At 40.0% G+C, this 144179-nt stretch overlaps 7 protein-coding genes across 10 annotated transcripts; 5 read left to right on the forward strand and 2 right to left on the reverse strand.

Moving 5' to 3' along the window:
- Nucleotides 1–1957: 1957 nt before the first annotated feature.
- Nucleotides 1958–12338, forward strand: LOC113020711 (ethanolamine-phosphate cytidylyltransferase-like). Of its 2 annotated transcripts, XM_026164910.1 has the most exons (13): nt 1958–2256; nt 7961–8049; nt 8465–8626; nt 8735–8801; nt 8885–8969; nt 9046–9087; nt 10051–10183; nt 10311–10393; nt 10472–10549; nt 10654–10719; nt 10808–10873; nt 10961–11049; nt 11252–12338. In XM_026164910.1, the coding sequence occupies exons 1-13, from the start codon at nt 2120–2122 to the stop codon at nt 11364–11366; spliced, it is 1212 nt and encodes a 403-aa protein (XP_026020695.1). In that variant the 5' UTR covers nt 1958–2119; the 3' UTR covers nt 11367–12338. The 2 variants fall into 2 exon arrangements, with proteins under 2 accessions (XP_026020695.1, XP_026020696.1); XM_026164911.1 differs by lacking the exons at nt 1958–2256; nt 7961–8049 and adding an exon at nt 7839–7918.
- Nucleotides 12339–15560: 3222 nt separating this feature from the next.
- LOC113020712 (guanine nucleotide-binding protein G(o) subunit alpha-like) lies at nt 15561–28761 on the forward strand. Its single transcript, XM_026164912.1, has 10 exons — nt 15561–16108; nt 17337–17472; nt 17562–17653; nt 17744–17836; nt 18330–18490; nt 22387–22515; nt 25088–25217; nt 25304–25375; nt 26080–26167; nt 28381–28761. The coding sequence occupies exons 1-10, from the start codon at nt 16070–16072 to the stop codon at nt 28569–28571; spliced, it is 1131 nt and encodes a 376-aa protein (XP_026020697.1). The 5' UTR covers nt 15561–16069; the 3' UTR covers nt 28572–28761.
- A 279-nt stretch (nt 28762–29040) lies between these two features.
- On the reverse strand, nt 29041–30201 carry LOC113020022 (neuropeptide B-like). Its single transcript, XM_026163692.1, has 2 exons — nt 29845–30201; nt 29041–29327 (listed from the first exon to the last, which is right to left on the reverse strand). The coding sequence occupies exons 1-2, from the start codon at nt 30100–30102 to the stop codon at nt 29199–29201; spliced, it is 387 nt and encodes a 128-aa protein (XP_026019477.1). The 5' UTR covers nt 30103–30201; the 3' UTR covers nt 29041–29198.
- Nucleotides 30202–33671: 3470 nt separating this feature from the next.
- LOC113020024 (uncharacterized) lies at nt 33672–36146 on the forward strand. Of its 2 annotated transcripts, XM_026163693.1 has the most exons (7): nt 33672–33941; nt 34775–35030; nt 35146–35233; nt 35304–35358; nt 35477–35607; nt 35690–35743; nt 35884–36146. In XM_026163693.1, exons 2-7 carry the CDS (start codon nt 34859–34861, stop codon nt 36014–36016), a joined length of 633 nt encoding a protein of 210 aa, XP_026019478.1. In that variant the 5' UTR covers nt 33672–33941; nt 34775–34858; the 3' UTR covers nt 36017–36146. The 2 variants fall into 2 exon arrangements, with proteins under 2 accessions (XP_026019478.1, XP_026019479.1); XM_026163694.1 differs by lacking the exons at nt 33672–33941; nt 34775–35030 and having other exon boundaries at nt 35086–35233.
- Nucleotides 36147–40599: 4453 nt separating this feature from the next.
- Nucleotides 40600–44080, forward strand: LOC113020713 (B-cell receptor CD22-like). The gene is made up of 7 exons (XM_026164913.1): nt 40600–40857; nt 41561–41806; nt 41948–42038; nt 42108–42150; nt 42381–42484; nt 42561–42620; nt 43893–44080. Exons 1-7 carry the CDS (start codon nt 40614–40616, stop codon nt 43924–43926), a joined length of 822 nt encoding a protein of 273 aa, XP_026020698.1. The 5' UTR covers nt 40600–40613; the 3' UTR covers nt 43927–44080.
- Nucleotides 44081–44616: 536 nt separating this feature from the next.
- On the forward strand, nt 44617–91884 carry rnf213a (ring finger protein 213a). 2 transcript variants are annotated; one of them, XM_026164915.1, is made up of 67 exons: nt 44617–44901; nt 46703–46821; nt 48414–48571; nt 55956–56642; nt 56764–56930; nt 57023–57190; nt 61015–61220; nt 61344–61633; nt 61728–61984; nt 62112–62324; nt 62437–62629; nt 62875–62930; nt 65958–66132; nt 66203–66361; nt 66490–66588; nt 66701–66823; nt 67002–67185; nt 67378–67551; nt 67671–67823; nt 67901–68517; nt 68764–68923; nt 69604–69821; nt 69988–70125; nt 70251–70415; nt 70894–72166; nt 72255–72436; nt 72542–72697; nt 72793–76401; nt 76473–76597; nt 76921–77025; nt 77104–77228; nt 77313–77435; nt 77538–77599; nt 77717–77870; nt 77959–78100; nt 78201–78392; nt 78738–78868; nt 79757–79914; nt 80007–80213; nt 80365–80552; nt 80667–80787; nt 80917–81017; nt 81402–81584; nt 81791–81957; nt 82059–82161; nt 82270–82384; nt 82465–82672; nt 82783–82979; nt 83074–83196; nt 84809–84919; nt 85042–85284; nt 85368–85443; nt 85539–85573; nt 85672–85772; nt 85862–86018; nt 86174–86348; nt 87655–87749; nt 87853–88104; nt 88507–88639; nt 88985–89068; nt 89148–89328; nt 89580–89781; nt 89879–89956; nt 90073–90270; nt 90475–90564; nt 90684–90862; nt 90953–91884. In XM_026164915.1, the coding sequence occupies exons 2-67, from the start codon at nt 46722–46724 to the stop codon at nt 91107–91109; spliced, it is 15657 nt and encodes a 5218-aa protein (XP_026020700.1). In that variant the 5' UTR covers nt 44617–44901; nt 46703–46721; the 3' UTR covers nt 91110–91884. The 2 variants fall into 2 exon arrangements, with proteins under 2 accessions (XP_026020700.1, XP_026020699.1); XM_026164914.1 differs by having other exon boundaries at nt 44617–44884.
- Nucleotides 57751–59743, reverse strand: LOC113020715 (uncharacterized). Its single transcript, XM_026164917.1, has 2 exons — nt 58853–59743; nt 57751–58719 (listed from the first exon to the last, which is right to left on the reverse strand). Exons 1-2 carry the CDS (start codon nt 59123–59125, stop codon nt 58051–58053), a joined length of 942 nt encoding a protein of 313 aa, XP_026020702.1. The 5' UTR covers nt 59126–59743; the 3' UTR covers nt 57751–58050.
- Nucleotides 91885–144179: the final 52295 nt, after the last annotated feature.

Here is a 144179-nt window from a genome sequence, read left to right on the forward strand (position 1 = left end):
CTAGATTAGGAGGAGTAGTGAGTTAGTCATCTCAGCTCCCTATGGAGCTTCTAAATCCCCCCCCACCCCTACCCCTCGTCTCAGTGCACCTCATCAAACATCAGCCTCCTCAGCAGCGCTTCAACCCCCGCGCAGTCAAAATGCATCTCATGAGAGAACATTCAAAGACAAAGAGACAGATGGCTGAAGACAAACTACATCTTGCCACACCATCCTGCAGGGCATGTGTAAACCCCAGTGCCTGTATTGTTCTTTAGTTCTTTTAAATGGAGGAGGCTTCTACAGGTCTGCGTGACCTGTGCATTAAAACAGGCTCCTCTCCCCTCCTTGGATGCCTGCCCCAGACAAGCATACGGCCTCTGAAGAGTTGATTAATTTGGCAGGATGGGCTAAGGTGAGCTGGTGGGCAATCTAGGACAGCATTCTTCATCTTTACCCACTTCTGCAGCAGGTGCCTGCCCCAGTTCTTAGACCGCAACCTGCTGTACAATTAATGTTGCCAATGCCGTCAGTGAGGCCATTGATGTAACACATATGCACTGCCAAAGCTGAGCAAGGGGCTCTTCTCTACAAAGACCACCATGACACAATACATGTATATGTCCTCCCCCCCTCGTTCTAATCAGTGAAGATTGTTATGGTGGTGCATGTGAGTTAACTGCAAAAATCTCCACAACCATTAAGACTTATCAGAGTTGCAATCCCAGCTATAAGACAAATACTTAACACCCTTTCCTACCCTGATTGAAACATTCAAATCAGCTAAAGATGGAAGCCAGGGTATTGAATATAATGAGTAAAACTGTCTTTCAGGAGCATGCACCTGTTCAGAAATGTGTGGGCTTGGGTTTCCCTCTGCTGGCATATCAGTGTTAAAGCCTTTATATGATTTAACTGGGTTTCCCCCATAAGATGACAGCACTTCTAAACAGGAGGATTTCCCAGTGTTTACCAGGCATATAAAGTGAAGTCATTTAATTATGCAATGTTTTACAAAACAAATTTAACTGAGAAAATGGGAGTATGCTATAGACTTTGAGCACTTTGTCTTGTAGCCTCGTTACTACTGTGGTGCGGGGTAGGTGGTTAGTTTCTGTTATAACCCAACTATGTATATTAGGAGCACTTACAATCTAATGCATCGCTTCTGTAGTAAATCTTTAGCCATCCACCCAGGCATACATCTGTAGGTACTGTTGTGAAAATCTGCTGACAGTGCTGAGACCTTTATTGATATACTGCCCCTGCTAAATGAGCTTGGACAAGTCATTAGACACAGTACAACCCACAGCTAAAATCATCAAAGTGGAATGAACAGATGACACCATGACAAATATAACAGCTGTAAAGTGCAATATTTAGCGAGCTTGGATGCATAAGGATAATAAGGAAAAAGAATTAGTTGAAATTTGAGTAAACTACAGATTTATGAAATCAGATGGTCGTATTTTTTAATAAAATTGGCTGCTATAGCTTATTTAAAAATGTTTTTTTTATTATTTTAATGGGGAAAAAATAAAATATTACAGTGTCTACAAAATCTTTTAATCCTTACCTTTATTATTATTATTGTTATTTATGCAGAGATAATTGTGAGCAAAACAAAGTGTACTGGAGATATAGAGCAAAGCTTATCATGACCTCTCCGCTCATCAAAGATGCAGAGGCTGCTATTTTATATTGGAATCCAGATCTCGTCACCTGACGGTGGAAAACGCCGCTATTATGTAACAATGTGTCGGACGCGGCACCATCGTACGATGAGACCTCTGTCAAGTGAGCCTCAATAAACGTGGGGCTGTGAGCCAGACTTTTCAAAATAAAACCAACGCGCAGCGATGTGACACACCGGGTTTTATTAATGGTGTTCCTTTCCTCTCTGGTTCATCCGCGTTTTTGATCAGCTTGACGCAAAGGTCGTCGTGCGTCTCTGCGTCGCCGGTAGAGGAGGCATTGGCGCAACGCACTACTGCTGCTGCCTCGCCGCTGCTGATACAGACACCGGCTGTCCTGCTGAAACGGGACACGCACGAACCGACACGGTCCGGTAACCGCCTCATTTGACGAGAGTCCGTCTCCCGCTCCGGGCTGCAAATTCAGCACAGTCAGCACATCCACAATGATCAAGAACGGGCATCACCACAACCATCACCAAGTGAACACAGCAGCCGGGAAAGACGCAGGCACGACCCCGGGCGCTACAGCTTGCAGTCCGGAGAAGAGAAGGCGAAGAATCCGGGTGTGGTGCGATGGCTGGTGAGTTCTTAAATGCGTGATGAAGATACCACGGCATTATGGTTATGCTCACTGTTTGCATCGAGCACGTTTCATTGGATGTGGCAGCATTATACCTGCTGCTGGACAGGCCTGCTGCAGGTTACAGGACGCTCACAGCGCTGCTGCTTCATTCTTCACTGGTATCAGCATGCACACAACTTCTTGAGTGGGGATGCTGCTTAAAGTGTATATCCTGCTATCGGTCAATCACGTCATCATGCCCAGTTTTAGTGCTCTTCTCAGTAAGGACATTATTAGAACATCAGCACAGATGTGATCTTTGCAGCTGCCTTTGCTCATAACCATTTAACCGTGACCAGAGTCTGTAGAGTAGTTCACTTTATGGTGGATTTTGAAGAGGTCATGTGAGAAGCCAAGAGGACAAACCAAAGTAGTTAATTGATTACTATTTTATCTACTTACAGTTTACTGCGACTTCCTATCATTACTAGGTGTATTTACTGGTCTCGTAGCAGCGACCAGTTGGTATTGATCTTACTTTCATTTTAAAGATTTTTTTTTCTATGGAGTAGAAAAAGGAATTGTGTGTGTAAAGTATTAAATGGCAAAAAGAGGCAAGTGAAGAGTTTCTCTGAGAAACCTGAAGAATTACGCTTATTACAATCACATGTGCCTTAGTTTGGGTAAGAGGCAATTAAAAGAGAAACATCCCAGGACACTTATCCTTATCTTGACTCGGAATAACTGTAACGCCTCCTTAATGACATCTGTAAAACGGGGTGTCTGCTTCTGTGTGAAGTAATGGAATAACAAAAAATCATATCTGATTTGTGATATCATTATTTGTGCATTCTTTGATGTAATACAGGTAATCGATTCATATGATCACAGATATGAATTGTAGCTCTTGTCTTGCAGAACAGCAAACATGTACATGACAGGACAAAGTTCGATTTTTGCTTGCTCTGCTTCTTTAGCTCTAATGTCACACTTTTAAATATGATATATATACAGTATACAGTACACAAACAACAGTCAGACTGAGAAGTAAAACAGTAACTCTGGTTTTAAATAATTTAATTAAGCTGGTGGTGTTAAAATATCCAAGTAAATCACTTAGCCCTCCAGTAAGAGCAGCTGAGTTCTGATAGTCACAGTTAATTGTCGTAACCAGTCATGCAACGAGCACAGAGGTGTTCAGTGTGAATCTGAAGTATGAAAATGTTATTTTAGAAGCACTCATGGTTGTTGGTCAGCCTTTTAGTATTTCAGACATGTCACCTTGGCACTTTTCGGTGAGCTCACAGTGAAGCTAACTCCCCTTCAGAGCATGTGCTGGGAATATCTGTTTGCCATCGCCATCTCAACAGAACATAAAAGTTGCATATTGATTGCTGAAGGTTTCTTTAGTAAAAGACACATTTGGCATTAATCCATACTCCTATATAACTATGGGTGTATTAGAGGGGTTATAGACTTATCCATGTCCATCCCAGAAACAATGGATGCAGATGGAATTTTGTTTGTGGTTCTCGTGGAATTTGAAAAACTCGACAACAGCCCAGCCTTTTCCATTCCATTGACCTCCGTGTGAAAAAAACGTGGCTGTTCGCACCAAGGTCCGTAGCTTAAGAATAAACAGGGAGCATTGAAGTCCGATTTCTTAGAAAATGTGATAAAATGTTTAAAAAGAGCTGCAAACATTAGCTGATGAAGTGAAAATATTTCACAAGAAATTTCTCATGTTAGCTGTTGTCACCTCCGCAAATGTGTGAAAATATAATGAAAAAAAAAGCCATATGATGAAGGTGTTTGTTTGTAGTTGTAATGGGCATTTTTCAATACACAAATAGCACAATTAACTGAGCTTGCTGTCAAATGTCTCCACTGGTAGAAAGACCGAACTTTGATGGTGTCATGCTGCGGCGGCAAAATAGATGGTTTGAGTTTCTGTGTATGAAGGCAAGGATTATGGTGGCTTTCTCTTGTAGAAATCCTGCCATTTTTGTGTAGCTGTTTGATGGTATGTTGCAGAATATTTGGGATGCCGGAATATTAACCGGTGGGGTGAGCATGCACAGAGAGCCAATGCCAACAGAGCTCTTGTCATTAACCCCCTTAACCCCTCCAGCCCACACCTGCTCAGGCCGTCCACAGCTTGTGCGGCCGTGCCTCTCACTGAGCACATTGTTCCCCGAAGGCTAACTGTACAGTACATCGCCATGTTCCTACTGATATCCTGCTGTGTCAGCAACTTGTGAGGAAAAAGTCCAAGGAAAGTGCACATTCAGTTCAACTGCTGAGATATTTCTGACCCTGCACCGTCTTCTTCTTCCTTTTGTTTCTCTGTTCTTATTTGTCACTGTGAAAGAAGGTGACCGGGGCTAAAGATCAATTGTCAAACAGGCATCATCAAGGAAGAGTGTAAAGTCTATTTCCACTATCTGCTGAGGTACAAGCAAGACTGTAAAGTGGTTATTCAAAGCCTTTGTAAAGTACTGGTGTGTTCATTCATCCCAGGATTATCTGAGACTGTTGGTCCTGAGAGATAACCACTGAATTTTTAATCAGTCAGCCTCATAAATTGTAATCAGACGTTTACATACACTCATCATGGGCACGGATGTCAATTTTGTTAATTTTGTGGATTTAATGATTTCTTTGAACTTTTCTTTTTCCAGCATGTAATGATTGTACACTATACATCTTTAATTATTTATATTTTGGGCGCCAGATGACATTTATTTCATACTTTCTATGCATGTATGCACACATGCAGGTCAAATATATACATAAAGCCCCACTAATATTTGGCTAAATGTCCCTCAGCAAGTCACACGTTAACCACATGCTTCTGGTAGCCATCAACAAGTTTCTTCTATAATTGTGGTTGGACATTTGAGTACTTTCCTTGACAGAATTTGTAGAGTTCATTTAAATTGATTGGTTTCTTGGCACAGATCTGCCTTTTAAGTCTAGTCCACAAATGTTCAATAGAGTTGAAGTCTGGGCATTGGTAAGGCCATTTCAGAAGCTCAGTGATAGCCTACTTTATTCTAAAACAAGTTTTGATGTGTTTAGAATCATTATCCCGCTGGAACACTAATTTGTCCAAGTTTCAACCATCTAGCTGCTGAGTTGAGATAAAGTTAAAGAATTTGGAGGGAGTTTTTTTCATTATTTTATTCAATTTGTGCAATGTACCAGTACCACTGGCTGCAAAACACCCCCTGAGCACGATGCTACCACCTCCATGCATGAAATTTGGTACGGTGGTACTCATCTTTACTCGTCCAAACTTACCCTGTCATTGTGGCCAAATAGTTCAATGTCTTGTCTGATAATTAACCGTTTCTCCAGAAGACATTTGGAGAAGTAGATTAGTCATCATCACTGCAGCTGCTCACATAGAAACATGCCTATATGAGCAGCTGCAAATTTAGTTGAATTTGAATTTTTTCAAAAGAAACTGCCTGTTCTAGTGAAACATGTTCACTAACGAGAAGTTAATAGGTCTTGACTTGTCAAGTTAAAAGACATTATAGAACCTTCAGTACCACTAATAAGTTATTTGACTGTATTTATACTTTTGACCCTGTGTTGACACAACTCTGAAGTCATCAAAAATCTATGCTGTATTTTTCTACCCTGGAAAAAAGAACTGTTCAAAGAAATTATTAACAGCTCAAAATTAACATTCGTGTCCATACGAGTGAGTGTATGTAACATATCTCCTCTCATACACTGTGGCATTAGAGTCCATTTAAACCAAAGGAAGATGATGATCTTTACAGATCCACTATTTTCTACACTTTTGTACAGAGATGTTTGTTATTCATACTGAGAAGCTTAGGTGCAGTTTGGGTGTCTCCTAACAGAGTACACTAATTAATATTTCATCATCCTCCAGTGATACGCTTGATGATCCACTCCTAAAAAATACAAGAGGAATATGGTCGCATGTTATAAGATAGTTTAGCACCTGTAAAAGCATTATTCCTGTCGCTGTCCGGGTCTCAGTTTTCATCTCATATCATTCACCTCCAAATGCTCCCGTGTCACTTTCTCACGGCCAGTTCTGTTCCTTCAGCGCCTGCACACGTTGATCCTGTTTCCGCAGATTGGTAGCACATGACACAAACACAAAATTAATTCCTGATGAGTTTTTTTTAGTTTGTTTGGTTTTAGTGAGCAGTGATCACGATCAAAATTCTGGTTACTTTTTAAAATTTCTTGTCAATGCTCAGTGCAGTGCACGCTATTCGTAGCCTAGCTATGTAGACTGACATCACAGAACAACACGGGATCTGTTTCTGCCCTGGTGGAGCTGTTTTCTTATTGATTTTTTTAGGATGCTATTCATAGTGCTGTTCTGGGATTTCCTCATGAGAATGCAAATGTGTAATACAATAGTGTAAAAAGTTTATATAAAATACAATAATGTTATTTTCTTTTGTCCATCAAGATGATCCCACACTGCTTCAATAATGTTGCAATCTGGTAATGGGAATGTCAATCTATAACTGATAGTCTTTTATTGTGGAGTTTTTTGGGGGGGATTACCGTCATGCAGAAACATTTAAAAGTTGCCAAACTAATTATTGCTAACTATTGCTTAAGACCCCTTTGGCTCAGTAGAAGCTAAACATAAAAAAAATGAGGAGCGGCTCATTTAACGTACTTTAATCTTAATCCACCTCAGTTCATTTTCTGTGTTACCTGCAGTTTCCTTCATCAGAGTACATGCTTACTCCGTTGTTTATATCAGCGCCAACATATCGCATTCAGAGTAGATCAGAAAGAAAAACAGGATGTCAACTGTTGGCAGTAGTGATAGCAATGGAGGCCTAATGCCCATCTGTTCTCGATCACTATGCTAGATTACTGTGTTACAATCTTAGTGTCCAATATGTGTTAATCTAATTATGTACAGATGGCATCCTGCAAGGGGAGGAGAGAAGAGGAAGCGAAACCACACACCCACTGACATTTTGTTTGTAATTTTTGAGACTTTGATTAAATATGTTTGTGGTTGATACCAACTGATTTATATTAAAAGAACCTTGTAAATGTATAAATTCATACTAGTATTTTTTTCAAATGTTATAATCCATGAATTAAAACTCCTTTTATTAATGCGCTTAATTTCACTTTAATCCGGAGGGCATAAAGACGATCTGACATCCAAGTTTTCAAAAGAGCCAAAAAAAGATTCAAAAGATTGTCAACATTGTTGTTTTTCAAAATTAAAACATATCACCCAGCTTTTATCTGGTTCACCAAAAAGTTCTTGGCTTACTTGTTATGACGAGGAATAATAAAAGAAATATGGTATTTTGAAGAGGAGTTATGCAACGAACAGCTGCCAGATCTTCTTGCTCTAATTCAAGCTTGATGCTTTACTTCATCCCTCTAGACCAGGGGTGGGCAACTCCAGGCCTCGAGGGCCGGTGTCCTGCGGGTTTTAGATCTCACCTTGGGTCAACACACCTGAATCACATGATTAGTTCGTTACCAGGTCTCTGGAGAACTTCAGGACATGTTGATGAGCTAATTTAGCCATTTAAATCAGCTGTGTTGGTTCAAGGACACATCTAAAACCTGCAGGGACACCGGCCCTCGAGGCCTGGAGTTGCCCACCCCTGCTCTATACACTGTACCTGACTACAAGGGAGCTTTTGTGAGTAATCATACTCTTCCTTCATGTGTTTTTCCTTTACAGCTATGACATGGTACATTACGGCCACTCCAACCAGCTGCGGCAGGCCAAGGCCATGGGAGATTACCTCATTGTTGGAGTACACACAGACAGTAAGGCTCAAAATAATGTACACATATATGTGTCCCTTACACATGTACATGTGTAACAGAAATCCTCTGTCTGCATTTGTTATGCATAGTCTAGCTTATACAATGCATTCTGCTATTTCTCCTTACCATAGCACCTGCAGGGCTTGTATATCTTCCTCAGTCCTGTCATTACCAGTCAGGCACCAGCTGCATCCACTGCACTTAGAAAGAGTTGTTGTGACAGTAGCAGGGCGCCTTAGCTGTGCCCCACCCTCCTGTGGTGCACAGAGTGCACTGGGGCACTCTGACATTGTGATAACACAGAATGCCTTGACGGTCAGGGCCGGCACAGATAGCAGCAACCTTTCTTTCAACTTAAGAAGAAATGCATCTGTTACGAGTGTCTCAATCACTCTACTTATTTTTTGTTTGCAAGGTGAGATTTCAAAGCACAAGGGTCCCCCAGTCTTCACTCAGGAAGAAAGATATAAGATGGTGCGGGCCATAAAATGGGTGGACGAGGTCGTGGAAGGAGCTCCTTATGTCACCACCCTCGAGACCCTCGACAAGTACAACTGTGACTTCTGTGTGCACGGAGGTATGGAATATCATCACCCTACGTCCTTATTTAGACACGTAGCTGGAGTCGTAGGCAGCTGTATTTCTCTAAAGTTTAGAGAAGAACTCATGTATGCTGTTCTTTCAGACGATATAACATTAACTGTGGATGGAAAAGATACATATGAAGAGGTGAAGAAGTCAGGACGGTACAGGTGAGTTTTCCTTTCCAAATAAGCATAGCCAGGGTGGGATGTTTCTTTTTTTTAAAGTTACATACTGTGCCGTGATGTTACAGGGAGTGCAAGCGAACCCAGGGAGTTTCAACAACAGACTTAGTTGGCAGGATGCTGCTGATGACCAAAGCCCACCACAGCAACATTGTGAGTATCACCAGATTCTCTCTGTATGAGCTCAGATCAGAATACAAAGCTAAACTTCTCCTATCTGCTGTTTTAGGACACTTCAGACTATCAGGAGCACACAGATAACTTTGGAAAAGTAAGTAAATTTTCTACTTCATTTGATGGTTTCCTTATGAGCCAGTTCATATCAAAACTTCAGCTCAAAGTCAAGCCTTTCAGCTGGGTGTGTTTGACCAAAGATTGCTGGCTCTTTGACTTCCTCTTACTTAACTGTTTTGTTATTTAAGTAGCAAACTTTGGTGTTTGGACCAGATGTCAGAGATAATTAAATAAAGGTCTTTGATTTAGGACCCACTTTGTAATCAAGTGGAAGGCCTTTCCAGTCAATACTGAATGCCACTTCTGTTCTTTGGATGGGGAAAGTAACTCAGAGCCAGCATGCTGTGGCTCTAAACAGCTTCAAAGAAATAGAGGGTCTCTCCACATTTAAGAGTGGAAGAGTAATGCTGTGAATTTGGCGAGGAATGAATAAATGCATTCTGGATTTGTAGGCCTGCTATTGACCAAAGGTGACATTGACCACTTACACCACTGGGTGGCAGTGATGCAGCACAAGTTTAATTCTGGTCTCATATGTAGGGGCAATACTCAGTTTAGTTCAATTCAATTTTATTTATATAGCAGTTGCCTCAAGATACTTTATGCTGTAAGGTAAAGGACCCTAGTGTCTTATAGGAAAAAAAATTCCACAAATCTGACTTGTCCTGTCAGCAAGGTAATGGCGAGAATGAAGAAGCCCCTTTTAACAGAATGTGATCTGTTCTGAGGAAATGCTCAGGGCGTCACAGCAGGCTCAGCCTATAGCAACATCTACCTGTAAACGTTATTAAAAGAACAAGTTTTAAGCCTAATTGTAAAAGTAGACGCAGTGTCTGTCTGAAAATTTCAATTCTGGAGTTGTAATGGAACCACTGAAGAAAAGGTAGCATCAGAGAAATACTTTCTAGTCCCTGTTAATACTACCAGCTATACTGAAGTAAATCTGTTGTATTCCTACTTGTCACATTACACTTCTTTTTCTTCTTTCTTGATTGACCAGAAGGGCCATAGTCCCTGGACAGGGGTGTCTCAATTCCTTCAGACATCTCAGAAAATCATCCAGTTTGCCTCAGGCCAGGAGCCTCAACCTGGAGAAACTATAATCTATGTGGCAGGAGCCTTTGATCTCTTCCGTATCCTTTGTTAACCTCACAATAATTGCTAGAATTGATTATACACCAACCTTTTTTTCCCTTTAAATCATAAAACAGTTGCTACGCAATAGTATTTGGAATGCATTCCTGACTAGTCTCCTACCAGACATTGGCCATGTGGACTTTCTGGAAGCCGTGCATAAGCTTGCAGAAAAGCCTTACATTATAGTGGGGCTACACTTTGATCAGGTCAGTATTTCTATATCTTTGTGAGACATTTACTGCCTCCTTTTGAGATTTCTCAATGCTTGCGTTCATATCATTCAGGAGGTGAATCGCTACAAAGGGAAAAACTACCCCATCATGAATGTCCACGAGAGGACTCTCAGCGTCCTGGCTTGTCGAGTAAGTTCTGTTTAAACTTTATCAATCAGCACAGAACAATGAAAGTTCATTGATTATAAATCTATGAATTATATTCTTTTTTTCTTTTTTTTTTGTTTCTACAGTATGTGTCAGAAGTGGTGATCGGTGCACCGTTTGCTGTCACAAAAGATTTGCTGGATCATTTTAAGGTACGTGCACATGCTATAATTAACTTTTATCACTGCATAGGTAACAGGAAGAAATAATACAGTGAAACACGTGACTTAATTTCCACAGGTGGATCTCGTTTGCCACGGAAAGACAGAAATATATCCCGACAAAGATGGATCTGACCCTTATGCTGTAAGACTCCCACAAATATGCTGCGATTTTTATTTTTATGAAAACACATACATAAGTGTTTACTTACAGTTTTTCCTTAATACTCAGGAGCCCAGAAGAAAAGGGATCCTGCGCACTGTTGACAGCGGGAACAGCCTCACTACGGACGCCATCGTGCAAAGGATAATCAAAAACAGGTAAAACAATCAGATGTAGTAAATTTATCGTACATCTTGATGCAATCATGGTACCTTTTAACCTGGAGTTAGTTAACATTTACAGTTACATTAGTTCGATTAACGAGCAGTCGAACAGGTATACCTAATAAAGTGGCCAATGAGTGTATATTTGTTTGAAACTAGGCTTACTATATATTACTTAAACTTTCCCTTGACTCAGGTTGCTGTTTGAGGCGAGGAACCAGAAGAAAGAGGCCAAAGAGATTGCAGTGATCGAAGCCATGAAGAGACTAGAGGAGGAAAAGACTAAAGAAAGAGCACAGGCTGTGCTGTAGGCACCTCCAGCTAACAGTGACATATTCAACTAATATAAACTCATGTACATTATAATCAACCCTTTTGTAAGTGCTATGACACCCTCCACACGTGATCCTGGCTAATATCAGTAGTCTTAACAGCAGCCCCTTCTTTGACGAGGGTGGCGTAACCTGCTGTGGGATCATCAGGTATTAATATAGTGTGTTACGAGGGTTTGTTAACATGTTCTGCATATGCAATTATATGTTTGTGTCAGTCAACAATCGCACATGCAAATGATGAGATATATTCAAAGTTTGGAGGAAGATGTCACTATATATTCAAATGTCTATTTTATGTCATTTTTAATTCTCAAAATACTTTTTTCCTATTTAAAAAAAGGCATTTTATCTTATTTCTTGGGCATATGCAGTGTGAGATCTTGCACTGTCTTGCGATGTGATTTGATTTGTCATTTCAGCGGGACAGATGCTGCTGTTTAGCCCAGCAGTGGGCTAGCCTCACAACTAATCGATTACACTGTGTGTGTCTGTGTGTATTATAAAGTGACCGCAGGCTCATGGAGGACGCTGAAAAACACTAGAGAATCAGGAGATAAATCTCATTGCTTCTCTTTTCTGTACATACCAGATTCTGTTTCAGACAACACTGACTACTCCGGAATTTAAAGAAACATTTTCAATTTAGTTTTTTGTTCCGTTTCTTTTTCGAAACTTAAAAAATGCACATAATTGAGATCTGAACTGAACACCTGGACTTTTGTGTGCAGTAGCTCTTTTTTTTTTAACCAACACGCTACACATTTATTCTAATATACTGTTTAAACCTTTAGCTTTCACAGTATAACTAGAAGACTATGGCAGATGCTCAGAGTTGTTGAGTTGATCGTGCAGTCTCAATTTAACGTCTGTCTCTATATCAAACAGGATTAAATTATATATTTTTTGTAGATGTATATTTTACTCGCCTCCTCTCCATTAATTACTGTATAGATGTTTTTGCATCGTTTCAGAAACATAATGATATGTCTGTATGTGTGTTTGGAATGTATTAAGTATAGGCTATAATCTTTATGTTACATATGCTGCAGAAACCGATTAGGCTGCAGTATATTATTGCTGATAATAAGAATTTATTCTGAAAAGCTGTTTGCTGTCTTTTTTGTCTTTCATGCACACAGTGTGATTTGTCTTCACCTCTAATTTGATTCCACTAGCATCCCCAGGCTTCTACCTTTCTACCTATAAAACCCGGAGAGCAGTCAAATGGTGGAAGTGGAAGCTAAATTGGCTAGTCATTCATATGTATATTAGGCTGTTAAGTAGGAATTCTGGAGGGAGGGGAGTGGGGGTGTGTGATTGAGGGGGTGGGGGAGCTGCTAAAAGCTGTGAACTTCCTTTTGTGTTTCATCTTGATGCATTCTCAATCATCCAGGGAAATAAATCTCCAAAAGTCACCAACTTGGAGTGTTTCAGTTTGCCGTCTTAGGGAGAAATCAACACACATGGGTGTATTTCCTTTGTTGCTGAGATTTATTGATAAAAACAGTACAAAAAAACCAACCATTTGTACACATATTTACAAATAATAATAAAAAGTGAGTGAGTACATTTCAACATTATACCAGTGGTCTGATTGATGCCACAATGGAGCAAATCGAGCAACCGGACCTCCTCTCCAAGGAAAGAAAATTCATCGCCCTGAAGAATCCTCTGGTGTACGGACCTCCTCTCCAAGGAAAGAAAATGCAGAGAAGACTCACCACTCAGCAGGCCTTGGAAATGATCCTGACGGAAGTCGACCCTTGTGACTCGGATGGAGAAGACCTAGCAGTTCAGCCGGATTCGGACTCAGAGCTGTCTGATCAGTCTTCCGGTTAGTTTCATTTCATGTTATTTCCTTTTTCATTTCAAACAAGTAAGTGGATGTAGTTAGTAAGTAAGATATTTCAGACATTATTCTGATACAGAGGAGGAGATACTGGAATTATAATTAGTATCTATGCATGCATTTGTGATTTTGTTTGACCTTCCCATTTTGCTCACAATTTCAATTTGTTCACACTGCAGATGAGGAGACTGCTTCTCCACCGAAAAAGAGACCTTGTTTGGGGACTGAGACAGCGAAAGATGGCACAGTGTGGCGTGAAGAACATGTGGGGACCTGTCTCCCTTTCACCCCAATAGAAGCGTACGCTGCAGATGGAGAGCCAACGGCTAAGGCCAGGAGAAGTATCTCGAGTCGCCTTCAGAGCTTCCTGTGTTTCGTCACTCTTGACATGCTTCGTAGCATTCAAGAATGGACTATTCAACATGCACAGCAAACGGAGCATGTTCATTGGTTCATGGACCTCCCTGAACTAATGGCATTTATTGCAATTGTGATCTTGCGGGGGGTTTGCAGGCTTCCATCTGTAAATGACTGCTGGTCAGCAAACCTGGGAAACCCACAGATAATTGGAATTATGGCACGAAACCGCTTCCAAAACATCATGCAACACCTACGCTTTGATGACAAGTCCACCCGCAGTGATCGAGCAAAGACTGACAAGTTTGCTGCAATTTCCAGTGTGTGGGGATCATTTGTCACCAACTGCATCACGTGCTACAACCCTGGTCTACATATCACCATTGATGAACAGCTTTTCCCATCAAAGACTCGGTGCTGTTTCCTGCAGTATATTGCAAGTAAACCTGACAAGTTTGGGATCAAGTTTTGGGTGGCTTGCGACCTAAAATCCAAGTACATTTGCAATGTCTTCCCATATCTTGGCAAGGACCCCAATCGTCCCACTGGGGAGAGACTTTCTGAAAATGTAGTAATGAGGCTGATGGAACCATTCCTAGACAAGGGCAGAAATGTTACCACGGACAATTTTTTCACATCGCTTTCACTGGCACAAAAACTTCTTAGATGGAAAACCACCATCCTCGGCACAGTCAACAGGATTCGCAGGGAAATTCCTCAATCCACTAGACAGACCGATCGCAATGTATTCACCACTCAGGTATGTTGCAGGTCTTTTGTGGTTCTATGTTTATGTGTTTCATTGTGTGTAAAAGGGCTATGAAAATAACAATTTATCTTATTTCTTAGGTGTTTTCAACCTCTGCTGCCACGCTGACGGCGTATGCGGCCAAACGGAAGAAGACAGTCTATATTCTTAGCAGCATGCACAGCGTGGTTCAGACTGATAACACCACCAAAAGAAAGCCAAACACTGTCACCCTTTACAACAAAACAAAGTGTGGCGTGGATGTGATGGACCAGATGGTTCGGGAGTACACTGTCCGCAAAGGAACACGGCGCTGGCCAGTCGCCGTGTTTTATAACATGATTGACATGGCAGCACTGAATGCACATGTGCTGTATCAAGCATGCACCGGGACGAAGGAAAGACGGGTGGACTTCCTGGTGGCGCTTGCAACAGAGTTGGCTCACTCTCATGTAGCTGCGAAGAAGGCAAGAAAAGATCAGTTGCTTCGGGCAGAACCCTCCACACCGAGCCCTGGAAAAAGAGCCACGTGTCAGGTCAAACACAAATGCAAGAAAAATCAGGCCACTGTGCGATGTGTTCACTGCTACAGGTACACATGTGGTAAATGCAGACGACAGATACCGTGGCAGTGCCAGGATTGTGAGTGATTGCTGAAAATGTTGAAATGTACTCACTCACTTTTTATCATTATTTGTAAATATGTGTACAAATGGTTGGTTTTTTGTACTGTTTTCATCAATAAATGTCAGCAACAAAGGACATGTGTTGATTTCTCCCTAAGATGGCAAACTGAAACACTCCACTCCCCCACCCCCTCAATCACTCACCCCCACTCCCCTCCCTCCAGAATTCCTAGGTAACGACCTAATATACATATGAATGACTCCAGCATTTGACTGACTGCTCTCCGGCTTTTAAAGGTAGAAACGCAAAATGATGACTCCGCGGGGGTCTAAGGTAGAAAACCAAAATGACTGCTCTCCGGGGGTCTAAGTGTAAGAGGCGGATGATGAAGCCGCACATTAGTCACATTATAAAAAGGGTAGAGTTATGTTTTGGACACAGAAGTGACCTTTGATTAGAGAGACAGAAGGAGATAATCTGATCTTAATTTTGCCACATCTGAGTCACACAGAGTTCGCTAAATGTCAAACCGTTAATTTGAGATTATTAATAGCAGCTGATTAGCGCACAGCAATGTGCTGTAAGCTTTCAAAAAAACATGTTGTGGAAGAAAGTTTGATAAAAACACATTTAAACTGGAGGCATGAAGCTGAAATAAGAACATGTTCTAATTTCGATCATTACTAATTACGATGTTTTAAAGCAGGAGTGGACAATTCATTTTTTCAAAGGTCCACATGAGAAACTGGGACTGCTGCGGAGGTTCACGACAATAAGTCAAATGTGCTTAATTTCATCTTTGTATAATCTTATAAGCCAAACACTGATTTCTCAAGTGGCCTCTTGGGGAAATGAACAGCTCACCTCAGCCTTAAAGGAATACAACGCATACAGGTCAGTACCTATAGCTTATTTAGTTGGGTGTAGCTCGTGACCCTCTAAGAAAAAGCTAGCATGAACGCGGCGCGCATTCTGAAAGACAGAGGCACGCACGTGGCCCTAATTAAAGCCAATTAGCCATTCCGTTTGTTTTTATCACCCCAACGAAAAATAACTTCGGTTTATCACCATCCCAGAGTGACCAGCAACAACGCAGAGATGTTTTCATGTCTAAATGTGCTGCCAGCCTCACTGCAGGTGAGTCATCGTTTCATTTAAACAACTCAGGATCTCTTAAAATTAGAATATACAGTCATTGGCTTGACCCATTTAGACATTTGGCGGCAGTGAAAGTACTTTCTTCTGCTCCTCTTCTGTTAGCTGAACTGCGATTACTTATCCTAAAGTGACCCCCCCCCCCCCCCCCCCACCACCACCACACACACACACACACACACACACACACACACACACACACACACACACAAAATTAGAGGGGAAAAACGAGTCATTCTTTAATTGCAGGGTATTTCCTCTCCTATTTTTGGATTTACAATAACCCATGCACTAAACACTAAAACCTATGTTTGTTGTATAAATTACACACCTCCTCAGACATGTAGACGTGGTTGTTGAAAAAGTTCTCAAAATTTTAATTTGTTTTTCATTTAAAAATACGAGCTAATTTTTGAGAACGCCCCCCCCCCCTCCAAAAAAAATTGTTCTAACTTGATAACTAAAATGCATGTAAAATATAACGATTAAGGTATAGAAACTTTTGTTTTGAATATTTGAAATGTTTCTTAAAACTGTTAAAAACGTGTCACCAAACAAAGCCTGCTCATCTGTCTGTGACAACCCTGTTGACATAAATATAAAACAAACATTACAAAATTATCTTTATGAAACATAAAATATTATTAAACAATATTTCTGTGGTCCAAAGTATTTATCACATTTATTTAGAATAAATATATATAATCATATATATTCCACCTCTGTAATATTCTTTGCTAATATTCTTGATATTTATAATTGAGCAATTTGTATATATTAGTGCTATTTCTTAAATTTGTAAATTCTTTAACTTGTTACTTAATTAGTTTAGTCTGTTACTGTCTTGGAGCAACTGTAACCCACATAATTTCCCGAGGGATTGATAAAGTATTCTGAAATAAATATGTGATTAATTTATTATTATTATTATTATTGATTTTTTTTTTAGTTTATTATTCACTATATTAGTTTGCATAATGTGAAATAAAATAATACCCGTTTTCTTATTTCACAAAGGTTTGAATAGTGTATTTGAGGAAAGAAAATGAAAGAAATAAAAAGAAAAGTGACTGTTGAAAAGTTGGGCAGTATGTTTTCTTATCTAAAATTGAATAAATGAAAACATGAAGTATGAACGGTATGTAAGTGTTAAAGTGAAAGGTGTATCTTATCCATTATAATTTGCATATTGTTTTCTCTCTCTCATTAGCTGTGCCTGGGAATGTGCCTTCACAAGGATGTTGCAGAGGAGCATAAAAAGGCAAAAGTCCAAAGCTCTAAAATAGAACGGGATCTTCACAAACATGCCAGCATGGAGAATAATGTGGTCAAAATCCTTATGCTCGGTATTTATTCATATATGTATCAGTTATATATTTTTAGTTACGTTTTGGCAAATTAAAATTAAATTAATCCTTCGATTTGTATGTGTCAGGTGCTCCAGAGACTGGAAAGAGTACAATTGTCAAACAGATAAAGATAATCCATAATCATGGATTCTCCAAACAAGAGCTTATAAGTTTCAAGGTAAAACGAGTTATCTGTCCTGCCTAAAGGCCAAAACAACTTTGTAGGTGGCAGATAAATGACAAAATGTCTTTGACATGTTTCACTCAGCCTGCAGTACTGGACAATCTTCTGACCTCTATGAAGACTGTTCTGCAAGGCATGGGGACACTGAGGATAAACCTTGCTAACAAGCAGAATAAGGTGAGATTAAGAGGTCTTTGTAGTCCATTTTAATTGCAACTCCTCTTCCCTGCACTAGATGACAGTCTCTATCCATACACAACACAGCATCAGTACAGAGGACTCATCATTATAACCCAATCTTTAACAAAGAATGAAATGATGCAAATTACTTAATGTATAGTATCAAAGCACATAAAACAGTCTGAGTCCATGATGCAATTAGATGAGCCTGTGAGCACAATCAAGATGGCAAGAATGGATTTTAAGGCCATGTATACATAGGTGTTCCAAGATATCGTCATATAAAATATCCTGCCACTGTTCACGTATAAATGCCAGATAAGCCTATTTAGTATTAAATCGAACAAGAACAAGGTAGAAGACTCTGGAGTCCAGGCGTTACAGATTGGAGGCGAAAGATCGTATTTACTCTAATGCCAAAATAAATCTAGTGTCTTCTTTTTTTTTCTTTTCTTTCTTTTTTTCCTTTTAACAATATTGTCCCTATCAGGATCATGCTCGCTCCATCCTGTCCTGCAGCCAGTGTTTAGGGGACGATCAGGAGCTCCTTCCTTTTATGGCTCATGCTTTCTGTGCACTTTGGTCCGACCAAGGAGTCCGAGCAGCTGCAGCCCGAGGATACGAGTTTGAGCTGAACGACTCTGCTCTCTAGTAAGTAGATTGACATTAAGTGACTTTATGTTGCACAACACGACCAATTATGATTGATGGTGGCAAATGTCATGGGAAATTGCCCAGTAAGAAGCATAGCGTCACATCTTGCCAATACAGAGCTACGGTAAAGAGAGCGCTGAGAATAACTTGTGCTCAGGAAATGATTTCTGTGACATTTGTGTAATAGGCTTAATTGGACCACATTTAAAAAACTGTTTGCAGAGATCCAGGGAGATGAAAATTAGAGTGGCGCAGATAAAACAAACACAATTAATGTCTGAGTTTTCTTGTTTGAGAATCCAAAGATGTGTATGCAGTTGCAGTTTCACTATCTTGGCGTATGATTCAGTTGTGACATAACTTTTCTGGATTTGATAAACTGTGTGTGTTTTTAGATATTAGATTACAGCTAGTATGTTTTCAAAACAATTTATTTATTTATTTATATTATTATTACTATTATTGAAGTGGTCAGAGCGTGTCTTTTCCCTATTGTTGTCCTCAGGTTGTGCAAATGTAGATGCTCAGTTAAAAACAAAAAGCGAGCTGTGGCAGCTACACTGCAGCCTGTAAAATGTCATGAATCCTACATGACTACTCAGCATAGATGATTTGTGTGTTGTGTCATCAGGTGAAGTGGGAATTGTTAATGTGAGTGTGGAATATGTTTTAATAAATGGCCTTATTGTTTTTCCCTGTAAGTGCAGTTATGAGACCCCCTCTCACATGTGTGATATTTTATTTAGTAAATATCTGATATTCCCCGGGCAGCTTGCTAAATTCTGATTATTATGTAAAGGCAGTTTGTTTTGCAGTCATTGTTGAAATCGTTCTTAATGCATCACTGTGACCCAATAAACAAATCAAATTGTAATTCATGTTTGATTTGAAGGTTCATGACATACGTTTTTGCATTATTATTGACTACTAGTATTAAAACATGTCTCTTTCAATTATGGCTCAAAGTTAATCTAGACATGTACTGTGACTACTTCAGTTCGTTTATTTCTCTTATAAAAACCGCTACGTTCAGATAAATTGATTTAACTTTCTGAGATTTCCTTACCTTGATAGTTGAGCATAGATCAAGATGCCTTTAATGACCTCTCCTTCAGCCTGAATTAATAGTGGAGTGTAAGTTGGTCATTCATTAGGATGTCTCTTGAATTTTGTGACTTATTGGCTTAAATTGCAGGTTACTCTTATTTAAAGACCATAAGACTGTGTACTGTGGTCAGTGTTGGTTGCATGGTCTTTTAAATGGAAATTTCTTTAGTAATTTTTATCTTTGAATGTAGAACAAATGGACTGAATAGAAGCTGTTATCTCAAAGGGAAAGGCAAGTAGATCTGTTGAGATAAAGTTTCTTTCATGTGGCCAGTCTCAGAGATTTGTGACGGCTTCATTATCAGAACTCGGACTTGAGAGCTGGAGGATAACGTGAAACCCGACTGCCTCTTTGTCTATGTTTTCACACTGCTGGACCCTGCATTGATTTCTCCCTCCGGAAATGTTGGATTGGACTATTGTGATACACTTGACTCCCCCCCCCCCCCCCCCCCCCCCCCGGACCTAAATGTGTAAAATGACTTCTGATATCAGCTTTGGCGTCGGCTGAACTGTTCATGTTGCTAAATTGAAATTTGCTGTTACTACAAAGTAACTATTGATGTAACTGCTTTTTAGAAACAGATTCTAATCAGCACTACTTTATATCAGCTTGAATTTGTTGCTGTTAAGGAGGTAAAATTTTGCTTTTTTGTATGCACAGAATTATAAATAATGCATATTCAGAGCAAAACATTTTTTAAGCTTGTGTGATTGACTTTTCTGTAATATTATATCATTCATGGTGTTCCCCTTTAATTACTTTAAAGCAAGTAGATCACTTTTAAGCAATATTATTTGATCATCTTGCCACTAAACTACAGTTTTGTCTTAAAAAAAATGTTGCCTAGAAAATGTAAAGAATGCAATGATTTGCAAGTCTGTAAAACTGCTATTTAAATGATATATAACCCTTTTAAATGTGAATAAGTGGGGACTTTGTGATTGGTTTAACAACTAGCATGTATGGTGAGCGAGCATAACTTGGACCTCTGTGAAAGCAGCATTAATTCTGAAGAGTCACCAGGTTTTTGGAACAAATGGTTATTTTAACATGACGTAACTAAAAACTGCGTTCTTTGCAAATTGTGAGCAGCATGGGTCCATAGTAAGAGCAGGGTGATAAAATAGCCTGCCTGTTGTCCAGGCCTGTCTGGTGCATTATTAAATGGTAAGAAAAACAGTCTAACAAATCAAGTGAACTGATGAGGACCTCAGAATGGAGAAATGTGCTTTTAAAAATTGCAGCAATTTCTTTCCATCATTCAGAATTTGGATAAAGTCTGTTTGTCCATTAGACTTTCACAAGATTTCCGGAAGAGCTTCAAACTGTTAGAGCAGGACCTTTAGGAACATGCATGAATTAAAATCAAAATGTCTAAAACCCTTATTTTTAGCTCCTTGTGTATATAAGTGTTGGCATGTTTATTTTGTTTGTGTGTCAGAAGCGTCAAAGTGCAGAAAGTAGAGTCTTCAGAATTCCTGATGTTTTTCTGTTAGTTCCTAGGGTGTCTTACTTTGGAAGATGACTTTGTGAACACTTTTACTTTAACATATGTTGACCCCAAAAAATAACTGCTGGGGAGCGGTGTGCGCTTCTACAGTATGACGCATGTGAGAGAGCTGCATCCATAAATATCCATGCCTTGTTTACAGAGACTCACCTCCATCTGCATTCTAGTTGGGCTTGTTCTCAAACTTCATCTGTGCTCCAAAGTTTTCTTTTTGTTACTTATGCTGACTTTGGATATGCGAGTATCTCAGCATGAAATTTAAAATAATCATGAACTGACTTTTCTTCACTTGTCTAAATCAGTTTGATAATAGTTGAAATAGTTGCTGTGTTGGAATAATAATTTAAATGGAACAGTAAATTGTTTGTACCTATAATTAATGATAGAAAACACAAGTTACCATATGCCATAATAACATGGCCTGTCTAAAAACACAAAGCAGCATTTTAAAAGGCTAAAAACACTAGCTGCCAATTCCTTAAACTGGGAAGTTTCTATTGATGTTTTACTGACATGTGACTACTAACCACATGACGTTAAGTTTCCCCCATTTTGGTCACATGACAAGCTGAAGAAGTGAAGAAGGGCCCAGTTACACAAGATATAGAGTGGTCCGCAACCATGGGTCATGGGGAAATGAAAAATGAGGCATGACTCCCATTAGCTGTGAGTGATTGCTGGAGACTTTATAGCAGTCACTAGGAAAATGATTGCTAAAGCTTGATCGCATATCCGCCCACCCACCAGCAGCCACCTGTTGCTGGGAAAAACAAACTATATTCCCCAGCTGATTGGAGAAAATATTTTTGTGATTGCTTTTGTTGCTAACACTTTGTTGTACTTTAAATGGAGGTTATGGACTTGTCTAGAAACACTGTCCAGCTACTCTGAGCTGTAGTGCAACACAAACAGGAAATGGAAACGGTTTGCCTTCAAAATAAAAGCTGCACCTTTACTACCACTTGGCAAGTAGTTGCTAAGTGTCTACAGACAAAAATGAAAAACTATAGGCAGCTGTGTCAGTCTAAGATTTTGGTGCAGCGGCTTTTTTGCAACCAGTTTTACCCAGTGATAGCAAGCAGCCTCTAGAACCATTGCCAAAGCAGTTGGGGAATATGCATTTTTCACCTGCAATTGGTGGTTGTATCATGTCCAGTCACACCTACATGTACAATGTAGGTGTGATCTCATACAAACTAAATTTTGGCAAAAAACAGTGACTTGTAGTCTGAAGTCATGTTCCTTCTCCTTTGTTCTTTTCCCTTCCTCCAGTTTCTTTGAGAACATGAGTCGAATCATCGCACCAAACTACGTTCCCACAGATGCAGATGTTCTGAGAGTCAGAGTGAGGACCTGTGGAATCATTGAGACACAGTTTCAAGTTGATAAAACTATGTTTCGGTAAGACACAAAGTCCAAATACGACAGTGCAAAGATTAAATAACTGTACCTGTAATACTTTTCCTTTTTTTATTTTTTATTTTTTTTAATTAATATTTTATTTTTTGAAACAGTGCTTTAGAGTGGACCACTGATTGCCTGAAAAAATATGAGAAAAAAATCTGAATCACATTTAAGATTTACTGTTTGCCACTCAATCTCCCCTGTGCTCAGTGAATATTAAAACTATTTTACCTCACTATACTTTCAAGAGACGGTTGAACTCTTTGCATGTTTGCATAAACCTTTGTTATCACTGAATGAACTCTTTTATTCCCTTAACTCTCTTCCAACACAAACAAAATGAGGAAATCTGGATTAAAAATCGGCCATTATACTTAAGCCTGATGAATCAAATCCCTGCTCTCACACACTGCAATATGCTGCTGTGTACAAATATAGACCAAAACCGCACATGCAGCTGAAACAACACTCATGGACTATTTAAATAACACGGGCTGTTATTTAAATAGCAGCCCGTGTGCATTAGTCAATGCACTACAAATATTTTATGTTACATAGATTAGAGGTCTTTCATCTTTAGAAGATAACATTTTATGTAGTTATAAAAGGACTCTAGATATTGATGCATAACCACTAAAGACCAATCTGATGACTTATGTCAGGAATGTTGTAGTTGCACATAAAAAGGAATAAAATATACCAGTGGTGCTTTAAAGAAAGCTATGATTTGTTGTTGTAGATTGTGCGCTTGTGCACAAATGCATTATTGGACAGCCGAGTAATGACTGAGTCAAGGAAATGGGCATCGAGAGCGCCATAAACTGCAACAAACGCATCCAGAATTAAAGTGGTGGAAATTACTGGGTCATAGTTTTTATGAAACTGCCTGAAGGCTGATAGTTTCAGAGATTTTTAACACAAAACCAATGTAACTTTAACACACTGTGCTAAATAGTGATAGATTATCTACTTGTGACTGTTTCTCAAGTTATTTGTTGAAAAGTTAAGAAATGAATCAATATTTCCTGCATATCAGTTTGAGGTTATCGAGATGCACTCTGTCCAACCTCATGAGCAATTCTGAGTGAAGGCAGGTGGCTTCCTGGCAATGAATCAGTCTTGAAATATGGAGGACTTTACTTTATATTCCACTCAATATTCCAAAAGTATTAGCAGAAATATAGAGAAAGTTAGCTATGACTCATTGAAATCCCAACTTTCTTTCCCATAACTCTTGTTTTTCAGAATAACCAGGCATTCATGATGCCTCCTGCCTACTTTCCCTTCACTGTGATTCTATTCGGTCTGTGGGTCACAAACAGAATCATACCAAGACTTGAATATGAATATTTTATATACTGTAGCTGCTTCGAGGACCGCAGTGTCACCCTTCAGATTTTTTCCTGTTTTTCTTGATAAAATATGAATAATATGACGTTACTAAATTATAGTTTGTAAACTTTAAATTTGATATCTGAATGCACACAATGAAAACTGAAATATTGTTTAGATTCAATTCTCTGAACTTGTTTATCGCACAGTGCTTTTGTGTTTTCAACCAGTCTACGAGGTGACATTGGTTCTACTAGCTGCTTCTAGCTTTTTACTCAAAATGCAGTTGCAATGGACGCAGGAAAAAATCTCACCAAATTAAGGAAGCATACTGCTTTTTGTAGCAGGTGATATGATATCACTGTTGTTCAGTGGTTTCATTTAAATTTATTTCATTAAATTCATTTAAGTTTTCTTGTCTTGTGTTCTGTCTTTAAATTGATCTTAAATGCTTTTTTGTTTTATAATGAATATTTTGTTGCCCTGCAAATATGGCTAAAGCAGACTGAGTCAGTCCCATCTCTTTTGCTGAACTCAGTGTTTAAGTTGTCTATATCTAGTTCTGATCCTGTTCTTGTACTTAATGGGGAAAAGCCATAAAGAGCCCTCTTTCCATTATAAATGATGGCTTTTCTGTCCTCACTACATAAATACTGCTGTCAAATGCCACTGTTAAAACTTATTGTCACCCAGCTTGTTAACGCTTACTCTTGACCAATGGGGTAAATGCTTCATTGTCTCTGACATGAAGACGGCAATCATAGCACCCCAAAATGGGAACTCATTACCTGTGTCACCAAGACCCTTCACTTCACTTGGTGCAGAGTCTTGTTGAGATAAATTGCTCCAATAATTTAAACGGGTGAAATGTTATTTCTGAGTGTCGAGCACGCTGCCGTATGAATTGGGTGCTTATCCAGAGCTGCACAATGAGGCAAGTCAGCTGCTGGTTTGATTTGTAGTGAGACACTTCCTAACTTAAAAAAATGAAGTAAAACTACTTATACAGATTGTTGCCTCTGCTTCTCCTAATTAACTTATTTGCATAATGGCATTCCTTCTAAATAAATTGTATCATTTCTAAATATGAAATGTTCTCAGGCGACTTTATTTCAGAGCACCAAGGCCTTAGCAATTTAATTTTGAGCTATAAAATATGTAAAAGGTAGTGATTACTCTATTTCCCAACTTGTTTTTTTTTTTCTAAATAAAGCTTAAAGTTTTTTCTTGTTGACAGGCTGTATGATGTCAGAGGCCAGCAAAGTGCGAGGAGGAAGTGGCTAAGCTGCTTTGAAGGTATTCAAGCTGTGGTGTTTGTTGTGGCCCTCAACAGCTATGATATGGCACTACTGGAGGATCCTTCTGTGGTATGTTGTCACAAACTGTGATTAGAAATCTCTACAGCCAGTGGATTTTGCTCAGTTGGAGTTAAAATTGCCACTTTCCTGATTAGAATCGGCTGCAAGAAAGTCTTGAACTTTTTTCATCAATCTGCATCCACACGGTTTTCCAGCAAACCACCATGGTAAGTTTTTGCAGTTTGAGTTTCTTTAACCCTTTATTGGATCATGTTCTTCCTACCATTAATTGATTAAAGGGTTCAAATGTTATATTTGAAAGTTGGATATTAGAGTTGTGCCGTGTCTTAAACTTTGTGGGAATGACTGAAGGACTGTTTTGTTCATTTCTAGTATACATATTAGGCATACAAAGTCTGAGATGCAGGATATTTCATTTAGTTAAAGAAGCTGCGAGGACTGTTTCAGAGACGCTGCGTTTAGTTTTCTTTCATACTGAGAATGTCAAATTGTTTTTATGAGCAAAAATCAGCCATCAGCACCTGAACTTAATACAATTGAAGGATTTAATTTTCTTTCAATTTGAATCATTTCTGCATGATTGTGTGTTAAAACTGAACAACCAATTATAGTGTTACACGAGAAATGTGAAGAAAATCTATTTAGATGGTTAGAATTATGACTTCATACTGACTGTAGCTGATTTGGATGGATCTGAACTTGCATGTCTTGGCATACCGGTTTTTGCATACCAGTGATTTTAATGCTGCTGAATGTTCAGATATTTTTCTTTCTTTAAAATGGACCTCGAGTGTACGAACAGTTGCTTTTGTAGATATTTGAGACTGAGAGTCATGTTGTTGAAAATCCCAGTGAAGAGGTTTCAGCAGGAATAATTGTATTATTAACACTCCTTATTTCTCTCCTACAGATTCTGTTCATGAACAAAACGGACCTTTTCCGGGAAAAGATCCTAAAATCTGGAAGACACTTGAGACTTTACCATTCTAGCTATAAAGGTACATTATAGAAACCCTCCACCCACTTTTCTTTTCTAAATGTCTTTTTAAGACGTATGAAGGAATTAAACCTTTATGAGATTTTTTTTTTTTGTGAACTACAATTCCAAGAGAATTAATTTGCAACACAACACACCCACACTCTCAACCGCTAATATTCAGCTGCTTGCTAATGCCAATATCTAACCATCCAATCACATGATAGCATTTTATTGCATTTAGTATGTGTACATGGTTAAGATTTCATGCTGAAGTTCAAATTGAGCATCAGAATCAAGAAGAAAGTTGATTTGAAGTGACAGAGTATTTCAGAAACTGCTGATCTTCTGAGATTTTCACACACAATTTTTAAGCTTCACACAAAATGATCTGAAAAGACAAATTATTCAGTAAGCATCGGTTCTCTGGGTAATGTCAGAGGAGATTGAGCAAACTGCTTCAAACTGCTAGGAAGGAAAAGAACTTCAAATAACTGTTATTTAGCAAAGACGTGCAGAGGAGCATCTCTGAATGCACAACATGCTTGCACATGGGGTCATTAAAATTGGACAATTGAAGGTTGGAAACGATGCCTGATCTGCGTCTCGATTTCTGCTGCAAAATTGAGATGGTAGGGTCAGCATTTGGCATTAAAAAACATGAAAGCCTTTTAATGTTCAGGCTGGTATAATGGTGTGGGGAATATTTTCTTGGCACACTTTGGCCCCTTGGTAATAATTATGTACTGTTTAAGTGCAACAGCCTACCTGGGTATTGTCACTAAATGTCCACGGTGTATCAATCCTCTGATGGCAGCTTCCAGTAGGATAATATGTCAAACTGGTTTCTTGAACATTACACTGAGTTTACTGTATTCAAAAGACCAGGGCCCGTATCCCTAAAGAATCTTTGTGCAAAAAGTGGCTCCTAGCGGCCAAATTCTAAGAAAATTCTCAGAGTCATGACGTTTTCTTAGAATTTCCCCTAAAAGTGACACGACAATCCCAGTTAATATAAAAGCTATTCCTCAAGATTCCTAGCGCTTAAAAGGGCTCCTAAGGCGAGATCTGCTAAGAGCAGGGAAGAGGACTTTTAGTGGCTTAGGAGTTCCCCTAAGCAGCTGCACAAAATGGCCAACAGAAGAGGCAGGAGAGATGTCCTGCAAACACTGGATGACAGGGAATTATTGAGATGCTACAGATTGGATCGTGCAGGAATCATGTTTGTGGTGGATCTCCTTAGAGATGCAATTACTTCACCAACTCGACGCCACAACGCTATTACACCGGAGACGAAAGTAATCACAACCCCGAGGTATTTGGCAACTGGGAAAATGCAACAATGCAGCAGTGATGACTTGGGTCTGCAATCACAGACATTGCTAAAAGCTGAGCCATGTTACCCTCGTTAAGACCACACTGGACTTGTAACGTTGTGATTTCTACTTCATTAAGGACAGCCTCTTGAGATAGGCCATCTTGTTTTCAACGGGGTCCATATGGGAGTGAAAGTACAAAATATGCCAGCTAGGATATTTATATGAGCAAATAAGACATGAATCATTATTTGAACAGGGTGTAATGAGTTTAAGTTTTCACATATTTTAGATTCTAATGGCTATAACCCCTACAGCTTACTATTCATTTTCCAGATATTTTCTTGAATGTGAAATATTATTTACAATTACAGTCAGCATAAGATTAGAGTGTATAATTATGTTTATTGATTTGAGGGTACATCCTTTGCTCATTATCACCAAAAGCTCATTTCCATCAAACTTGTAGGATCAACGAACCACGGCTTTTGAAATGATGACTCATACCTAGCAACGGGGTCAACCACACCTCCTCACTAAGATAGGATTTTCCATCCATTCCTTGCTCAGAGTTCACTGAAAATGTTCTGGAATCACTTCTAAGCTAAAACTCCTGGCAAGGAATTTTTAGCTTAAGTTAGGAGCTCTCTGAGAGGATTCTCAGAATCTTTAGGGATACGGGCCCAGGTCTCAATCCAATAGAACACCTTTGGGATGAGGTGGAACAGGAGACTAACATCCTGGATGTGTAGCTGACAAATTTGCAGCAACTATGTGATGCTGTCTTGGCCACATTTCAGGTCATTTAAAGGAAGCTCTTAGTCCGTTTGGGGATTATGAAGAAAAACAAAAAAATGCCTGGTTTGAAATGTACTGATTAACCTTTGCGCAGTTAATTCTTTTTCTCCTGCTATCATAGGTGCTGATGGTGATGTGGATGCTGCAGCCCACCATATCACTGCAATGTTCTCAGCATGTAACAGCAACCCTGACAGGCCTGTGTACCACCACTTCACCACTGCCATAGACGCCACAAGCGTACGGGTGGCATTTCATGTGGTCGTTGATCAGATTATGAGGGGGAACCTAGAAGCTGTTCAGCTTGTTTAAGTCTTCTGAGACTCTTTAAATTGTTTTAAGTCATTCATTGCTGTAATTTCTCTGTAAATTCTCATGTGTGCTTTTGTCTTTTAGAACTTCAAAATCTGATGAAGTAACACTATTTAATTGTTCTTTTTCCTTTCTGACTTTATAACATTTTAAATAAACATATGCTTTTTAAGCATGTCTGATCATTTTATAATTTGGCTCTTTTCTTCTTACCCTGTCTTTTACTGTTAAAAACCCAAAAATATACATGCAGCAACATTTCGTTGACAACAGAAGGTTAACTGCAACTTTGGAAATGTTTCATTTTAAATGTTGACATTTAGTACCACTAACTTGTCATTGCAGTGCTTGAGCTAAGGCATTTCAGCTTGCAATTTTGGGTGCAAGCAAAAAATCACACTGTAATACCTCAGCAGACTGAACAAGGATGAAATACTTTATTCAAGAAAACTCATAAACATTAATACATTTCTTTTCAAGCTTAAAAATTTAGAGCAGGTTTATTCTAGTCAAATGGTTCATAAGAGTAGCGTCTCTAGTGCAACACCTATTAAAATGTCCAGTTTTAAAATGTCAGTCCTGCAAGAAGTATGCTTGGTCATCTATCCCAGCTGTTGGCTTTGCTGCTTAGTCTGCTTCACAATCTGACGAGTCCAGAGAGAGGAAGACATCGGCTTTGCACCGAAATGAAGCCTTGATGTCCTGGATGCGTTCACAGCTCTGCAGGTTTGGTGTAATGTCTTTTATACAAACAGGCTGTTTGGAGAGAGGAAAAAGACAAATGGTACTGCATGAGAGAGCATCCGAAATCAATAACCTTATATATTCTGGAAACCTGAGTAAGTTGACATAAGATTTTTATTTTTAATTTTTAAGGAAGTACCATTGAGGTATTTTGCACGTAACATTTACACAAAATTTAAAGTGGAAAAAAGTGCTTAAAAGTTGTTGCTCTAAAAATAAACATTTGGAAAATTGTAGATTACAGACTGGCACAGTTAAGCTTTAAATTTTTATATTTTGCTATAAAATGAGATTTTTTTTTAAAACTTAACTTTATTATTTGTGCTTAAAAAAAAAAGTACAAATAAGAGTCTAACGGTGCTGAATGGACAGCTCCTTCCTTACTGAAGTGACGGTAACAGATTATCATAAAAACAATACTTTTCATTTTTTTCCACTAGATTTTATTTATGTTTGTCTGTAAGCGTGCTATCCTTAGTCGAAAAGAAAATTAGATTTTTAAAATTCTTTTTAAAAAGCGACCACTCACCATCGTCTTCAAGAAGGAACTGGACGCCGGGATCTCGGAGAACACGTTGTTTGTTGCGGACTCGTCAGTGTCTGCATGGTGCGGCTCCTCTCTCCTCACGTAAGCTGATCTCCGAATACCGGACAGCAAACCGGACGCCCTGCCTACGGAGTAGTAGGTTGGGCCGGCCACCTGCTTGTACCATGCCTCCGTTGGACTGCAAGCGACCAGCACTGAGATGACTACAATGGGGAGCGCGAGTTTAGGAGACCTCTTCATGACGAGCACTGACGCTTGAATGTTCGCACCTCTACTCTAGAGCAACAAGTCCTATTGGAAGTGACCGCTCACTGCTTGTATCCTCGTTTTCCGAGTCTACTTATAGCGACCCGTGATTATGCAGCTAGTTTTCGTCACGGAAAGCTGCGCGATCATTGATATACTATAGGCTCGATTGCGCTTTTAGATGGGGTGTGTTTGATGCGTGTATTTCCAGGGTGACGCAAATTCTCGGTTTATTTCTGTAGGTTTTAATCAAAGGGATTTAACAAAATATGGTAAATTACAGGAATTTTTTAAAAACATTGTCCCTCCACTTACACAGGCTGTAAAATAACTGGGCAGTTGACCATGTTAATGTCCAAATGTATGGCCTTTTATTTCAACATTAGTTAATTCCGTAGGTGTTTATATGTCAGTATGGAAATCCCTCTCATTGTGTTATTGCGATGGAAAGTAGTCATAGAAACTGCTGCTGTGCAGAACAAAATACAAAGCCTTTGGTCTGTTATAAATACAGAGTTAAATGTGCTGCCTGTTGTGTATCTTTGCGTATAAACAATTCATGGGGCCAGTCTGAGAACTCCTCACCAACTCTTCATGGCTAGTGTGATCTTAAAGACCTTTGGTTGCATTTTCTCAAATGGTCACATTTCAGTTTTTGCAAATATTTAATCGTTATACCAGATCCAGACTGACTACTGTTGTTTCTTAACTGAATCCCCTGTGTAACAACTCACCTATGATAAAGGCTGAAGCTGAATTATATGTCATCATAGAAACTCAAAATAAACAACAGACTTATTAAAAAGACATCAGATAAAAAGAAAGATGATCAATTTGGATTTTCTTAGACATGAGGAATGCCTAAAATCTCCACTCAAGACAGGCCTGCTGAAATCTAAATATAGATGATTCACCTACAGTGAACAACAGGTGACAAATCAGTCTTTTCTGGAAAACATCTAGAAAAAGAAAAGTCTGCTCAGGTTTGAAACATCATTCTTTGAGTGGATGAAACCAAGATCATCTTAAGGAAAGGACGGGCTTATCATTCAAAACATATCACATCATCTGTCAAACATGGTGGATGTGACTTGATGACACAGTTTGAACTGATCGATCAGTATTCTGCTAATTATCATTACAATTTATATATATATATAAATTGTAATGATAATATATCTATATATATATCTATATATCTATATATATATATATATATATATATATATATATTATATATATATATATATATTATATATATATATATATATATAATATAATATATATATATATATATATATAATATATAATATATATATATAATATATTATATATATATATATATATAATATATAATATATATATATAATATATAATATATATATTATATTATATAAGCTGTGCATTATGTGGGTAGAATTCATATACTTTATATGACCTTTAAATATATAACTATCCATGTATTTGACAATAAGGAAGATGATTATCATGAGAATGATAGGGGCGATCGTGGCTCAAGAGCTGGAAGTCATGTAATCGGAAGATTGCCGGTTCGAGCCCCGGCTTGGACAGTCTTGGTTGTTGTGTCCTTGGGCAAGACACTTCACCCGTTGCCTACTGGTGGTGGTCAGAGGGCCCGGTGGCGCCAGTATCCGGCTGTGGCTACAATGTAGCTTGCCATCACCAGTGTGTGAATGTGTTGGTGAATGGGTGGATGACTGGTTGTGTAAAGTTCTTAGGGACTAGAAAAGTGCTATACAAATACAGGCCATTTACCATTTACCATGAGAATAGGATGCCAATTATAACATTTACAGGGTGTTCCCTGCCTCTTGCCTTATAGTAGCTGGGATAGGCGCCAGTTCCCCCGTGACCCTGAACTGGATAAGAAGAGAATAGATGGATGGATAATGATTAAATAATGGTTATTATTGTTGTTAATAAATCATTTGAACATATTTTTCATTCCATTTTCTCTCTGTTTTTCTCAAGCTGGTTACTAACAAAAGTGACATACGTATTAGTTCTTGTCAAGCGTTATGTGTTACATATACTCACCTTCCCCATTATCCCCCTGTGCTAATGTCTGAAACAACGTGTTTTTATTACTGCAATATTAAAGATAAGACGTTAAAAATGTGTGTAATGATCATTTGAAAGAAGATAAATGCAAAAGTGGCTTTATGCTAGGCTACAGATGGTAAAGATCCACAACGCAGCTGCAAAATAACCCAAAACTATCTGAAGACAAATAGATTGCTCTTAAGTGGCTGAGTCAATAACCTGATCACAAGCATGTTATTCATTTACTGAAGACAGAACAGAAGGCAGAAAGACTCACAAAGGAGCAACAAGTGAATGCAACTGCAGCAAAGGCCTGGCAGAGCATCTGAAGAGAGGAAACACAGTAGACAGCCTGAGTAATTCTAGTAAAGCTCTTATGAAGTTCCTATGATCCTGAAATGCAGAAAAAGCTGGTTATCTAATCATGTCAGCCTCTCAGTTCACAGCTAATGCAACTGTAAGATTTTAGTCTTACACCACCCCTTCACCTCCACACTTTATTTTTCATAATCACTCAATCCAAAAAGGCAAATAAATGAAACACATAAACCAAAACAGTGTCTTATGGACAACGACACAATGTGCACATTGTTAAACAAAAAATGATTAAAAAACGCAGCTCCCGATTGCTACCTCTGCTCTAACTCTGCTTTCACCACAACAAAGCAGCATCAGACTGTCACGCACATGCACAGGGGATGGGGTTTCTCGGTACTGCTCTCAGTTAAACGGCAAGAGATATCGTGTTTCTTGAAACTGCGGCTTAGATGACCTGATTTTAAGTCTTTTTTTTTTCTTTACAGGAAGCAGTGTGTACAGTATCTAGAGTACAAAATCAGTAAAGAAGAAAAAAAAGAGGAGATGTTCATTTTGAGAACAAAAGATCAAATGCAAACTTGCAAATGTCTCTTCTTGTGAGCATTTTAACATCAGAAAGGAGTTTCAAGTATGTATGAAGAACACAGACACCTGACATGGATGTTAATGTTGCTGTTTCTGACAGGTAAATGCAGCACTTGTATCTTCTTTAATGTTTTACAAGAATGCTAAACGATTACAGCTATCGAGTGAATCTGTCTTTTTTAGGTGTTCTCTGCAATATGTGGAAAGTGAAGCATCAGCAGCGTCTTATTTGTGCAGTCAAAGGCTCCTCAGTCATTTTTCTTTGTTCATTTCAAAATCCTGACAACCAAACAGTGAGGGTCCTGTGGGGTCACCTACAGCCTGCTACTTTAAAGGCTCGCTTAATTTCTAGCAGTTTACGAACTCTTTTCACAAGATTCCAGTACATCGGAAACACATATCACAATTGTTCTTTGAAAATACACCAGGTGGAGTGTAGTGATGTAGGGAGATACTTTGTCAGATTTAACACCATGTCTAATAGACCTCGTGAAGAAAATGCCCCAGTACTGAAGGTTGTTGGTAAGTTTTTGTTGCTGCTGTTGTTGTTCTTTAAATAAATAAAAGCTTTTAACAGTTAAGATTAAAGTGTCGCTTTGCTTTTTCAGATTTGACTATTTTTATGTCAAAACCTTCTGTAAAGGAAGCAATAAGGGAAGGCGACTCTGTAAATCTCACCTGCATGAACAGTTGTGATGGTGGTAAGATTTCATCTGCGTACACCTGGTTTAAGAATGGAGAGCCATTACACGAAGGAGCAGCTCTTTATTTAAGAAACGTGTCCCCTACAACCTCTGGAAACTACACTTGTTCTCTAAAAACACACTTAGGATCAACTTCAAGAGTCCTGGGTATAGATGTTGAATGTGAGTACAAGACACAAGATCAGTACTTTAAGGTAAAAAGAAATAATTAATGATGCTGAAATAGTAATGAGTAATGATCTCCTACATTCTGCCTTTTAGCATCTTAAATCTCTGAACTGTTTATAGCATTGAATAACCTGATAATGGGAAATGTCTAAGAATTATTAGTGAGAAGTAGATCAGTGAATTACACTATTTATACTGTTATATAGTCATTGAGGTATTACGTCACAGAAATGCACGGGGGCTTTTAATGACTGTCTAATTGGTATGATATTTCTGCTCAAGCTTCTGGGACTTATTTTAAAAATAACACATACGCAAACTAGCTTTAATGTGCACACTAAAATACATTAATTCTGATGCAAATATTCTCATGCAATATTTATTTAGTCTTAATTAAAACTTCAGTCTTTTCTTATTATAAGCTAAACTGCTATTGTTACCTACACATAACAGATCTAAGCTGGATGTGAACCCCGGTCTCTAGCGTGAGAGCCGTGGGCTTTATATGCTGCCATCAGTTCTAGTCACCTACTGCTGACTCATAGGGAGTTGAGTAATGTGCAATTACGTCCAAGGATAATTTCTGGATAATTACACAGTTTTTGTGACTTTGTCACTGCACACCAGCACAGTGGGTTTTAAATTAAACAGGCAAGATGTGATCAAAGTCCAGATATTCAGCTTTAAATTAAGGATCTGGAGGTTAGTGTACTCCTAGTGCTTGAAAAATTGGGAAGGTTGCTTCTTATGTGGTCCTTTGCATATTTCTAAATTTTCACAATGTTAACTGACAACGATAACGCCCAAATAATAAAATTAATTTTCAGATGGCCCTAGGAACACCACAGTGCTTGTCCAACCACCTTTGGGGGCAGACCCTGGCAGCGACTTTACCCTGATTTGCAGCAGTCATGCAAACCCCCCCCGTGGAGAATTATACGTGGTTCAGAATAGCTGCAGGTGATTCTGTAAATGTTGGACATCAGCCAGTGTTCCACCCTAGGGACAGTGACCAGTATTTATGCAGTGTCACCAACAAACACGGAAGTCAAAACTCTTCTGTTGTCACTTTAAACATTAAAAGTAAGTAGGTTTGAGTGGCTGGTGCTATTGGATGCTTTCTGACTCGTATCAATAACCATTAAAAGTTTGCTTGGCTCTGGCATTACTGAATTAAAACAATGAATTTGTTTCACAGAAAACTGGCCAATGTTTTGGGGATACGTACTTGTCATTGTAACAGTTGCTGTAGTTCTGATTGTGACCACTTTTATTGCTGTTAGAAGGTGAGTGTTACCTAATTTTGAAATGTCACTAATTTTGTAACACATCGCCTAAATTCTGTTTATCTTTCAGACTTAACAAAAAGCAAATGAGGTCACCGGTGGAAAGTGGTGAGAAAGAATCGCAGGTGCTACTATTACTGCTGGACAATCATTAATTAATAACAGAAGTTCAAATTTAGAGTTCAGTAGAAAAAAATGAAGATTGTTGTTAATTGTGCGTTGCTTCTTTGTGACTTTATCTAGAACACAGGTCGTGTCAGCAGGCTCTCAATGTGTGATGATAACCAACCACAACATCAGGATCAGAGTGAAGGAGAAACCACTGAAATCGTCTACGCGGCTGTTTACTTCCACAACAAAAGAAAGCCAAACGCGTGAGATATTTCAACAATATAAGATAAAAATATATTATTTATTGTACTGGAGGAACATGCTGATAGAATGTATTACGTGCAGGGAGCAGCAGAAGAACACCCAAAGTGAAGATGTCATTTACAGCACAGTTTGCAGGTAAGACTCAGACAGTATACCACTACTACTACTAATAATAATGATAGTAATAATAACGATAATATGGGAAATTGTGTATCTGTCAGGAGCTATGGACACTTCATTCTGTTACATGCTGTCATTTCTGTATCATTACTTAGACCAGTTTGTGCAGCTTTGAACCACCCACAGAACCGACAGGAGGCAGCTGGCCCAATATATGCCTCGCCTAAAAGAAAGCAGCCTCCATATACTGAAGAGGGAGCCTGTTTGTTAAAGGGGTCAAAGTTCTAGTGACTTCACACTGGGTGAACTTGTGAGGAGAGGAACAGTGACCTGCCCACTCTCCCATACTGCCCATTCATGTCCCAAGATTTGATGTTGGGGTTCGAGATCTTCTGCTTGATTCCAGCTCCAGGTTGAATTCTTTGTCATTCTATATTATTTATTATTTTAGTATGTTGTGAGTACTGTATTTTATTTATGCATTCCCCCCATTTTTCACTATTGTTAATGCTCGGCATTCTCTTGTGTTAGCATTAACTTCGGTGTTTGTCTTGTTTGTTCTCTTTTCTGTTTTACTGGTTTTACTGCTTCCTATCTGTCCTCACCTGATTTCCTGTTGTGTAATCCCTAATCAGCCCTTGGTGTGTATGTATATTCCTTTGCTGTGTTGTGTCGGTCTTGTTCAGTTACGTTCCTGATGGTACGCTGTACTGTTCTAGTCTCCTTTGTGCCTTTTGGATTTTGCTATTTGGAGTTTGTATTGGATTTATTTCCTCCATTAAAGCTCACTTTCTGTTGAACATTATGTCTCCTGCGATTGGGTCTTCAATTACTCAAACAACACAATTTTAGATCTGAGGTAGCAGGTCACAGGGGAAATTTAGAAAGTAAGAGAAGGAGATGATCCAGTGGATAATAGTAATCAGAGGCAGTACTATACTGTCAATATTCCATTAGTATGTGATGTATATGAATGAATGAATGAATGAATGAATGAATGAATGAATATTCTTTATTGTCATTGTCACAGGTACAATGAAATTGAAAGATGTCTCTGGTCAGTGCAACATCACAAAAGATAAATACTTAAAAACTATAATTAAATACTTAAAAACTATAATGATAGGATATAAAAGATAGAAATACATATAAAATACAGTATTCTCATACCGTAGATACACCCAAGCAATCCAGGCCTAAGGACCCATACAGACACTCAACATACGACCTAGTTGATATATCACTCAAACAATCAATCACTCAATCAATTTGTTAGCGCATCCAATAAAACATGTCTGAAAGCATTCCAACATCAAGGGCACAAATGACAACAGGGGCAATGAAAGTCATCTACTTTTAGTAGCATTGAGACATGATATTGCAATTGGGTAGAAACTGTGTTTGAGTCTGTTAGTCCTTGTGTATGTTGTTTTATACCGTTTACCTGAAGGCAGCAGTTCGAACATGGAGTGTCCAGGGTGTGAGGTGTCCTTTATGATGTTATGGGCTCTTTTGAGGCAGCGGGAACTGTGTAGGTCTTTCAGTTTGAGGAGAGGGCAGCCGATTGTCCTTTGGGCAGCGTTGATTACTCCCTGGAGTGCTTTCCTCTGAGCCACTGTGCAGCTAGCGTACCATATGCCTATGCAGTACGTTAGTATGCTTTCGATGGAGGCTCTGTAGAAAGACACCAGCAGTCTCTGTGTGATGTTGTTCTTCCTAAGCACTCTCAGAAAGTACAGTCTCTGTTGTGTCTTTTTCAGTAGCTCAGAGGTATTCACACTCCAGGATAGGTTTCCCTCTATGCTGACTCCCAAGAAGCGGAAGTCTGCCACCCTCTCCACACAGTCGTCGCTGATGATTAGTGGTTGGATTTCTGTCTTGTGTCTTCTGTAGTCAATTATGAGTTCTTTGGTCTTTTTCGTGTTTAGGAGAAGGTTGTTATCCTTGCACCATGAAGACAGCCGCTCCACCTCATCTCTGTAGGCAGACTCATCTCCCCCAGATATGAGCCCCACCACAGTAGTGTCATCTGCGAACTTTACAATGGCGTTGCTCTGGTGGGCGGGGGTGCAGTCGTGTGTATAAAGCGAGTAGAGCAGTGGACTAAGCACGCAGCCCTGTGGCGACCCAGTGCTTAGATTTAGGGCTGGAGATGTGTAACATCCCACTCTCACTCTCTGTCTGCGGTCGGTGAGGAAGCTATTGATCCACTTACAGGTGCTGTGAGGAAGCCCTAGGTCTTTTAGCTTGGCGTCCAGTTTGTATGGAAGAATGGTGTTAAATGCCGAGCTATAATCCACAAAGAGCATACGCACATAGCTTCCTTGCCTCTCCAGATGTGTTAATGCTACATTGAGTGCTGTTGCTATGGCGTCCTCTGTCGATCGGTTTGCTCTGTAGGCAAACTGGTGTGGGTCAAGGCTGCTGGGTAGGGCTGCTGTGATGTGGTAACGCACAAGTTTCTCAAAGCACTTCATCACCACCGGGGTTAGTGCCACTGGTCTATAGTCATTTAGGCTAGAGATATGAGATTTCTTGGGCAAGGGTATTATGGTGGAGGTCTTGAGGCAGGGTGGGACGTTTGACTGTTCAAGGGATTGGTTAAAAATCCTGGTGAAAATATAGGCAAGCTGGTCTGCGCAGTCTCTCAGCACACGTCCTGGTACGCCATCTGGGCCGGCTGCCTTCCTCGGGTTAACAGCCCGCAGGGTGCGCCTCACTTCATGCTCCTCCAGAGTGATGATGGTACTGCTGCTGTGGGCTGTATGGTGTAGCTGTTCCTCTGAGGCATAGGGTGCAGTGACCTCAAAGCGTGTGAAGAAGATGTTCAGCTCCTCCGCCAATGCTGGGTCACCTTCAGCCATACCTGATTTGGACTTGTAGTTTGTCAGCTGCTGGACACCCTGCCACACCAGCCGGCTGTTCTTACTCTCCAGGTGGTTCTCGATCTTCTTCCTATAGTCCGCCTTGGCCTTCTTAATGCCTTTTTTCAGGTTGGCTCTAGCCCTGCTGTAGCTCTCCCTGCTTCCGGACCTGAAGGCGCTGTTCCTCTCTTTTAACAGCTGCTGGACTTCCCGGGTCATCCATGGCTTTTGGTTGGTGTAAACCCGGATCTGCTTGTCTACTGTGACAGTGTCTATACAGTGTTTGATGTAACAGAGGACACTGTTTGTGAACATTTCCAGGTCTTGATGTTGGAAGATATTCCAGTTGGTTCTGTCAAAGCAGTCCTGTAGCTGTTGAGAAGCGCCCTCTGGCCATGTTGTTATAGTTTTAGTGATGGTCGACGCAGTTTTCCTGATTGGGGCATATGCAGGAATTAGGAGCAGGGATAAATGGTCAGATTGTGCAAAGAAAAAGAAAACAGACAAATGAAGTAGGAAAGAAAAGTAAAGAGCAGTGTGTGAATGCTTTTTTAAAAGAACTACAAATTGTTCTTGTCTATGATTCGACTTAAAGAGACAACAGTGACAAATTCTCAGAAGTTCTTAAACTTCAAGAACTCCGCCACTCACCTCAATTATAGAAGTTCTCTGCAGTTCAGATCGATTTGTCACTGTGGACATGATCAGTCAGTGCGTTCATCTATCAGTGGACTGACCTTACCCAGGGTAGGAGGCAGGGTCAGAACCTAATGTGACCCATGTGGCCTATGGATTGTGGTAGGAAGTCAGAAAGACCTACACAGACACAGAGAGAACATAGAAACTCCACACAGAAAAGCCTCAGTGCGGATTTAAAACACGGATCTGTGCACCATGCCACTGCTTGCCTTCATGCATTATAAGATAATGTGAATAAAACACTGTAATGGCACATTACATGCATCAACATCAAACCTAGCAATAATGGCTGTGCACGTGAGTCGTTTCCCATTTTTCCCACAGAGGGGTTCATATTATAAATTTGCTGTGAAATCTGTTCATTGTTGTGTGATATGAGTGTTAGCTGTTAATCAGTGGTGGGCAGTAAAACGTCTGGTGACATGCATGAGATTCAAGAGAATGAATCGTTATGTTCCAGCAACATTTGGTTAGAAAAGAAGAGCAGAGAAAAAAAAAACAAACATACCACAGCGCCTCTGATGCTGCTACATGGTTTCATATGCTCTCTTCTAAACCTTAGATGTTGACTGCATCTGTGGTTTGCATGACCAGATGGCACCTACCATGTAGAAAGTAGCGCATAGCAGACAAAGAAGATAAAGGACAAAGTCACTTTTTCTCTGTCCGTTCGTGATAACTTTAAGTGATTTTAAACTTTATGCTTGTGTAACTTAAAAAAGCTCCAACATGTGCACTGAACACATCACCCTAAAATTGACACTAACACTGTTCTTTGGAGGTAAGTGCGACATTTATTTCTTATTTTAAGGGAATTTCGAAATGTTTAAGCAAAAGAAAATTAAGATTAATGCTTCTGTTCCAGGTGTTCTCTGCAGTAAGTGGAAGGTAGAGTATCAACAGCCTCATATGTGTGTAGTGAAAGGATCATCTGTTGTCATTCTTTGTTCATTTTCCTATCCTGACAAACACATAGTACAGGAAGTCATGTGGGGACACAAAAATATTTTTGCAGGTCCGTTCATTTATCACAGTGGCTCAAATAATAGCTCTTCGCGATTTCAGTATGTTGGTAACAAACGGAATAACTGTTCACTGCAAATACACCAAGTGGAGCACAGTGATGAAGGAAAATATGCCTTTAGATTTATAACCAACTCCACAAATGGCCAATGGACTGGAAAAAGTGGGTCAACACTAAAAATCGTTGGTAAGATTTAATTTTGGTTTTCTTTTTAAAGAATTTCGACTCCCCTTTGCTGTTTAATCTGACAAGGTCGAAACATAAGTTATTCATTTCTCTCATAGATTTTAACATTTCCATGACGAAACTCAAAAGACACGAATCAATCCAGGAAGGCGACTCTGTGAATCTTACTTGCACAGACAGATGTGATGTTGGCAACTTCTCATCTGTCTTCATCTGGTTTAAGAATGGAGAACACCTGCAGGATGGACGAGTGCTGCAATTAAGAAATGTTTCCTTCACAAACTCTGGAAACTACACTTGTTCTCTAAAAACAGGCACAGGAACAACTTCAGGAGTCCTACATGTTGATGTTGAACGTGAGTATTGTATAGCGATGTTTTAAACCTTACATACTGCTTAGGCCAAATTTGACCCATTTTGACATTTGACCTGAGCAACAATACCAGAGATGTGATTCTTTCAGCTTGAAATTGGATGACTTTTGCAAAAATGACCCAAACTATTACAAAGTTGAAAGTTTTTCTACAGTTCAGCCATGACAGTGTTATGAGAACTGTTACTGTTCACATCACATTTGCCCAGGTTCCCAGAGATAGGTGCCTGCTGGCTTTTGAATTGTAATGGACTCGTTAAACAGTGAAATAGCAAAACAGCATAGGAGTGATCAAATAGGATGTGCATAATAAGATAATTCAGAGGGTCATAGATGTGCGGCAGATAAAATCTTTGAAATTTACAGAATAAAATGCTTTATAAATGTAAGGTTAAAGCATGAATTGTAGTTAAAAGCATTTTAAATCATTGACTAAATGTTGCAAAATCTAACAGATACACAGTCCTTACTCTCTAAAACTTAAATTAAGAATGAATGATTCATTTACTAATGCCAAGTGGCTGTTTGTGCATTCAAATACTCTGAAGACATATGAGCAGTATGTAAGAGTTAAGCATGGAAACATTGTTCTTTACTGCAACACATTAAATATTTCCTCACAATTTAGATACCAAAATAATGAATCTGATTTATGTAAGATGATTTCACTAATGACTTTATTTTAGATGGCCCCAGGAACACATCAGTTTCTGTCACACCATCAACAGAGACCCTGATCTGCCACAGCCATGCAAATCCAGCAGTGGAGAACTATACCTGGTTTAAAATATATAATGATCACATTTCAGCAGCAGGACACCAACGTGAACTACATTTGAAGAAGGATTTTCAGGATGATCACAACTATTTCTGCATGGCTACAAACAAATACGGGAGTCACAACTCCTCTACAGTGCTGTTAAGGGGCAAAGGTAAATAGATTTATGTTCCAAACACTGTGGCTTGTGCAGACGCAGCTTTGCAAAGAAGAATCTGCCCTTGGAAACCCTTCCAAACAAACCGTACTTGTTCAGTCTTTTTTACTTTAACGTGCAACATCCATGTTTTCTCAGTGTACTGGTGGACAGGCACCAGAGATCAGATTGCTATCTGTACTTCTATTGCTGCACTCCTCATTGTGGTCACTGTTGTTGCCATCAGAAGGTAAAGTGTATTTATATTTGTTACAGCTCACACATGCAACAATAAAGTGATGGAAATCTCTTCTTTCAGACAGTGCACAAAAAGGACAGAGTCACAAGAAAATGAAAATGAGGTAAACATGCAGATGGCGCTACAATTAAGCTTACTGGTTGTGTTGTTTTTTTCTTAATGCAGAGGTTAGCTCATTATGAGGTTGCCTAATAAGTTAGTTTATTGAAGAAACCCATTTATAGTTTACCCAAGTTATTCGCAAGTTATTTTGTGTTGTCTGACTGAGTACAATTCACCAAGCAGGAAACTTATATATGTGTTCTTTGATGTCTTATTAATTATTGTATCTAGAATACGGACTACTGCAACTATCCCGTGGTTGACATGAGCCAGTCACAAGAGGAAGAAGTCATGCACTCAACGATCGTTTTTAAAAGCAAAACAAAAGCATGCGTGTGAGCTATCCCTGCAGCTTCAACATATTATTCAACTTGTGCTGCATTTTTCACTGATCCACTATGTCATCAGCAGGGAGCAAAAGATGGACTCAACTAAGGATGATGATTGTACCATTTACAGCACACTGTACAGGTAAAGTTCAACAAGAACAAATTTCATAAATCACAGTTCAGCTCCAGACAATAGTGTAAGGCACAAATTGGACAACATCAATCAATCAATCAATCAATCAAACAAACAAACAAAGTGAACAATGGCAAAAATGACTCTGCTGCCATCCTTCTTGTATGCTGTGTCTGAGTCAGTGGAAACCCCCACCCTGAACACAAGCTTTTGTACTGCTGTCTGTTTAGTGGTTTCTACTTATCGCGGTAATGGACCTGCCCAAAATGAAAGCGATGTACCAAAGTGCAGCTATTTGGCTGAAACACCAATTTTGGGTGTTTAAGTCAGATACTTGAACTCAACTTCAATTTTGTCCAGACTCGAGAAAGCTAAACAGCATTTCCTGTTTCGATCCTTATCCCTTGCCTTTCATTGATGAGCTGCTGGAAAGACTAGGAAAGGCCAGATACATCACAACCTTAGATTTGTGTAAATATTACTGGCAAGTGCATTTAGAATACACAGCCTTTCCGATTCCAGGAATAGGTTTATTTCATTGCAGTGTTTTACCCTTTGGTCTCCATGGGGCACCCTTAACTTTTTAAAGGTTAATGGATATAATCGTTAAGCCTACCTGATGTGGTGATTTACAGTGACTCGTGGGAGGAACACCTACAACATCTAAAGGTGGTGATGGCAAAGATCCAGTGAGCTGGTTTGATCTGAGTGACTTTAACCTAACATTTTGCTTGCACATTGGTCCACAAAGGAGTGTTCAGCACTCATTTTACATCATTTAAGACCCACTATAGGGGAGTTGTGGAAAAACTTAGAGCTAACAACTAACACCTAACAACTCGAGATACTTTTTTTTTTTTTTTTTTTTTTAACCCTGATGAGCAGCCACAGTACAGTGTGAAATACTACTACACATAATTGGGTTATTCTGCCCTCTGTTGAAAATGTAAGAGCATAGCATGAGCTTGGGTTCAGATTTTTGACTAATATGACTCAAAGACATTCAAAATAAATCTCTCTTCAGTAGGTGAGTGGGTGTCCTGTGAGAGCTATGGAGAGGCACAGCTCATAACAGGACTAAAGGTCATTCCACAGGCAACACAGGACACTCAGTGTAACAATAAACATATGCAGTTTGAGCATGTTGGCCTTTACTGAGAATTTACTGTAACATGATGGTGTGGATCGGTTTCATTTTTCACTGCATATTCCTTTCTTATCAGCTTATAAATGTTACAAACTAAACAGCTGTTTTTTATGACTTTAAATATTTGTTTTCAGTCATCACCCAGTGCCTGCAGGAGCCTGCATGTAGACTTCAAATGTCAGCGGAACAAACCTGCTGTGTTGAGGGCCACTTATTCTGATGCATGAAAGGATCTGCTGCTCCAGTGCTACTTTCATGAGTGTTTTGCTGTTAAACAAATAAATAAATCTGTCAAATGTGACAGATTGCAGAATTCCATTCAGTTTGGAATGTTTTTTATGAAGTTTCCTAAAAGATTTAAAGCCAGCCTTTCCCCCCCCCTCTCCTTTTCTTAACAGTCTCAAACTTTTACACATTATGGGCACATTTCCAGGAGTTTGTAACTGCAGCATGCTTATTTCCTCCTGCTGGTCACACAAAGCATGTCTATTGAGCAGTTTGTCCTTGCCTAAAGGCAATAGGAAAGTACAATGTAATGACAAACAAACACCATCACATGGCAACTGACCGCATGTGACCAACCCCATTTTAGCTGTTTTTCCTGTACAATTATTGTGTAATATAATCGGTTTTTGTACATTTCAGATGCTGAAATATAAACTGTAGCAAACAAATGAACTTTATTTTTTAATCACAATCTGTGAAAAAATAAATAAATAATATTTTTAATTAAGATGTTTAATATGTTGCATCCACAGGTTGTGCCATAAGATACTTTTTCATAAACTTCATTTATGCTAAGAAAAAAATAAGGTGAGTTTAAATCACTTTACAGCACATGCATCCATGCACTCAAGTACCCCTAGAAGAGGTCGTTTGTCTCTAGTTCAACTTGTGCTTTCATTACCTATGAATGAAAACCAGCTTAGTCAGAGGCAAAAGAAACCCCGATTTTATTAGTGATTATAGAAGTAAACTTAGCTCACGCCCATTTCTGACAAAACGAAACTTTAGTAGATACGGAAACGAGGGGACAGCAGGTCTTGGACGTGTCTTTGACGGCTGCGTAGTGGGACCAGCAGAGATGATTTGCAGGCTTTCTCCTTTTTGCAGCACAGAAGAGAAGGTAGGAAGGCGGCTCAGGTCGGCTGTTATTTATTTATTGTTATGAGCATTGGGTGACTGTCACAATGTCAGAATTTCCGTTGTGACACAGTAGGAATAAACTCATCCTAATAACAGAATTAGCTATCAGACTGCGCTGCCTTGGGCCAGGTCTGTCTGGCTCCAGCTGGGTTACGGGGTAATGAAGTTTGGTTGACGTTCGTTCTTTCTAATAGTATCTCCGTTTATTATTGAGAGTGAATCAGAGCTAACTGCCCAAGCTAATGTTAGCTGCGCAGCTCATTAGGCTGGCTGCTTCGGGGAAGCTAGTTAGCAGAGTCGCTACTTAATTTTAGCAATAGTGCTCTCTGTAGTGTGACTAAGAGCCTTCCCTGCTGCTGCTAAGCTTGTCGTGATTCTGCAGGTTTTATTTTGTCAGTGACTTCGTGGCCATTTAGTTCGCTTTCTCTCTGTTTTGTTGTTGTCAAACGCACTGGCACGCAAGAAGTGACGTAAAACGTGTGCGTTTCTTTACGCAGGGAACATGTGAATGGCCGAACTTCTAAGCCAAAGATCTTTTCGCTTCAAGAAGAGTCACTCCTTAAGTTCTTGAAAAAGGTCGTCCCGCCTTTATCTGTGAAAGTATGAAAGCTCATCTCCTAGAATGGAATAGTCACTTGTTATTTGCAGTATTTTCAGCAATATAGAGATACGGTTTAAACACACGCGATGGTGTTTACTGTATTTGTTACATTTTATTAAGAAATAAAGAAATCGTTTGAAGTCTAAATCAAATCGCAAAAGACCTAACCGACCTTGATGCTGATTGTTCATTTCCTTTCCTTGCTTATACTAAATTGATTATATTCCTGCAAACTTACTAATTATTGACATCAGTCTCACAAAAAGGCATTATTGGTTGGGCTCTAAAATCAAACTGGGTTGAACCAGTTATATTTCACAGTGTATTTATTTGTATTTGGGTCAGATGTCTTAAACCTTAATAGCCTTTCTCAGTGGATTGAAAACGCCCAAAGCAATTGTTGCATTAAAGTGTAACCAGAAGTCCAATGAAGACCATGCGTTTGACAAAGAGGGAGAGCGATTGCCAGATGAATTATGCAGAAATGAAAGCGAAGTATCCATCGCTGGATTGAATGACTTGATCCCAGCAGATATAAGGATTACCCAATTTTGACTCTTTATTCATGACATTAAAAATCAATCGAAATCAAAGAATAATGGCATAATATTAACTTGGGTGGTTCACGAATTTATGTTATTTTGAGTTATTCAGTCATTCACGTAATATCGCCTTTACATTGCCAGCTAATAAGTCATGTGAAGTATTTATTGAAAGTATGAGGAAAAGGAAGGAGGAAAACCACCTTCTCCGCTTCTACTCTTTGTGAAATGTCCTATATCATGTTTGAACTATTTATGGCATATAAAGAATTACTTATTTCCTCATTAGAACTACTTTTGGTCAGTGTTAACTGAATTTTTCTTTTAAGGACGTGCTATTAAAGTGTGCTGTGAGGGTTCCCAGTTTTTTTTCCTCTTTGGTTAATGTCAGTTTTTTATTGGATGCTTGTTCGCGGGCCATGAATGTGGGCGTTCAGTTGACTCACTGACTCTCTTGTAAAATGACTTCCAATTCAGTCTCTCACAGGCCAGCTTCTTGGGTATGACTGATCAAAGTTCAGAGGAGATAAAGACAATGCGACTGGTGTGTTGTTGTGTAGCTGAACACAGTTTCATGTGACATCGACTGCCAAAATAGAAAGTGAAAGAAAATTTTGAGATGGTCTTGAAGTGAAAATAGTTTCTTTCTTTGCAGTGATCACTGAAGTCTGAAGATGAAGTGCTCACGCTGTGGCCATAACATTGTAGAGAAAACAGCCAAATTCTGCAGTAACTGTGGCCTAGAGCTGTCTGTTAAACCTACAAATGCACAAGGTAAGTAGATGAGGTCAGAAATGTGGTTTCATTTTATATAGTTGTTTATAATATTTGAAGAAGTCCAAGTGACAACTTTGTTGTTCCTGTTAATTTGGCATAATGTACTGTATTATTTAAACGGCTCTGTATTTGATTAACAGTGTGGATGCTTTTTTCACGGCCTGTCAACAAATAAAATTATAGTTTGAACATGCAGCTCTGCAGACATAATGAAATTACACTTTTCTATAAATATAGATTAAAAACCTGTATACAAGGAATTTAATCATGTAAAATTATGTGATGATAAGGGCTGTTCATCTGCGCATAACTTATATTGCACATTTTTTCCTGACATGAGGATTTACATTAGTCATGTTGCACATGTCAAAGCAAAATTAGGTACGGCTTGCATAATGTGGGGGAAAAAAAAGAGATTGTAGATACATCTGTGTTATCAGTTCGTACTAAGCCTTGAGTCGAGGAAAACTAAGACTAAAGGCCATTATTATATCCTAAAAATCAATCCAGCATCCAGTATTTGGAAAGTTTAGATTCCTTGCATGTAAAATCTGTGTCTCATTCCTGTTTCTTAATTTTTTTTAACTCAAAAGAACCCCACACTTCTAAATTGTGACATAAGGCCTTCTTGGCTGAACTGGAGAAAATGATCCGTGCTCTTGTGTCATTACGTGTTACTGTAATGCCCTGTTTCACGGCAGAGATAAACCAGTTTCATCTCTCTGAGGTAAACAAAAATGCAGCGGCCAGACTAGTAATGGATTCTAACAAGTGAGCTCATATTATTCTTACTCTTTACACTGGCTCTCAGTAGACTTTGATTCATTTTAAAGTTCTTGTACTCACCTACAGAGCACTTAACAGAAAGGCTCCAGACTATTAATCCCAGCTTCTTACCAAACACACTGCTGCTTGCTGTCTTCGATCACAGGCTCAGAATTTGCTAGTTGTTCTTCATACAAGATTGAACACTAGATGCTTTCAGGTGTCTTTCGTGTCCCACTACGACTGCATTTAGCTGACTCTGTGGACTCTTTTAGAAAACAGTTCAAAGATTTTTTTTGTTTAACCAGACTTTCCATTAAGATTGAAAACAGTTGAAATATGTACAAACTACGTGTTTATTTTATTCTGTGCTTACCTATCGTGACAGCGTGTTGGCCTACTTTGTAAGGGTCAGAAAATGCAAATTTGTGCCTTGTGACTTACTGAACAAGCTCAGGTGTTTTCTTTATAGTTAAAAGAAAATTTGCCTACGTGGGTCAAAGTGAAAACATACAAATGCCACCTTTTGTGGTTTAATGTATGTCCCTATTAATTTACGGACTGAAATCTAAATGTTCTGTCATTTTAACTACTTATTGAACATGCATGTTGACCCTGTCAGAGTTCATACTTGACTAAATCTTTGACTGGCAAGGTGATGTGCCAGAATGAAAAGCAGGACTAAATGCTCTGTACTACCACAGTGGTTTTCACACGTCTTTAGAAATTAGCTCATTTTACTTATTTTTTCTAACTTATAATTTGTTATTTTTATTTAATTAAGTTATTTATGTATTTTTATTAACCCCTCATCGTTAACATAGATGCAGGAGATCAACCAAAGTCTTTGGTAGCAGATGGGGAAGGTCCAATTGAGAAGCTAGATTCACAGAAAAACACCCCACTGGTGGACAGCAAAGAATCCAGTAAATCCCCCAAACGGCCAAATGACGAGGTCATCAACAACAACCCAAAGAAAAAGGTGAGCGTGTCACAATCTTGCCAGGCCTGTTGGTTTTTAATCTGGGGAAACAACATATTTTGTACAGTAGGTGAATGGCTTTGCTTACTTTTGGTGTACAGTGAGTTTATGCCTCAACACAGTGTAAGGTTTATGCCAAATTAATTTTTTTCTATAATAATTAATCCACTGGTATATAATGAAAAATTATATTTTTATTGATTGAGCTGTTAATTTGGTTCTCTTTCATAGCATTCGTTTCGTGTCTCACTATGGGAACGCTTCCTGCGTGACCTCATCAGAAGCTCAAATAACATTACGCCAGCCCTTACAGGCTGGCTAGGTGACGCCCATGTCAGGAGGGGCCAGTGCCTCCCTATATAATAGACTGACATAGCGTCAGATGTCATTCAAAAACCTCTTCCTCGCTTCTCACAGAAGCCTGTAGACAACTGTGCTATTGGGTGCTAAAGCTAAACTGTTCACAGATTCGAGTGAACAACTCGGTCGCCGTGCGCTTTGTTCCCAGCTTTTCAGTTGTCCACTAGCATACAAGCAGTAGCAATACTGTTCTGTAGCTAGTGCTGGTGCCAAGTAGCAATACTTTCACCCAGGGAAGTAGCAATATTTTCCGAACGCGAAGTAGCAACACTTTGCTAATAAAGGTATCTCTAGCTTCCTCTAGCAATACCCTTCGACGCTAGCGGTTTTACACATTAGGTAGCAATACCTGTAGAAAAGTAGCAACACTTTTCACCCCACGTTAGCGAGGAATAGCAATATTCTCCGCACTCAGTGTCAGTCTCGCTAACGTGCGCAACCCTCTAGCTAACCATGGCTACGATGGCCAACAAAGTTACAAAACTCTGTCCTTGCGGCAAGAAGATTTCTCGCCTCGCCTCGCCTCTCACCTCGCTCGCCTGTGACAGAGGTGACAGGACACCGAAATGGCGTATGTTTCGCGCTGCAACCACAAGGGGGCGCCAAAACGCCATCTTCGGTGGAGTGGCCAGTGAGCCCTCTGTCTCTCCACATGAAGAGCTGGGCCACCTGCACTCAGTCAGCATGGGTGCTGAGGACATTGGAAAAGGGCTACAGGCTGCAATTCAATGTCGCTCCACCACATTTCGAAGAAATCGTTTACTCTCGTGCTCTGGGCGAGTCTGCCAGTTTTCTCCTGGAGGAAATTTCCACCTTGAGAGACAAAGGAGCTGTAAGAGTTGTCCCTCCGAAGGAAATGCACAGCGGATTTTATTCAACGTATTTCCTTGTGCCAAAGAAAGGGGGGAGGGGGATGAGAGCCATTCTGGATCTCCGTGCCCTGAACCGGCATTTAAGGACATACAAGTTCAGGATGTTGACGCACGCCTCGCTGCTACGGTTTGTACGAGCGGGCGACTGGTTCACATCAACCGACCTGAGGGATGCTTATTTCCACATCCCTATATATCCCCCACACCGAAAGTATCTGAGATTTGCTTTCCAGGGGATAGCATACGAGTTTGTAGTCCTGCCTTTTTTCTCTCACTGAGCCCAAGGGTGTTTGTGAAATGCACCGAGGCAGCAATGGCCCCGCTCAGGGAAAAGGGCATTCGGGTGGCCACATACATCGACGACTGGCTGGTGGCAGCCCCAACCCGCCAGGGAGCGACTTGTCACACAAATGCTCTCATACACCATCTGGAGAGTTTGGGTTTCCAGATAAACGTGGAAAAGAGCACATTGACGCCAACTCAATGCATTACTTTCATAGGGCTCAGCCTAGACTCCCTCCGGGTGAGGGCTTTTCTGTCCCCGGAGAGAACAGCGGCCATACGGTCATCCCTAGCACTGTTTCTCAGAGGCAACACAGTGACCCTCAAACAGTGCCAGAGGCTGCTCGGTCTGATGGCCTCTTCTCTAGTGGCAATAACACTGGGACGCCTGCACATGAGAGGCTTTCAGCGCTGGGTGGGCTCGTGGGGACTGGACCCTCACCGAGACGGCCACCGTCGCGTGAGAGTCTCTGCAGACTGTTCACTCGCTCTCCGCGAGTGGAAGAGGCCAGGTTTCTTGTCTCAGGGCGTTACAATGGGGGCAGTTTCAGCCAGGAAGGTGATTTCCACAGATGCCTCTCTTTCGGGCTGGGGGGCCACCCACGAGGGCAGAACAGTGAATGGGGAATGGGGCCCTCACATGCGCTCCACCCACATAAACTGTCTGGAACTGCTGGCGGTTCACCTGTCGCTAAAACACTTTCTCCCTTGGCTGAGAGGTCATCATGTTTTAGTGAGGTCGGACATCAACAGACAGGGGGGTCTGGGATCCCCCAAGTTACACACACTGGCACAAAGACTGATAGTCTGGAGCAGTGTCCACCTGCTGTCACTGAGAGCAACTCACGTGCCGGGGATCTTGAACTTTGGAGCAGATCTTCTCTCCAGGGGCAACCCGCTGTATGGGGACTGGAAGCTTCACCCAGAGGTGGTGAAGCAGATCTGGCTGCGATTCGGGCAGGCGACCATGGACGTTTATGCATCCAGGGAGAATGCTCAGTGTCCCCTGTTTTACTCGCTGCATGATCAGAGAACTCCACTCGGGGTGGATGCTCTAGCTCACGAGTGGCCGAGAACCCTCCTCTATGCTTTTCCCCCAGTGGCCCTCATTTCTCCAACTCTGGCCAGAGTGAGGAGGGAAGTCACTATATGATCCTGATAGCCCCGCACTGGCCAGGGAAGCATTGGCTGGCGGAGATTTTTCAGCAGCTGTGCGGCCCACCTTGGCCGTTACCACTACGCAGAGACCTCCTGTCTCAGGCACAGGGTGAAATATTCCACCCCCACCCAGAGAGGCTAGCTCTATGGGCTTGGCCCATGAGGGGTTTAACCTGAACACAGTGGGGCTCCCTCATAACGTTATTGACACTATTCAGTGTTCTAGAGCATCATCTACTAGGAAGCTGTATGAGCACAAGTGGCGTGTGTTTGAAAGCTGGTGTGTAGAATCACAGGCCATCCCTTTTCAGTGCTCTGTGGCTGTGATTCTGTCATTTCTTCAGGCCCTGATTGATAAGGGTAAAGCCTTCTCCACCATCAAGGTGTATTTGGCAGCAATTTCGGCCTGCCATATTGGTTTTGAGGGGAAGACTGTTGGCCAGCATCCCTTAATATGTTGTTTCATGAAGGGTGCACGGCGTAAATTGCCTACATCTAGGCCGTTGGCTCCATCGTGGGACCTTCCCACAGTATTGGCTGCGCTCTCCTGTTGCCCATTTGAACCCCTGGAACGGGTTGAGTTAAAATTTCTGTCCTTGAAGACGGCTCTATTAATTGCTTTAGCTTCTGCTAAACGTGTGGGAGAGATCCACGCTCTCTCAGTGCATCAGTCATGCATTCAGTTCTCCTCGGATAATATGAGGGTCAGTATGCGGCTCAACCCTGCCTTTGTCCTGAAGGTTGTCGGCACATATTCCCCTATAGAACTGCTGGCCTTTTGCTCACCGCCTTTCTCCTCAGAGGAGCAACAGCAGCTGCATACCTTGTGTCCAGTCTGTGCTCTGCGCATTTACATGGACCGAACCCAGAGTGTCAGACAAAGTGACCAGCTGTTCGTGTCCTGGGCTAAACCACATATGGGAAAGCCTGTGTCTAAACAGCGCCTCTCCCATTGGATAGTAGGAGCAATTGCCCTGGCCTATACTAGCAGGGGCCTTCAGCCCCCTGCTGGCTTACGTGCGCATTCCACTAGAGGTCTGGGAACCTCATGGGCTCTCTTTAGGGGAGTTTCTATTCAGGAGCTGTGTGCAGCTGCATGCTGGACCTCACCTCATACATTTGCTAGGTTTTACAGGTTAGATGTGACGGCACCTAACCTAGCGCATTCAGTCCTCAGTGCAGGTACTTCCTGGGTGGCTTCTCCCCTGTGAAGTGCTGTTGGGGACAGTTGTCTTCTTAACAGGCATGTCTGGCAATCCGGGAGTCAGTATTTCTCTCATAGTGAGACACGAAACGAATGCTATGAAAGAGAACTTAAGGTTATGTATATAACCCTGGTTCTCTGGGCAGCATGAGTGAGTGTCTCACCAGACCGCCCTCCTTGCTATGGAAGCGAGGAAGAGGTGGGCTTGTTTTGAATCTGACGCTATGTCAGCCTATTATATACACCTGCCCGTTCCCTTAGGTCCGCCAATCAGCAGCTCCTTAAGGTACCGAAAACTAAGTATAAATTTAAAGGTGATCGTGCTTTTGCTGTAGCTGCTCCAAAGTTGTGGAATGATCTGCCCTTGCATGTTAGGCAGGCCTCTTCTGTCTCTGAATTTAAAAGTCTTCTTAAAACATATTTATTCGCTGAAGCCTTTGGCATTGATTAGAGGGGTTGACTCAATTTGTTTTAACATGTTTTAATTTATTGTATCTATTTATTTTATCGTATCTCATTTTAATTTTCTTTACGTATGCTATTAACATGTACAGCACTTTGTGAAACCCTGGTTTTATGTTAAAGTGCTTTAGAAATAAAGTTGGTATGGTATGGTATGGTATTATATAGGGAGGCCCTGGCCCCTCCTGACATGGGCGTCACCTAGCTAGCCTGTAAGGGCTGGCGTAATGTTATTTGAGCTTCTGATGAGGTCACACAGGAGGCGTTCCCATAGTGAGACACTCACTCATGCTACTCAGAGAACCGGGGTTATATACATAACCTTAAGTTTTGTCAGTTCCAATCAGCAAGAGCCCCGTTATCATGGTTCAGAATAAGTAGATGTCTTCAGCGTCCTCCATAGAGAGTGTTGCCAGGCACACGACACGACACTTTTCCCATCCGTCCATGATGTATCCAGCAACAAACGTTCCTGCAGGACAATCGGGCTCCCCTGAGCCCAGGCTTCTCGTTGAGAAGAGGGTGTCAATTGCATTAAGAGACCAGTTAATCAAATCCATAATTTCCTGATTCTAGAGAACAGGACGGAGAGAGTTTCTGAGAGTTCGACAAGACTAGATAAGCAGGAAAGTTTCAACTTTACTGTTTTACAAAAAAAGCTAAAAAAAAATAAAGTGCATTATTATTTTTTTGACTAAGATGCCAAATCGCGTCTTAAAGTTATTTATTTGCATTCCTAAACAGAAATATTAGTTTTACTGTTGAATGTTTTGAGCGATTCATTTCTGACTTCTCAGAGAAGTCCAACATGTGGGCTCGAATTTTGTTATAAAAATGTTAGTTCATTTTTTTATTAACCTACTAAATAATAATCAAATTTTTAATTTAAACATGTTTTTGACACATTTGTGTTATTAAGTATTTTATTAAACTTTTGAAGCACTGTAGCTCAGTGTTTTAATTTTAATTTTTTACATTGCAAGAATTATTTTCACAAGTGTAAAGCCAAATCTCTTTGACCTGGAACTAGTTAATTTAACACGTTTAAGAAAAAAATCTACTGATCTTATGATAATCATAATACCTTCATGTAGTACATAGTTTGGTATAGTTTAGCCCTTCAATACTTAGTGTATCTCTTTTGAGTCACAAAGTTTTGGTGACTCGGAATTTATAAAATGAATTACACAAAATTACAAGTCATTTATGCAAATTTATATATCTATTTTCTTACATTGTTTTAATTTGTTAGAAGATTTAATAAATGCTTCCTTAAATAAAAAAGTTCATTTTTCAGACTTTAAACAATTAAGTGAGTTTGAATATATATGAATCTAAAATATAGTGAGGTCAATAAGTATTTGATCACCTTGAGATTTTGCAAAGTCTCTTACTTAGAGATCATGGAGGAGTCTACAATTTTCAGCATAGGTGCATTTCTAATGTGAGAGACAGAATCTAAAAAGAAAAATCCGTAAATCACATTGTATGATTTTTGAACAATTTATTTGTGAATTACTGTGTCAAATAAGTATTTGATCACTTAAGTCAAAAAAATTTAATATTTGGTACAGAAGCCTTTGCTAACAATTACAGAGGTCAAACGGTTCCTGTAGTTCTTCACCAGGTTTGCACACACTGCAGGAGGGATTTTGGCCCACTCATCCATACAGATCTTCTCTAGATCTGTCAGATTTCGGGGCTGTCGCTGAGCAACATGGAGTTTCAGCTCCCTCCAAAGATTTTCTATTGGATTCAGGTCTGGAGACTGGCTAGGCCACTCCAGAACCTTGATATCCTTCTTACGGAGCCACGCCTTGGTTTTCCTGCCTGTGTGCTTTGGGTCATTGTCATGTTGGAAGACCCAGCCATGACCCATCTTTAATGCTCTGACTGAGGAAAGGAGGTTTTTGCCCAATATGTCACAATATATGGGTCCGTTCATCCTCTCCTTAATACAGTGCAGTTGTCCTGTCCTCGTGCCGAAAAACACCCCAGAGCATGATGCTTCCAGCCCCAGGCTTCACTGTAGGTATGGTATTATTGGGATGATACTTATCATTCTTCTTCCTCCAAACACGGCAAATGGACATAGGACCAAAAAGTTCTACTTTGGTCTCATCTGACCACAGGACTTTCTTCCATGACTCCTCTGGATTATCCAGATGGTCCCTGGGAAAACTTCAGACGGGCCTGGACATGGGCTGACTTAAGTAGGGGAACCTTCCGTGCGATGCAAGATTTTAAACCATGACGTCTTAGTGTATTACTGATAGTAGCCTTGGAAACGATGGTCCCAGCTCTCTTCATGGCATTGACCAGCTCCTCCTGTGTAGTTCTTGGCTAATTCTTCACCATTCTTAGCATCAGTGATACCCCACGAGGAGAGATCTTCTGTGAGGTCAATGTGGGGACATTGGCAGTCATCATTAGCCTCTTCCATTTTCTGACAATTGCTCCAACAGTTGTTTTTTTTTGTTTGTTTGTTTGTTTTTTTCCACCAAGCCGCTTGGCAATTGCCCCGTAGCCCTTTCCAGCTTTGTGAAGGTCTACAATTTTGTCTCTTGTGTCTTTGACAGCTCTTTGGTTTTGCCCATGTTGCTACTTAGATTTTGGCTAATTGTGGGGTGTACAGGTGTCTTTCTGACAGCTAACAACCTCAAACAGGTGCTACTAATTTAGAGTCATGAGCAGAATGTAGCTGGACGATTTAAAAGCAAAACAACAGGTCTTTGAGGGTCAGAAATCTGGCTAATAAGCAAGTGATCAAATACTTATTTCACACAGTAATTCACAAATAAATTGTTCAAAAATCATACAATGTGATTTCCAGATTTGTCTTTTCAGATTCTGTCTCTCACATTAGAAATGCAGCTATTCTGAGAATTGTAGACCCCTCCATGATCTCTAAGTAAGAGAACTTGCAAAATCATAGGGTGATCAAATATTTATTGACCTCACTGTATGTTCTTGTTATCTAATATAGGAAATCGTATTTGTGATATTTTCAAAACAGATCTGCTTTTTGTTTGTTTTGTCTACATAGAAAAAAAAGAAAAGGAAGAACAAAAAGAAAAAAGATGGCACCTTGTCATCAGATCAAGATCTGTCACACATTTCTCTGGGAGATAAGCAGGGGAAGGAGACACAGGGAGAAAGAAATTCTTCTGACAGTGAAAGCTCAGACAATGCAATGGACACAACACCAGACTCACTCCAAGATAGGCTTTCCTCGTTAGAAAGCCAGCCTAGTTCCTTAACAGCTAATGATATTGTTGCCATTGCTGAAGATGCACAAGCCAATCAGAGTGAAAAGTCTGATGCCCCAGTACAGGCAAATACAGTGGAGCAGTCTGCGGCGGCAACAAGTAGCCCAAACGAGATGGAGAGCAGTGCACAAACATCTCCTGACAATCAGCCACAGAAGACAGAACCAACCAACACTCCAGCTGAATGTCCTGCTTCAGAGGACAAAAAGAGTACAACCCCTCAGTCACCTTCAAATAAAGGGACCAAGGCCACTACGGCTAAAGATCCAAAGGAGAAAACCTCAAAGAACCAGAAAGAAGCAGACAATGCTAAAAAACCTAAACAGGACCAGAATGCTAATGTGGCTGCAAATGCAAAGCAGTCAAAGGAAAACACCCAGAAGGGAAAAAATCAGCAGGAACAGAAACCGAAACAGGCTGTAGCAAATGACCAACAAAAGGTTTTTGGAACTTATACAGCAAAGGTATTACTGGCTAATGCAGTATATGTGAAAATAATTGTTACTGACCAACAATAACATTTATGGGAGAGACGTCAGTCCCATAACCTTGAGATGTATTTATCCAACATATTTAATGCTACAGGCTGACACTGGCTCCAGTGTGGACCCAGTGGAGAAGATGGAGATTCAGCAGTCAGGGAGCGGGCAGGACTCGACTCCAGCTCAGCCTTCAAATGATAACAAAGGATCTAAAGATGGTGATGATAACAGCAAAAGTTCAAAAGCTCAAACAGCTCCGCCCCCAAAAAGGTGATAAAACTCTCTCAGATAACTGTATATTTTACCTTTAACTCATCTTTGCTCATTTTTTTTTATTCAATAAATCTATTTTTACTTTTCAGAGTGACACGGAACACAAGCATTGCTGCTCGTGACAGGCTCACAATTTATTTCCATGCGGTCCTCTCAAAGGATTTTGGATTTGATCCAGAAGAAGATCTTATCTTCATCAGGGCTGGGTCATGCATTGGAAAATGGAATGAAAATGCAGCTCAACTGTTTGTGACCAGGTACTTGCTCTTAAGTTAACAGTCATTGAAATTAAGAATGTTAATTACTTTAAGAAAATATTAAATCAAAACACTCAAAATTTTCTACACTAAAAATAAATACAAAAATAGTCAATACATGAATTTCAGCACTACATTTACAAAAAAACACTAACACACAGATGCACACATGTAAGGAGGTTTTTAGATCAAAATCTAACCTTATAATGCATGCCATGAAAAATATATTGTGCTATATTCGCAAATGGAAATTGTATACTGAAATCACAATCTAACTCAAATCTTTTGCACTTGTATAAAGGATTTGTAAAGGATTTTCCTTTACATTGTAATATTTAAAGACACTTTTAAAACTTACAGTTTTTCTCAAATGCTAAAACACATTTCACAAACGTTTCCACCATGTTCCCCAATGTCTAAACACAACACCCTTTTCTAAAGCTACATAAACACAACCACACCTTCCCACTGCAAAACACAAACTCCCACACCAAGAGAGCAGCTCGAAGCTGTCAAAACTGTAAACACTATACACAGCATTACACACTACAGCAAAACAATTGAAAACACAATGCTCAATTTGTGAGACGGTTCTTTGGTCCATAACTGCTAATGCATATTCTTATAAACTGTACAGTAACGGATCGTCATAGAACCCTGCAGAGGATTAGGCATTTAGATTTGTGAGTTTCACATGAAGACTATAAATCTATAAAAACATCCTGCATGTACGTACACTACTGTAACACAACTCAATGCAAAAACAGAATCTATCGCACACAACAGTACTCTCGGAAACATGATCAGGGTGTGAAGTCTTTTTTATTGTCTACACGGTCTTTTTACAGTATTACACACAGTCACCGTGTGGCATCATGTCGCCGAGCTGCATTGGGCCACATCACCTCATCCACATCACAGGCTATATTGTCCCTTGCTAGGCACCGCGGGAAAAACGCCCTTGAATGGCGAATCCATCCCTGGAAGGCCTCCACTGGGATGTCAGCACAGGCCAGCTCCATTGCCCGTACGAGGTTCTCTCTTGTGTATGGCTGTCTGTCATACACCTTCCATCTCCATGATGAGAAGAACTCCTCTATAGGGTTCAGGAAAGGGGAGTAGGGTGGCAGACAGACGTTTAAAAAGTGGTCACTGTTGGTGGTGAACCACTCTCTGATTTGGTGTGTTTTGTGGAAGCAGACGTTGTCCCAAATGATCACATACATGTGATGTGCTAGCCTAGGATGGTGTTGTTGACGGTCCAGGAGGATGTCTTTTAGCTCCTCTAGGAAGGTGAGGAGACGTTGGGTGTTGTAAGACCCAAGGACAGCATGCCGGTGGACAAGCCCCTCCGTACCCATAGCTGCACAAAGAGTAATATTACCCCCCTGTTGGCCAGGAACCTCAGTGATGGCTCTTTGGCCAATGATGTTACGGCCTCTTCGCCTTCGTTTCTGGAGGTTGAAGCCAGCCTCATCCAGGAAGAGGTACTCATGGGGTCTGGCCATCGCGTCCAACTGCATTATCCTCTGTGAACATGGAAAAGCGTACAGGTGTTCAGAACGGTCAATCAGGTAGCACAGTATTGTCCAGAAGTAATGTAGGCCACTAAGCAACACAGTATGTCCACTAACTGTACTGTGGACATGGATGTATACGTACTTGCACATACTCGTAACGTTGTTCTATGTGTCGCGCAGAGTTGCGCTCAAAGGGAACCCTGTAGACCTGTTTCATCCTCATCTGTTGGCGCCGGAGAACTCGGTCTATTGTGGACACGCTGACAGCATCAATGTTCTCAAAGTTTACATTATCTGCAATGACTTTGTCTCTGATCTCTCGGAGTCTAATGAAGTTGTTCTCACGGACCATATCTGCAATGAGGGTTTCTTGTGCCGCTGTGAATATGGCAACCCTCCCACCTCTATGTGGCATTCCTTCAGCTCTAAAGAAAGAAACATGTGTTGTCAATTGACTGATTTATATGTAAAACTACATGTAAAGTAACAGACCACTTTCACAGGCCTGTAAAACTGTAGTGTGACAAAGAAAGAAATAGCATACTATACCTGTTGTGTTGTCTAAATGCCTTGATAATGGTGGCCACGGTGAACCTACTCAGGTTTGGATGTACTCTTCGTCCCGCTTCAGCCATTGTCATGCCATGGACAATGACATGATCAATTACTGTTGCTCGCATATCATCTGTTATGATGGTGCGAGGTTGTCTTCTTCTCCCACCTGGACCTTCTCCTCTCTCTTGTTGGCCTCCTTCTCTTCCTCCTCTACTCCGAACTCCTCTTCTTCTTAGGCCTTCACCTCTTCCTCCTCTGATCTCAACCCCTCTTCCTCTTTGGCCTGCAGCTCTTCTCCTTCCGCACGCTCGAATGCCTTCATCCATTGTGATTGTTTGGTATCTTCACCAAACTATGCTTTTATAGGTGGGGTCACATCATTAGCAACAGGTGTCTTCCATTTTGAGTCGTTGTGTGTAGTGACTGACGCCAGGTGTGTTCCCTGTGTTCAAAGATTGGTGACTGTGGCAAGCATTTTGCATCACATGGGCTTTCATTTGAGAATATGAGCAGAGTTGTTTTGCAACATGTTTTAGCAAGGAAAAATGTGTTTAGACTTATGAGTACAGAGGGTTGTGTTTTGTGAATTGTGTCTTCATGTGACATGTGTTTATGGTACTGGAATATGGTGGCTACATTTAGTAAATGTGTTTAGACTACTGGTCATTTGGGTTACAGGATTGGCTTTTGTGTTTTAACATTTGAGAAAAACTGTAACGCTTAAAAAAGCTGGAGAAATTAGGCTGTAGTGCGAACATAAGTACCTCACATAAGTACCTGGAACACTAGTCGTCGTAAAGTCGGTATTTCACTAACTTGATGATTACTGGCAACATGCTTCTCTATTGGTCTCTACTATGTGGCTGCCCACATGGTTACTTAGTATTTATTTGTGTCAAAGGATTCAAATCAAATGTTTTTGACCTATAAGACAATGATCTAGTTAAACAGAAATACCTCTGAAGGAGGTCTGTCTGTGCTGGTTTGCCTTGGTCTCATTGAAAGCTATAGAAACATACTCTTTTATTCGATCATAATCCATTTCTGATGTTTAAATGCCAACTGTGGAGTGTTTTGCCAGTGGAATAAAGGGCAGTATTGACATTGGAGCAACACAGGTTCACTGAATGAAAAATCACATTTTTTTTGTGTTAATACTCACAGACTTAACTGACTTCTGACAGTTAATGTTTGTTTATGAACAATGAAGTAAATATTTACAGTTGCCAGAAATTGTCAGAAATGAACCCCTACAGCAAACTATGCTAAGTATTTCAGCTTTTGTTACCCATGCTTGAATCTTAGATTTTCATTAACCTGTTGTTGTTTGCCCAATCTTTCTTATTTTTCACTTTTCATGGGCACTACCACTCTAAAATACTTTTTTTAGGGATGATGTGACACAGTCATTTAGTCATCAGCATTTGATTCTTGTCAAAGTTAATCAGATTCTTTTGTTTTCCTGTTTCAAAACAAAAATTCAGGAATTGTTGAATCCCTGTCTAATATATGTCACCCACGGACCTAAGGAAATATTCATGTATTATGTCAGTGGTTATATAGTAGCTTATGAGTGCATATTTACTTAGTACATCACTTTTCATTTTGACATGACATACTAACTGTAATGCATCTATGATCTTAAACCCTGGCATGACTTCTTCTAGTGTGCATGCACAAGCTAGACTTTTCTTATATCTTTTCCGACTGACTTTACACAATCTACATATGACTTTCATTTTCATACAGGGATCTTGGAGAGCATGGGTTTCTGGTTCAAGGCAGGCTGACAAGTAGCAAAAAAGAAGCTGTGTCTGAGTCAATACCATACAAATATGTTGTATACAAGGCTAAAAAGGATGCATATGAGTATGAATACATATATAAACTGGACTCTACACAACAAATCACCAACAGATGTTTGTTTGTTAAAGAGCACCTCATCAATGATGACGGTAATTATAATTCTCATTTAGTCAAGCTGTAATTACACTTTTTCTGCTAATATGCTGATGACATTAACATATTTTGTTGTGTGTCCTTTAAAGTAAATTTTTGTTGTATTCCTTTTGCAAAAGGAGACTGGCATCAATATGATGATATCATCTGTGTTAAACCCTCAAAGAATGTGTTGGAGCGATTGGTAGAGAAGTTCTGGCCTGAAAAAAGAAAGGATCTCATTCAAGGCAGAGAAATTGCTGGGAACATAATGCTGGAGACCATATTTGATCTTCTGAGGAGCTGGAATGACACCAATCTGAGAAGTTTTCTGGTCCAACTTAATCAGTTCATACAGGTTTATGGGGACCCCTTTGTGTTTGAAGAGAAACAAAAGAAATGGTACTCCTTAAAATATGGAGAAGAAGATGTAAGTTTACAATATTTCTTTACAAAGTATAGAGGTTATGGCCAGGTTATGGCCACTTCAGCTGACTTGTTTCTATTTTTGTATTATATCTTAGGTGAGAAAAATGCTTAAAGCATTCATGCTAGCAAATGTGACTCCGCTGTTGGAGAATGGAGATCATAGGAGTCTCTACATTCAGGATCCCTTGAAAGCAGCTGTGATCATGCTTCACATATCGAAACAATATCAAATCAGATTTGAACAGTCTGAGCTTCATCGGCTCTGTGCGGCACTAAGTTTACCCAAACTAGGGAAGGATGACTTCCTTCAGTACTGGGCAGAGTTTTCTCAGCATGTGTCTGTTTTCAAAACGTAGGTACCCCGTCTTTTCAATAATACTGGAATCATAATCTACTGACTTAAAAGTAATAACCTTACTGCATATATTTGTGTTAATTATCATTTTTCTGTTCATATGTTCAAATAATTATTGCTACAGTTTGCCAGAATCATTGGTGTATCTAATAAACACTGTAAAAAGAATGGGGATGCCTCGATGGATTGTGGTACTGCCACTTCTCCACCTCCTCAAGGGTAACACAAAGCCTTTTGAAGCACCATCATCTGGAAACGGGAAGTATGGCCCATCTTGGGCAGGATTGGGAGGCCTTGACATGGGCACCTCGGCTTATATGAGCAGTCAGGAAAAGAGGTATGGTTCCCTATTCCTTTGCTTTGGTTTTGCTTGCCCAGACATGTACCAGTGCATTGGAACCAATACACATTAATTTATTATTGTGTATATTTTAATTGGATTTTTTCAGAGCACTGATAAATGTGATGAAGAACCGCAGCCACTTAATGGAGGTCGATGCACTTTTACTTCGATCCTGCTTGTACCTGATGTCACTTGATGAACTGACTGAGTGTAGCACTGAACTTAAAGCTGAGCTTTTGGACATGCTCCATGTTTTCCTTAATAAGGTTCCTCAGGACATCACTGGCGGCAACATGCAGGTAAATTAAAGAAAGTGTAGTAAGTGATCAAAGTTAATCCATTCATGGAGTATGTGGAACATATAACTTTCCATGTACTTAGTTTAGTGTGACTTTAAATTTATAATTGTAAAAAGCTGCATCATTGATATGTATATCTACTGATCAGACATTGGGGAACGCTTAGAACTCCTTGCTAGTGACAGTTGAGAATTTTAACCATCATGTTATAAACTAAATAAATGTTCATGATTTTCTCTTTCTAGGCAGTATCTGACACTCTCACACACATTCAAGGGAATCTCATTGAGGAAAAATACAGGTAATTTTCAGTTTTTTATTTGAATAACAGGAGGTCACTAGGCACTGCAGTTGTAGTTGTTGTTTAAAACTACACTACTTAAAAAAATTAAAGGAACACTTTGAAAACACATCAGATCTCAATGGAAAGAAAAAAAACATATTAAATATCTCTACTGATATGGAATGGATAAGGTGTTTGGAAAGAAAGGGTCCCACATCATTTGATGGAAATGAAAATGATAAACCCACAGAGGGCTAAATCCAAAGACACCTCAAAAATCAAAGTGAAAACAAAAGTCATGTGGAACGCTAGACTATTTTGTGGAAATTTTATTGCTTTCACTGTTACTAAGTAGTTTGTATGGTCCCCACATGCCAGTATGCATGCATGACAATGTTAGGGAATGATCCTAATAAGACAATGCATGGTGTCCTGGGGGATCGTCTCTCAGATCTGGACCAGGGTATCAAGGACCTTCTGGACAGTTTGAGGTGCAGTATAGCAGCATCAGATGAATGGAAACATAGTCCTATTGGATTGTGGCAGGCAAGCGTGGGGGGCAATTAATGAATTTGATTACTTCATTCTCAGGAAATTACTGTTTGCTTCCACCACATGAGACTCAGCATTGTTGAGCACCATGACGAACTCAAGACTCAATGCACCTGTATAGGGTCTGACTGATTTTTGTGCATCCCTCCACTGACATGCCTTGCCAGACCAACGTTGACCCACGACCAAACAAGTCATGCTGACTGCTGTTAGTCACCGTCACCTTCACCCTCCACATCTTCTCGAGCTCTTCTCTGAGACCTTGGTATTTCTCGAACTTCTCGTGTTCCTTCTTCCTGATGTTGCTGTCATTCGGAACTGCTACATCGATCACTACGGCCGTCTTCTTCTGTTTGTCTACCACCACTTTGTCCGGTTGGTTAGCCACCACCATTTTGTCCGTCTGTATCTGCAAGTCCCACAGGATCTTAGCTCGGTCATTCTCCACCACCCTTGGGGGCATCTCCCATTTTGACCTCGGGACTTCCAGGTTACACTCTGCACAGATGTTCCTGTACACCAGGGGTCGGCAAGGGTTAACTGATGGCACGACCATATCTGGACTGGCCATCGGGCATACCGGACCTTTGCCCGGTGATTTTTCGTTTTTAGTATTTTAGTATCTTTTTTTTTTTTTTTTTTTTTTTTTTTTTAAGTAACGTATAAACAGTGAAAGATGGTGGATTGGCCAGATGCTGGCAGATGTGTAAAAATAACTCAGATATAAACCAAGTTCAGGTGTAGTTTATTTTCGTTGTGCTGACTTTTTAGTTAGTTACAATAACTCGTACTGTGTACTAGCTAGCATGACGGAGTTTCTATACAGCTGGGTGGGTGCTATGTTACTGATAGTGAACTTTATTTTATTCATAAGGTTTGTTAGTAGAGTTGCTAACCGTCCCATAAAAAACGTAATCGTCCCGCATTCAGAGAAAGTATCACGCGTTTCGTATTGAGCTGAAAACGAACACAGTTTGTCCCGTACTTCAGCTACAATGAAAAATACACAAAGCTGGAGTTATTCTGCGACTTTACGCTGTCAGCTGCCTCTTCTTCTCTCATTCAATCATGAAACTGATCAATGATCAGCTGATTGGTATTTCTGACACAAGTCCCGTCTCTTGTTTGTTTATCGCCCACTTTGCGCCAGAAAGATGAAACCAGCGGATGTCGCGCTAAACAACAGCAGCGCGTTTAAGTTTGATCAGCTCTTGTTAGAATTTATTTAATATTAATTTCTAGTATCATCTGATGTTTTCTGGAGCCACAGCTGTAAAGCTGCTGGTCATGGTATTGGTTTGGTTATCTGGTGAGAGGGAAACATGAAGATGAAACCAGGAGATGTCCTTACTGAATCATCATGTGATGGTGAAACAGGTTTACCTTTTAGGTGACATGAATGAGTTGAAGGGAAGTTATGAACTGTTTCTGAGAGACAAATAACACCAGGATCCTTTTCTAAGTAGCTGACAGCTGGTAACTGTGCAGGGGCGGGTCTAGCAAAGTGTTGCCAGGGGTCCATGTAGGGCATTAACAGGGAAAGGGGGACACAGAGAAATACTTCTCTTTCTTATTCTCATTTAAAATTTCTAGCCAAATCTTATAACCAAAGTTTTTATCTGACGTAAAATGTTTAGAAATCATACATATACCAACAAGACAGTGTACATCACTGTCACAACAGCGTTTGTTGTCATTCAAAGGCTTTATAGATTTTCCTGTAATACCTGGTGGGCCGGTCTCCAGTCAAAATGCCCAGGCCGATTTTTTTTGTCCCAGTCCAGCCCTGGGCACGACACGCAGTGAGTTAATCTGAGAAGGTTCATTAAAAAATAAATGGCCGCACCAGCGGTGGACATCGCAAATTAGCTTGCATAGACACATTAGTTGGGCCGCTTCTTAATGACGGTATCTTAACTAACAACCCCAACTACCAGATTCAACTTGTAATTGGCTAAAAATCTCACAGCCTACTGGTGAGAGGGACGTTGCTAGCTGTCAGTTTTTTCAAGCGATGTTGAAATTTCCACGTTCCGACACAAATGCTTCAGGAGCTCTCCGCTCAGCACAGCAACTGTTAATATAGAGCATTATTAAATTAATTGCTAATGCAATTATATGGCACATTGACTTCTGAGGAAATTTTAGATGGCACTTGCCATCCTGGTGGTGTGGATCAGTCAATCGATGTGTCGTTCACTCGATCCCGCACTTGATGGTGACTTGTGCTATGGGCTTGGAGTTGGCCTCTAGTGTTGTCCGCCACATCCCCATTGAGTTCCTGATGAAGGCTCTCAGGGTCCTGTTGATCTTGTACAACTTTAGGCATATATATATATATATATATATATATATATATATATATATATATTAATCAAAGACACTAATATTGTTAAAATTTGGTGTTGTGTATTTCCATAGTTGATGTTATCGTTGTTTTAAATTGATACATATTGAATTATTTACATTTTTGTTTTTTTTGTTTTCTCCTAGTTATTTTACAGCAACTTATAGGAGAGAGTGCTTGGCAACAGCAGTGAAACTGTTAGAAAAGATCTGCAATGGTGTGAAACCAGCATCATATACCCAGAACTATCCTGACATTCCAGTGGCATGCATGAATCTGGTTGCATCTGTTTCAAACTTTTTTCAGTTTGACAAGCAACAGGTAGGTAAAGTGTGTAAATCTAGGAAATCAGGTGTTTATTTGTGTTATTATATTAATTATTCTAATTTAGGAGACCCAAGAACGAGATCAAGAACAACGATTTGTAAAAGGCATGGTGATCACTCAGCCGATGAAGATAATCAGAGGATGGATCGCTCAGTCATTTAAACAGAGTTTGCTCAACAGGAGTTTGTTGTTAAGACAAGTTAAAGCAACAGATGAGATTGAAGTGAGCAGCTTTCTTTCTTTCTTTTTTGTATACTTAAAAAAATAAAACACTAAATATACAAACTGACCACTTCCTCACCGGTAAAGGATGCTGACAAAAATAAGGCTTTAATGAATTGCATATTACAGATGTGGAACAACGTAATCTCCATCCATTTCAAAGATGAGGATTGCACTAAAGAGTGGCGACAGACATTAACTATGGATTTTGAGGGCAAGTATAGACAGGTAAGGGATTTATTTTTATTTATTTATTTTAGGGGGGCACTTATTATTATTATTATTATTATTTCTTTTTTTGGAAAAGTAGAACAGATTTATGTTTCCATGTGATTTTTAGGGATATCCACTGGATCAGATTGAATTCTACTGCACCAAGATAGAAGATCTTAGTGATTCCCATCCACATGTTGCAGCTAGTGTGGAAAAGTGTGCTCTTGAGGCTGTTACATCTTTGTGCCAGGTATAAAGTGTTCTTGTTATAATTTACTTTCATGAGTGGCATACTATTTGCTAATATTGATAATAAGATTTAACAGATGTTTTATTAAATGTTGAAATACAAGGACCTGGATTTACATTACTCTTACGTTCAAGGTGTCAAAACATAATTCACTGTGTTTTTTCTATGTTACATGAAGAACAAGAATGAGGGAAAACTCTTTGAGAGGTTCAAAATAAACAGCAAATTTGGGAAACTCATCTCTGCCATTATTGAGAAATCCTGGCCAAAGGACAGTCAAGGGAAATACCACTCTGATGAAGAAGTTGTTCTTCAACACCTGCTCTCTTGGACTGCTGCCAAAGACATTTTCCAGCTCCATGGTATTCGCTAAGAAAAATACAGAGCGTTTGAAATTGCAAAAAAAAAAATTTATCACAATATTTAACTTATATAAACACACAACTTACTGCAGTAGGTAATCAGGCCTTGGTTTGTGAGCCTGTGGTTCAAGTTAATGAAATCATTGCTGTGGTATTAGAAAAAACACTTACATGTAAATTCTGTCACTGCAGGAGCAGATGAAAAGCTGATTGAGCAGCTCTCTCCAGATACCAGAGACAGAATTGCAATAGGGATATCCTCATTTACAGCCATGAAAAATCAACTGGTTCAAGGAAACATTAAGATCAGCCTGCTCAACATCATTTTGGAAAGGCGTGAGGCCTTCTTAGAACTGCTGAAGATAGGTAATTTGCCATCACAGATGTCTTCAGAGTTATTTTGAAAAATTAAGTGTGTATAGTGTACAGTTGTCTAATAGTAATCATAATTATTGATGTTTGTGTTTTTGACTTGATACTAACAGACTGCCTCTCTGAGACTGGGCAATACAAGGATCATGACAAAATGAAGAGGCTGTTGAAGTGCAGAGAAGATGAAGTAAAAGCTGTATATCATGAAAAGGAGCTTGTTGATGTTCTCTTAACTAAGAGCCATCAACTTGAGGAACACATGACAGGTATGTTGACTGAGTTTGTGCCATTAGTCTTAACTATCAGTCTTAATTATTAACATCCATATTAATTTCCATAATAGTTGATGTTGATGAACTGGAAGGAAACCAACAAGTCAACATTATAACCACACCTTTGGACCATTTCATGGAGGTTCATCAGTTTGACCAGATGCCCTCCGCAATAACTGGCATTGTCACCTTCTTCAATCTGGACGAAGAAATCAGAAACATGGCAGAAAATTTATACACATTCAGGGACAGTATTGTCTTCAAAATGTGTTGGGACAAACAAGCCAAGTTCCTGGCCAATGAAGAAATGGAAGACAATCCTGATGAGCATCAGGTAGTGGACATTAGGGCAACACTACAAATGATACATGATGACATTTACATAGATTGCTACAACCATTATAAAGATATCTACACTCACCTGAAGGATGGCACTATAAGGCTTGAAGAGGTTAACCAGTTTTTTAAAGCTTTCAAGGGCAAGTATGAAGATCTTGCAAAAGACCTAGACATCATGTGCGGAATGAATAAATCAAGGGACAAACAATGGATCAACAGCAGGGTTCAACAGATCGAGCAGTACCACGAACTTCATCTCGCTGTGACTTCAGCTCAAGTAATCATGAAAGTCAAAGAGACACTTGGTCTTCAAGGTGACTTCAGAGTTCTGGAGACACTCACAGAAGTTGTAAGTAGCTTTGTGTATAAAGAATTATCAATCTAAAAAGCTATTTTGCATTCCACACAAGCTTTGAGTTATTGTATTTGATGATGGATATACATAATAGATGGAACATAACAGCACAGTTCTTTGTTTTACTTCATTTTAAACCGTTTAGCACGTTTTAATTTAAGGCTCCCTGTGAAGAGTGTCTCTGATCATATTTCCATGGTTAGAATGTAACTCTAGTTTTCCTGTCTCCCCACCACTCAGAACGATATAGACTTTCAGAAAGAGCCACTCAGCCGGATTGACAATGAGTTGATGCAGGCAAAGACTGTTCTAGTGGACATAACCGAACCCCGCAGGCTGTGTCTGCAGGAACTGGAACTAAGGGGACACTTTGTGACATGGGTGAAGGATGCCCTTGAAGGTAAGTGTAGTTATGCATTTTCTTGTTAATGTCTATCCATTGTGTAGCACCCCACCCGTGATACCCGTTTAATACTCCCAAATTCCCATCCGGGCTACAATTGCACACTACTACAGCTATGCTGCAATATCCATTGGAGCATGGCTGTAGTAGTGTGCTGAACATTTTTTAAAATTTCCTTTGTAACTACTGACATCAGCAACTATGGGAGTGTCTACTGCAAGAAATAAATGAATGGACTGCACATATGCTTCATTTTCTTATGGCAATGACTCCATCTTACACTTTGTAATATGGTATAATGCTACGTGCAGTTAGAAACCTCTCGAAATTAGACTGGTTCTCTAAAGTCACAAAGGAAAAAATTGGCTGCACAACACCAAGTTTACCAGGATTGTGTTGCAGGAAGCAGGTATGCAGGTTAGACAACTCTATATGCTCACATTTACATCCATACCAGTTTAAGATCATCAGCTAACCTACCATGCATGTTCATGACCTGTGTCAGGAGGCTGGAAGACCCAGAGAATATTCACACAATCGCTGGGAGAACATGCAAACTCAACATAGAAAGGCCCCAGCCTACCAGCAGCTTCAAATTCAGAACAGTCCTGGTATAAATCAATGTCACCAACCACTAACCACCACCCTATTTCTGTTTATTTAAATGTATTTTGCAGATATCAATGAGTTAAAAGTGTTTGTTGACCTGGCTTCTATCTCTGCGGGAGAGAATGATATGGACGTGGATCGTGTTGCGTGCTTCCATGATGCAGTTCTTGGCTACTCTTCATTGCTTTATGAGCTAAAAAAAGACTCTGGTTTTAAAGCCTTCAGAGAAGTGCTCAAGAAGGTCTGGAGGGCTTTGGAGAATGACAGCAACCTACCCAAAAAACTGGTGAGAAGATCCCTCCGAACACTTAAAGCAAAAATATGATCAGGATGGCCATGGAGGCTTTGATATGAATGTTAGTGTCTTACAGTGGGGTTATTGGGGTAAAGGCTAACCTTATGAAAGGTAAACTGAAACACAACACAATTATGAAGAGTATCTTTTCTTACAGCGGGACAGTGCACGTCATTTGGACTGGTTGAAGACTGTGAAGGACAGTCATGGTTCAGTGGAACTGTCATCCCTCTCCTTAGCATCAACCATCAATAACAAGGGTATCTACTTGATCAATGCACAAAATGTAAAAAAGGTAAATAATGCAGTGAAAGTTGATTGCATCCCTAGATCAGTACAGCACACATGTTAGACTAAGATGTGAGACAAAGAGTCTCCAAATATATGCATGAAAATTTCTTTTTTTCCCCCCTGATCTAGTTGAGTCTTGACACTGCCCTGAAGCTGCAGATTCCAGAGGAGCATGATGGCGGTCAGCAGATGCGCTGCTATTCCCTTGAGGACTTGAGGGAGCTGCAGAATAAACTCATGCTCATGTCTGGGAAAGGGGATCAAGGGCAATGTGAAGTTGATTATTTTGCAGAGGTACGCTGCAATATTTTCCTTTTCAGTATCTGAGATTCCAATAATTCAGATAATATATTTTGTAAATATTATTTTAAATTGATAAAATTATCTACATCATCAATAATGCTCAATAATCCATAATGTCAAAAGCTAATATCTAGATGATATAGACCTATTAAAATTAGGTCCTACAATTTACAGTACATGTGAAGACATGTCCAAAAAATCCAGATAACTCTCTTCAGATTTATTTGATAAAAATGTGGTGATGTATAGGTCAATTTTGGGATATACTACCATTTCAAACCTTTAGTGCATTGCATTCAAAATTTATAAAAAGAAAGAGAAGAGCTATTTACTACATAAATGTGCAGCTATATGATCATAGACTCATGCTTGACAGAGAAACTGATTCCACAATGAAATTGGTGTAACTTTGTATGCTTTTTGAACTTATTTATTTGCAGCTGGCTCTGGGCTTGTTTCTGTTTTTCAGGTTTTTGCCAGCGTTCAAAGACTAACTGAGGCATTCATTGCTCTTTACACTGCTGGGAATCCACTGTTCAGGCACTGGGAAGTGCAAATCAACTGTTGTTCCAAAAGTCAGGCACCCAGCATTATGATGGATTTCAACTTGGACAGTGTTATCAGTGTCATTGTGGAGGGCAGCATAGAAGAGAAGCTTCCTGAACTTTGCAAGAAAATGGAGAAATGTCTTGACTTCTGGATGGATTTTGTAGACAAACAGAGATCCCAGCATTACTATCTTAACTACTACACAGCTGAACAGATTGTCTACCTATGCAACAAGCTGACTTTGCAAAATGTTACCAATGTAGAAGATCAGGTTCTCATGATGCTTTCTTTCATCAAGCCAAACTGCACATACTCAGATTTGAGGGAAGTTTGGCATGAACTTCAGTATGAAATCCTCAAAAAACCAGAAGAGCAAAATGAGGACATTGAGTTTCAGACCTTTGTTGTGGTGCAAAGCAGTGAGGGGGAAGACCCAGACTTCACCAGCCAAATGGGTCCTCTGGCAAGTCTCGTAGAACAGGCAGAAGGTTTACCAAAATTTGATCACATATGGAATGCTTATATGAAAGACATGAGAAATTTTCTCCCCCACATTCTTGATATAAAAAATCTTGGAAGACTGTTGGATATCCTGGCCAACAAACACAACGAGAGTCAAGAAGAAGACATTTCTGACGATGACACAGGGAATTTCATAAATAGACATGTTCCCAGAGGTCTGGCTGTTGGAAACCCAAACCTCATTGTTTGCCCACATGATGAGGTGTTGTCATCTTGCATTTCCATTTACATGAGCAGTGAAAATGAGACACTTCCCACGTATGATGAAGTCCTTTTATGCAACTCCATGACACCATATGAACAGGTGGAGCTATTTCTCAGACGCTGTCTCAGCACAGGCTACAGAGGACAGAAGATATACTGTTTACTGTATGGAGATCTCCTCCCTTATGATGTGAGCTCTAAAGCTGAGAACTTTTTTCAGCGAATGAAAATGCAGAGTAGAAAGGATTATAGACTTGTTATCATTTGCAGCTCAGAAAGAGAACATACCTACCTTCCATCAGCCTTCAGCCAGTACAGATTGCACATGGTTCCACAGGAACCTTTGGCAAGAATCCAGAGTTACCTGCAAAAGCACTATGCCGTCCCAGCAGATGAGTGCAGCGCCGCAGCTGCGTTTAAGGACAGACTCTGCGTTGGTGTCATTTCAGCCACAAGGGCTGGTGTTGGTATGTATAGGTGTTATTTACTGTTACTAATGGTTAAAAAGTTGTTTATGAAAATTCAAACGTGCCATATGATCTTTTGAAATTGCAGGAAAATCGCTTTACATCAGAAGGCTGTATGAAAAACTGAAGAGATCAACCAAAAAATCATCAGTGATGAAATGCATTCGCCTGATTGAGCCAAATGTTAATGAGAATGTCATCCTTCAATCACTGTTGGACGCCCCTAGAAGGAAAGAACTCACTGTGTTCCATTTTGACGTCACATCATCGGTAGTCATCAATCAATGGATTGTTTAACGTAGTGTAACCTTTTCAATATGACTTCTCTTTGCAGCTTACATAAAATGTGAAATGACTGTGTTTGTTTTGGAAAAGGTCCAGAAAGGCCTGCATGAGTTCCTCTTCAAACTGTTGATTTTGCGATACTTGCTGGACTCAGAGGGAAAGATGTGGAAGTGCAATAACAAGCAACTGTACCTTGTAGAGATTTTGGAGTCCACTGTGAAGTCGGGCAGAAATGTTTCACTTCAGGTTAGAGTTTTTATGAACACAAACATTGATGATTTGTTATCTGATTTAGAACTGTTCTTTACCTTGAGTTGTGTTTTTGTTTTCTTCTCGTATAGACTCAAAAAATCAAAAGCTCATTCATTGATGTGTTCCCAAATATTTTCTGCCGGCCACCCAAAGAGGTATTAATGCTAGAGATGAGGAAGCAAGAAGATCCCACCATTGTGAGCAATGATGACCCACTGATGGATGATGAAGAATTCAGGAGCGAGGCTTTTCAGAGACCATACCAGTATCTCACGCGGTTTCATAACCACATTAATCTAGATGTATTCACTTATAACAAAGTTGATGGGACACATGTTGAATGTCTTCAGATGCTTCTCATGTTTTGCGGCATAATGGATCCATCCTGGGCTGAACTAAGAAATTTTGCATGGTTTCTCAACCTTCAGCTGAAAGACTGTGAGACGTCTGTTTTTTGTGATGTCACTTTCACTGGGGACACACTAACCGGATTCAAAACCTTTGTGGTAGATTTCATGATTCTGATGGCAAAGGATTTTGCCTCTCCATCACTCAGCATTTCTGACCAGAGTCCTGGCAGGCTGGAAATCGATCTGGCTGGTGTCAGAGATGAAGACTTGGCTCCTTTTCTTATCAGGAAAAGATGGGAAACAGAACCACATCCATACATATTCTTTAATGATGACCATGAGTCCATGACCTTTATTGGTTTCCATCTTCAGCTCAATGAGCAGAACTTTGTTGATGCCATTGACCCAACCTCTAACAGGGTGATTAAAAGAAATGTCATGACAAGGGCATTGTATGAAGGTCTAAAGCTGCAAAGAGTCCCCTTCAACATTGACTTTGATCGCCTTCCAAGAGCAGAGAAAATAGAGCGAATCTGTAGTGTTCTTGGTATCCAGTGGCCTCTTGATCCAGATGAAACTTATGAGCTTACAACTGACAACATATTGAAGATGCTCGCAATCCACATGCGGTTCAGATGCGGCATCCCTGTCATTATCATGGGAGAAACAGGGTGTGGTAAAACAAGGCTCATCAAATTCCTTTGTGAACTCCGGAGGAGTGGAGTGGCCACTGAGAACTTGAAACTTGTCAAGGTGCATGGAGGGACAACTTCAGAGATGATCTACACCAAAGTGAGAGAAGCAGAAGACATTGCTTCGATCAACAAACTCGACTATGGGTTTGACTCCGTTCTGTTTTTTGATGAGGCCAACACTACAGAGGCCATCAGCAGTATTAAGGAGGTCCTCTGTGATAAGACTGTAAAGGGGGAAAGTTTGACAGCCAACACTGGGTTGCAGATTATTGCTGCATGCAATCCTTACCGAAAACACACAGATGAGATGATTCAAAGGTTGGAATCTGCAGGCCTTGGGTACCGAGTTCGAGCAGAAGAGACGGACGAAAAACTTGGATCTATTCCTCTCCGCCAGTTGGTGTATAGAGTTCAAGCACTGCCACCAAGCATGATTCCCCTGGTATGGGACTTCGGGCAGTTAAATGATCACACAGAGAAAATATACATCCAGCAGATTGTACAAAGAGTTGCTGAAAAAAAAGCCATTGATGAATGTCATATCAAGTGGATCACTGATGTACTTTCATCTTCACAGAAGTACATGCGTGCGAGAAATGATGAATGCAGCTTCGTCAGCCTGAGAGATGTTGAACGTTGCATGCAAGCTTTTGTTTGGTTCTATGACAACCATGAAATGTTTTTTGCGGAGCTTAAAAAGTTTGAGAATGATAGAAATGTTGAGAAGGATGAAATGCGTCCAACATGGCCTGGGAGCCGAGACCCTGTTCTCTGGTCTCTAGTCATGGCCATTGGAGTGTGTTACCATGCCTGTTTAGAAAATAAGGATAAATACAGGCAGAAAATCAGCAAAAGTCTTCCAGCATTATACAGTCCATCAAAGGTGATGCAGGAAATCTCACTCATGCAGGATTTACTTTTGAGTGGTGTGCCAATGGGGGATACAATTGCAAGAAATAGTGCCCTGAAAGAAAACGTCTTCATGATGGTTCTCTGCATTGAACTGAGAATCCCTCTCTTCCTCGTGGGCAAACCTGGAAGTTCAAAATCTCTGTCTAAAACTTTGGTGGCAGATGCAATGCAGGGTCAAGCTGCTCATTCTGACCTGTACAAAAAGCTCAAACAGATCCACTTGGTGTCCTTCCAGTGTAGCCCTCACTCAACACCAGAAGGCATCATTAATACATTTAAGCAATGCGGACGTTTTCAGGAAGGTAAAAACCTGGATGAGTATATCTCAGTTGTGGTTCTTGATGAGATCGGGCTTGCAGAGGACTCTCCAAAGATGCCGCTGAAAACTCTTCATCCATTGCTGGAGGAGGGATGCATTGATGATGAGCCACTACCACACAAAAAGGTTGGATTTATTGGAATCTCCAACTGGGCGCTGGACCCTGCAAAGATGAACCGAGGCATTTTTGTGTCCCGTGGGGACCCTGACGAGAGGGAACTCATTGAAAGTGCTAAAGGAATCTGCTCCTCTGATGCAGTGGTTCTGGAGAAGGTCAGGGATTTCTTCCAACCTTTTGCAAGAGCCTACTTGAACATCTGCCGCAAACAAGGCAAAGGATTTTTTGGCTTACGTGACTACTATAGCTTGATAAAGATGATCTTTGCGGTCGCAAAGGCTTCTAAGCGAAAGCCCACACCAGAGGAAACCGTCAAAGCAGTGCTGAGAAATTTCAGTGGCAAGGATAATGTAGATCCAGTTACTGTCTTCACTACGAGACTGGGGATTGCACCAAACCTAGAGAACATCAGTACCATTGAGTTTGTGAGAGAAAACATTGAAGCAGTTGGACAGGAAGAAGAATGTCGATACCTCCTGGTGCTAACTAAAAACTATGCAGCCCTGCAGATCCTGCAGCAGTCCTTCTTTTCAGAAAGTGGTCAACCAGAAATTATCTTTGGTTCCAGCTTCCCAAAAGACCAAGAGTATACCCAGATCTGTCGCAACATCAACAGAGTAAAGATATGCATGGAAACAGGACAAACGGTTGTGCTCTTAAACTTGCAGAATCTCTATGAAAGTCTCTATGATGCCCTCAACCAATACTATGTTTGCTTGGGAGGGCAGAAATATGTGGACCTTGGACTGGGAACCCATCGTGTAAAATGCAGGGTTCACAAAGACTTCCGGCTAATCGTCATTGAGGAAAGAGAAGTGGTCTACAAACAGTTCCCAATACCTCTCATTAACAGGCTGGAGAAGCACTACCTGGACATCCAGACTGTTCTGAAAACCGAACAGAAGAGGATGGTGGAGGAACTGGAGAAATGGGTCCAGCTTTTTGTAACTCTCAGCAGCCAACATGCAGCGGCAGCTCAGACATACAAATACAAACCCCCAGACGTATTCATTGGGTACCACTCAGACACATGTGCTTCTGTAGTTCTCCAAGTAATAGAGAACCAGAAGGACAGTTTAGAAATCTCAGATTCTGAGAGGAGAATGCTCGACGAGGCTAAACTCATACTGCTCAAATGTGCTACACCAGACTCTGTGGTAAGGTTGGACAGTACAGCCCTTCCAAAAGTGGAAAGTGAATATCTGGCCAGGATGTACTTTGAAGAGCAGAGTAACAGCTGTTTGGCTGACTACATACTTGCTCACATAAGACAGGAGGCCCATTCTTGCTCCTTCTTCACAGAGGTAACTAAATTTGACAATTTTATATACACAAACACAAAAACATACGGTCTAATTGTAATTTTACACTTCAGGTGACAACATTCTCCAGACTTTTGACTGCTTTTGACCTCGAACCATTGGAGAAGATGTTGCACAGTGTTGAGCTTCTCTCACTCCAGCAGTTTGACACAGAGCACTCCTTCTTGAAGAAGATAAGGTTTGTTTATCTACGGAATGTATAATTTTACTCTCTTTTTTTTTTTACATTCACACAATAAAGTACAATAGAAGCTGTGAAACATGTCCTAGTATGAACAGTGATAGACTAGTTCTAATATCTAGTAATGTAAACATTACTAACTAATGAGACATATCCCTTTGTTACTGAATTTAAAGATTATTGTGATTGTTTTAATCTATTGGCACATTTTGACATTTACATTTTTAGAATATGTTTAGCAGCAAATATTGCATGAGAATAACTGACTATGATCTTGAGAGGTGTTACAGTGTACAAACCAAGTCCTTCTCGTCTTGTAGGAACTTCCTCACAGCTGAGAATAAAAGCAGCAGCAACAGGGTCCTCATCGTCCAGAGTGATTTTGATGAAGCCAGTCTCAGCGCCAACCTCATTGCATCTGCAAAGTAGGTCCAACACTTTTTTTTGTGGGCTTTTAGCTACCATGTGGTTTGGCCATATTAACTTTTGCCGTTCATTTCCAGGTATTCATCGATTAATGAGATCAATAAGATAACCCAGGAGAACACAAGTAGAAAGGTATTTGTGTACTTCATCACCAGACTGCCAAGAATGGAAGGAGGGACTTCTTACATTGGCTTTCATGGCGGTAAGGCTTATACAACATGGACTATATTTTTTATTATGTCGTGTAAAGAGTGGACAATAAGCTGAGACATGTTAATATTCACAGGCCCCTGGAGATCAGTTCATATTGATGACCTCAGACGCTCTAAAGACATTGTTTCCGACATCAAAACTTTGCAAAACATGACAATCAGTCAAATGTTTGAAACAAAGGCACCTCAGGCTGAAGGTTAGTTAATGATAAATCATTTATATAAAATTATGTTGTTGTCTCCATATATATTGTTCACTTTACAGCATTGTGTATTAAATTACAACATTTTTGTTAAAGCCATGGAGACTGATGACATGTACTCTGAGAGTGAACAGGAGGAAACTGTGCAGGAGGAAAATGTAAGTCTATAAATCCCGGCATGGTCATCACATTGTTTTCTTACATGAATGACATGTTTTTTTTATTGGGGATTAATCTTAACACTAGATTTTAACTAGTGTGTTCTTCTTCTGCAGACCTGGGAAAGTGTTGTGGACACTACAGCATTGCTGAGGAGCTGTGTGCAGAGTGCAGTAGCCATGCTGAGGGACCAGGTGGAAAGTGGCCTCCGCAGTACTCGGAGAGTAGAGATCCTTCTGGCACTTCTGAGTGACAATGACGAAATAACAGGTACTAACAAAACTTTTTTCAGTACTTGTTGTTGCTTTTTTTGTTATTTGCTTTTGTTAATGCTAATTATTCTATCTGAATTTGTCAGGTGAATTCCTACAAGTGGTGAAGCGGCATCTTCACTCATTGTTGGTGACTCACGACGGCAACACTTTCTCATCCATCAAGAGCAACTGGGTCTTCAAGGAGGCCTCAAACATCGATGCCTTGCAAGAAGGAGGCACCTTTAGGTGAGTGGTTCGGTCTTGTGTAATATGCAGTTTAATATACAGTATTATCCTATATTTATTTGAAAACCACTGTAAACTTTTTTTTCTCCATTCATGACAGACACACCTTATGGAAGCGTGTTCAGGCTGTGGTCGTCCCCCTCTTGGCGCATCTAGTTTCGCTCATAGACCGTGACCAAAACATGGACCTCCTGCTTGATACCCGCTGTGGTGAATCTGTTAAGAAGCTATGGTTAGATATCTTTGGCAATGAAAAGCTGCTGGAAATCTCACATCTAACACTAGACCACACGTAAGTGTTGTTAATAATGTAATTATTGTGCATGTAATAATGTGTAATAATTGTTTTGTTTAAAAAAGTACATTCTTGTACCTAAATGGTAAATGGCCTGCATTTGTATAGCGCTTTTCTAGTCCATAGGACCCCAAAGCGCTTTACACTACATTCAGTCATTCACCCATTCACACACACATTCACACACTGGCAATGGCAAGCTACATTGTAGCCACAGCTGCCCTGGGGCGCACTGACAGAGGCGAGGCTGCCGGACACAGGCGCCACCGGGCCCTCTGACCAAAGATACTCTGTACCTAAAGATGTCTGATGTTCACTTTGCTTTTTTTAAACTGCTTACAGTTCTGAGACGAGAACCATCCTTGTACAGCACTACATTGCCCAAGATAAGAACATGTGCTGCAGCATGCCATTCAGCTGGAGGATTAAGGACTACCTGGAAGAGCTCTGGGTTCATGCACGTCAACATGAAGGTAGTGGTTTGTTTTAGCCACTATATAATTTATATACCGTAATTGTCGGGCTATAAGCCGCTACTTTTTGCACAAGCTTTGAACCCTGCGGCTTTTAGTCAGGTGCGGCTTTTCTATGGATTGTCCCTGATTTTTGTCATATCGTAAGACGATTTGTTTTGTTTGTTCCGCTGTTGTACGGCACTACGTTGCCTGGCGGAAGGGCATGTGATCAGACACACAGTATCGGGGTTCAAGAGTGGTATGTTGGTCACATGTCCATCCGCCAGGCAACAGAGTGCCGTAGAAGTAGCTCGAAAAACAAACTTCAAAGTAGCGCTACACGTTCAGCGGGAGTCGTGGATGGTGTGCGGCAATAAACTTGCGAAAAGCAAGTTATGCTCAACTCCACCGGTGGAATCTGACCGCGTGGAAAAGTGTGAAAATATCCATCCATCCACCTGAGCCTAAAAGGTAGTCTGAATCTATTTTTCTGGTGTGCTGTAGGTTATTGTTATGTACTACATTTGTTACTCGTTTTTGAAGCACAGCACATGTTTCGTACTTGTAATTACCGCTACTTTTACATATACCTAAAAAGTTGTGCAAATATGTACCCATAACTTGTTTTTCAAAATATTAATAAAAGAGGTGTGTCTCCAAACAGCCATCTCTTTCCTGACAATTCGCTTTGTGCATATTCTCTTACATATGTTAAGTCAACATTGAAACACCTGCGGCTTTTAGTCAGGTGCGGCTAATGTATGTACAAAACAGGATTTTCCCCTGATTTTAGCTTGTGCGGCTAATATTCAGGTGCGCTTTGTAGTCCGGGAAATACGGTAGTGATGTTGTGTTTTTGGTTTGTTAGTTTGTTTTGTTTTTACATTAAATGCATATGTCTTCCAGGGCAAACTCAGAAAGAGTTTGTTAAGTTCTTTTGGAAGACACCGCTCGGCCGCTACATAGCGAAAGCAGACCCAGAGATGCAGGTTGAGTTTTTCCAGCGCTACCTTCAGGATTTCATCTCCATGACAATGAATGTCACTTCTCCGGAAGATCTTCAGGTTTTTTGTTTTGTTTTTATTTTGTTTTTCATTTGATGTTGGCGAGATTGTGTGTGACAGTATATACTAATGCATGTTATTTATTTTTCTAGCTCCTGTGTGGTGCTTTGAATTCTTGTGTTAACGAACTGCGGTTGCAGCTCAGTGACACTGAAGCGGTGACGTCTCTTCCGTGGGTCCATGCTGCATATCATGAATTCAAAAACCGGCTCCAGAACCTCTGCAGAGTGATGTGCATTGTACCTCAGTTGACCCAAAACCTCCTGATGAATCCTAATGCCAGAGACGAGTTTGAACTGGTAATCCTTATTTACATAGTGTTTTTATTTTCTGTTTCTTTGAAGGATTTTTAATTTCTCATCAACAATCTTCTTTTTTTTTTTTTTTTTTTTTTTTTTTGTTTTGGGTTTTGTAATTATTTCTTTTTGGTTTTGTTCTCCTGTCTCCAAGGTACTCGATGTGTATGCTGGGTTTGCGTGTGTGGAGTACCTGGAGCCCATAGACTTGAACACAGATGCCCGAAGACAAGCCTGGCTCAGGCAGGTGAAAAAAATCCAGGTTGCTATTGAGTTAATCTGCTCAGAGGACAGCGTGAGACGTTATGGAGAGAGAAGCAAGATAATCGCCATGAGAGTCCAGTAAGTAAAGCTTAAGGAAAAAATGTCCAAATCATCACAAGTCTGAGGTTTTTAGTTTGTCTTTAGGTAACCACTTGAGCTGCATTGAAAGGTTATTTGTTTTATGTCTTTTAGAGCTGGATGGAATCGGATATTTTCTCTGTCTCTGTTTGTGGAGCACATGTTACTGGGAATAGAGGAGCTGGAGAAGAAACTGTCTCCTTTAGTTTTGGAGAACACTGGGCGGCTTGGCCAGGTGCGTCTGGGTTCTTTGTATTAAATTTTTTTTAACAGTACAGATAATTACCATAAAGCATTCTTCACGATAACCACAGTCTTTTCTTCACCCATAATAAACATGTATTGCCTCTGCTCTCCCTTCAAGATACTGGAAAAAAACTCAGACCTCAAAACTCAGGAGACGTTCGAGGCAGTAATTCGTTTGCTCAAAATCTGCAAAGATGGAGCCATCGAACGCATCTTCAGGTAAACATCGACTTTTATACATGTTGTGTGTTAACAGAATCTCTCATCCTGTACTTTAGCGCTTCTGGGCACATTTAGCATTGTATTTGGTTGCTTTAAGAAGGTTGTAGAAGGTACGAATGAACTGAAATCAAAGTTTTAATGGCCAAAAATTAGCATTTTCTTTCTTGCTGGAAGCTAAGGTACTATTTTTAACAATTTATTGTTATATTGACCTATTTTAACATCTAGGGGCTTAGAATATAGAAGGAAGCACTGCAGGAGGAGGGCTGTCTAATTTCAGTTTCATATCATAGCTTTAAATAGTAATATTTCACTACTGAACATCAGAATTTATAATTGTTTGTAAATGTTATAATTGTTTTTTGGGGTTTTTTTCCCCAGGTTTGGTCTTACACTGTGCCCAGTGTGTATGGGAGACCCCCAGGACCCTCTCTGCCTGCCATGTGAACACATCTACTGTGTAGCCTGTATCAAAATGTGGTTGGTGCCTGGACAGATGTACTGTCCTCTCTGCATGCAGCCAGTTAACGATGACTTCCCCTTGGTTCCCTCAGATGATATAAGGTTGGTAACTATATGTGAATAAGGCCAACCTCCCACGTGTAATGAACAAAGATATCATTCAATTCTTCCCACACAATACAAAAAATTTTGATCTGCCTTTTGCTGCTGTTTAGTTATGTTGCATTTAAGTACCTTGTTTTTGATTAGATGTGTTGTGATGTGCTTTAAGACATCTGTGTGACTTTTGTAAATCTTCTTTTATGTAGGATTCCCATCAAACAACACACCCAGTTCAGGAACAAGTGCAATGCTTTCTTCATAGACCTGGTGTCGACTGTGTGTTTCAAGGATAATTCTCCACCCTGCTCAGCTGTCATTCTTCATTTGCTGTCATTTCTCATGGTGGAGCCCGGCGCTGTCCCAATTCTGAGAGGTACTCTATTACTTTCTTTCCACCATGTATGTGAAACACATCCATGTGCGACTGTACAACTATATGTTTTGTTAGTTCTAAATAGATTTATGTATTTTTAGGCAATAAGCAGATTTTGACAAAGGCGCTTTCTCCGTTTGACGACTCTGTGGATAAAAATCCGGTGGTGCGGTCAGTAGTGCTCAAACTTCTTCTGAAGTACAGGTGAGGTCCCTTTTCTTTCCTCCCTTTTTTTTTGGTTATTGCATGAGGTCTTATTATGTCTGTGCAGTGCAGTTTCTAATTTGTGTTTAACCTTGACTGTTTTTGAAGCTTTGATGATGTAAAAAAGTACCTGCAGCAGCATCTGACAGCAGTTGAGCGGAGCAACATCTTGGAGGAGATGGATAAAACTGAGCTCTACACCTTGTACATTAACTGCTTGGAGGTATGCGCTAACACACAAGCTGCATGTGGATTTGATTGTGGATTTTATTAAAATGCCTTTTTAAATGTTTATTTTTCTAGGATTCCATGTTTGAAAGGATGCAGTTCAGGTCCACTGCAGACCAGCAGGCATGTCTGCAGGATGAAAGTGCCTTCTTGACTGATTTCTTGCAGTCTCGTGATCAGCTTTCTGAAACGGCCACTGTAGAGTACCTGCAGCAGGTGGCCAGAGTGCGTATGGATCTCGATATGGCAGTGAGCATGTTTGTGGAAAAACTGAGAGCTCCAGGTGCGTATTTTTAATGAGTTACACACTCTTATTGTGTGTCATACTCCTACAATGTGTCAGGAATGTTCTCCTTTTTACAAACACATTACTTTGATTTTATTTGATACCAGGATCCCGAGAAGTTGGCCAGAATGGAAGCACAGCTTTCCTGACCAGCGTCATAGACTTGTGTAGGCGGAGTGGAAATGACTGGTATCGGGTCTATTTGATCCGTAAGATGTGCAGTCAGTTTGGAGTAGAGTTCGTCAAGAAGCTCCTCAAATCGGATCAAATGAGTTGGATCTTTCCTAAGGAAATTCAGCAAAAGGTTCGCTTAGCAACCGTTTGATTTTCAGCTTATAAAGAAGATAAACGATAAAAGTTTTATTCAAAATAACTCATTTTCATTTCACTCTACCCAGGATGAAGAAGTCACACCAATAGATCAGTATCTCGTGTGTGGGGAAGATTACAAGACCATCAGAAATGCTGTTGCAAAAGTAGTTATGGAAGCCAAACTGGATGGACTGGATGAGGCTTGCGAGGTAATGTTGCATCGTTTTCTTGGTGGAAATTCAGAATCAGAGGTTCGTTCTTCGTACCTCGCTAAGTAAGTTAGCTGGATTTGATTGTTGACGATTTCGCGTGATCCTGGATCGTTCGGTTCTCCGAAGCTCATCCGGGACTTGCTGTCATAGCAACAGATCTGTAAGCGTAAACCTGCTTGGGAGCAGGTTTACTTTATGTAAACAGGATTAGATCGCGGCCATTCAGGTATGTCCGCTTCATTTATATGAAAGCAACAGCGATATTTTTCCACTGTTTTTCCATAAATAAATATTATCAATATACCTAAAGATAATGCAGTATTTGATTCTTTTATTCATTTCATTCAGATACATACATGTCATTTCCTAAAAAAAGGGAAATGTACTATTAATCATTCTATTTCATGTATTTGATTATTTCAGATGTAATTCATATTTTAGAGTAGTAATAGTAAATTACTTCATGTAATCAAGATGGGAGACCACGGCTATAAAAGCGAAGGTGGATTTGGGAAGCCTGTCGCAGCCATGTCCTGTCCGTTTACGCGAGCCACCCATTGCAGAAGGTGCAAGATTGATAAGGAGAGTTTTCAGAATTCAGCGTATATTGCGGGATAGACAGGACCCTTTAGCTCAGCGCGACAGTGTGCTCATAGAGAGATATCGATTTTCCCATGAGGGTATTATTTACTTAACCAACTTGTTGACGAGGGGATGCAGGACCACCACCTGTCTTTTTTTGCTCTGCCCTTTTCTTGGTTGCTGTTATAAACAAACAGATTATTTCAGGGTCTCTTTCCAAGAGACTAAAAGCAATATAAGTGATAAATATTACCATTCTGTAGAATATTCTTATATTTCACTTTTACTTGTTCCCATGTTCTAGTGGGTCCTGTTGTGGCTCTAATGTGAAAGAGGACATAATGTAATATAATATTGGATAATATAGTGTGATATGATAAATCTACCCTACCGCCTACTGGTGATGGCCAGAGGGGCCGATGGCGCGATATGGCAGCCTGGCTTCTGTCAGTCTGCCCCAGGGCAGCTGTGGCTACAACCGTAGCTGCTTCCACCAGTGTGTGAATGTGAGAGTGAATGAATAGTGGCGTGGTAAAGCGCTATATCAATCCACTCCATTATTATTGTTATTATTAAATTACTTACGAGTTTAATTTGTCAGTAACTTTCTGCCAGCCCTCTCTCCTTGCTTTTGCAGCCTTTGCAGTGTTCCCTTGCGTTTTAATTAAACTCTGAAACTCCTGAAATCCCTCAATCAAGAGTTCTTGCTCTGCTGCCGAAAAATACCGAGTGCGCTCCTTCGACATTTTCGCCGACCAATCAAAGGGTTGCCGATCAATGTTTCTACTCTCGATGCGTAGCCCCTGTTAAGCCACCCAGTGATCTCACATTACTTCATCCAGCTATACTAATCGTCAACAAACAGGTGTGTTCGGAGAACCGGAATAGCGAGCTCAAAGTTGGCGCGATGATTTGATCTTGGATGTGTCATTTGATCTTGGATGTAGTAAGCGAGGTACGAAGAACAGACCCCAGGAATCTAAATTTGTGTGCATAATGGTGTGGGTCTTTTGCTTTGTCTTTATAGCGGTGCAAATGCCCACCACAGTGGAAAACAGTTTATCTTCTCTTGGCACTGTATCGAGAAGTCACCGCTCTCTACAGAGAAACCAATGCGAGCTTCCATCCCAAGCCTGAAGTAGGTTTTCTAATTTAGTTACGCTAAATAAAATAACATCATCTTATCTTATTTTAGGTTATAGTTTTCAGTTTGTCTTCATTCAGTATTTAAGTATTTGTGTGTATATTTTTTACCAATAGCAAGTCGAGGCCCTGATGAGCTACATCCAGAAATCAAAATTCCTTCCCAGCCCGCAGGTGAAGGCCTTTGCCCTGTCTCTGGTAACCAACCAGATCGGGCCCTTGGCTCTTCGCTGCGGGGTCTCTGGTGCCCAGTGTGTGTCGGTGGACTTGGCTGTTCACTTAGCTGCTGTCTTGCTCTGTGGAAACCAAGGAATCTTGGCTCCACTGAAGCAGCTAGCTATGACACCTGCAAACATGCAGGTATGTATAATTGCTGTTGTAAGTGATCAAAACCTGTGTATATTTTAAAAAAATAAATATATGGAATGCATCTGTTGGTACAGGCGGCTTTCTTGCCCACCATGCCGGAGGACATGTTAGCAGTGGCTCAACAAGCTATGGGTCACTTGCAGTGGTATCGTAAGTATTATTAAAAAGACAAAAAACCTCTAATGTGATGATAGGAGGTGATGTGCTAAACACCTTTGTCGTATTGTTTTATACTTTTAACACAGACTGTCCAAATGGTCACCCCTGCACCATTGGTGAGGTATGTTAGCTTCAGTTGGATTCATAATCCATTTTTAAAAAGTCTGTTTTTGCTGGTATCCCTTTCATATTTATTTGAAACTCTTTCTATTCCTCTAGTGTGGCCAGCCCATGCAAACAAGTCATTGTGTAGACTGTGGTGCAGTGATTGGAGGGAATAACCACGCACCTGTGCCAGGATTTCGTATTGTGCAAGTCCAGTAAGTGTCCTACAGAATTCAAGTGGAAAGAGGAAAGTAGCAAAATAAACATATTCATCAGTATTTATTTGTTTATTGTCTTCTGACAGGGGTGACCGCACTCAAACAGGCCACGTCCTCGGCGACCCCGGACGTAGAGACAATCCAGACATGCTGGACACCAAGAGCATTTCTCCCGTTCCCTTCACCATCATTCGCATGCTCACTCACATGGCCATGCTGCTTGGTTCCTGCAGCCAACCACAGGTAACACAAACAGAATGGAGTTTTTGAAAGTGCTGTTTTTCAGCAACCACAAATTATCCAAGTAATCTCCATCAAGGTAATGTTAAAAGCCTGTTTATAATCCACTGTTTGTAGTAAGAAAGGTGGAGAGTCATCTGCTTTTGTTTTCCTTCTAGTCTATTTCTGCCATTATCAAACCTCAAGTCCAAGATGCAGGAGAGTTTCTACTCGCTCATCTGAGAAAGGACATGAAACACCTCATCAGAAGTCTGGGTAAGGGGACAGACGACACAATCAGCACTGTTCACCTGGTCATCAACAGCCTCCTGGAGACACACCAGCAGCAAAGATGTAAGTAAAAGCTACACTAATACTGCAGCTCTCTACAAATATAAGATACCAGTGAAGTCCTGTGTCAATAATTATGGAAGCATTTTGATAACAAAGCTCAAACAATCCGATTGGACTTTGAATAGCTGTCCAGTAGGGGTGCAACAATACTCGTATCGATATTGAACCGTTCGATACAGTGCTTTCGGTTCGGTACGCATATGTATCAAACAATACAAAATTTTTAATTTATTTTATCAACTTTCCTTCTGACGATGCTGTCTGTGTTGAGCGCTCAGTGGATCTGCGCTCGACGGTGCAGCCTAGGCGGAGTAGTCGAACGCAGATTCACTGAGCGCAGGGCAAGCTAGCGAGACAGAAGTTAAGCTCACCTTGCAACATGGCAAATTGAACCTCCCCCACCCTCATTCAGATCTGGCGTTTGGAACTATTTTGGTTTTCATGTGACGTATGACCCTGAAGGTAAGTGCGTCATGGACAAAAGTAAAACAGTATGTCGGATGTGCCACGCAATGCTCAATTACATTGGTGGGAACTACTGCGTTAGCGCAGTTAGCTCGTTAACGTGTTGGCCGTCCAGCCCCAGGCACGGGGCGATCCGCGGTAGCTCGTTAACGGAGATTTGCCGTGTTGTGGCGTTAACGTCATTTCAACGAGATTAACGCTGGCAGCACTAGTGGGAACACAACGAATATGACTGCACATTTACGCCGACATCATCCTAGTGCAAAGACAAGTGGAAGCAGACAAAAACAACAAGCACGCATGCTACAAACTTTACCCGAGTCATTTAGACAGCCGTTAGCACATGATTCTCCTTATGGGAACTGATATGTTTAATATGCTGCTGAGAATATAGCCCAGAAGAAGCGTATACTGTAGTATAGCTTTTATTTTGGAAAGAGACATTTCTCTGTAATAAACTCTCTTTTCCAAAGATGAGTGATTTCTCGATCAGATAGATTAATTTTTTTATTATTTTGTTGTTTCAGCAACATTAAATTTAAAAACTGTACTTTTGAGTTAAAATATATATTTAGAATTTTAATAAATGACAAATTAAAAAGGCATGAACATTTTTTTTTGTATCGAAAAAATATCGAACCGTGACACCAAAGTACCGAACCGAACCGTGAATTATGTGTATCGCTGCACCCCTACTGTCCAGTATAGTCCAGCATAGAAGAGAGAAAGTGTGCCCTCTAGAGGCCACAAATTTGAGCTTTTAAGTCAATATCTATAGATTTGTAAAGACTGAGAATAGTCATAGTAAAAGATTTTTTAATAGTCTTGACTCTCCTTTCAGGGCCTGTTCAGTATGACAATCTTCTCTCAACCAAAGAAGCACGAAACGGCTGGGAAATTGAAATGAGCGCTGCCATTATCACACCACATCTGAAGGTACTCAAAGTTTTACTCCTTTTTTCCCCAGAACAGTACAACTTGCCTCATATGTTTATACAAGATCTATGCATAACATAACATGTCACCTGCTCTTCCGCAGCACTTGGATAGACAGCTAAAGGAAGTGAACACATTTATCCGGGCTGACTCTCGTATCTCTGCCAGTCCAATCATGAAGCTAATTTTTGGAGATCCTCAGCTCTTCTTGGCTTCACTTCCTCCAAAATCTCTGATCCATGTTTCTGCCGTGTGGAGCTGCCGGGAGAAAGTGTCTCTGTTGAGCCTCACTCACATCGTGGAGCAAAATGATGGCAAAGACACCTTGCCAGTCCTCTGGAGATTCCTCCATAGGGTGAGAAAATGATAACATAAAATGCATTTGTAATGTTGAAGAAAGGAAAAAAAAAATCTGTCGGTGATCCTCCTACATTGTGTCATCGACTGCATTGGGTTTAATCTGTTTCAGAGCTTTTAATCCATATCCATCAGTATAGTTTCTGTACTTTTTGTAAGTGCGTTATTTTTTTTTTTTGTTTCCATGGATCCTGTATTTCTTTTCTTTTCCTTTTTTTTCCTTTTTTTTTGCCAAAAACAGGCTATATTGAAAAAAACATATATAACATATACAAATAAGCAGCTCTTACAAGACAAAGTTCAACCACAGTTTCCCAAAGAGTACGTAACAGGAATTTATCTGAAAACACTACTACTATCATTATTATTATTATTAATATTACTGATTATTTATTTTTAGGAAGCAGAAATCCGACTGGTGAAGCACCTTCCTGAAATCCTGGCGCTCCAGAGGGATCTAGTGAAGAAGTTTCTGAACATCGCTGAGCTAACGGAAGGCAGCATCGCTGAATTTCTCGGCAATCAGAAAGCAGGTATTGACTTAACTGTCTACATCAGTGCTTCTCAGCCTTTTCAACTACGTGACTCATGCACAAGAGATACAAAGTTCCATGCAACTCCTAATTACCTCTGTTCTCGGAAATGTCATGGTTAAATAGCTGGCAGAATGCAATTTAAGAACCTGCCTGCCAAGGAGTGAGTTGTTTTAACCTGGACGGAGACAATGATTGATTATTCATAAAGAGGAAAATCTCTTCCACACGTGAACGCCGCTGATGTTGATGTTCTAATTTTCTGTACCGTGTGAACTGCGGGTCTCCTGTGCGGCTGACATCTTTACACTAGGGATTAATTATTTGATTTCTTCTTGTATGCAGTTTCACTCAAAACCTGGTACGAAAAACACATCAGAATCTTCCTGACAACCTGGAATCAGCTCAGAGTATCGCTGGCAACCAATGGTAAGCAACCAGCAGTGCTGTTACACCAGCGCTGACCTGTCCAACGTCTCGTTCTAACGTCATTTTAAAATGTTTTCAGGTGAGATTAAGATCCCGGCTGAGTTCTGCCAGAATGACCTGGACCTCAACAGTGACTTCAGGGTGCTGTTGCCACGGCGACACGGCCCAGGCCTGTGCTCTACAGCTCTCGTCAGCTACCTAATTGCGCTGCACAATGACATTATATACTGTGTGGACAAGCACACTGGAGAGGAGACCAGGTGGGGGCGCTCATGCCACATTTTTCTCACTTGCGTATGCTTTGGCTTTCAGAAGACTGTGTCTCAAGTTATTATACACTTCATACGGCATGTTTGCAAAAATTATAAGATATAGATGGATTAAAATAACATTATGATATCTCAATTATAGCTGGAAAGAGCTGAAGACTGAAAAGAGAGTCAGAGTAGTAGAATCCCAAAATATAGAGACACTGTCTCCTGGGTAAACTTTCTATTTATTCCTCTCTCAGCTACAAAGTAAGCCCTGCAGATCTGACTGACCTGCATGTGATTCGTTACGAGCTGGAGAGGGATGTGATGCCGCTGATTCTGTCCAACACCCAGTACAGCATCGAGCGGGGCCAGGAGACCCTTCACGAGTATGACTTGCCTAAGATCGAGCAGCAGATCATCTCACGCTTCCTGCTGGGCAAGCCTCTCATCACTCTCAATGTGAGCCAATGAGAATCAGGAGCAAAGCAGCTTTGCTGACAATTCAACGCACAGTTTGTTAAGGCACAGTTTACCCCTCTTTGTTCTTCATCCACAGGGCCTTCCTACTCTAGTGAATAGACACGATCGCAACTACGAGATTATCCTCAAGGTCATAAAAGAAAAAGTCCAACAAGTAAGTTGTGACAGGTAGTAACATGCTGGGACTTAGCATTTATTTATCAGAGATTACAAATTGTGTATACTGTACATGCTTCTGATGATAACAGCCATTATGATGTATGCCAACAGGAGCCTCTTCAGACTCTCACTCTCTTTGCTGTGGCTGGAGAGCTCCACTCCTACAGTGAGGTGTGTGACGCTTTGTCAATGCTGGAAGTGGCCCTTGGTTTCCTTGCAATGACTGGGGGAGAGCCTCATATGCAGCTGTCCTCCTACCTGGAGGAGGTGCTGCAGATGGGAAACCAGATGGCTCAGCACATCCTCAAGGTTGGCCTATCTGAGACTATTTTATACTGTTGCTTTTTCTTTCTGACGGCTATGTGGATACTGTTTATACAGAACAGAAATGTGCCAAGCGTGCTTAAAGAAACTTAATTTTGTTGCTAGTTAGGAGCATTGAGTTTAAGATCTGGCAAGATCTTAATTACTTTATGTTCTCTATGCCTCACATTCACATTGTTTTGCCCACAGGCCTTTGGCATGTGTTGCCTTAAACACTGTGTGGCACTGTGGCAGCTGCTGGCCTCACTTAAATCAGAAAACATGCTGCGCCTCAAGAGGGTAAGCATCACCGACACAGAGGTGTATTATTCTATGCATAGATGTGATCTAGTACAAAGGTGTCAATAGTTGTTATTATTATCAATATTCCTATACATGTGTTTTTTTGTGTTCATCAGGATCCGTTTGTAGGAGTTTCAGAGAAGTACAAACAGGCCCTGGGTGAGGACGAGCACAGGCTGCTCATTGGTTTCTTCTCTAAAAACAGCGCTGACACTTTCCTCCTGGAGATGCACGAGTTCCTGGTGCTGTCCCTCAAAAAGCCAAATGCAACTGATACCTTCAGGCCTGACTGGGGGTAAAGATTCATGTTTATTCATTGTGTTGTCATATGCATTACTCTAGCAGTGGCAGATTTGATTCAAATTGCTTGTTTCATCTTTTAAAGCTTGAAAGACACGCTGGTGTCTTACATGGAGCGCAAAGACATGGACATTCCCGCCGATGTGGAAGAGCTCTTCCCAGAAGAGATCCTCCTGGCCCATTACGTCGAAGCATGGAAGTTTATCGTAGCCTTCAAGCAGGAGCGTGGACAGAGACAATGAGAACAAGATTTAAGCTTTATTCCTTTTTTTCATTCTGTATGCGATGTCATGAAAATCCCTCAGATCATGTTTACATCTTGAAATGACAGTATTCATTTGTCATGTAATTACACGTATACAGAGAAGACGTGCCTTTGACAGAGCACTAGCTTCATAGAATAAGACACATTTTACAGCTTGTCTATATGATAATGTGAGCTTTTTTTCCCTTAATGATCTCTTCTTGGATTGTATCACTTTCTATTTTCTTTGATGTTATCTCTGCAGCTGCAGTTTAAGTCTGCTTACTTGCACTTTACATTTAATGTGAATTTTAAAAAAGTAAGTTAATTTACTCAGGTGAAAAAAGGTGGATTAAATTGAGAAAGGTAAAATCAGACTTATCTAAATCACTTTTTCAGGAACAAGCTGACTTTTTTACTGAAGTCATCAGTCACATTTTGTCATTTAATTTTCTGGGTTTCTTTTGTAACCTTTGCTTCATATACAGAACATCTACTTGCCCTTCTTTCACTTTAAGCTTGTCATCGTGCTGTCCACTTTTTCCATTCATTTTCTTTGAGTTGTTATTACTAATTAGTACATTTACTGAGTTCAATTCACTTTTTCTATTGTTTCCATTCTCCTCTTAGTAATTTTTGTATGTGGGATCTGTAATATAAACAGCTTCCAGCAAACCTTTAATGATGCCTACATTTGATTTTTGTTTCTTTTGTTTACACAGAGGTTGTAGGCCAAAAACATACACGTGTCAAATACAACCTCCTTTTCAACACACTGTCTCAGTTCTTACTGACTCTAGCTTCCTAACTCGTTTTGTTATTTGTTACACAGTACTGTGCAGAAGTTTTGAGCCACCCTTCAACTCTTTCTGTTTTGCTTGGAAATGAGAAATGGCTACAATTTAATGAAATATGTGCAAAAATACATGGAAATACAGCATATAAGGGGAAAAAAATCAGATTTTGTACAAGCTTGAATGTCAATATTTGGTATGACCAGTTTTATTCTTCAGCACAGCCTGAACTCTCGTAGGTAAGCTTTCTTGTAATTTCTTTAATTAGTCTTCAGGAATAGTTTTTCAGGCTTTTTGAAGTATATTTAAAGCTCATTTTTGGATGTTGTTCGCCTTTTGTTCTCTATCACTTGCTGCTTCAATAATGTCGAGGATCTGGTTCTGGAGAGGCCAATCCATGACTGATTGTGTTCCACTGTGTGCTTTTTCAATGCTTTTACTGCAGTTTGGGATCTTTGTCATGCTGAAAAACAAAGCCAATCAATCAGCCAATCAGATGCTTTCTAAATGGTATTGCATGTTGGCTCAAAATCTGATGGTTCTTTGACAAGATCCACCGTTTTTTATAGATAACTGTAGGCACTTACTGCTGCACCTCTCTCCAGACCTTCCATAAAACTTGTTGCCACTGAATTTCAGTCCAGTTCTTGTGTAATTTAGCAAACCTCAGCTTTTTCCCCCCCATCTTAGGAATGGCTTCTTGACAAGCCACCTTTTCACTGTGGCTATTTGGGGATAAAAACTGCTTCGTCCCTTGAGTTATGGGCCCTTTTTTATGCTTGAATAATTAACAAGTCAGCGATAAATGACTTAAAAAAATAAATAAACACAAAGTCCCTCTAAAAATGTTCAGATACAAGAACTGAGCTAAAAGTGAAGGGGGGCAACTGATCTCCAAAGAAAAACTTTTGTTGTCGCCTGGACAGATTTAAAAACGACGTTTTCGTCTCAAAACGCTCCGCGTCCACGCTAGTTTTCAGTCGTTTTCACAGAGTTGTGCGTCCACATTGAAACGGCCGAAAACGCTTACTCCTGCGCATGCGCAAAAAGCGAGTGAGAATTAAAGAATTTGAAGAAAAGCTATCTGGAGCACGTACAAACTGATAATAATCTTTTTTAGGGCTGTCGAAATTGAGAGCAATCAAAACAACTGCTGTATAATGCCCTCCGCTATCTTTGTTTAATTGGTCACATGACTACAATGCATCATGGTTTTAGAAAGTCTGCGTTTTCGAGCGTCCACACTGCGACGGGGCAGCTCCGTTTTGAAATGTATGCGCTTTCGAGAGCGTTTTCAAAACGCTGCGTTTTCCCTTAGTGTGGACGGGAGGCCAAAACAGAGAGAAAACAATGTGTGGAGCGTACATAGTGTGGACGTAGTGTCCTCTGCTCGTAGGCAGTTCTGATTAACTATGCCAGTTTGTATTGTGGTTCCTTATACCTTGTAATTCCCATTATTACTGAGTGTAAATAATAGATTTTCAACAGTACTGCCAGTGAAGTTCACATGTTAATTACTCCCTATTTACACTTTACGTCACTGCTTAAACCCAACGTAGGGAGTACATGATGTAGTGTTCAGGAAATGTCTGCCTACCAAGGGTTTTATGACTTTTTGACCCTCTGTTGGTGGGGAGCTCAATGTGTTTCTGATCAGCCTGATGGAAATGATAAGGACAAGACAGCCGTAAGAATGCCGCTGACAAGCTCCTTGATTCAATTTCCCCTATGTCAAAGTAGTGTTTAGCATAACAATGACAAATGGAAGCATTTGCCTGTTAAAGTAAACCATGTCAGCGACCACCCTCTGGAAGTCGTCAGTCAGTAAATGATATCTGCCGTACTCGTTACCAGAGTTTTTACCACTTTAGCTCTAAAAGCATATTTTTTCCCACTTAGTTCCACAATGATGCATCTATTGAGCTACAAAATCTAATCAACAAATAGACTTAATAAAACAGATGAGGCTATAATCGCAGCCATGCATTTCATTTCATGTTGACAGCCAGAGCTTTTCAGCGCTATCTAGGCACATTCAGTGCTGCTCATTAGCAAACTCATAATGTGGAAGCAGTGTACACGGGGTCAATAAATGCACTCACAAATGGGTCACAGGCAGGATTTGTGCAAACGCACTGTAGAACAAGCTTCACTGAGCAAGTTCAATCTGTTCCACTTCCACTTCTTTAGGCTTCAAGTCCACCATGCCAGTGATACAAAGGGAGGGACACAAAGCGGCCAAATTATTTCCCCTGTTCTCTGTTTGGGGTTTTTTTTGTCCTTGTTTCTTGATGAGGAGGAATTAGGGGCAAAATTACTGCGCATAATGGTTCACATCTAATGACATTCATGGTTGATGGACATTTGGGATCGGGACATGAGCATTTTTATATGTGGAGGATATTGTGATCAACAAAGCTGCATAATTATGTGCAGAAATTACCTGTTTTGATTTGCAAATGCAGAATGTTGGAGAGCTCGAGAGCAGTTTTGTAGGGCAGCGCATTTACAGACCTTTTAGTGTTAATATAATACAGAAGTGTACGGCAAGCTTTCTAAGAAGAATGGCTTCGTCCGAGCCAAACATAAATTGCAGCATATCCTCTCCCTAAACTGCCAGGCCGATGGAGACCTTTTGTAAATCAGTGAGTAGTTATGCTGGATCATTAATGAGTTTGTTGCTTATGTCATAGTTGTCCAATTTTAAAGCAGAATACCGTTAAAAAATAGACTATAAGTGAGTATAGTTAGAACAATAAAATTGGCTATTTTGCACAAATAGATTCCCAAAATAAAAGCTGAAAAACGTAAAACTAGATCATCATTGTCAATTTATTCTGTGTTATTTGTTATGAATTAATCTCGGGCAGTCATCACACCTTTAGAGATGCCTTCTAAACTTCATCATCTAGTTTAAATATTGTGGAATATGCCTGCGTCTCAATCCGCGGAGGAGCCACTTAACCCTTTGCAAAACAGCCTCAGATATTCATCAAGTTTTCACCTTGGGGATCCAATATCATTCATAAGCTCTGACGCCAGGCAGGCGCTTGGAGCCAAGAGAGAGCTAAGATTTTAATGGCTGTGGTATGAAATCAGTACCCTGAAATACCCCTGAGACCTCAGACAGCACACCAACAGGCTACTGTATTTTCTATGGGGCATTATGCTTTACTGGCGGTCTGGGGAAATGTTTTCTTTAAATTTACCCTTCAGGGTGCTGCTGTTATTGCATTATTATCAAATTAGTGTATTTTAATTACTACGTCATACGAAATGTATGCGCCAGAAGGTCACAATGGGGTGAGTGCAGGGGCAGTGTCCAAATTCTCAGGTTGTACTGTGCAAAGGCAAGATGAAGAACAGAGAAAGCGGGAAAAAATACAACTCGCTGAGCACATCTGTGAATTATATTAGCTAATTGTGTGCACTTCTCTTTGCACTCAACACTTGGGTTGTCCTCCAAGCACACGGAAGAAATTAGGAGCGCGGCTGCCATGTTGTTCTATTAAATACGTGAAGAGAAAATACAATTACTAGTTAAGTGGGAACATACCACTTGGGATTATGTGAGGCACTGAATTTTTACCTTTTTAGAGTTTTATTTTTTGCATGCATGGACAACTTTCCCAGACACAGTGTGTCATGAGTTTAAAGCATGAATATGGCTGTCAAATACAAAATTAAGGATTTTCCCTAAATTGAAAATGTGTGTGGGTTTTTCTTTGTTTTGTTGTATAATTAAATTCTGTGCAACAGTCTGCCTAAGCTGACAAATCTTAACTTTTACGCGCTTCACTGTTAAAGCTTGAATTTCAATACTTAGCTAGCCGCTATGGGCACACAGGGAAGGCTTTACATTCCATAACAATAATACATATTGAATCAGATTGTTGTGGTAAGAGGAGAAGAATTTTGGGAAGCTCAGAGATATATGCACCTTTTCCCAAATAATAAACAAATGCATGGTCATGAGTTGGGTATCGAGGTACATTTACAGTGTGAGCAGTTTTCATTAACTTTTGTTTTAGGAAAGATCCTGTGTACAGGCAAAGACGCTAGAATTACTCATCTGTGGGAGACAAATTGGAAATATGGGAATATGGAATCTTTTCTTTCTACTTTGACTTCTTGGAAGACATAGAGATCATCTTGCTATGTGCTCCATAAGAAGATGACATTATCCAGCATTGCAGCTGCTCCTTATGATTATTCTTCCTAAGAGTAATGTTTCCAGAAATACGAACTCACTCACCCGGGCTTAATTCCATATCACACAAGGAAGTAAAATATGCCCCTGGAGAGGTTGGCTAAGGGGATTCCATCCTTCCACCCAGCTATCCTCAAAACACAGCAGCTTGCAGTGGGTTCAGAACTGAATTTGAATTACAAGTTGAGACAGGATAGTAATTCGATTAATACTCATCGACATGATGATATTTTAAGGCATTTACTGGAAACAGTCTCCGACATGAAAGATGAATTAATCAAAGGAAATGGATCGCTCTTAATAAATGTACACAAAAGTTCATCTGTAGCTATTCTGATCTGTGACGCTGCCACACAGGCGGCCGCTGCTCATTCTGAATCTCTCCAGAAGATCTCCAGTCATTCCCGGCATACTCGAGCTCGTTTGAAGAATGATCACTTCACTTCTCCTTGACACGCTGAGTACCGGTAATAAAATAGATTATAGGCGGTGTTTAGAGCCACCTACCTTTCTGGCCTTTGGCAATCTTTTCTGTGCAAATCTGAGTGAAGGATTTAGCAGAACTTTTAGATTCCCACCTAGGTTCTCTTTTTGGCTTTCCATTCAGATTGTGTATGCGATTGTCTCTGAAAGCTTTGACTGTGTTTGCTTCTCAGTAATGGATAACTATTCTTTAAAAAGAATAAAGTGTAAAATGTCACGGGGCTGTTATTATGTAAGATTTCCAGAAATTTAACAGTGTAGACTTTTCATTCTTGCAGGGGTCATAAATCAAACAAGCTTTTACACCAGAAAGTTCTCCCTTGAAAGAGAGAAAGCAGTTGCTGCTGCTGCTGCTGCTACATAACAGAGTGTTATATAACACAATTAAATATGATTCCCACTCTCTCTTTCTCTTCTTTGTTCCCTTGCATTTTTCCCGTTCGCTGTCTTTCACACTCTTTCTTGTTTTTTTGTTTTTTTTTTAGGTTTCTTCCATCTTCTTTCATTCATTCTCTATTCCCTGATGTTGATGTGCTTTGTCATCTGACTGCCTTTGGCTGTGTATAGATAATGACTGTGCAAGAGGTTTTTGTTTAGCATGGGTACAACAGGATTAGAGTGATTAGTACTGGTGCCAGTGTTGTAACAAGCCCAGGAAGCATTTCACGGTGTAAAGAGGTGCTGACAGTTATTCTGTACAAGATTAGAGAAGTTGGATTATGGCTTGTTTTTCTACACCTGGCGATGAGAGACTAAAAGAAAAGAGTGAAGGTTACAAACCCCGAGGAAAAGAGCTGTCCTGAGTAAAGTAATCCCCAGCTCCCCAGCTGCCCCTGGCTTATTCATTCTTATGAGCTGTATTAGCTGTAGGCTGTAATAGGCCGTCTCAGATGTGGAAATGAATTTCTACCTTGACCTTTCACCTCGGTAGCCCCTGATACCTCTGGTGGCCCAAAGAGCAGGGTGGCTCCTCTGCCTCCATTAAGCTCTCCTGTGGTCACGGCCCAAGCCGGTGTTCAGTTTCACAGCACCTCTCTTCCTGGCCCCAGCACAAATACACAACACCCTCTCCGATTGCACTTGATAATATTTATCCTCAATTATAATTCCACAGATATGGATTCTCGAGTGGAGTACAGTGGCAGCAGACAAAGCAGAGTGGCCTTGAGCCCCACAGCTAGGTTTTGCTAATGTGGGCTCCATGTACTCCAGACAATCCATGCTCTCTCTGGTAGTGGGGCAAAATAAGCAATGTAGCCATTAAGAGCTCCAGCGCAATGAAGAATCACTCAGCTGTATATTTGTCCTTGCGATGAGTGCATGCATTGCTCTAGTGAAACGTGAAACCACCTGGAACACACACTGGTGTCGCATGTGAGGAGTGGTCATAGTTTAAATAAATCAGTCGGGCTTCTTGTTAGCTACGGCCTTGTCTGTAGGAACCCCCAGAATAGGCGATGTGAAAGATGCATGCATCATAAGCGGATCAAACACATCCACCGAATGACATTTACATACTCAGAAAAAACATGTAGGCAAAAGGGTTGTTTATAGACATGAGTATGTCCAATATCTGCTTTCTCTCTGTGGTATCAACTAATGCTTGAAGAAGCTGTTGGGCCCCAGAAAACAGCACCGCTTTATCATCAATTTCCCCCCAAATAGTAAGAAAATAAATACAAATGGTGAACTGAAAGTTGCTAGAAAGCTACTTTCAGAGTCACTTGCTAGCACTAATGTTACATTGCTAACAAGAAAAACAACATATTGTGAAAAAAAAATTCTGCTGAATCCGCTTAATTTTCTTAGCTGATCACAAGCTCTTTACTACATAATGTCAGATGATTATACAGGATACTCATAAGTTGGTGTTTAATTTAAGTGAAAGGCTAATATCTGTACATGGAGAGCAATGTTTAGGTTGGCTAGCCAGGCAGTAAACACATCCCACAACTTCTGTATAGACCTCATTGCCTCGAGCTGCGGGAACCCGTTACGTCTGCAGATCATTCATCTCATTTCTGGTCAGCTAGCATCCAGCATAAGCTGGAGCCCTTATTGAGGATCGGCCTGTGATTTATTGGTTGTTTTGGCTATTAGAGATGGCAACAGAGTATTGAAGATTTTGTAGCAGGGGAAGTAAATGGAAATAATGAGGGGAAGGAACAACTGCCAGCCACTGCTTTTTTTTAACTCGCTCACACATAGAGAAATCTGTGTGTAATGTTGTTGTTATTGGCAGAACCCATTTTAGGCAAGTCAGCACCACCCTGTGATGCCCAGGAACGACATGCATGTCATTTCCTGCCAGGAGCAGTCATTTCGTTCATTACTGCTGCTCACTGGCAGCCAGTTTGTGTTCAGTTTCTGATTTCCAAATTGAAACGTGTATATTTTTCTTTTGTCGACGGCAGTTATATTTCCAGGCGAATCAAGGCTGCGGTTCAAGACGTTTTGGGGTCTTAGAAAAGTTTCAGTTTATAATGAAATGTATAAAATGCTTGAATCAGACCGTTTATAAATATTCCACCGAAGTGCTCTTGGCTTTGAAAAATAGCCTGTTTACTCTACCTTTTTATGCCCTGTGGGATGGATTTCCAAACTGTATACATAGAGCTTGTACAGCCAGTCTTGAGTAATTACATGGTATCTTGAATTACACGATATTTAGCTGGTGATAACAGGAAGGTCACATGTAATTAAATGTTATTAATGAGCATACTGACTAAAATGAATGTAGCTTGAACTTTTAGTATCTAAAGCAAATCAGCTCCGACTTCTTTTCTGGATGTGATTCATTGGCCTGATGAGGCCACTGTCTGCTTGGATTACATCCAGCCATCTGATGCTCGCTTCTGGGTGTGTGACACACAGCAACAGTTTGGTTAATTTGATATTTCACTTTAAATAGTTTTATTTTCTTGAGAAAATAAACATTTTTAGAGCACTCAGTGGCAATTTATACATTTTAATGTCTCTGGCTTTCAGCTTTTTTATACCAGAGTCATTTATAAAACTTTTAATTGTCCAGAACACAACAAAGTAATAAAATGCAGATCAAACACGGAACCTGAGGGCAGGTTTGTAAGCTAAACAACACACGTACTGTATACGGAAAATGAAATGAACTGTCACAAAATGAGAGCCTTGACGTTTTTAGGAGTCGAGAGGTTCGTCCTCACAGCTGAGCATCAGTATTCTGCATCCATCCGACTGTTGGATTTGTTGATAACACAGCTGCTGTGGGCCGTGCGCCAACCGAGGACTAATGGCTGAATTAATGGCCACAAGCAGCTGGGCCCATCAAACAGACAGGATTACATAAGAGTATATGTGTTTGGACCGTGTATGACTATATGTGTTGCAGAGCAAACGGAAGGACTGTGCAACAGCAGAACAGCACCGAGGTGTCAGGATACACTTAGAGAGGGGAGGAAGGCTCATGCTAGCCTATTGACCTTAGCATCTTTTTTGTGGAGACTCCTTCTTAGCTAAGTCTGGCAGCTGTTCTGCATGGGGATAACAAGAGTGGGCTCATAAAAACAGCAGATATCATACACTAACTTTGGACACATTCAGTCTCGTACAGTGGTGTTCCAGTTCAGACAAACCAAAAATCACTTTATCAGTTGGAAGTTTAAGTGTAAACAGTTAAATGTCTGTAGGCAGAGGATGAGCGCAGGAGGAGAAGCAGGTGATAACCTGGGATGCCCTCCAGCCCCCGCAGATATCACATAGCAGTTTCCTAACTGCAAGATAACCAAGGTCAGTCCAGACAAATTGTTCAAGTGTTTGTTGAAGCAAAATGAGTAACTTCAAATAAGCATTAAATGGGGACAAACATTTTAAAAACTATAGCTTGTATATAGAAGATGAATGCAATGTCATGCTTTGATTTTGAACTCTTTAAAGACCCAAACTTAATATATTTGGAGATCATACGGTTAAAATGTCTCCAAAGGAACGGCCATAACAAACATATTCAGAGGTACAGTTCAGTATCTTCACTCAGCATGGTTACAACTCCCTTTGTCATAAATTAGCTTCAGAACCTAAAACAATTTAAACCGATGCGTCGTAAAAGCACTCACTGTAAACATATTTGTTTCCACTTTAAAGTCACACCCTAACCTTCAGGTCAAAGAAAGCTGGCTTGCTTTTCCAGCGAATCTCAAGTAGTCATTTAGCCTTAACCAGGCGTTACCTGCTCTTCCTCCTGATCTATAGCTGCCCCTGTTTAGCCATTTTGTTAAAACAAGTGGGATTCACAGTCAAAAGCTGAACAGTTTCTCATTTTAAGAACATTTAGACACATCGGTAAAGTTTTTTTCAAATATTTCGGGTCAAACTGAGGGCTTAGTAGGTCTCTACGTCAGGCTTACTTTGTCAGACCTTGACACCAGAGCAAAGTCTGGCCAACCATATAAATCTCTGACATACATTATGCAGATGATGTCTAGAATAACATTAATAAATCTGGTAATGGGCAGGATGGAAGGGAAGGAGGAGGCTTGGGGGGGGTTAAAAGTGAAACAAAACTCAAATAAGTATTTCATTTCCTTTTGAACTTGTGGAGAAGCCTCAGCGTGGCCCTGCTTTACATCACTGTGTGATGACTTTACCACACAGCCTTGATCCCCCTTTAGAATCATCCATCTCTAAGTTTTTAGTGCAGATAAGCAGGCAATGAGGTATCAGAGTTCACGCCAGAGCGGTGTTTAGCATACTGGCTGCTTTGCTGAAGAGCAAGGCAGTACTGTATATTAATCTATAATAGCGAGAGAAGGGCAGAGATGGAGGCAGCGTCTTCATGTGTTCGTATGTCAGCCATAACATTCTTTGCTGATATTCTGTTGACCTATTTCAAATAAATATGTCATTTGTCTTCTTGGTTCAGAGGAGCTCTTAGAGATTTATGCTTCTTCTTACTTATACCCCCTTAATCTATGATAACAATTTATCTCTAGATTTCTCATCGCTGACATGACCCATTCCTCCCAGCAGATTACATAAACCAACTAATATGAAAACAAACAAGTGGTTCTTATATATCTGTTTGATGGAGTAGCGATCTGGCCAGAGTGCACCCTGGCTCTCAAATAGATGGATGGTTGTGGGATCCTGATGCGATCAAGAAAAAAATGATGTGGCTGTGTAATTAATATCTTCTTTCAAGGCTCATTTCTAGCCTTAAACAATTAGGACACATGTTCTAAATAGGAACAATATTTTCTAATATTATTTACACCTACAGTAAATGACTGAGCTGATGTAGTAGAGCCAAAGGTATGCCTCATTTAAATGTTCAAGCCCGCATATCGAGCAATAATAATACGCTGGCTCCTCTACAGTGTAACTTGCGCTCAAGCATCATGTACAGCACTGCTTTGTGCCCAGCATTGTAAACACAGTGTTATCCCAAACTGATGGCTCACAGTCTAATAAACAAGCTTCTAGTAACAATCAGAGCTTTTTGCCGAGTAATCACCGGAGATGTGGAAAGGTTGTTGATACTAATGGTGTACGGCAGGGCCCTCCAAGCCGCTGCTGATAGACTGTTTGCTTGAACAGCGCTCCTGCGATTGAGAGGCGATGATGGCCAAAAGGAAGTTGTCAGTCAGAGTTGGCCGTTGCTGCCGGTGCCAACAGGTGTGATTCCACGTCTTTTACTGCATCGTGGAAATGCACAACTTAAACAGCTGCATGGAGACGATGTGTGTTTGTGTTTATACCGATGCTTGGATAGGGGATTAATCGCAAAGGGAGGAAGCCTTGTATTCAATACTCCCTCGCTTTCAAAGCTGTGACCCTTGAGGGTTTCAGTGCACCCATAGATTGAACCAGGTCTGATAAATTTTACCCCTGAAGGTGAAAATATGCAATCAGAGATTTAGGAGAGGAAATGGTTTGTGTTTGCACATCACAATATGTTGAGAAAGTATTTGTACCCTACGTTTTGCATATTTTTTTATACTTAAATTTTTATTATTTGTGTAAGATAAAACAAGAAAACACAAAATGCCATTTTTAAACCATGATTTAATTAAGTTAATAAAGTAACTGTCACACTGTCCTGCTACAAAACCCAAGTGCACTTGATATTCTTGAGCAGCAAAGCAGTTCTGTTTGTGAAATGCTTATTTATGCAGGCACAAAGTGGTTTGCTTGAGCTTCAGACTGATAGATCCTCCTTTATGAAAAGCAGCTGGTTTTTTTCCCAGGGTCAGGTAGGGTTTTTTTTTTTTCAGTTAATACATTAAATAATTTTTTAAAAACTAAATTTAGTATTTACTGGGATTATCTTTGTCTAATACTCAAATTCTAACATCCAATTTTTTTGATGATTTAAACATGTAAGTGTGAAAAATATGCAAAAAACAAAAACCAAGCCAAAAACAAAACAAAGATATAAAAAAAATAAAAAAAATACAACTCTGTATGTGAAAAATCTACCTCTAAAAGTCGATTTGTGTTGCTGCTGTTAGGCAAGCCAACTCCACTTCCTACACGCCTGCCATAACATCTTGGTTTACAGCAGACTGTTGTATTATGGCTGAAGCTTGTGGTTTTGGAGTGGGCAGCTTTAATATGTCCTGGCAAAACTCATAGACATTAACTTGAGCCTTACTAGGTAGCACATTGTGTCCACTGTTGTATCAAAGGAAAGCGGTATGCATGACCATGTTCAGTGACTAAAACTCTGAATTTAAAGGTCAACCAATAAGTAAATGTTATTTATACGATGTCTTACTGTAGTTCAGAATTAACAAAGACTAATATACACAAGAAATAAAGGTGTTACCTCAAAATTAAGCCTAGTTTGAGCAGCCATACAGGATTTTCCACATTGCACATTATTGTATCACTGGATCTAGTGTGGACAACACAGTAAAACTTACTTTCCTGTTATAGCAGTTCGGCCCTTTTTGGGATGGAAGTTTCCACTTTTTTTAAATTCACCCATTGGTCTCCGGTGTGATTTTGGATGCCTGTCTGATCCTGGAGACGTCAACCTTTATATAACCTTTATATTTAAAAAAAAACCGACTATGAGATGATGGCATGCCTACTGACCCTGTATGTGACAACATGAGCTAATCTGTACTTTGGGAGCCTCCCTGCGCTCTGTCCTTTATGGTTTGGCAAGAACTAGTTGTAGGCAGTGTCACAGAATGACCTTGTGCCTTTTTAAAAAAAGTTCTGTAACCACTAGTGTAAGCCAAGCTCTACCGCTTTGTCGACAAATTTCGGTTTTCTCTTTATGGAGATTGCTCATTTGTTTTTTGCCAGGTTTGTTCAAATTGAAGCATTACACACATTCACAGCCAAGTTTAAGCAACAAAAGCTATATACTTTTATTTGCTCAAAATAAGTATGTTTGACAGAAGAAGACATTTGTCTTGTTTCATAACATATTGACTTGCCAAAAGCTTGATCACTAAATTGCATGGTGGATAGATTTACGCTCTAAGCTCCCTAAAGACAAGATCCAATCCTTTCCCCACAGCATTACCCGTTGTTTTCTGTCTATTGAACAAGACGCAGGTAGTCACACAGGAAAGCCCTATCTCATGTTTTGATCTTAATTTGCTATGGTCCTTGAAATTCCAGACTTTCAGAAAGTCTTCCATTCCTTTGCTCACACATCTGTTAAGATTTACCTTGTAAAAGTATTGGCTGCAAATTTAGCCATTGTTATTCCACTTTACTAAGGTTGACATAATGATCTTGACAAGCAAACAGCGCACAGCTAGAAAAAATATGTATTGTGAAAGTACCACTCTAGCACAACTTTTTTTCCCCATCTGGTAGTTGATATTATTTTGTATTGTTCTTGTTAGAGGAATATATGAAACGGAGAAAGGAAAACAGAAGAAGTCAAACACTCGTCTCTTTCTTAATTTCAAAGTTTCTTTGTAACACAAAAAGTGCTTTACTGATGGTACAAGAGGTAAAGGGGAAAAAAAGTTGCAGTACCGTTGCTGATCTAGTGGTGGCAATCTGGCTCCATTCAGATAGATGGACTCGAGTTACTTGACACGTTTTTTTTAAATGAGCTTCTGCCCCAGTATGTTCAGACCATGAAAATGATTGTTACAAAAAGTTACTGAGATGCACTGATGAGCTCTGCCTCTATTCTACAGACAGGGCAAATAATAATAAACCTGTGAATGCATTAATACGCACGTGTGAGCATATATTTTTATGTCAAGCTTGCTGGTTTTACTCGTGCATACTTAACTGAGCCACCGAAATGACATGGAGACAATTGCAAATATATGATTTATGATAATTTTTGGTACTGAATTCTTGCACATTGTGATGAGTAACAAGTCTAGTTTACTTTAAGTTTAATGGTTTTCCTAGGGAATGCTGGGAACATTTAATAATGAGCAAACATAGCTAAACATAGATAAACACACAATACCTCATTCCTGCTCAGGGAATACCATTATAATTACAATACAAACAAAAATTAAACATTTTTAATAAAATGTAACCAAAATAAATGTCAGTAACATGCAATTCAACATAAAGAAACTGTATACTGTAGCCTTAAAAAAAATACAGTAACTAAGTTTCTTATTTCCATTGCTAGATACTGAAATAAATGTTCATAATTTTGTTTTTCTCAGATCACTATCATCTGTCTCCTCACCTCTGGCCCCACAGCCACCCCCAACCACACACAACTTCAACTTCAACTTTAAGCCCTGACATAGTTTGTGGCTGACAGCAGTGTGAGAGTAAAGGTTATCTGCAGGTGCCCTCTCTCGAAGATGATGTCACTGATAGACTAAGAAATAGAGTGAAATCCCTTCAAAAATAAACACAAGCTGAATGCAAATATCTCTGCTATTTCACACATTTCATTTTTTCTCATGCTGGTTCTCCGCAGCTTCTCGGGTTATGTTCACTGTGCACGATGCCCACTGAATGTCTGTTCTCAGATAACCTATACCATCTCAGTTTGGGTGCAATCCCTAAACTCTCTATTTCAGGACATGTAATTCTGTCATAAATGTGCCAGAAAATTGGAAACACACAGACCGTCAGTGGATTTCTCCACATTATTAAGTCAACACAGACTGTTTGTGCAGCTGTATACAGCTGTCTGTAGTAAATAAAACTAGACTTCAAATGCATTACTGCCTAACAGTTTTGAATGTGAAACACCACCAGAAAATCCTACAGCCATTGCAGTCATGTGTTGAATTGACTGTGTGACTGGCAGGTATTTTATGAGTAACAAAGTAGCCTGATATCATTTAATATAATTCAATACAAGTTATTTGTCCTGTCAAAGGAACACATTAACACCAATTCGCAAATTTTTATTAATGACTTCCTTTGGATTACTCAACATCTTTGTGGACTTACTTAAATCTAGAGAGGGAACAAAAACAGCTACTGTAAACATATTATAAGATCTATTCACGTGCGTGAACACAATGTTCAGGACACTCAGCAGGGCGTCTTTTTATTGCTCATAATATGGACTAAAATCATTTGTTCAAGTAGTTGAAAACCTCCTTAGTTTCTAGCAGGCAGGAGGGGGCTGTGACTTGGCCAGTGTTAAAACAGCAATGTGGGCCCAAGGTGCCATTAGTGGCTGTGGAGCAGCTGGAAGTGATTCCAAAAACATGGTGAGGGGAGGCAGTTTAAAACCGCATGGTTTCAACTGGGTTTTAACACTGTTCTTGAGTTTACAACTAATGGCTTCGCCCAGCCTCAGTGTGACTTTGTTTGTATTTAATAAGAAAGGCAACAATGGTGACTGCATCAAAGATGTTCACCGGTGGTTTGACGCACACTGTGCAACCATGGCTACTGTACCGTAGGTGTTAATGGGCTTATAGAGAATATATGATCCCACATGGAGGGTGAAGGAAGGCCATCTGCTTCCCGTCTCTGACCCAGAGAGTTTGTTTTGGGTGTCCAGTGCGCTGCCTTGATTTTGTTGCAGTTTAAGTTCAAACCAGATGTTTGTTGTTCTTCTTTTTAATTTTTTTTATTTGAGTGCTATGTTTATGTGTAATACTCACATAAAATTAATGAAAGCTTGCAAAGCAATCTTTTTTTTTTTGCTAGTAGAGTTTATTCAGAGTTCTGGGAGAGCCAATATTTCCTAAAAGGATTCTTGTGCATAATCTTGTAGTCTTGTATCAGTGGAAAACACCTAAACCATCTCTCACTTTGCGGCTTTTGTGCTTGGCTGTCTGTCATACAGTAGAGACGGTAGACAGTCATGTTTAAAAAGGCCACCTGAATAAACTTCCTGTGCTATCTGCTCTAATTATGGGATCATCCCTCAGGAATTCCTTTGAATGCTCAAACACGTGGGAATACACACGCAGTCACCAAAGAACAGGCAAATGCAGTATGGATACACAGTTTTGTCAGTCCTGTACAGGATTTCAATAAAGCAACAGTAATATACTAAAGTTTAAGACCACTTGAAAAATGGCAGAATATCATATTTTGCATGGTTGGATCTTAACAAGGTTCCAAGTAGAGCGTCAACATGCAACAAGAAGGAATAGAGGTGAGACAAACACATTTTTTTGAGCCTGCAGTTTACTGAAAACGACGCTTAAACAGAAACAGGCTGTTTTACAGCTGATCAAAAGTTTAGGGCCACATGCTTTTAAAAGGCCAAATCTGTGCAAAAATGTGGATTCATTGTCATTTTCTGTCAGGTCGTCACACTGTCATGATGTTCTGATGGCAAAGGCCAAAAAAACGTTCCCTTTTTGAATGTGGTCGGGTTGTTGAACTGCATAAGCGGGGTGTCTTGCAGCACGCCATCGCTGCTGAGACGGGATGCAGTAAGACAGTCATTTGGAACTTTTTAAATGATCCTGAGGGTTTTAGAATAAAGAGGTCAAGTGGAAACCCCCCAAAATTTCACCAGCACTGAGCCGGAGGATCAAATTGGCTGCCTGTAAAGACACTGGACGATCCTCGACCCAAATTAAGGCCGGTAGTGATGCCGATTGCACCCCAATAACCATCAGACGGCATCTGACGGACTTTGCAAGAGAGCACCAAACATGGGACACTGAAAGATGGAAGAAAGTTTTATTCTCTGATGAGAACAAATGTAACCCTGATGGTTTCCAATGTTCCTGGCATGACAAGCAGATCCCACCTGAGGTGTTTTCTATGCACCACAGTGGAGGGGGCACCACAATGGTCTGGGGTGCTTTCTCCTTCAGTGGAACAATGAAGGCGCAGAGGCCTCAAATGGCCGCTGGCCGTCCAGATGTCCAGATGTTGCAGAGAGCATCCTTCATGACCGAGGGCCCTCGTCTGTGTGGTAACGACTGGGTCTTTCAACAGGACACAATACCTGCAGGACAAGGGACTTCTTCCAGGAGAGTAACATCCCTCTTTTGGACCTTTGGGGGTGGATGGCAAGTGAAGTTCACAAAAACGGACAACAGTTCCAAACAGGAGATGCCCTTCGTGCAGACGTCTTCACCGCTTGGAGAAATGTTCCTCCTCACCTCACGGAAAAGCTTGCATCAAGCACGCCGCAGCGAATTGTTGAAGTGATCAACAGTAATGGTGAAGCTACTCAGTACTGAGTTCATGTTTGGAACTTTAATTTCTGGGAGGGGTTACAGGTTTTTTGGGAGGTGTGATCTTAAACTTTTGATCAGCTATAAAACAGCCTGTTTCAGTTTAAGCATTGTTTTCAATAAACTGAATGCTCAAAAATTTTTTTTGTCTCACCTCCATTCCTTCCTCCTTGTTGCATGTTGAAGCTCTACTTGGAACCTTGTAAAGATCCAAGCATGCAAAATATGATTTTTTAGCCATTTTTCAATTGGTCTTAAACTTTTGATGGGGACTGTACTATCAGTGGTTCTAAAATAGCATATAGGTGCATAGGAATTTTGTTGTGGCATATATATTCAGACAGCATATTTTTTAAAACAATGGAAAATCTGTGAAATACTCAGAGTATGCAATGCAAAAATGCTTTGATTTTTTCCTTTTAAAACACTATGTACAGCCTTTGAATGCACCCTAAACAGCTGGTCAAAATAAATGACCATTATTCAGTGTTAAATTCACCAGATCTAATAAGCAGTGAGTGAGATTGAATTTATCAGATTTGCAATGTTATTATCCAATCTAAAGTAAGAATATTTTCCTCTCAGCTTGGCTCAACACACTGCCTCTTACTGTAGATTGAAATGGGGCGGTGTGATGTCAACCTAATCAGCATGTTGTTTCCATCTCTCTGAACATAAATGGCCTTAATAGCACATAAACGTAGCCTGTTTTGTTAATAGCTGAACTGGCTATTTCATCCACTGATCTGCAAATTTGTTCAGTACCTCTGTGATGTGTATCTTGAATGTTTGCAGTCCATTTGCACAGAGTTACAGTGGTTGGAGATTCGGAGCTGTTAAACTTTGTTCTGTGTAACTGGAGCTCAAAGCTCGCCAGCAATTGTGTCATGAACTGTTTCTATCAAATCTTAGATTCCAAATACTTCAGTGATTTCAACTCAGGCCATTAGGACTTTAAATCCACAATGGAATCAAGTCAATGTATGCAAACATATGTACAATATTGTTCTGCACGAATAATAGCATTTCTATAGACTAAAAAGAGGCAATAAAGAAAGAATATTAATTTACTCGGTGTATGAATGGATACCTGAGTGCACAGACACGTCCACAGAAGCGTATGTGCACACACACATGCAAGTACGTGTAAGATTTCTGGTTCATTTCATTCGGTCACAGGTCCACTGTGAACAGTTTTGTTTCTCCTCTGAGTATTTTGAGCATTAAAGATGATTGCGGTACAGTGCTTCATGGGTGTCTCACATGAGAGTTAGGAACCAATGAGCTTCTGTAAGAAAGCACTTTAAAAGTCGTTTACCGTAGGGACTGAAAAAGCTGAAAAGTTCCAGTTGAAATGATTTAAAACCAGATTTCGCTCGAATTATATCAGGGCCTCGTCTCTCGTGGATTAGTGGACTGCCTGCAACACATGACTACTTCGCTCTTGCATCATCTTGCAGGGTGCTTCTACAGTAAAGCTAATCCTCAGAGGCCCGTGCTACAACCGGACCATATATTTCTTTCTCAGAAAAACCATGTTGATTTACATTTATGGACCATGGCAGCCTTACTGCATAGAGTCCCACTGCATCAGTAAAAAAAGACTTGTGCAAATGTAAATGTTTGTATCTCTGGCTTCAGTCTTTTTATTGTCCTCCTTTCAGCACATGGGGAAAAAATGTGGGAATATACCTCAGAAGCGATTGTTCTGTTTTAAAGGTTTGTGTTTAGTGGTTTGCTTGTCTGAATGACTGAGGAGGCATCTGTTGTATTAGTTATACTAGGGTGAAAGTAGGGCTATAGTTTACAGACTCTGAGTTGCATCTCTGTAACATGAGGATCATAGAATATTTACAGAGCTTATAAGGATGATGGGGTGAAATTTGAGGGCTGGGCAAAGAAGCCTTACTCCTTTTTCTGACATGCGTGTGCAGAACTGGCTGAATTTTTAAAACATGATGTGTTTGAAGGGATGTATAAACATCCAAATATTTTTCTAACAAATTTGCTGTCAGTAGCTTTCTCCAAATTAAGCATCTGGATGAAGAGGTTGTGGATGAATAGGCCCATTTAGTGTACGGTAGTCCTGACCAACATGAACATCACACACACGCACTTAAGAAACTAAAGCTTTAATAAAAAAAAAGTCATATCTGACTAACAGCACAGACTTTCAGAAACTTAAGGAAAAAACTTTTCAGGCTTGGACTTTAAATATTTAAGCACTGATTTATTCAGTCACATATTTTGTTTACAGCAATACATGTGGGTCGTAAAGATGACAATCACTTAAAATTGTTTTATGAGCATGTGAAGAGAAAGAGCCAGAGAGGGAGGTATATTTCATTTTAATTTCCTCCATAGACAGCATGTGGCCAGTAGAGCAAGTTATACTCAAGATAAGGAAAATAGTGAGAGTCTCTTGGCAGAGAGGGGTTGGTTTATGAAATTTATAAGCTGCTGAAAGTGACACTTTAACAGATATTTAAGTTTGTAACATCATATCCCAGAAATTGCTGATTTTTATCATGTACTGTAAAAATTAAACTCCCAGTGTAGTATTTTTTTCTGTGATTCTCCCCCAAAGTACTAAGAAAACACTTATGAACTTTGTTTTTAACTCGCACGGTCAGTTTAATAAAACTGCAAATGCGTCTCATTCTTGCTGACATTTTCAGAGGATGGCTTTGCAAGTCGCTGATATTTTGGGTCTTTCTGTATTTAAAACTCTTAATGAAACTTTATTTGTCATTATTTGTTTGTGAAATCATGAAATCAAACTATGATACACAAAATCTATGTTTGTCTGCAAACTGTTCCTACACAATCAGGACTTGAGCAACCAAAAGTTGATACTCAGATACATCTTAACCCTCTGACGGTTCTTATCTATATCAGACATTATAACATTGTCATGCTGCTTAGCAACCACCTATTTTCAGTATTTATGCACCTATAAAGTATAGTACATATATAATTAATTTCATACAAACAAAACTTCAATATTATCATATAGACCATGTAACAAATTTATTAGACCATCACCTAATAACAGCTTTATGCCACAGCTGTAATGATTAATCTACCAGTATGTGCAGTTTAAAAAAATATTTTTATTCCTAAAATTCAATTATTATTGTTAATCCTGAATTTTCAAATGCATTGTTTTACAATAAAGCAAACAAAAAAAACACATTTCTTTTGATTTTTTGATGCTAAATTACTTCCTGAACAGAAACTATATATTTTCAGTGGTTAAATATTATGCTTGAATAATTTCTGACTCCTCAGGGAAGTCCGGTGATCTTTGGTAGAAAAACTTGAACTCTGTTATTTACCTTCTTTATATATAGTCCACAGTGTAAGTTTTAGTTTGAAACAACAACAACAACATAATTGCTTATTTTGTTATAGTAGCTATAGTAGCAAATTTAGCTACTATAACAATAGTACAATAGATTTGTTCAGCACTGCATATAATACATTATGATGCGATCATGTTGCCTCCCAACCATCTTACATCTGACTAAAATTACATTTATGTGGTAGGACAGGATCTGAGCAATGCAGGAACCATAAAAAATAGGCAAAACTTTAAATTTTGCCTTACATATGCTAGGAGGGTCATACTACAATGGTTAGAAAAAGGGAAGTTTATGCAACAGCATTCATATTGGATAAGCAAAATAGGAAAAGTAAATCAAAAAACAAAAGAGAATCTTATTTACAATCTCTATATTTTTTTACTTTTCCCAGTGTCACCAAACAATTCTGTAGCATGGGCATGTACTGGTATAATTTCCAAATTACGGCATTTAGCGTTTAGCTTTTTTGCTCTCATGCATTAAAAACAAACAAGCCATTGTATTTTCCCTCGGGAGGTAAAAAAAACAAACAAACAGCATTACTAATTGATTCTGTTTAGCTAAAATAGCTGCATTTTCCTTTTTTAAGAGTATAGGTGTTGCTGCACTGGAAAAACAAAAACACATCTCTTGTTGTTAACTTCCACAAAGTGTTATACTCCTAGTTTAAACCAGGGTCACTCACGTTCCTGGAGGATTATTAGCCAGGCCACTGTGTAGTAAATGTAGCAATTAACACCCACTGGAATGGTGTTGTCAATGTTATAAGGTGAGTGACACGAGGCAGACCATGACTATAACAGGTGGAAGCAAAGGTCAGGAGGGAGCAGGTTTCTGGAAAAGGCTATTATCAAAAAATGTAAAGCTGGAAAGGAAGTTTAATTTCCCCCTCAGCCGCTGTTAAACTCAGATAGCTACTTACACGGTAGCTGAACACTATTACCAGGCTACCACAGTATATTAGTGTGACAGACCTCCACTAACACATATTGTGATATTTTTTGAAGTTTTTTTTTTTTTTGAAGTAAACTGCTGCTTTACTTAAACACCCTTCGACCACTTTACTCGGTCATCAGCGGCGAAACCAGAGAACAGCAGAGAAGTTTAAAATGTTGGATTTGTCCTTGCAGTTCTCCAGAGACTTGTATGACTCTTTTGTCCACTATGTGAGCTGTGGTCCAGCCCTACATGTCTAGACAGAGGAAAAGGGAGAAATATCTGCCAGCGTATTCGGTAAAAGGACTCACTTTCAGGGGAGGGAGTTTAATTACTTTTTCCTTTCAGATAACCTGTTATTAACAGCGACATTTACTCTTACCAAACAAACATTTAAACAGAAGACACACGTTAAAAATGGAAAAAAAATGGGTAAAAAAAGTATTGTGTAAGGCCGGTCTTGTGATTTAGGCATATGTCGACAAGCTGGAAATTCCCATTTGAAAAATAAGTTGTATTGCTGTTAGATTTCATCCATTTTTGGCTGATTGAAAGTCAATTTCTTCAAGAACGGCACCTCTGCTTTCCTTTTCATTTGGAAACACAATAAAAACATTTCACTACTCATGCAGTGAATCAAAAAGTATTTAATGGCGATACTTTGTGGCACCCGCGACGATTTATCCAACTGTGTGGTCTCAAAATAGTGAAGGGCCACAAAATGAAGCTGTAATTTAGAAACACTAATAATAGCTGATACAGTAAATCAGAACTAATGTGATCTGAATGTGTCAGTGTTTTCTTCATCCCTCTACAGCAAGCTCAGCCAACCCAGACAGATTAACTTCCAGTCATTACAGCATTTTAGATGACTGACAGACTGAGCGGACCTTGTCCATCTCGCTGGCTACTGAGCATCTACTGTCACCGGGTGTTGCGGGTGTTAAACCACCGGCTCAGGCGATAATGTCATGACTGGCAGTGGAGAAAAAATAAACAGTTCTGGATTATGATAATTGGTTGGTTAGCTTCGGCCCGAGTGGGGCGCTAAGACATGCTCAATTAATCAACTGTTCTGCTGAAACCTTTTATAAGAAGCAAAACAATAACCTTTTAACAGATGGGAATCATTTTCCTTAATTAAAAGCAGAAATAAATACTGCCCTATCATCAACAAAACCACTCGGGTTTTTACACACACTTTAGCCATATAGTCAAGAATTTTCTGGCTTAGCCAGAAGCAATCAAGTCAATTGCAAAGTGTCTGTTTTCTATATATACATAGAGAAATTGGGTTATCTGAATTCCACCTCAAAACTGAAAAAGCAGATAAATGAAAACATCGTAACTGTGCATTTTGGTATAAATGTGTACTGTAGTCTATATTTGATTAATAAAAAGTGTCAATGTGCGATAACAGATGTCAATAAATTATTTACAGTAATATTTTCAAGTCTTGTCTAAAATGATATGTACAGTCCCATTTGTTAATGTAGTCTCTTAGCATAGCTATGTTAACAGAAACTATAAAATCCATGACTTTGTATTAAATTAAGTTGTCACTGTGCACAGTAACAGTGAAAACAAATACAGTTTAACATCTGACAGCAATATTAAATGACATATTTCTTGTAAAGTTATAGTTGTAGCAAAAATACGTAAACGAAAAGGTTGCAGTTAATTCATATTTAAACTATGAAATCAGAGTGCAGAGTTGCAAAAGTAAAAACAAAAAGAAAAAAAAGAAAGGATCTTTAATCCGACTCTTTGGGTGGAGCTTTCTGTGCACATTCCTGCACATCAAAACAATGATCTGACCGTGTCTAAAAGCTGCATCAAGCTTTGAGTGGGATTAGTAGTGGAAACTACCTTTCACCTGCATAGCTGAGCAAATCCACACTTGACAAAAGCCAATGAGCCGTGATAAATGAAAGACACCCCAAAGATGTACCAGTCGATCACGTTGCAAGGGCTGTGCTAAAGGCAAGTAAAGTCAGGCGTGTTAACCAGGGCAGGGCCATGCACCACCTCACAGCTCACCATTGTACTGTAGGTTACATTCCTACCTCTGTATGATGTAGCCATCCTTTGCCTTTACTGGTGTGCAACAGCACCATCGGGTCAAAACTTTGCATTCTTTTGTGAAACCGGTGTTTCCAAATTCCTACTAAACTAATAACATTTCTAAAATATGCAAGCAGAATGAAAGATTAAAAGAAAGATAACAAGACAAATGAAAGACAATAACCAAACCATAAAAGGCAACATCACATTTAATGTCATGAAATAAAAGCAATTATTAGCAATAAAAGGAATAAAAATGTATCGTAAGGTGTTTAAATGAGGTTACTGATTACTGGTCAGACCCAATCGTGCTTTATAAGTGATCTATAAAATCTTAAAATCAATTCAAACTGGCAGGAGAGAGAGGCCATGGTTGGGGCGATGTAATGCCAGGCTGTTAGCACTACAGTCAGCATGGTAATTAAAATGCTAATGGTGGTGCTAACAGACTGCATAGATATATGGTATATGGTAACAGCATTTAACTCAAATCTGCCAGTGACAGATCTGTCAAATATTCATTGAGATCTGGTGCTGGTTTTGCTCTGGTTTTTGTTTGGGTTTTTGTTGTGGTGTTGCCTGGCACATTGTCCTGCCTTTGCCATAGGAGGATATGCTTGGTCTGCAACAATGCTTAGGTTGGTGGTTCATTTCTAACTAACATCCACAGGACTCAAAGTTGTAAAATGACAATCACTGTTGTTCATTGTTGTGGTTTGGACTATGGCCACTCACAGCTGTCAGTGTTGGGATAGATGGGAAGGATGTCTCTACAGGCAATGTCTCACTGTAACACCCAGAACATAAAGCTATACCACATACCAGACTACAACAAAGCAATGGGAGGATGTCGTTGGTAAGCAGGGGAATTCTGTTAGTCTTCTTCATCTTCTCTTATATAAATAACACCATGCAGTTTCTATATGGTGAACATGAGGATCATAAAGGCAGAAAAACTCTCCGGGACTACTCAGTCACAATGTCATAGTCAACAATGAATAAAACAGTCTTCAAGATCTGTGAGGTCAGGTTAATAACAGTCCACAAATACTGTGCCCTATATAGGACTGATTAGAGCTTGTACACATTCTGATAGCTGTTTTTTTATGTCACATTTCCTTTTTCTACTTTTCTGCCTCATATGCATTTACCCTGTGTCTCCTCCCTTTCCCTCTTCTCCTCTCTCAATCAACCAAACTCCGTACTGCGGTACAATAAAAAAGAAAAAAGCCACTGTGTTGCTCAAACCACACTCAGACAGGCTGGGGAGCTCGTTTGAAAGAGCCTCTCTCAGTGACTCTATTTCTCGTCAAAGTGACCTGAACTGCTGGCGCTGGGCTAGTTTAGAGCGGACTTTGGGAGGAGACAGACTGTAATCTCGGCCATAATCCATTTTAATCAACAATAACACTCTACATCCAGTCCCAGGGCGAGGCAGCAGATTTACATCTCTGTGAGGCAATGCTGAAATATGGCTTTGATTTATTCAGGTTTTATTTGGCACAAATTGTCCAAGGTACAGATTGCATAGCTCAGCCCTTTCCCCTCCGGCATTAATAGAAAGCGCTCTGAGTTGTGCTTAATTGCAAAAGAAGTCTGACGTCACGTGGACAGTTTAGCTGTTATAAACTTCCTCGCTGACTGCTCTCTTTTTCTAAAATCACCAATAAATTATTTCAAGAATTTTGACAAGCTCAGAATGCACAATCACAACATTTTCCTCAGCTTTTATGACTGCTATACACTAAAGTACTGTAAAACACTGTCATAAAAAACAAACAAAACAACACAAAAGCTAAAGTGAAAAAATATTTGATAGGCTCAAAACTGATTTTTTACCCTTTTAACTATGACGCCCAACACAGCATGACTCTCTCAACAGTACATGGAGTTAATTACACTTGCTGAAGTTGTATCCTTCTACATTACACCCCTATTACACCTTTGGACCTCTGACAAGTAGCCTCTTTGTTCAGTAGGTCTCCTTCGAGTGACAGGATGTGTTAATATCACTTGGTTGATTGGATGCGATAAATCTTGCGCGCTGCTGATTTTTTTCCCTGAGGTATTCCAGCCTAGTGTCCTGCAGAAAGCTCTGCCTGCATCCAAACCTTGTGGCCGACTTTGAATTGGCTTCTTTGTCTTCCCCCGCGGATCCAAATCATCAAGGCCAGAGCCATGCGCCTGTCGCCATGGGAACGAGGACCGTGGCTGCCAGTAGTTTGCTGTTGGCTTTGGCAAGGAATCAAAGCATGAGTGGAGGTGGGGATGGACAGGGTAGAGTAGGAGGTGATGTGGCTTCGTGGGATGGCAAGAGGTGATACAGCATCTTAAGGTACACTCCGGCTTTGTCCCCAACCTGGAAGCCAGAGTGCACTGGTCCACCCAGAGGGATATGATCCGTTTTCCTGACCACCTCTGCCTTGTCATCAACCCAAATGTTTCTCCTGATTCTGACAAGATCTGCATGTGTCACAGTCTCCAACGTGATCCCACCCCCTGCAAAAACCCAGCATGCTCCCCTGAGTCATTTTGTTTACTCTGGCGTGCATGGCTGGACTTGAAAACAGATATGGTGCGGTATTCTAAATGTGACAATATCAACAACTTTTCAAAAATCAATAAAGCTGCTGTTCACAGCCGCTGAGTGCAACAGATCGTGTGACATAGCTGTAGCACGATTCTGCTGAGAGTGACAGGCAGTCTTTTGTTGTCACGGTGAAGGCGAATCACATGCAAAGTAACTAAAAGCAGTACCTGAAAGTACACTGTTGCTCTTTATTTCCCTAAAGGAATACCTTTTTTTACACAGATCACCTAAGTGTCAGTTCATAAGTTATCACATTTGAATTTTTATTCGTCATCAGTTATGTTGTACAAATAAAGCTGTCTTGGATTGTAATTTTTGTGGGTGTAAATTCATATTCGATAGACGAGGCCATTTATCACTGTCAGAGTCGCAACTGACTTGAAGCCCCTTCACCAAAAGAAATCCCTGTTTTGACAGGCGATGCAGAAGCAGGCACTGGGACAGTCACTGTAGGGGGTCTTCTGGTTTGCAAGGCTTATATCCCCAGGTCCTCTCACATTCAGGTGTAAAACCCCTCAGCCAGCACACCAAGGCTAACATTGCTCTGGACTTGCAGCGCCACAGTGTCTGCTGCAGCCCCCGAGCCTCCCCGCCTGTTACTAAAATAGAGGCAACCTCACACCAAGACATGGCTTCACAGTTAGCTTAGAAAAATCTAAATGTTCAAAGCACTCAAAACAAATCCATCTTTTTTCATAATGAAATATACCTGAACTGACTTCTTGAGTTGTGTGATGAATCGACTTTCCTGGGTAGTCAAACTCATTAATGTTATACATAATTTATATTTAAAAGGTCTGTGACCTTGATGGTGAGACTTCTCTGCAGCTGCAAGAATGAACCATTTAGCTGCTTACCTGCTTTCACAGTTGAAAAATTACTGCAATGATTTTCACTGATGATGAGAATATTTAAATCTTCTGTGGTAAAAAACAACAACAACAACAACAACAAAAAAAAAAAAACGCACACAAAAATGTTTTGTTTTTTTTCCACACTTCTAAAAAACGATTTTCTGTGGGGTGCAGGTGTTGCCCTTTCTGGCACGATATCCCAGATGATCAGCAGATGACTCCCTGTGCCACTCACCTCTGCTTCCTGTTTAGCTGCACAGCGGATATCAAAACCACACATGTTCCTCCAGCTCTCTAGATTCACTGCCTGGGAATGGCCCCCTAAGGGTCAAACTTTAGCTTCTTCCTGCATTTTTGCAGGTCAAAGGTGACAGCCTGTTACCGAGGTGTTTCCCACTGCTGCTATTCTGGATTCTCACTGAAACCTGCGTTAGGGAAGAAGAGACTTTGTGCATCAGAAAACCACACGGATACAATCTTGTGAGCTTGTTAAAATAAGTTGGGCAAAAAAATAATGGTTGTCAGGTGACTCCATAAGGAAGTGTGCAGATGAAAGATGGCAAATGATGAGATCGTGAGAACTGATTCATTGAGCATTATGAGATTTCGCAGCATGTGACAGGAAAGATATGGCAGATTATTTTGAATTAATAATATACAGTACTGTGCTTTGAATAGAACTTGTTCTCTCAATAGATTACTTGACAGATGAAATCAATCTGAAATAAAAGCCCCTTTGAGTATTATGAATTAGGAGAACTTGACTGGATCTCACAGCATTTTTCTTCGGCCTCATTAGTGTCATGACTGATTTCCCCTCCAATACTGAGCTTGGGTCTCCTTGAGAGATCTCGGTACCATGGTAGCGGATCTGTCGAGTTGAGTGATGATGATGGGAGCCTCTTGACACATGTGTACTTTTACAGTGAGAGGGCATGCATAATGCATGCAGCCTTAACCAAACATCCACGGCCTGACTCTACTGGGGTGTTATCTGGTGTGTGACTCGACTCTCTTCCTGAGTGGGATGTGTATCGCTTTCCTGGAGGCCTCGCTTCCTCCTGTGTATGCATGTAAATATTCACAGACTGCAAATATCAAATAGGTGCACGCCAATACACACACATTGGTAAAACCTTCAAACCAAAAAAGAAAAAAAAAGCATTGTTTTAAATGGTAGGACACACAATCTCGGATTTACAATAGAACAAGTAGAACAACTAGTGCAACTAGTTATTTACTAACAATTAGTTAGTTGCTCTGAAATATACCAGCTGATATGAAGTATATATATTGTCTTTTTCCTCCTATTCTATAGATGAAAGGAAGAGGAGCAGCTGTTACACAGGCATGTCTGGGTTCTCCCCAGAGCCCCAGTGGAGGCTGCGTGGGCTAACTCCAAGACATCTGGCATGATAGAGAATATCTTGACTGCCAGGTTAGCTTGTAAATGAGACAAATACACATATATAAGCTCAGTGAAAAACAAACGTTTCCAATAAAATTCACTGTTCATTTAAAGTATGAGATTCCATTTAAAAACAAATCCAACAAGCAGATAGAATCTACAGATTATGTACTGTATGGATTAGTGATAAGTAGTGCTTGGGTTTTCATAATTACACAACATAACAGCTAATATTTGAATGTCTGTGGAGGTCTTTGTCTGTAGAAGTGAGAAAAGAATTCAGAGTTTAATTCCAGCACATTAAGATTTAATCATTATAAAATTGTCAAACAGTGAAGAACAACATCCCAGTCATCCCAGACTATAAAGTTTAGTTCTGAATTTGAAATCAAAACTTTTAGCTGCTGGCAGATATTTAGTTAAAATAGATACATTAAAAAAGGCATAAAAATTACACGTTTTATTTATTTTTATTATATTTTTATTGAAAAAGGACTTGTTACAATAAAGTGCATTGATATTATTTAGTCAAAAAAGTCCTTTTGTTTTACCTTCAGATAACAAAAAGTGAACTCGGTGGCTTGGCAGTGTATACATAATGCAGCGTGTTTAACTTATTTACATAAAGTACATTCAATACATATGAAGTAGAGGGTCGACCTGACATTATACAATACATGGAAAATACACCAATTCAGGGCTGATGTTACCTAAATTCAGGGCGGAGGGGGGGACACAAAGCTAATCCATTTGTTCCATATTTTGTAGAATTTATCTTTTCAAATTTTTATGAAGAATGTCAATTTTTCCATTTTAAATATTTCAAAAACCACATTAAACCAATCCTCAGACATAGGTTTTAAATACTGGAAACATGCTTGACATTTGGACTGATAAAAGACGTTAAGTAAAATGATGTGATAATGAGACTGATGGGCAATCACTGTTAGAATGTTGAACTAAATTTCATATATCTTATTCTTGAGTTGTTTTTAAAGTATACCAGATGGGAGAGCACTGCAGTAGTCTGGTACAGTTGTTCTCTGTGTGTAAGAGAAACAGTTGCAGTATTTTTTAATTAGTAACATACCTCTCAGGTATAAGACATTACTGTGATTTTGGCTTGCTGTGTTGGGGTAAGTCCTAGTGAACTTTGTGGCCATTTGCTCAGTCTGAGCCTTTGGACATATAACTGAAATTTCAGTTGCACTGCGGGCATTTATCACAGAGCAATCGAGTTGAAGTGTTGATTACACAGCTTTTAAGAGTGCGGTCACACAAACTCACCGTGAGTAGCTAAAGGTCTGTCATCAGGACCTCTTATAAAACCCGCAGCCAGTCTGATTACCAGAGAGTGAAAGAGTTTTTTAAGCTTCAGCTGAAAGGGAATCATACCCAGGGTGCCTTCTAGGACTGATTTGTCTGACTTTTATGCTCTTTGTGCATTATATGACCGATTTGTGGTTTCGGCCAACTACGGGCCTTGCCTGAAAATGAACTCCTGACTGCAAGGAGCTGAGTTATATCTGTGTGTTTATGTCTGTCAAAAAATGGTTAGTCTCAGCAGTGTAACCGAGGCTCCCTTGCTGATGTTAAAATTTAGATACTTCCCTGAAACTTGCCAGCAGCTTCCCCTGTTAAATATCAGGGGTCTATTGATCTCAAGGTTTATATAGCTTAATAATCACTACATTACAATAACGCTTTGGTTCCTGGTTTGTTGGAACTATGGCTTTAGGTAAACTACATAAGAAATGATGTAATTGATTTTTGGTTTATTTTAATATGTTTTTATTTACAGTTTAGTTAAAGTTGTCTAACACTCATTTTTTTTTTTCATATGAGCAGTGTTTTTGACACATTTTGGTGAAATTATGCTTAAAATTCTGCAAAACTGCAGCGCTTTGATACTAATGCAATACCAACCTAATAATAATAAAGGAAAAACTGACTGTATTAAGCATTTAGCTTTTGCTTTTTGCCTTTCTGACTATTAATTTGTAATATTTAATAACTGAAGAAATGCATACAAGGATGTGAAACCCCTTGAAGAAAGCCCTTAGTAGCATATGATTTACATATACAGAGAGACTTTACCTGGCTTTGTGTAACACAGTAAGTGTGTCCGGCTGTTTGTATGCGACGTGCTGAGGTTGGAGCAGCTTCCCCTCTCGATTACAGTAGGTTGTGTGAGAATATGCAGAGCACAGGTCCAGGCCTACAGTTGCTTATTTATTATGGAGCAGCCACAGCAAGCAGACAGAAGTGAGAGCAGCAGCAGCCAGGGGGTGTCCTCCAGGGGCCTACCCCGGAGGCCAACACAGTGTCTGTCTAAAGCATAAACATCGGGGACCTCCAAGCCCACAGGGCCGCACCACTGCCAAACACCACCTACCATACCCACCACCACTATCACACACATGACATTCACTACTGTTCAGAAACCTCACTTTCCCACCAACGGTTTGTTTTCAAAACACACATTTTGGGCAGCCACAACCTGACATAGTGTGTGTTATGATTTTGTAGTCATGTACTAATTAAGCATAACAGGAAGTGTTGGCCCTGAAATGCTGAGGATGATGCTCAGATGAGGGCAAGGGGTGCGTCCATGCATTTTTGGGGGATTTTTCTTTTTATTGTTTTTTTATATATGCAGGAAACACACTTTTATACATTCTCCATAAATACTAGCGAGTTCAGAGATTTGCTGCTGTACTTCTACTTTTCATGTTTTTTACTTTATACACTGAATTCTGCACATTTGAATAACATCTGACCTCAAGTCACTGTAAATGAATGACTGCAGCAATCTGAAGTGCTCCCGGGAACTGTTTATTCAGATACGTTAACAGTCTTACTGAGGAAGGCAGGGGGACAAGAGGCGTCTTATCGCTTATTACTGTCATTGGTGCAGCCTGTACCACCATGTGTGGGTGGACAACCAGAAACCTGCAACTTATCTTTATTTAGTACATTTGGTGTTATCCAGAATTGAGCCCTGCACTAGCTCAGACTGCATTTCAACGCCAGTGACTCTGTCTCTGCTCCAGGCCGGCAACCTCCACCCACTTCTTCCTCAGTGACTTCCAGAAAAAGAAAGAGAGATGTCTCAGCTGGATAGAGATCAAAATAAGGGGAAAAAAGAAGCGGAAGAGCTTCGTCAGAAGTAGTCACTGAATTACTCCAGTGGAGTCACTTCAAAGGAGCACCAACAAAGATAACTGCAAAAGGCATCGGCAGTTTTCTACTTCAGAGTGTTCTTGAAAGTGTTTTTATGACAGAGTATCTTCAGACATTTCACCTTTTTATTGACAAATGCTTACCTCTGTAGTTACTATAGCTCTGCGAGTCACACTTGGTCTATCACTACATTTCTTCTCCGTTCCTCTGGCGTCAGCTCACTCTCCAAGTTTGTGCTAAACAATGTGAGCCCACAGCCCTCTCTTCTAGAAATCTTTATACCTCCACAGGTATGTCTTCTCTCTCTTCATGCAGGCCCTCACGCCCTCCTTACTAAACCTCTACAGTTTCTTATTCACTAACTTTCCTCCACTTGTCCTTCCCTGGCTTTCATTTTCTTACGTATCAGCTCCTCAAAGTGCTCCACTATTAACTTGTTAGTTCAGTTCTCTATCCTTAATCGCCCTGAGCTGCTGCACATACTTTCCAGCTTGATCTTCTATTATCATAATGATGGCAATCGATACAACACACGTGTACATTTACTGTCTTTTAATTAATTCCATTGTTTTCCCCTTCCTCAATGTCCAGCCTATGTGCAACTCTCTGAAAACCTTTTCATTGACCTTTGCCACCTCAATCTTTGTATTACGACTAGCCTCCCAGTACTCATCTCCCTGACTATCCCACTATTTCTTTACCTCTTTCTCTTCCTCAATGAATATTTCTTATATAATCCAACCAATGTTTGTAAATCAATGAATGGCACAGTTATTGTTCATATAATTTCATCCATATCAATGAACTAGAAATCTGCTAAACAATAAAAACTGAGAAAAAGATCTTGCCAATGTCCTCTGTCAAAATTGCCACGCCCCCCCAGGTCTCCCTGGTTGACCTCACCAGGGTTTGTTTCCTGTTTGTTGCTGTTGGTGTCCATGGGTGGGAACCATTCAAGGTGTCTGCCTCTGAAGCTATACACCTGTGGTGATCAATACACCTGCCTGCATTGATCTCATCTGTGGCCATTACTTGAGGTAGCGGCTGGCACTCTTGACTACAACGTTGAACTATGAAGTTAGTAAAGGCTCAAGTGCTAACCTTGTTTCTTTTCCCTGCAGCAAGTCTCATTCTGTTTCTTCCTTTGTACATACCTTCCCTGGATTCCAGACCTTGGAGTGTTTGATGAGCCTGCCTAAGCCGAGCGAGTGTGGAGTGTTTTGGGATATTTGGACCTCCTTTTCCCTGCATCCCTGGAGTCCCGTTTCCCCCCCTGCCGCTACTGTATATATCACATTTGTGTTTTCACTGTAAATAAACACACTTAACGTGACCTCCCAGAATCTTGCTCTTGAGTCCTCTCAGTGTTGTATTCGTGACAAAAAGTATAGCTTTTGAGAGATTCGATCTTGTCACTTGTATTCTGATGTTTGCATTATACCTTTCCTACTGCGGATGCTTCGTCATGCTCTAACAAAGAGTGAGGGCTGATTTCAAGACACACAAACGTCTGTGGTGGAATGTGTCTCATATTGTCCAGGGTTTCCTAACAAACTGGAGGTGTGACATTATTTAATTACTTACAGCTTACAGCTCATGCCTGCCTTCACATTCATCTGGTTTAATCGGGTTAGTTTTGCAGAGCAAATATGAATATGAGCTTTTGTTTGCATAACTTTAATTGGGCCTTAATGAATATTGTCATTTCAAGACCAGGCCTCAAATCAAACTGGCAAATTAAGAAGACAGTGTATGTGAAATACGGCTCAGTTTCAACGTAAACTTAAGTGAGACACCATGGACGGAGAGGGAGAAACACCCTCATTAAGTAAACAAAATGAAATGGATCCTAACCTTGTGCTTGGTATTGCTTACATGACAAGACAACATCTGTTTTCGCAGGGCCTCCAGGTTCAGGCTGCAGACAAAATTATGTTTTATTAAGGAGCTAATATTTCCTCTTTAGTGGTGTTCAAGACGAAAAAAGGTTTTGTATCTCACAAATTAAAAGTCTTGCTTCTTGAATTTCAGAGTTACCTCGGTGATGGCCTTGTCTTTGGCACGATAGGATTTAGTGAAAACTAAAACCGTTTCCCACCCGGGTGGGGGGGGCATTATTTGCTTATTGGAGAACTCACACACTGCTTTTGTTTCTTTACAATTATCCACTCTCCAACTAAAAAGACAGGAAATGTACACATGTATTGTATACTGGGGTGGGAAAGAAAGACTCCAGTAAATGTCAAGTGTGTAAAGAACTCGTGCGCTCAGCTTTTGACCTACGGCGTCTCACTGCCACCTCCCATTCTCATTTCCAGACACACAAAACCAGAAGTACTCTCCAGGGCTGAGTGAACACCACATGAAGGCTGTCTTTGTCCTCTGTGACTGTGGTACCGTAGCTTGCTAACGGTGCAGTCCTGGCCTACAAACAGCACTATGTCACCCAGGAGGTGTTGGTCCAAGTGTACTGGTAACTCTGATATAAGAGAGTTTTTTTTCCTGACAATGTGTTTATTTCCATGCTTTTTAGGTTGTGTAGCTTATTCTTGGGCTTCTTGTAGCAGCTGGTTCTACCTCTGTGCACAGTGTAGCATGGGAGTCACATTGGCTCAAAGTCAGCTCCCATCAGAAAGGTGTGGATGCATATTATTAGAGATGTCCGCATGTACTTCAAGTCGTAGAAGCAAAGAATCTGCTTTCTCTAATCTAAGCAGCTACATTTATATGGACTTGTGCATCTCTGTGCAAACTCTAACACAGTGACATATATATATCCTAACACATACAAACAAACTAGCCATACTTGTTCTGATCATTAATTTCCTTTTTTGTGTGTAGTTTTTGCATTTTTATGGTTTCAGTTCTGCTCATGTCGTGGTTGAATAAAACTGTCAGCTTACAGTATCAGATCAGGCTAACTTCCACATTGCGGGGTCATAAAAGAATTATGCTTGTGCTGTATTTCTTTGTAGTCTCACAATCTACTGTTTCTAACAATTACCAAATATGGTGGATATGCTCCAGCCCCTCCACAACCTTAAACTGGATCAGCATGTCAAATCATGGCTGGACTATAGTTGTTAAGAAGGAAGTTCATGGTTCTGTGCAGCAGGATAACTATTTATATAGTTACACAATGCTTAACTGAAAGTAACGAGAATGAATTATTAGGTTTTGCATAAATTTATGGAGTTCATAGCAGCTTGATGCTGACATGCTGCCAGTGAAGCCAAAGGTAACTTTTCACTACTTTTTAAGCTGACTTTTTTTGGATTAAAGAGTTTGTGTTTAACGTCAGTGCAGAGAAGTTTTAGTGTCAGATTTTTGACTCTTCTACATTACAGCATACCCGTCTACTGTCTATTCTCTGCAAAGGTCTAAAATTACCGATGTTTTGTAGGAAGAGCTTGTAATAGACACAGACTGCACCACATGCTATCGCTCATGTTTGGCATGTCGACACAAAGCTGGTGGGAACCATTTTTCCCAGAAGTCACATGACATGTTTCCAGTCTGATGGCAATGCCAAACCAAACGGCCAACCTGCAAAGAGTCCACTCAGTACATGCAGCTGGGGTTGCTCCAAAACATTTTGGGAATAGATCCACCAGAGGTGGTGTGTGTGTATGTGTGTGTCTGCCTGTGTGTGGTTTTGCCTCCGTGGATGTGTGCGTGCTCACCATAATGAATATGTATGTAGCATGCCAGCTTCCAATACCTAAACCCACATATTCAGCAAGCTGTAGTACAGTGCAAGTCTCGTCTAAGCTGAGCCAAATAGCCTCTTGCCTCTTACCATGGTAGCAGTAGACAGCAGACAGGCACGCTCCAAAAACAGAGGCAAGGCACCACAGTACACCTTGCTCACAGTGTATGCCTTTGTGCCACAGTTTACCACAGTGTTCTGGACGCTTTATCAGAGGGCTTTAGCCATTTGGTGGAAGGTTTTATTCAAAAAGCAAGAATAACAGATGTTATTTTTTTTGCAGTACATTTTTTTCACCAGGGGCAGTCCAGATGAAAACTGAACCTCTCTCTGTATGAGTGTGTCCTTGTAATACTGATTATTTTATATACCAAAGCCACATTTTTCTCTTTGTTCTTCAAATTTCAGTGGTGTCGTAACAGAAGGGTGAAAATATGCTACAGAGCATGTAGTGCTGTTCTCCAACAGTACCTCACATCCAAAAGCCTATACCTGCAGAAAAACTGGAGAAAAGAAATGATGCATTCATTGCATTTTATCTTCCATTGCCACATTATCTGGGCATGTTCAGGAAACTACATCAAGTGTCACGTGTAACCAGTAGCATGCAGTCAAAGTGGGAACTGGTATTTCCCAATTAATGGAGGTGCACAGGCCACTGCTGACCTATACGATGAGGTCACCATACACCTGACCTTCTCACAGCATTCAGTGAGAGTTCAGATTGTAAGGATTTATGAGCGAAGGTGAGAGGCTCTGGCAGCAGCTCTGGCCCATGATTGACCCTCAAGGGTCCCGCGTTCCCTTGTGTGCTGACAGTGTTACTGCGCACGAGAACTCCTGAAACATTAGGTGTGCCTTTCTCCCAATTGTTCTGACCCCAGTAAAGTGTGGCCTGGCTACCAATAGCCTTTTCCACTTGGAATATCTCACCCTTAAATAGAGCTCTCAGGTATTGGGGCCTCTCAATGTGTCACTCCAATGGGCTACAGGAGCCCCAAGACTGGGTTCATTAACTCTGCATTGATTGCTTAGGCTTTGAAAGCGTGCAGCAATGCTAGGGATAATATGACTCTATTAAAAAGCATTGCAAGTCCCCAAAGACTAATTATGGCACAGACAAGTAGGTTTGTAAAGGTTTAATGTGCTTTGTATAGAAAGCACATTTCTCCAATTTGAGTTATGAGAAATCCTGTTTGAGTAACGATTGCTGTTAACCTCCATATCATGATAATGAGAAGGTCTTTATTTTGTGTTAACAGTAACTTTCCTTCATTGTACAAAGAAATAAGTAAAGTTCCATTGATTTTGCAGCAAATGAAGAACTTTACTTATTTGTAATTTTCACTTAACAAAGAAAGTGCCAAATATTATACAGTTAAATGCTTGCTTTTCTCTTTAGTAGTGTACTTTATATGCAATAGCAATTTACTACTTTTACATTTGGATTATCCATGCCTGAATACGTTTGATTTAAGGTTGTTATACTTTGAGAGCGATTCTCTGTCTAAGGCTGTGGCAGGCCTGCCCAAACTATATAGCTTGTGGAAACTGGCCTAGATGTGATTGATGAAGACCCCAGTGTGGTGGGCCCTCCCAGCTGAGGAGGCCTTCAGAAGTGCAGTGTGTCAGGGTGCTGTGAGATAACATTGAAGCTGTCCTCCCTGCCACCATCCTGCTAGGAGCCTCATTCATCATGAAAATAGGATACTGCTCACTTCACCGCATGGCTCAAGTATAAATCGACCTCTTTCCAAAGCTCTATAAAGGAAACACAAAAATAGCACAACATGATGCATTCATCGGAGGAGCATTCATGTTTTCTGTTTTTTCTTTTGCATAACAAGGATTCAGGAACATCTACTTCTTAAAAAAAAAAGAATGAAATATATAATACATATATAATACATATAATCTCATTAAAAAATGTACACACAGACAAGTGGAGACTTGTCTGCAGGGAGTGTAACACAGGCTAACAAAGTTAAGCTGAGGTGAGCAAAGTGCTGCCAAGGTCCAACTTGCCATCCCACATTTTATTCCCCGAAGCTTTTTTAGAGGGAGAAAGACATCCAGTTTCCAGGTACTGATGGGTTTGCTGGCAGACTGGACCAAAACTCCTACTGAACACCTCTGTTCCTAACAGCTCGTGTCGAGGCAAAACCTTTCTCCTTCCATCTGATTAGTGTGGTAAATTCTGACCAGGGAAGGCATTTCCACAAAGAACAGTTTTCACCATACCTCAAATAACATGGTTACTATATATTATCAGTTTAGTATGTATCCATACACATACAGCTCATTCACAACTGTTAAAATATTTCAAAAACAAATCAATGACAAAGTGCAAAAACATATTAAAGATATTGTTAAAGGGCTTTTATAATAGTGCTGTGTTGAACCCCTGCTGCCTTCAAAATTGCCTTAATTCAGGTTCACGTTGACGTGATAGCATCAAACAGTTGCTGCAGATTTGTTGGTTGCACATCCATGATGTAACACCGCATCCTCTATTAGACGGAGATCTGGTGAAGGTGGAGGTCATTCGAGTACAGTGAATTCATGTCTAAGAAACAAGTTTGAGATTAAACTTATTTTTTATTAAACTTTATTTATATATAACCTTTCAATATATAAAATCACAAAGTGCTTCACAAGAGCTAACAATGATTTAAAATATAACAAAACGAGAGGAAGTAAAAAAAAAGCAGATTTAAAGAGATATGTTTAGAACCGGCTTTTAAAAGGGATCGCAGAGTCCATTGATCTAAAGTCCAAAAGAAGAGAGTTCCAGAGCCTGGGGGCCACTGGACAAAAGGTTCCACCATCAGCAAGACCTGGTCACAGAACCTCAGGGACCTACCAGGGACATGTAGGTGCAGAAGCCCTCTGATATAACCTGGTGCCTGTCTATGAAGAGCTCTCTAAGTCAGTAAAATATTCTTAAATTGCACTGAAATAAGCCAGTGTAGCTGCATCAAGATTGAAGTCACATGTGAAAATCATTTTGTCAGAAGCCTGGCAGCTGCATTTTGAACTTGCAACCGTTTTAGGGTTTTTTTCTTCTTCGCTGAGACGTGTATATGGTACATTGCAGTAATCCAGTTGTGATAAAACAAAAGCATTTTCTCAGAGAACTGACACTCACTAAATGCCTTGTATTTTTAGACCATTGTCTGTAAACTCTACACATGCTTATGTGGGAAAATCTCAGGAGATCAGCAGTTTCTGAAATACTTAGACCATGACCATCAACTTGTCTATATCTGCACATTTAAATTGAGCTGCTGACTGCTGATTAAATATTTCCGTTAATGAGAAGTAATTTTTCAATAATATTTCTGGTTAATAACATCTAAAGGTCTGTTGTGTGCACAAAATTAACCTTTCTTTATATCGTTTTTGCTTGTTGAAATCCATGCTGATTTTGATGATGCATTTGGTTTAGGCCTTCGTCAGCGCAGGAGAAAGGTTTCATATTCATCCCCTTTAATTGGGACAACCTGGAAAAACTGACCACACTGCATGTTTTTTTTTTGGTGAGGGCCTGTGGAAAGGTGTGCGGTTTGCCTGAAGAATTAATGCATGCATGGCATTGCTCTACCTTCAAGATTTATAACCAAGTATGTTGGAGACACCGCAGTGGTTACAGTTTTGAAAGTCATGTAAAGCAAGTCTAAATTTCTGGCAGTTGGTTAGTTAACCACCAGTTACCACCAATGAACAAACACGCTCCTTTACTTTAACTATGTGAAGTTCTTCAAAATGCACAAAAATACTCTCTGTTATAAATGAGGCAGTGATATCTCCAGATGTGTGCTTCTTTCATTAGAAGGAATATATTCATATGATAAGTCCAAGTAAGTGGATTCCTCTGTTACCAGTTTAGTATCGCTGTAGATAAAATAAGTAAGTATCAGATTATATTTGCAAACATTTTCTCAGCTTTGCTGGTAGGAAAAATTTCATAAATAGAAAGATACAAAACTTGAGCACACTCCTGATTCATGGTGATGAGCAGTCTTTTGTCAGTTTTACACTTTTTCCAAACTATGAAATGTTTTCAGCTGGTTTCAGCTAAAATGTATAGAAAATGCTGCTCATACTTGGCCTTTTCCTTTTCAGCATGAGGCAGAATGTTAACTTTTAACCTCTTGTCTGTGCTAAACCCTCTTTTTTATCCTTCAAGAATTGTTTTCAAAATAATCACAATTGCTTCCAGAAAAAACTTCAATAGCCAAACGTTGTCTGCAACCTTTATTAGAAGCATGCTCGGCTTGCTGAATAGATGTGCACCTACACGACTCCAGAAAGAAGAAGATATTGGTTAAAAAAACAAAAAAAACCCAGTTTGGTAAATTGTTTTTGACTCTCAGTAGAAACCAGTAAGTTCATGGTTCATCATTTCTTATCATATGATAATGGGATGTCACATAGCCAGCTCTATAAGCCATGAAAATATGAAGCGACATATGGATTTTCTTAAAAAGAGACAGTGTAAGAGAGCATTTGGCTAAGCGCAAATGTTTATTTTAAAAGTGATGTTTGAATATTGCTTTATTTCCATATACTTGTAGACTTAGCTCAGCAGGTCAGCCTGTCTCATAGACATGTTTAAATCCAGGAGCCTGGATTCAATTCGTGTACTGTAGGAATCTATACCAGGGAAATGTGATTAAAAAGAGAACCACGATAAGAGAATCTGTGTCACAGTATCCAAGTAAAATAAGCGAAAGGCTGGCATACTTTATTTGTGAACATGAGCATAGAATATGAGGCCTGCAAAGTGGAAAAATACCACAGGTAAAAAGAAACACTAATTCAGTACTTTTCCAGGCTTTGGAAAATTTCAGTTAAGTACTTTTTATTATTTTTAAACTTTTCATGTGCAATAAAACATATGTGAAAATGTAAAGATGGTAAAATTGGACAAAAAACCTGCTAATGCTCATCATTTGTGGGACAAAGTGATGCTGTCATATAATAAAATGTCTTTAAATATCTCCAACAAGTTTGTCTTTTTAAGAAAAGAAGCATTGCCATATCACATTAATAGAGATGAATGGAGAATCGTGGCAATTATAGTTGACACATATTAAAATAATACAGCTCTACAACAGCTGAATCAGTCAGGTAAAGCCTACAAGTGTGACTAAGGTAAGTTATAAGAGGAGTCTTGTCTCTGTGTCCTGTGAGAGGGATTTTTTTTTAATTCCACCTTAAGTAAATACTACATATGCAGTGGGAATTAGGCTCCATCACAATCCCTGGTTATTTGGCAGGCTGTAGCTAATGGAAGCATGGAGTTGAGTGGACGTCACAAGCACATGGTTGAACAAAGAGCTCCTTTCTGTGGACCAGAAGGTGCTGAAAGGCAGGGTGAGGGTGGCAGGCCTGTATATTGAGCAGCACTATCATGCTGGGCGTCATATACCAAATCTTATAGACAAAGGTGAGGCAAACCATTGCTTTAGACCTCTCCTGTGGGGTCACATCGGTTAATAACTATTGAGTATGTTGTTCAAAGATGAGGAGGTGAAGTACTTTTCAAGTACTCACAAAAAGGGAAACAATAATTAGCAGCGATTATGTGCATCATCATCACATATGAACTATTTCACAATACATCTGCAGTCAAAAGCAGGAGGAAGTGTGTGCTGAAGAAGGAAGTAGCAGTGCTGGATTGAATGATGATATGACAGAGCTTCATACCTCGGTGATTCTCTGTGCCACAATGTTTTTGCATCGTATAGCATAATTCATACTAGGTGTGCCCACATGCCCTCAATAATATGACATAAATGTTTGCGACAGTTAATAAGGAACATAAACATGACCCTTAGTAGAACAAAAGTAAATAAATGTGTGTTTGTGTGTTACTGCTTTGCATATAAAACACATCTCTAATAAATGGAGTACAACTCATTACTTTTACATCACCTGGTTTTACACCTTCTTTCAAATTACTGTTTATAGCTGTTACAAATAAATCAAGAAGTAGATTAGAAATGGGGGATTAGAGAACATAGGATAGATCTGAAGTTGTAAATAGGCACTGCTCAGCGTCGGGACCTGTGGAGCCACACAAGTGATCTCCTTACTACCACATATGCTCTCTGCTTCTTACCTCCTTGTGTGTGCACAAAGGGGAACTTATCTGAGTGCCCTACCCTCTCTATTTCAACCCTCTATTCCCTCCTCCCTCCATAGCCCTTCATAATGAGAAGGAGTCAGGTCCTGCCACTGCATAATAAAAACCTGCTCCCATTGCCAAACAACCACAGCAGGGCGGGAAGGAGAAATCACCTAAAATCAATCCAATGGAGGATGCGAGATTTGATATTGTTGGCTGAAAGAAAGCAAAGTTTAGTACAAAGAAGGAGACTTTCTAGACCTCTCATATAGTGTTGGAGAAGCCTGAGCTGCACATGGATCTGCTCATTATTAAAAGGAATGTTAAACTTCTGGTCAGGCAGAAGTTTTGCATTATCCACTGCACGTTTGTATTCCATATATGAATAATACAATGTGACATTTTAAAATAATAATCAAATATCAGTTACGCACAATTTTTTAGCAGAATTTAGTTGTTAACAGGCATGTTTTGCCATGTAAACATGTTACATATTGCAGTTAACAGAGAGTTCATCAATAGGTTCCTCTACGTCCAAGACATCTGGTTGCCTCTGTAGTCCCAAACATGCAGCCGCATGAAGTCTGAAATCCATCTTTCTCATTGTGTCTGTGTCTAACGTTTGCATGATCTGTCACCAGAAGAGAGTACTGTAAAATGTTACGTTTCCTCTGGCACGGCTTTTACAACATAGAAGCTCGGAGGCCACACACAGCTTATGAGATCCAACGATGAGAGTAAATAAACCATGCTTGAGCCATCCCTTACACCATGTGTGGATATGTACAGTGTAGACTGTTAGGAAAACAAAGTTGGGTCAAGCATGATTACCATCTCACCTTTTCTTAGGTTGTGTGTGGAGGGTCCAAGATCAGATTACTTCTGTGTGACTGAACCAAACTTAAGAATATACATTATTGAGAATTTTCTGTTATATTCTAAATATTCAGGTACATGGAAATTAGCCCTTGATTTTGACATTTTTGGCTATCTCGAGCCCTGACTGGGTATTTGGAGCAAGAAGTCACCATATTTAAGGGACAAGGAGGTAGATCTGACTGACACATCAATCAGGTCTCAGTCAAACTAGCCCAGAGACTGGTCCATATGCTTCTTTGCAACCAATTTCATCTACCGACAGAAAGCACCTTCCAGCAACCACTGACCCACCGGTTAGCAAAAAGATGTTTTTTCTTAAATAGTCATTTTAACAACGCCTGCAATTAGAAATAATCAATGAGGCACTTTACATTAGCTTTCCCTTTTCAGACCCTTTGTCACTGCTGAGTTGAAAGCGCCATCAAACAGGAAGTGAAAAACATTACACAGCTGTTTACAGTAGATGATGTCTTACTATATGTTTGGAGGTTCTCATAGGGTTAAGACCCCTATTTAAAACATTCTTTCTGTTGGGACAGTTTTTACAGTTTAATAAGTAGATTTCCATTGCTGAGATGAATCTACAGTACATTTTCAGTGATGTCTGGACTGTTATCTGTTTGTTTAGGTGCAACAACTTTTAAGTCCTGAAACTTAGGGCACGTGCTGCTCTGGATCGTATTCTTCAAACTTCAAATTGACTTTGGCATTGGTTGTGGAAATGCATTATTGACGGTCTCTCAAATTCACATACATACTGAATACCACAACTGGTAATGTGGAGACTACTTTTTTCTCTTGTTTAAGCTGGAACCACTTAAGTGTATATCTACTAAAGTTAGCTGCTCGGAGCTCAAGCTCACTCTTTTTCTGATACATTTACGACTTGGTTAATGTTTTCTATATCACAACTATTTCAAATATCAAAATTAAAGTCTGTATTAGGACAGAAGACACAACAAGTGTGAAGTATTGCTAGATTTATGTTGGAAATTAGGAAAAGGATTTAATGTAGTATATTTAGAAAGCTTTGGACTAGCTAGAATTAACCATTTTACAGTTAATTCTAGCTAATTTGCTGACTGTGCAGCTTTAAACGCTCTTCTCCATCACCTCTAAGTCACATGCTTAGGAAACACTCATGTACGTGCCAATCAAGACAGATTGTTTATGTCCAAGAATGGCCTGCAAACCCGCAGCCAGGTTCATTGCATCTGCAGGTTCTCCGTATATGTCAAAAAGTGCCCCAGAGCATTTGCCTTACAGTAATCCAGAGCAAAACAAGCCATCATCACTAGGATTGAGAGTGACAATACTGACATTTCAACAGTTATACAATCCCTAATCTATATTCCTAAACAGGATTTGCCACCAAATTGCTTCATTGCCTGTGGTCTTTCTGTTTGTTGTCGCCCGTTGCCGTGCATAGACTTAAATAAACACAGCTTTGATAAGCTAGGGGCCAGAGAGTAACCTCTGACCCAAAGCAGTTCCGATCAGAGTCCCGGGGCATGAAGTTCACCAGATGACATAAGCACAGCTCTAAATTAGCTGCCCTTTTCGACACAGGGAGGTTTATAAACTCTGTGAGTGGATGAGGGAGTGTAAGTAGGAAAATGACTTTGTCCAAAATTTGTTGACCAGGAAGAGAGCAGAGGTTAAGAGGCAAGATTGATTCTCCACAAGTTAGTATACATTATGCTAGTCTCTAAACAGTCACCATCAAATTAACAACTCCTGACAGATATCTGGTGCAAGTTCCACGTCTTATATATAATATAGTGAACTTGTGATTCATAGCAGTGATTTTTCTTCTGTGAAATTATTATTTTAACAAAGTCATTTGTCTGGTTTAGAGGCTTAAATCCAAGCATAAACTAAGAGGGAAAAAAAATTATGTAAATATTTCCTTCTACAGAATAAGGGTCCTTGGCTTATTTGTAGTGGATCTGGCCATAGGTGGAGCCAGCCAGTAGTAGTCTGAACCCTCTTTGTAGGCAGTCGAACATACACCAAACCACAAATTATCATTGGAGCAGGACAGGCCTCCTGCACCATAACCAGGACTACCCCTGCCTCCCAAAAACCTCTGGATTTATGGCACACGTCCAGATAAACATGTTTGAATGTTGTTGAGAAGCATTGCGAGCGAGTGTGAATTTGAAAAGGTCACATCTCACACCTGCATGAGCGACATGTACTGTTGCTAAGACCACATACTTTCCCCAGTAAATCTAAAAAAATAAATAAATATCTTATCTATTTGGGACACCTCTGTCTCTCTGTTTGTGTTTTTACGGTCACCTCAATTTCCTTTGTTTTTTTTCCCTCAACCTCCAGTTTGCTATCTTTTCTTAATTTTGTCAAACGTATTAATGGTAAATGAGGTGTGCCTTAGAATAAACATTGCTTAACTATGTTTACTTTTGTCCTTGTGTAATTTCTGGTCTGTACAGTAGTCACTTATACAGGTAGAGTAGAGAGTGGAAAACTTTCCTGTGGTTCTCTGACGTTTGTAACCATCTACCAGGGTGGGATGGCTTATTTTAATATTTCCTTACCCAAACTTAGGGCCATTTCTGCTCCTACTGGCGCGTTTGCATGCTTTTACTGACTATTAAAAACAGGATGCCGGAGGGCCTCTCTGCATTAATTTGTGCAGTTAATGAAACAGACCAGCAGTTTTGGGTGTTATTATTTTGCTGAAGAGTTGTCTTTGAGGATACATTAAAAATAAGCCAAAAAAAAGTATTAGTCAAGTATTTGCCTGTTGTAAACCAAAGTAACCAAAGTAGCACAAAAGCCAAGACATCCACCTGCTGTCCAAGTCTTGAAAGCGGTTTTCATATATGGGTTACAGTCCTTAAATTTTATAGGCATTACTCAACTGAGGTGCATATAAGGATGCAAATGTCTCATTTGTTCCGAGTGGACAATAAATGGTCTTTACCCTGTTAGCTCTCTCTCAGGTGGAGTCACAACAGGCTAGTGGCATGTGATCTGCTTCTCTATCAACTGAACTGAGTAACCTTTTTGTAATTCCTATATGAAAACAGCTATATTCTCTGTTGTGATTTATACTTTTTCATAAAACTATTGTTCCCATAACAAGCTTTAAAACCCTGTCCACAGGGTTGCTGGCAGCAAGCAAGGCCAAATTGCTTGAATCTGATTTATTTGAAAAGGTAACGTATTCAAGTTACCGAATATGTCCCAGTACTGTGCACTGTTGTACACGAATAGATTTAATAGTTAGTAAGCATACCTTTGGTTTTAAGCGTTAAATTGGTTAACCTTGCAAGCATCTACTTTAGACTTTGAGAGTTGTTTCTCAAATGTGCTGCCACGTTTGCTCTTTTTTTCTTTACCACACTGGTAGATGAAGGTTTAGTTTTACTGGTTGTGCTGTAGGCACGTGTGTTAGCCTATAAGTCAGTGTGCACCCGCCAACACTAAGATTCTGCTTTTGGCCTGCTGTGTTGATGACATCAGTAATTTGTCACTCTGCAGACACACCGTGATTTATGGGTTTTCCCATGCAGTGAAACATGCCATTGGTGTTTCTTTATTACACTTAAAACCTATTACTGTAAAAAGGAGAGATTACAGCATAATACATGCTTGGAAAAACGCCGCAGGTTGAGCAAATGTGGTGTGTTTTGTACTTATAAAGTAGCTGAATTCAGAGTAAATGTTTATATTATTTTACAGCTCGCCTTGAGGAGGGGAAAGATTTCCATTAATAACCAGAGTGATGAATGTGAGTAATTACCTTGTGTTGTAGATACTTCACCCCCTAAAGCTTCACATTCCCGTTCTTTTGGATGTCTCAGTCGCAATTATAAAAATGTGTGTTTTTTAATGACGTTTGAGGTTTTACTGTTTTCTCGATTGATTCTTTTTTTTGTTTATAGGTATATTGATTTGAAATTTGATGTATAAGAGCTGTGTGTGTAAGCCATTTTTATATATTAGGGATTAACATGCCTCTCCCTTGCTTTTGATTAATGCTGCTTTCTGATGGGAGACGAACATAAAAAAAGAAGGGCATCCTTTTGGAGTGAAATGCAGCTTTTAGTCTCAGTAATTACTTCGACTGGCACCTAGGGATCTAAAGCAATGATGGACAACCTGCTTGCCTGGCAGTAAGGCAGTTTTTGTATATTTGCCCGGTGAGCGATCTGCAGAAAGACATTCTTGTAAAGGCCACCGGCATTGCTCTCTGAGGGCACCCTGGGTGCTGACATGCGGTGTCTATCAACTCCAGCACAGAGCATTTTTGCTAATCAGTTCATTCCTACCACTTGTTCATATTGTACAGTATCAGAAGAGGGGACCAAGAGACAGGGACCAAGGGAAAAGATTTATTTTAGGCATTTAGACATTTTAGCTTTGTCTATTTTATGGTAGACAAAGATTTATTTTTGCTGATGCTGACACACATGCAGCGTGACTGCATTTAAGGAAAGTGGTGAAGGATCGTCATCATCAGGGGTGCAAATCAAATAAACACTGGCACATGTGCATCCTGCTTTAGGATGTTTTTTTGTGTGGATACCAAGTATTTATATGTTAACATGTTCCCATATTGAGATAAGGATTCCCTGTTAGTTTATAATAAAGGGGAAATGGTCTGGGGTCAGGTCATACAAATAACATTCAGCAAACAGGCACCATGCACATAGGCCAATAAATGGCTGATAGTGAAAATGACTGTACAGTTGTCAGCACTGGAGTGATGAGAGACTAGGGACCTGCAGTGTTGTTGGTAAAGGGGTTAACGTCAGCTCTGAGAGCAGGAGGCTGTCTTCACTGGGAGTCCCATCACAATGGTCAGTCTGGCAACTGTTAAAGGTGTTCATTAATCATTGTTCTAATTTGTTTTCACACTGTTGTGCTGACATAAAATAGACTGAATATTATGACAGTGGAAAAAAGGAGGGAATCTCAGTGGCTGCGACTTTCATTGCTGCACATACTAAAGGATCCACTGAGACTGCCCCACTGTTAGACATAAAGGAGTTGCTTTAGCTCACTTATGATAATATTTAAAATTCAATTTAGCTGAACGTTTTTGGTGCATTTTTAAAGTGGAACTAATATGCTCTCTACTCTCTGCTCCAGCTCAGTATTTTCACATTTGGGCTCTCCTAGCTAGCTTTGCATGAGTCATTTTCCTAATGGATCTCGGTACGGTGCCTCAGTTCACCCACCTTCTTAAGCTGTCTGTTTTATTGTGTCTCCCTTTAAGCACACCCACATGTTAAGCCAGTTTTTCTTTGATTGCCTGGCCCAAGAGAACCATATCAAGGACCATATTAAGGACAGCCACTCTCGCTGACATTTCCAGATGCATAGGTAATAGAAAAATAGAAAGGAAATGCAGTCAAAACCTGAGCTTTTGGCTCAAAGGGATAACTTGAACATATCCTGACCAAATTGTTTGAAATTTTAGCAATATCTAATATGAGTAACTATGGTAACAGTGTAAGAGAAAATAACTAAAACGATATAATGTTCCATTTAATTTTCACATATTTACAGTCTGCATCCATAATAAAATGTTTACCTTACATCATGTAACAAAAAGTCAATCCCTGAACTCATCTCACTTAAGACTGTCAAGACCTTTTTATTGTTTTGTTTTAAAAAGTAAATAAATATAATAGCTGGACTATACGCTTTAAGATCTAATTAGTTCCCAAAACTTAAAAAAAACATGCGAACTTGTTGCCTTAGAAAAACTAAGTAAAGCTTATTCCCGCTGGAGTTTTTATGCAAAGAAATTGAAGATGATTTCTCAAAGATGCTGAACTCTAATTCTGTTGGATTTCATGTGTAACAATTTTTTTTAGATGCACAAGAGAAGAACTCAAAAATAAGCATTTTGAAACTTTTTTTATGTGCCCGATCAGATTCTTAATGGACTAAACCAGCAGTAAACCTACATAATGGACACAAGCGTTATCAGTTATCATAGACTACATATAATATATGTTTATGTTTGGATAAAGTCTTACAAACGGAATATGCATAAATCTTAACAGATGCCAATGTGGATGTTTGTCAGTATCTTAATATAAAATCACTATAAAACAGTAAATCATTCACGAACCACAAGAATAAATGTATCCACACATATTAAAAATTGTCTGATTTTTATACTCAAACAGCATTTTCATCTTTTCAGCTATATGTAACCATCTAAATGTGTCAAATGGTCTCGTGAATAGGCTTTCCATTTAAAGTTGCTCTTTCTGAAAAGTTGAAAAAGTGAAAGACTTCATTGTTACTGCTTCAGCAGTAGCAGATAAGGCTAAAGGTTGCTATGGAAACTCAGCCACCTGGAGCCAGAGTCCAATTTAAGAAAACCACAAAGTCAACATGAGCGCGTGCTACGGTTGGGAGGGAATTTAAAAACATTTTGATTGTGTAGGCCATAATCAGAAGTCAAAATATATAAACTAAAAGCCCCTTGGATACAGTAACACATCACCATTAATTTCCATCAGTTCAGGTAAACTATCATGATGACACATTTAAAGTATACATAATGTGAGACTGTCACTTCTGCAGAAACCGTATCCTTTTATTTAACTAAGGCAAGGCCAAATGTTGCAGTGGTCATGAGCTTCCTCTAAATGTTTTAAATCAACCACATCTTTTTTGAGTGGAGACATTATTCTAATATCATCCCACCAATGTCTGACATGAAAACCAAGAGGCAGTGTAAGTCTGGCAGGATATAAGACTGTGGAAACAGAAAAGAAAAACATGGTTTTTAGACTTGTGTCTGAGAAACCGTTGCCAAAATATGACCTCATGCAATATCCACAATGAACTTTCATTCATTCATATATTAATGTAGCGAACACTGAGAAACGAAGATGCATTAGCTTAAAAGGTAGGCGTTTTAACAACGGATCTATTATACTAAATTCTAACTCAAATATATCCTCATCTAAGAGATAATAAACAAGTTAGATACCTTTAAAGGTATGTTTCTCTTAACTTGAAATATTTTTTTCTAAATCTGGTGACTGTGGTCAGGTTAGCGCACCCAAACCAGCCAAGCTACAGTGGCTCCTTTTGAGTGTTCTTTAACTGCACCACACAGAAAAATAGTCCATCGGAACCATTAGCAAAGTCTCTGTTGTATGCTCGATCATCCAGGTAAAGAAAAGTTGATTCTTCTAATCTGGACAAAATGAATCAACTTTTTGATATTAGCAAAGTAACAAACACTAACGTCTCTTTTAAAAAAGGCACTACAATTTACTGATGCTGGAAAGCCTTTAAAATGAATCTTCAGTGCTCACAAATACTTCTTGTAACTTAACACAGATTTTGTCAAAAATAATGCTTATATCGAAATTTACAAACTGAGAGATTAATGTGAAGCTTAATACCCCAAAAGTAGAAGACCAAAAAAGTAATTGGAACATAATATTCTTTACAAATTGAGATTTATCTTCAGCCTCTAGCACATCTGGAGAAGAGACTGAGGTTGCATAAGCAACCATTCAAAGAGCGAAACAACTGAAAGGCTACAAATGCTGAGTGGTTCCAGGGACCATTCATTTATCTTCACTGATTTTGGCACTTTGATTACTTATAAATGGGTTACTTGCACAACCAAAACACAATATCAACTAAGGTGGGTCCTGCATTATTAGCTAATTATTTGGCCCTGTCTTGTGGAGGGGCCCTGGGTCAAGACCAAGGAGCACATTCAATTCAATCAAATTCAATTTTATTAAATTACTCCAAGTGGAGACAAATGGAGTATTAATTCAGCATAGCGCTGGTTGAAGAACTAAACAGAAACTCAAAGGTGGCAAGAAAAAGGGGGCTGAGCACAAGGGCTCTTTAACAAGAATCTGGTCACAGAGGAGCATGGAGGCACGGAGGGAACAGGGTGGAGATGTTCAGCTGTTACAGCAGGCCTGCATTGTGGTAGAGTGGGTTGTCTACCAAGTGGAAGGCTGGTGGATTGATTCCTGACTCTTACACTCCTCGTGCATGAATGTGAGTGTGATGAAGGAATGAGACCTTTAGTGCTCACCTGAGTAGGAAGGCATTACCACAGCAGTGTACTTTGGTTTATCTACTGTGAAGAAAGCACACAGTGGACATGAAGAAATATCATTGCAGTGAGAACCCCCCTCTTCCAACCTATTTATAGTATGTCTGACAATACAAAATATTTCATGCATATTGCTCTTCTCTACATCCACCCTAGAGAACAAGTTCAAGCAAACAAAGTCATGGAGCATACCACAATCAGGATGGGAATCTCATTATCAGCACACACGTACTGGGAAGGGAGGAGGAGAAAAACAGCTCTATAAACTACAAGGAAACAAAATAGAAACAGGGTAATGTTCTTCGATGCAGTGCTAATTTATTAAGTGACCTGATCCAAACCTTTGTCAGTCTTATCCACAGGTCATCTGCGGATAGGACTGCAACTTCCTCAATATAGTTGTAAAGCAAATCACAGAATACAGCAGTGATTCACTCCAGTTATTCCAGATCTTCATCAAACAATATGTGTCAAAAGCTACGATTTGTAGTTACGTATAAATCTGGAAACTCGATAAATGAACTCAAGCAAATTGATAGCAAAGTGGTCTTTTTTTCCCCACATCATTCTGGAGAAAAGTACTTTAGTCTGCCAGGTTTAGCACGGGTGACTCTAGCCACTGGTGTGGTACCTGTCCAAGAACAACTTGTCTGAGGTCGCTGCAGAGCCGGAGTCTGACACAGTGATTATAGGTGGTGCTCATGGGTGAGGAAAGCTGTGGTTTCGAGCTGAATATCTGAGAAATCCATTGTGAGCTTCACCTCTTCTGAGGTAGCACTTGACTGAATTATTTGCTATCGGGAGGAAGCAAGTGAGTCCCCAGTCTGTTACTAGGAGCAATATCTCAGCTACACTGCAGCGTGGATGGACCTGGCTGTTATATAGTCACATATGTGTTATTCATTTTCCGAAGTGTCTTAATTTGTTTGAATAGAGAAAATTGGAATAACTGTGGAACAAACACACTAGGTTTGTTTAAACTGATCATTTTCCATAAAGACTTACATAAAGGAGAGAATGGGACGATTTGAAGTGAATGACACTTTCCATTTTGTGGTCTTGAAAGGGGAAAAACATCCATTGGAGCCATTGTGAGTGGCAGCCCTTACCTCATGTATACCAGAAGAGGCCTTTCATGCAAATCTTCATGACTGAGGGATTGAGATGTGGGGAGCTCCTTTGGGTTTGGAAAAACTAGATCTTTCTATTTGACGAGCTGTGATGTCAGGCATGTTACAGTCCATCAGTTGGATGCCTGCCACAAATAACTTCTACCAAGTGGACCCCAGGGAGTCTCTTTTTAGGCAGAACTGTCTAGAAGCTGGCTCACACTTTTCTGTGCATATGTGGCGGGTGAGAGGGTGGACCATGATACGTGCAGAATGCCTAGATACGCGGGGAGAAAACAGTAATCATGATGCATGCATGGTTTGTCGTGACGTGCTTCATGCTGCTCTAGACACATTGTAAATTCTATCAGTCATCCAATAAATCCTGCTGGAGGGAAAACACAACACAAGATATATGACTGTGTTAATGAACATGAGCCAAAGGTGTAGTAGTCTGGACTGAACCTGAATGGGGTGCATGGATTCAGTGCGAGCGGGGTGTAATCCACGGGGACTTGGAGGTTGGAACGTACCTAGCAACATGGGGGCAGACACAAGGCCTTAGTCACAAGGGGTTAATTGTAGGTGTTTAAAGAGCACATGTTGTTAAAGAGCTGGTGGGTGGAAAGAGTTCTATTTATACATGGTAGAGGTAATGAGGTGAAATTATTCTGTCCGACAGAGATGGGATGTGACCACAGCGGGCTTGCGGAGACTCCCCTGCCCCTGGCTTAGACTCCTGAGACTGTTTTCAGTCCAAATACGGGTGCTGAAACGTAAGCTTGTTAATTAATTCCCATTTACATATGGCCAGCTGTGGTTTCCATTGCGCCCTAAAGCCCAGGCGCCCTGTCATTGCAACAGGCGATTGATTGAGTAATTAATGATTCCCCAGATGGAACGGTTAAATTGAAATTAGCTCAACAGGCCTCAGACGGCATTAGCTACAGTAATGTTTTCATTACTCATGTTTATATGATAAAACATATAAACATTCGGCTTGCATGTGGGAAATCGGAAGAATAATTTGAAGGCTCTGAGAGGATTAAGCCTCTGATTCTGGAGCCCTTCTCAGTTTAAAGTGCTCTTCTGTTTTATAATGAAGACAGCTCAGTTCTTTTCTGTGCTATTCTTAACCCAAAAGTGTGTTTTAATGATACTTTATGATATAAGAAAAAAACAAACATCTTTAGTTACTGAAACAATGTTCCTTGCTCCACTAGAGGGAGCAACTTGATAGGGATGACACAGGAAAGAATCACTTGATTTTGTCAGATACTGCAGTAAAGATTCACTCCCACTCTAAGAATGCGAAGAATGATGTTATTTAATCCGTCTTATTTTGTTTTCCTTGTTAATCCTGAGAGCTCGTCACTCAGCATCGTAAGGATAATGCGTGTGAAAAGCACAGAACAAATTTTTAAATCCGTACAGAAATTTAGTCTGTGTATGTATTTATTTTTCTTGCTAAAAAATAAATACATACATACATTCTTGCTAAAATTACAATTGGATCATTTTGTAGATTTTATTGGTCTGTGAGGTGTTTTTCCCTGAACAGATGGAATATAGCCCGAGGATGTTCAGTGGTTGCCAGATTCTGATCACAGGAAAGACCCATGTAATTGAAGTAAAGAAGAAAACAGCAACCTGAACAACTTGCCAAGACCATCATGCAAT

Source organism: Astatotilapia calliptera, chromosome 4 (assembly GCF_900246225.1).
Source record: "Astatotilapia calliptera chromosome 4, fAstCal1.2, whole genome shotgun sequence".
In the NCBI taxonomy this organism is placed as follows: Eukaryota; Metazoa; Chordata; class Actinopteri; order Cichliformes; family Cichlidae; genus Astatotilapia; species Astatotilapia calliptera.

What these genes read in the sequence shown, in the direction of transcription:
- LOC113020712 (XM_026164912.1), top strand. Translation starts at nt 16,070, where the DNA reads ATGTTTTCATGTCTAAATGTGCTGCCAGCCTCACTGCAG. An exon ending in GTTGATAAAACTATGTTTCG is followed by an intron (nt 22,516 to 25,087) that starts GTAAGACACAAA and finishes TCTTGTTGACAG; the next exon opens with GCTGTATGATGTCAGAGGCC. An exon ending in TTTTCCAGCAAACCACCATG is followed by an intron (nt 25,376 to 26,079) that starts GTAAGTTTTTGC and finishes TCTCTCCTACAG; the next exon opens with ATTCTGTTCATGAACAAAAC.
- LOC113020022 (XM_026163692.1), bottom strand. Translation starts at nt 30,102, where the DNA reads ATGAAGAGGTCTCCTAAACTCGCGCTCCCCATTGTAGTCATCTCAGTG. An exon ending in GTTCCTTCTTGAAGACGATG is followed by an intron (nt 29,328 to 29,844) that starts GTGAGTGGTCGC and finishes CTCTCCAAACAG; the next exon opens with CCTGTTTGTATAAAAGACAT.
- rnf213a (XM_026164915.1), top strand. Translation starts at nt 46,722, where the DNA reads ATGAAGTGCTCACGCTGTGGCCATAACATTGTAGAGAAAACAGCCAAA. An exon ending in AAACTTCTTCTGAAGTACAG is followed by an intron (nt 82,162 to 82,269) that starts GTGAGGTCCCTT and finishes CTGTTTTTGAAG; the next exon opens with CTTTGATGATGTAAAAAAGT. An exon ending in GACACACCAGCAGCAAAGAT is followed by an intron (nt 86,349 to 87,654) that starts GTAAGTAAAAGC and finishes CTCTCCTTTCAG; the next exon opens with GGCCTGTTCAGTATGACAAT.
- LOC113020711 (XM_026164910.1), top strand. Translation starts at nt 2,120, where the DNA reads ATGATCAAGAACGGGCATCACCACAACCATCACCAAGTGAACACAGCA. An exon ending in AGGAGCCTTTGATCTCTTCC is followed by an intron (nt 10,184 to 10,310) that starts GTATCCTTTGTT and finishes GTCTCCTACCAG; the next exon opens with ACATTGGCCATGTGGACTTT. An exon ending in CAAAGGATAATCAAAAACAG is followed by an intron (nt 11,050 to 11,251) that starts GTAAAACAATCA and finishes CCCTTGACTCAG; the next exon opens with GTTGCTGTTTGAGGCGAGGA.
- LOC113020715 (XM_026164917.1), bottom strand. Translation starts at nt 59,125, where the DNA reads ATGCCACATAGAGGTGGGAGGGTTGCCATATTCACAGCGGCACAAGAA. An exon ending in AACGTTACGAGTATGTGCAA is followed by an intron (nt 58,720 to 58,852) that starts GTACGTATACAT and finishes CCATGTTCACAG; the next exon opens with AGGATAATGCAGTTGGACGC.
- LOC113020713 (XM_026164913.1), top strand. Translation starts at nt 40,614, where the DNA reads ATGACGAAACTCAAAAGACACGAATCAATCCAGGAAGGCGACTCTGTG. An exon ending in AGTGCTGTTAAGGGGCAAAG is followed by an intron (nt 41,807 to 41,947) that starts GTAAATAGATTT and finishes ATGTTTTCTCAG; the next exon opens with TGTACTGGTGGACAGGCACC. An exon ending in CACAAGAAAATGAAAATGAG is followed by an intron (nt 42,151 to 42,380) that starts GTAAACATGCAG and finishes TATTGTATCTAG; the next exon opens with AATACGGACTACTGCAACTA.
- LOC113020024 (XM_026163693.1), top strand. Translation starts at nt 34,859, where the DNA reads ATGCAAACCCCCCCCGTGGAGAATTATACGTGGTTCAGAATAGCTGCA. An exon ending in ACTTTTATTGCTGTTAGAAG is followed by an intron (nt 35,234 to 35,303) that starts GTGAGTGTTACC and finishes TTTATCTTTCAG; the next exon opens with ACTTAACAAAAAGCAAATGA. An exon ending in GTGGTGAGAAAGAATCGCAG is followed by an intron (nt 35,359 to 35,476) that starts GTGCTACTATTA and finishes GACTTTATCTAG; the next exon opens with AACACAGGTCGTGTCAGCAG.